Source organism: Coregonus lavaretus (assembly GCF_964263955.1).
Source record: "Coregonus lavaretus genome assembly, chromosome: 18".
NCBI lineage: Eukaryota > Metazoa > Chordata > Actinopteri > Salmoniformes > Salmonidae > Coregonus > Coregonus lavaretus.
Window position 1 is genome coordinate 20,496,912 of NC_140005.1, and position 144,179 is coordinate 20,641,090.

Genomic DNA, 144,179 nt, shown 5'->3' on the forward strand with positions numbered 1-144,179 from the left:
TTCTGGTCTCCTAGGATTATCTGGTGTCTTTCCACATGCTGGGGACTTGTCAGATGAAACAGGAACATTAGCTAGAGTGACCTCTTGAAGGTTAAAGCAGGGGCAGTCCAAAACACCTTCCTCCCTTTTACACAGACATGAAATGTCTCTGTATTTCATTTGGCCGGGTGTCAGACTGATAGCTTGGTGGATTCTCATAGTGCCTTTTATGGCAGCTATTGCAGGTACCTCAGGCTTTGATTCAATATCCCTCTCTGGGATGAAGAACAGCTCGACAGATGTGTCCAGGCTTTTCAGCTTGTTATACAAGCTATGGGCATCAGGAATGTCTCCTCCATGGGCTACAATCCGGTCTGCTGACCTCTTGAGGGCCCCACCCACACCGTCTGGTGCCCCCTTCCCATGATTAGCCTCAAAGAAATTCCACGTTATTTCTTTGAAGCCATACTTGTAGGGTTATATTAGTTATCAATATGTCATTTTATGGGGACATAAACAGTTGATAATTGTCCTTCAAATAAATCTAAACTTTCTAATAAGTCTCATCAGCTAAACTTCCAATGATCTAACCTGGAGGGCCCTGGCTCATGCTGATTTTCAGTTCTTCTTTCACTGGAATACCATAATATGAGGGTTTCACACAATCTTTGACAGCCATGAGTTTGCATGTATTAATGTTAAGACATAGAATCCTTTTGCAAAGCATCTTGTCTATCACATTGGGAATCTGACTAGCATTTTACAGAAAAAGTGTAGTATTGTCAGCCAGCTGGCCTATAATAATTTATTTACCAACTATGGAAATACCTTGTACAGGACTATTATTAATATAATTTGTAAGAAGTTAGGTGACTAATAAAAACAGATACAGTGAGATAGGACAACCTTGCCTAATTCCTATTTTTAACTCAAATCTAGGTGAGGTGTCATGTTTCAGTTTGATATAGCTGTTACCATTCATATAGACTCTTAATAGCCCTACAGAAAAAGTTCCCAAACTTCTTAATAAGGGAGTGGAAGAGGAACTGATGCTCTACTGTGTCAAATGCTTTATAAATATCTAAAAATTAATATAACATATGTCTAGTACTAGTCTGATATTGTTAGAGATATGTCTGTTTCTTATAAAGCCAGACAGTATTTCATCAATGATTGCGTCCAGGACTTATTTAATTGAGTTGACATCTGTTTTTCACTGTTTCGTAATGGCTTTGGTTATCAATCTAGCAAGAGGGCAATATTTTATTGATGTAGTAGTGTTCCGAGGGATCGAGTTTGTCATTCTGAGCATATACAATGTGTCTGCCTTTGTTCTGAGCATATGCAATGCCTCCGACTTAAAACAAATGTAAAACAAACAAAATTACTTCTTTACTTATTTTAGGTTTAAGGAAGTGTGTAGGTCGCATTCTTTATCGTAGTTATGTATATAAAGTTATGTATTTAGATCCGCCTGCTTGAGACAAATTCAGCGATTGCTTTGCCATGTCTGTGCTGTGAAGCAGTTGAGCTGGATAAATATTTTCCTAAGGACCCGCCCATTGACGGAACGTTGCAGGGAAGTGATACATGGATGTAATGATGCAGCCGACCACCAGAGGGAGGCAAATACAAGTTTATTCGACATAGGACGTTTACATGGTCCTTGGAAGGTCTGATGGATGGCTGTCTTCGGACTTATAAAACGGTAGGAAATCAATAAAAGAAGTCATTTAAAAATATACATATACTGTACATACGTAATTATAGTGCCTGATTTCGCGGACTGTCAGCTTAAGTGAATTCTCTTTGCAAGTAGTAAAGCTAATATCTTATAGTCATTATTAAGAAGATTATTGTACGCCAGTTATCAATGAGAAGCACGTATTTTTTAGGCTTAGGTATCAGAGTTATTCAACCCTTATTCATTGTAGGAGGGAGAACATTATTTTTAATACTCTCTAAAAAAGATCTCAAGTAGGAAGGGAGCTACTTGTTCAGAGAATACCATCAATACCTGGGGATTTATTTAAGCAATAAGGCCCGAGGGGGTGTGGTATATGGCTAATATACCCCGGCTAAGGGCTGTTCTTAATCACGACGCGACGCGGAGTCCCCGAGGTGCCCTATTGCTATTATAAATATGCTACCAATGTAATTAGAACAGTAAACAAGTAGTGTTGCATCATACCCATGGTATATTGTCTCATATACCAAGGCTTTCAGCCAATGAGCATCCAGGGCTCGAACAACCCAGTTTATAATGTTCTTTAGATGTTTGATAGACTCGATAATCTCTTCAACAATGATAAGTTCATCACACTGTTCAGGTTCTGTATAACTCATAGAATTAACATGATTCAGTGAGACAAAAAACATATCTGTGGATTCCTGAGAGTACTTAGAGCTATACAATTTCCTGTAAAAATTGCTACAATAGTTAACGATTCATTGCCCTACGGTCTGTGAGGGGAGTAGTAAAAGCATTTGTAGTAACACACTCACTATCAACACATTTCGATATAACCCAAAAATCTATTCTGGACTGTCTGGAACCTGTTTTATTACTCCAAGTGAATGATCTGTCAACCGGAAACTTCTCTCTCCATATATCAGTAAGATTTTCCATAAAAAGTATTAAACCCAAATTCTGATTCGTTGGCCTACCAGGTGGCCATCTATCAGTTAAATTATCTATAGTAATGTTAAAGTCCCCTCCTATCAATAATAATGAATTGGGAAATTGAGATAACCAATTAAATATACCTTTATCTACAGATTCAAGCAATTCATCATTCACATGTTTGATGAAGTGTTCTTCTACTCTTTGACACAACTCGAAATGGGAGCGGCAACGTGCGTTGCGCTTCCGGTCACCTCTTTGGGTAAATGGGAGTAGAATTTCACTTCCTGCATGTAACAGGTACCCGAAAGAGAGAGAGAGACACACCTGTGAATTGTAAAGAATTCGATCGTTTGTATAGAATCGACGACAGATACAGAATTTACAGGTGATACATTTGTGTTAATTCCTAGTGCTGTTTTTGAACAAATATGAATCTATAAACTTACAGAAGAATTGGATCTTGATTATGTATTTGTATGTTTTGACGTAATTCTTACCTTTGAAACCAGAGGAACAGAGAGACACTGCGATAGACAAAAGTCCTGAACGTTTGTATACAGTTGATTGGCGTGTGTGTATAGTATAAAGACAGGCTTCATGGTGTTTTGTATCTTATTTAGATCATGTTGCGAGTATTTTCATTTGAATGATAATTTATATTTAATCACAAGGCATTCCATGATATGTTATTTATTTGAAGTTGACTATATATCTCTCTGTTTTCAGATCATCTGTTGGATTATCCTATATTTGTGGGAAATAGTTTTCCTGGACTGTTTTGTAGAATGACTACTCTCCCAATTGGATTGTTATTGGGCGCTTCGGTGTGCTGTATTGTTTTCCTGGGTCGCGCGGAGGCCCAGCCATTCGAGGAACAGTGTTTGGACAATTTCGAAAAGGGCAGAGAAGATTTCGTTCTCGACACAGATGACTCGGTGAAAGACGGTGCGACTTTCATCTCTTCACGGAAGGATGAGAGCATTAAGGACTGTATACGCTCCTGCTGCAAAGATCCCAAGTGTAATGTCGCTTTCATGGAGAATGGGTCGGGTGACGGCATGGTCAAGTCATGCTTTCTCTTTGACTGTCTATACAAGCAGAAGTACGTCTGCCGATTTGTCAGGAAGAAGGGATTCCTGAACTACATCAGAGACTCGGTGTATGAAAGTGATCTGGCAACAAAAAATCTCCCAGGTAAAACAGGCAGACTGGTCCTCTGTAGCTCAGCTGGTAGAGCACGGCGCTTGTAACGCCAGAGTAGTGGGTTCGATCCCCGGGACCACCCATACGTATAAAATGTATGCACACATGACTGTAAGTCGCTTTGGATAAAAGCGTCTGCTAAATGGCTTATTATTATTATTATTATTATTATAGACTAGACTAAGACCAATATGTACCCTGAAAGGGCCTACCATTACGTTAAGGTCCAAGGACCTTAAATGTTATTTTCAGAGGCCCTGGCAACCAAAACAGCCAAATACTCCATCTAAACGTGAATCTATTATCGAATGTGATACAATTCAAGAAACATAAAGCCCTTTACTTTCATATCACATCATAATTTCACAAATGCAAATGCAGTAACATGGAAATATGGCGGTGTGGAAACATTAACCCTATAAAGGTGTGTAGGAATTTAACCTTTTTGAAAATGATTTATTGCTGGTATGAAAGATACTTTCCTTATGCTTCCAAAACCGTGCTGCAAGAGATACGTGTTAACATTTAGAGCAAGCATCAGGGCTCTTAACAAAACTCCCCCGGTCAGAAGATGCACTACATGGCCAAAAGTATGTGGTTATGGCTATTTAAGCCACACCTGTTGCTGACAGGTGTATGAAATTGATCACACAGCGACGCAATCTCCATAGACAAACATTGCCGGTAGAATGGCCAGTACTGAAGAGCTCAGTGACTTTCAACGTGGCACTGTCATAGGATGCCACCTTTCCAACAAGTCACTTTGTCAAATTTCTGCCCTGCTAGAGCTGCCCCGGTCAACTGTAAGTGCTGTTATTGTGAAGTGGAAACATCTAGGAGCAACAACGGCTCAGCCGGAAAGTGGTAGGCCACACAAGCTCACAGAACGGGACTGCTAAGCGTTGAAGCGTGTAGCGTGTAAAAATCGTCTTTCCTCGGTTGCAACACTCACTACTGAGTTCCAAACTGCCTCTGGAAGCAATGTCGGCACAATAACTGTTCACCGACAGCTTCATGAATTGAAATAGCCGCACACAAGCCTGAGATCCCCATGCGCAATGCTGGAGTGGTGTAAAGCTCGCCGCCATTGGACTCTGGAGCAGTGGAAATGCGTTCTCTGGAGTGATGAATCACGCTTCACCATCTGGCAGTACGACGCAATGGATTAATCTGGGTTTGGCGGATGCCAGGAGAACGCTACCTGCCCGAATGCATAGTGCCAACTAAAGTTTGGTGGAGGAGGAATAATAGTCTGGGGCTGTTTTTCATGGTTCGGGCTGGGCCCCTTACTTTCAGTGAAGGGAAATCTTAATGCTACAGCATACAAGGACATTCTAGACGATTCTGTGCTTCCAACTTTGTGGCAACAGTTTGGGGAAGGCCCTTTCCTGTTTCAGCATGACAATGCCCTCGTGCACAAAGCGAGGTCAATACAGAAATGGTTTGTCGAGATCGGTGTGGAAGAACTTGACTGGCCTGCACAGAGCCCTGACCTCAACCCCATCAAACACCTTTGGGATTAATTGGAACTGGGATACTCAAATTAGTGTGATATGTTACGTTTGGTATGGTCTTTGCAATTTGTAACATATTTTACAAATTGCAATTCATAACATATACGAAATGGATAATGGACATCCACAAATGAATACATACCATACGAAACGTAACATATCAAACTAATTGGAGTGTCCCGGATTTACATTTACTATGCTGTCTACCCCTGAGTCCAGGTTGAAGCAGGATACCCAGGAATCACTAGCACACATCACAAAATAGACACTCATCAAATTAACTAATTAAGTCTGCAATGAACTTCAGGTTGCCATTGAACTGCTTACTAAAGTAAAGTAACATGAACACACATACAATTGAGCTATATTGTTATGAGCAGAGAAAGCCACCCACTATCTCCAGAGGAGATGAAACCACCTGCTTAGAGAAGAGCATTACCCAGCATGTCCACACACGCCATGGCTTATTATAAGGCCCCTTGTCATAGTCTGAGGTTTCAGTTTTCACCTCATTGCTTTTTACAGAGGAGATTGGTATTGTACTGTGAGTCAAGTAATGGATTGCACTCAGACTTGAGTGAATATTGTATGTCAACAGGATGTAGTTAGCAATTGGGCATGAGTACCACCAAACTAATGGATTTGCTGACCCTCATGTTGTCATGTTATGTTGACACTCAAAACCCTTCAAATGCCACCAAAGTTCAGCCTAGTCAAACTTGAACCAGCCATATGAGCTATGTGTCTTTAACCTAACGGTTAAAGCTGCATGTATTTTCAGTCTGAATATGTTGTATTGAACGTGATGAAGGTTGTATTCAACTTCCAGGTGAAGAGGACCATCCTCCAGAGGCCAATGGAGGTCCGGACAGAGTGGTGCAGCCCCAGGAAAGTTTGACTCTGAACGGCAACGAGAGCAAGGACGACCACGAAATTGTCACGTACAAGTGGCACCTAGTGTCAGGGAACACCTCCGCTGTCATTGAGGTGGGCAATGATGACTGGGGCATCAGGGAGCACTGGTCGGGCTTTATTCGAATGTTTGGGGCGTTTACCTGATCATAGTTAATGGTGATTACTCTTTGACTGTGTAAAAGTACATGAGATGGATAGGTCACCATCGGAACACCAGAGGATGAGGATCACAATTAAAGCTTCTCCATTTCCAAAGTTCTCCCATACAAGAAAATATATTGATACATTTTATTTTCTTGTCTCCTAGAAAACGGCATTTAATGACCAGGTGATCGTGTCCAACCTGATGTCTGGGGTGTACAAGTTCCAGCTGACCGTCACAGACTCCAGCGGGCAGTCTGACCAAACCCAGATCACCGTCCTGGTGCTCACCCCTGAGCAGTCTGAGAGTGAGTACACTAAAGTATATGTGAAACACCTGCAAAGCACACCTAGCTACACAGCTTAACACAATTGTGTTGAGGGTGAAGGGAAATTCATGCTGTATTTATTGAATTTCAATGCACTTATATACAGTTAGTTGCCTGTGTATGAAATCAAACTGGCGTAGCAGTGCGGTCGTGTATTCTGTAGTGTGCTCGTGTAATTGTTTTTTTTGTCTTTTTCATATATATTTCTCAATCTCACTTTTCATCCTTCAACTAAATATACTTTCCTGCAACCCACCTCACCCAATGTGGAACAGATTCTATTATTTCTTATACCTTTTTATCTAGAACCGGCAGAAACTAGCCAGCTTGCTAGCTACTTGCTATTAGCCACCGTTAGCGGTTTTCACCATTGTCCGTGGCCTGCACTACCAGCCAGCTCTAGCCTGGACAATTATCGGCCAGTCTACACAGCGCGCTATCAACCCAGAACATATCGGATTTTCTGCCGGAATGACTGAATCACTGGACCTTTAACACTGGATCATCATCGCAACTAGCTAGCTGCAACCGAATGGCTGTTGTTGGCTAATCACCACTGTCCCGAAGCTAGCACCAGTTATCCTTGAGCTAGCCTCAAGCCTGGCCCATCTCCCGGCTATCTACCTCTCTGTCAACCGGACGGGACCTCCTAGTGTCGACACGGAGCCCCGCCGATCCATCACGACTGGTCTGCCGACGTAATCGCCTGATGTGGTTTCAACAGGCTTCCCATTGCGACGACCACGAAGATTCATCTGCTAGCCCCGGCCCGTTGGCACACGCAATCAACAGCCGTGCCTCCTGCTCGCCTGTGTCGTAGCAGCCATCGAACTGCAGCCATCGAACTGCTCCCGGACTCACCTGTTGCTGTTCGCTGGACCTTATGATCACTCAGCTACACAGCTGATGCCTGCTGGACTGTTCCTTTACACGGTACCCCATCCTGTTTATCTGTCCTGTTTAGCCTCAGCCCAAACTTTCGTCACCATTACCTGTGATTGCTTTATGCCTCTCCCATGTCAATATGCCTTGCCTATTGCTGTTTCGGTCAGTTCTTATTATACAATTTCACTGTAGAGCCCCCAGTCCCGCTCAACCTGCCTCAGATAGCTCCTTTGTCCCACCCCCCACACACGCGGAGACCGGCTCAATCGGTGCCTCCAGTGATTCTATCTCTTTCATCGTTACCCAACGCTTATGTTTACCTCCACTGTACTCCTATCCTTCCATATCCTTGTCTATACATAATGCCCAGTATCTATTCTACAACGCCCGGAAATCTGACCCTTTTATTCTCTGTACCCAACGCACTAGAAGACCAGTTCTTAAAGCCTTTAGCCGTATCCTTATTCTACTCCTCCTCTGTTCCTTTGGTGATGTAGAGGTTAACCCAGGCTCTGTAGCCCCCAGTATCACTCCTACTCCCCAGGCGCTATCATTTGTTGACTTCTGTAATCGTAAAAGCCTTGGTTCTTTGCATGTTAACATCAGAAGCCTCCTCCCTAAGTTTGAGTTATTCACTGCGTTAGCACACTCCGCCAACCCTGATGTTCGAGCAGTGTCTGAATCCTGGCTTAGGAAGGCCACCAGAAATGTCCATCCCCAACTACAACATTTTCCGTCTAGATAGAACTGCCAAAGGGGGTGGAGTTGCAATCTACTGTAGAGATAGCCTGCAGAGCTCTATCATACTATCCAGGTCTGTGCCCAAACAGTTTGAGCTCCTACTTCTAAAAATCCACTTTTCCAGAAATAAGTCTCTCACTGTTGCCGCTTGCTACAGACCACCCTCAGCCCACAGCTGTGCCCTGGACACCATATGTGAATTGATTGCCCCCCCCCCCACATCTATCCTCAGAGTTCGTACTGCTTGGTGACCTAAACTGAGATATGCTTAACACCCCGGCCATCCTACAATCTAAACTAGATGCCCTCAATCTCACACAAATTATCAAGGAACCTACCAGGTACAACCCTAAATCCGTAAACATGGGCACCCTCATAGATATCATCCTGACTAATTTACCCTCTAAATACACCTCCGATGTCTTCAACCAGGATCTCAGCGATCACTGCCTCATTGCCTGCGTCCGTAATGGGTCCGCGGTCAAACGACCACCCCTCATCACTGTCAAACGCTCACTAAAACACTTCAGCGAGCAGGCCTTTCTAATTGACCTGGCCCGGGTATCCTGGATGGATATTGACCTCATTCCGTCAGTAGAGGATGCCTGGTTGTTCTTTAAAAGTGCTTTCCTCTCCATCTTAAATAAGCATGCCCCATTCAAAAAATTCAGAACTATGAACAGATATAGCCCCTGACTTGACTGCCCTTGACCAGCACAAAAACATCCTGTGGCGTACTGCATTAGCATCGAACAGCCCCCGCGATATGCAACTTTTCAGGGAAGTCAGGAACAAATATACACAATCAGTTAGGAAAGCAAAGGCTAGCTTTTTCAAACAGAAATTTGCATCCTGTAGCACTAACTCCAAAACGTTTTGGGACACTGTAAACTCCATGGAGAATAAGAGCACCTCCTCCAAGCTGCCCACTGCACTGAGGCTAGGAAACACTGTCACCACCGATAAATCTATGATAATCGAGAATTTCAATAAGCATTTTGCTACGGCTGGCCATGCTTTCCACCTGGCTACCCTTACCCCGGCCACCAGCTCTGCACCCTCCGCTGCAACTTGCCCATGCCCCCCCCCCCGCTTCTCCTTCACCCAAATTCAGATAGCTGATGTTCTGAAAGAGCTGCAAAATCTGGACCCCTACAAATCAGCTAGGCTAGACAATCTGGACCCTTTCTTTCTAAAATTAGCAGCCGAAATTGTAGCAACCCCTGTTACTAGCCTGTTCAACCTCTCTTTCGTATCATCTGAGATTCCCAGAGATTGGAAAGCTGCCGTGGTCATCCCCCTCTTCCTCGACCTGGCCAAGGCTTTTGACTCTGTCAATCACCGCATTCATATTGGCAGACTAAATAGCCTTGGTTTCTCAAATGACTACCTCGCCTGGTTCACCAACTACTTCTCAGATAGAGTTCAATGTGTCAAATCGGAGGGCCTGTTGTCTGGACCTCTGGCAGTCTCTATGGGGGTGCCACAGGGTTCAATTCTCCGGCCGGCTCTATTCTCTATGTATATCAATGATGTAGCTCTTGCTGCTGGTGACTCAGATCCACCTCTACGCAGACGACACCATTTTGTATACATCTGGCCCTTCATTGGACACTGTGTTAACAAACCTCCAAACAAGCTTCAATGCCACACAGCACTCCTTCTGTAGCCTCCAACTGCTCTTAAACGCTAGTAAAATTAAATGCATGCTCTTCAATCGAACGCTGCTTGCACCCACCCGCCCGACTAGAATCACTACTCTCGGCGGGTCTGACTTAGAATATGTGGACAACTACAAATACCTAGGTGTCTGGTTAGACCGTAAACTCTCCTTCCAGACTCACATTAAGCATCTCCAATCCAAAGTTAAATCTAGAATCGGCTTCCTATTTCGCAACAAAGCCTCCTTCACTCATGCTGCCAAACATGCCCTCGTAAAACTGACTTCGGCGATGTCATTTACAAAATAGCCTCCAACACTCTACTCAGCAAATTGGATGTAGTCTATCACAGTGCCATCCGTTTTGTCACCAAAGGCCCATATACTACCCACCATTGTGACCTGTACGCTCTTGTTGGCTGGCCCTCACTACATATTCGTCGCCAATCCCACTGGCACCAGGTCATCTATAAATCTCTGCTAGGCAAATCCCTGCCTTATCTTAGCTCATTGGTCACCATAGCAAAACCCACCCGTAGTATGCGCTCCAGCAGGTATATCTCACTGGTCATCCCCAAAGCCAACACCTCCTTTGGCTGCCATTCCTTCCAGTTCTCTGCTGCTAATGACTGGAACGAACTGCAAAAATCTCTGAAGCTGGAGACTCTCATCTCCCTCACTAACTTTAAGCATCAGTTGTCAGAGCAGCTTACCAATCACTGCACCTGTACACAGCCCATTCTGTAATTAGCCCACCCAACTACAGTGGGGGAAAAAAAGTATTTAGTCAGCCACCAATTGTGCAAGTTCTCCCACTTAAAAAGATGAGAGGCCATAGGTACACGTCAACTATGACAGACAAAATGAAAAAAAAAATCTCCAGAAAATCACATTGTAGGATTTTTTATGAATTTATTTGCAAATTATGGTGGAAAATAAGTATTTGGTCAATAACAAAAGTTTCTCAATACTTTGTTATATACCCTTTGTTGGCAATGACACAGGTCAAACGTTTTCTGTAAGTCTTCACAAGGTTTTCACACACTGTTGCTGGTATTTTGGCCCATTCCTCCATGCAGATCTCCTCTAGAGCAGTGATGTTTTGGGGCTGTCGCTGGGCAACACAGACTTTCAACTCCCTTCAAAGATTTTCTATGGGGTTGAGATCTGGAGACTGGCTAGGCCACTCCAGGACCTTGAAATGCTTCTTACGAAGCCACTCCTTCGTTGCCCGGGCGGTGTGTTTGGGATCATTGTCATGCTGAAAGACCCAGCCAGGTTTCATCTTCAATGCCCTTGCTGATGGAAGGAGGTTTTCACTCAAAATCTCACGATACATGGCCCCATTCATTCTTTCCTTTACATGGATCAGTCGTCCTGGTCCCTTTGCAGAAAAACAGCCCCAAAGCATGATGTTTCCACCCCCATGCTTCACAGTAGGTATGGTGTTCTTTGGATGCAACTCAGCATTCTTTGTCCTCCAAACACGAGGAGTTGAGTTTTTACCAAAAAGTTCTATTTTGGTTTCATCTGACCATATGACATTCTCCCAATCCTCTTCTGGATCATCCAAATGCACTCTAGCAAACTTCAGACGGGCCTGGACATGTACTGGCTTAAGCAGGGGGACACGTCTGGCACTGCAGGATTTGAGTCCCTGGCGGCGTAGTGTGTTACTGATGGTAGGCTTTGTTACTTTGGTCCCAGCTCTCTGCAGGTCATTCACTAGGTCCCCTGTGTGGTTCTGGGATTTTTGCTCACCGTTCTTGTGATCATTTTGACCCCACGGGGTGAGATATTGCGTGGAGCCCCAGATCGAGGGAGATTATCAGTGGTCTTGTATGTCTTCCATTTCCTAATAATTGCTCCCACAGTTGATTTCTTCAAACCAAGCTGCTTACCTATTGCAGATTCAGTCTTCCCAGCCTGGTGCAGGTCTACAATTTTGTTTCTAGTGTCCTTTGACAGCTCTTTGGTCTTGGCCATAGTGGAGTTTGGAGTGTGACTGTTTGAGGTTGTGGACAGGTGTCTTTTATACTGATAACAAGTTCAAACAGGTGCCATTAATACAGGTAATGAGTGGAGGACAGAGGAGCCTCTTAAATAAGAAGTTACAGGTCTGTGAGAGCCAGAAATCTTGCTTGTTTGTAGGTGACCAAATACTTATTTTCCACCATAATTTGCAAATAAATTCATAAAAAATCCTACAATGTGATTTTCTGGATTTCTTTTCCTCAATTTGTCTGTCATAGTTGACGTGTACCTATGATGAAAATTCCAGGCCTCTCATCTTTTTAAGTGGGAGAACTTGCACAATTGGTGGCTGACTTTTTTCCCCCACTGTACCTCATCCCCATATTGTTATTTATTTTGCTCATTTGCACCCCAGTATCTCTATTTGCACATCATCTTCTGCACATCTATCACTCCAGTGTTAATACGAAATTGTAACTATTTTGCACTATGGCCTATTTATACCCTTACCTCCATAACTTACTACATTTGCTCACACTGTATATAGATTTTCTACTGTGTTTTTGACTGTACGTTTTGTTTATCCCATATGTAACTATGTTGTTGTTTTTATCGCACTGCTTTGCTTTATCTTGGCCAGGTCGCAGGTGTAAATGAGAACTTGTTCTCAACTGGCCTACCTGGTTAAATAAAGGTGAAAATAAAATAAATACATTTGAAGTGGCCTACATCAGAGAGATCTGTCATGTGTTTGGAGTAGGGACACTGTGGACATACTATGATAAACTTTGTCCTTGAGGTGAGAAGGACTGATGCCCTTCTGACCTTATTGGCCACTGAACACATAATGCAAGTGAATGCAAGGTTAGGAATATAATCACTTTTAACTGTTTTCCTTCTAAAATGAGGGAACTGTCTCTGCAGTTTGAATTTTGATGTGAAGAAGAAATACCCCATTACAAGTATACACTGACCAAACATAAGGAACTCTTTCCATGACATAGACTGACCAGGTGACTCCAGGTGAACGCTATGATCCCTTATTGATGTCACTTGTTAAATCCACTTCAATCAGTGTAGATGAAGGGGAGGAGACAGGTTAAAGAATAATTTTTAACCCTGGAGTCAATTGAGACATGAATTGTGTACAGTGGCTTGCGAAAGTATTCACCCCCCTTGGCATTTTTCCTATTTTGTTGCCTTACAACCTGGAATTAAAATTGATTTTTTGGGGGTTAGTATAATTTGATTTACACAACATGCCTACCACTTTGAAGATGCAAAATCTTTTTTATTGTGAAACAAACAAGAAATAAGACAAAAAAAACAGAACTTGAGTGTGCATAACTATAACTATTCTAACTATGTACTCCTGAGTGGCGCAGTGGTCTAAGGCACTGCATCGCAGTGCTAACTGTGCCACTAGAGATCCTGGTTCAAATCCAGGCTCTGTCGCCGCCGGCCGCGACCGGGAGACTCATGGGCGGCGCACAATTGGCCCAGCGTCGTCCAGGGTAGGGGAGGGAATGGCCGGCAGGGATGTAGCTCAGTTGAATTGGTTGTGGGTTCAATTCCCACGGGGGGCCAGTATAAAAAAAAAAATGTATTCACTAACTGTAAGTCGCTCTGGATAAGAGCGTCTGCTAAATGACTAAAATGTAAATGTAATGTATTCACCCCCCCCCCCCCCCCAAAGTCAATACTTTGTAGAGCCGCCTTTTGCATCAATTACGGCTGCAAGTCTCTTGGGGTATGTCTCTATAAGCTTGGCACATCTAACCACTGGGATTTTTTCCCCATTCTTCAAGGTAAAACTGCTCCAGCTCCTTCAAGTTGGATGGGTTCCGCTGGTGTACAATCTTTAAGTCATACCACAGATTCTCAATTGGATTGAGGTCTGGGCTTTGACTAGGCCATTCCAAGACATTAAAATGTTTCCCCTTAAACCACTCGAGTGTTGCTTTAGCAGTAGGCTTAGGGTCATTGTCCTGCTGGAAGGTGAACCTCCGTCCCAGTCTCAAATCTCTGGAAGACTGAAACAGGTTTCCCTCAAGAATTTCCCTGTATTTAGCGCCATCCATCATTCCTTCAATTCTGACCAGTTTCCCAGTCCCTGCCGATGGAAAAACATCCCCACAGCATGATGCTGCCACCACCATGCTTCACTGTGGGGATGGTGTTCTTGGGGTGATGAGAGGTGTTGTGTTTGCACAAGACATAGCGTTTTCCTTGATTGACAAAAAGCTCAATTTTAGTCTAATTTGACCAGAGTACCTTCTTCCATATGTTTGTGGAGTCTCCCACATGCCTTTTGGCGAACACCAAACGTGTTTGCTTATTTTTTTTCTTTAAGCAATGGCTTTTTTCTGGCCACTCTTCCGTAAAGCCCAGCTCTGTGGAGTGTACGGCTTAAAGTGGTCCTATGGACAGATACTCCAATCTCCGCTGTGGAGCTTTGCAGCTCCTTCAGGGTTGTCTTTGGTCTCTTTGTTGCCTCTGATTAATTCCCTCCTTGCCTGGTCCGTGAGATTTGGTGGGCGGCCTTCTCTTGGCAGGTTTGTTGTGGTGCCATTATTCTTTCCATTTTTTAATAATGGATTTAATGGTGCTCCGTGGGATGTTCAAAGTTTCTGATATTTTTTTTAACCCAACCCTGATCTGTACTTCTCCACAACTTTGTCCCTGACTTGTTTGGAGAGCTCCTTGGTCTTCATGGTGTCGCTTCCTTGGTGGTGCCCCTTGCTTAGTGGTGTTGCAGACTCTGGGGCCTTTCAGAACAGGTGTGTGTGTGTGTATATGTAATATATATATATACTGAGATCATGTGACACTTAGATTGCACACAGGTGGACTTTATTTAACTAATTATGTGACTTCTGAAGGTAATTGGTTGCACCAGATCTTATTTAGGGGCTTCATAGCAAAGGGTGTGAATACATATGCACGCACCACTTTACCGTTATTTTTTTATTTTTATTTTTTTAAACAAGTTATTTTCTTCATTTCACTTCACCAATTTGGACTATTTTGTGTATGTCCATTACATGAAATCCAAATAAAAATCCATTTAAATTACAGGTTGTAATGCATCAAAATAGGAAAAACGGCAAGGAGGATGAATACTTTTGCAAGGCACTGTATGTGTGCCATTCAGAGGGTGAATGGGTAAGATCATATTTAAGTGCCTTTGAACAGGGTATGGTAGTAGGTGCCAGGCGCACCGGTTTGAGTGTGTCAAGAATTGCAATGCTGCTGGGTTTTTCATGCACAACAGTTTCCCGTGTATATCAAGAATGGTCCACCACCCAAAGGACATCCAGCCAACTTTACACAACTGTGGGAGTCAACATCCCTGTGGAATACTTTCGACACCTTGTAGAGTCCATGCACCAACGATGAAAATACTCTGTCAAAAAGACCTGTCCAGGCAAGCTCCTCTGATTCCCGTAGAACTAAATCCAGATTTACAGATTTAAGAAAGCACATTCATAAGTAGATTTGTCTCGGCTTAGACATCTATATGTGGGCTCAATCGCCACTGACAACAGCTTATTATTGTTATTTTCCGAGTACCTGTTTACTCCATGGCTGTGAGTTTGACTGAAAAAACGATATGTCCTTCATGAATGACAGTATTGGGTCATAACAGGATTATCATACTGACTTATACTTGGTAGATCAACAGTGCTGTCTGGCTGTTCATTATAGGTTAACAGGGAATACTTAGGAATCAGACAATGGAGGGGTTTTCTCTGCCATGCCCAGTTACATGAGTGTGTATGGAATGGATAGACACTTTTCCTGGAATGTTAGCAGAAACAGGAAGTCAGGAAAGCTGTGGTGATTTCCCTTCCTCCCACTCTCCTCCTTCTTTCCTTCCCACCTGGCCCACCCCCTTGAAACCTGTCTGTCTGGTTTGAGCTTGGGTTTCACAAACTAAACACAGACTCTTGATACTCAAACACTTTGAAATTATTTCTGAGTCAGTTATACAATTTGGAGCATGTTGGTCCCTCACAGTCTTAGCAGAGCGAGCAGAGACTGTTAACCATTCATTGATCCAGTTACCCATTAACTAGTCTCTACTCTGAATGGTGTTAGGAATGTTCCTCTGTGGAAAGGCCAATGCATAGTGCCCCTGATGTGAGCCACACAACACATGTACACCTAAATGGCTGCATGCCTTAATACTGGATGAATTACAATTAACAATGCTAAAATAATCACAATTAAAGATACCCTGACAACATTAACCCCAACCTCTCAGCAAAATATGTGTACTGTCAATGGCTATTAGAGTTTACCATTGACTGTGGTACACACATGGTTCTGTACCTGTAATGTTATTCTTAATGCCTCAATTAACGCCTTCATTTTGCAATGACAGAATGGCTATGTAATGTAATGACTCATACAAAATGTTTTTTTTAAGTATGCAGGTTAGTTGTCCTGATGCTTCAACTAGCTTGTCGTGAGGCGTACAGCTTGGCGTTGCACAAGCGAAACCACTTCCTCTCTCGTGTTATATCAGTCATGTCTGCTTTCTTTGGGTTTACCACGTGTCTGTTCACAAGCCAGACCATCCAAATGTATTTTCAGTGGGTGAAGTACGCCTGGTTTTAGGGACAGTTACCTAGCCTTTTTTTATTTGACCCCATCAAGGTCAAATAAAAAATCAAATCAAATGAAATTGTATTTGTGACATGCTTGGTAAACAACAGGTGTAGACTAACAGTGAAATGCTTACCTACGGGTCCTTCTCCAACAATGCAGAGTTAAAGATGAAGATCAAATAAATAAAATACTGACTTGCTCTCTAATATTCAACACGGTTTTTTAAGACGTTTATTTGAAGGTATGTTTATAAACTGTTATGTTTATAAGAATGTAATAATCATTTTAAGCCTTGCACGTGAAGTAATGAGTTGTTTGAAGCTATGATTACGTAAGAAGCAGTTTATAAGCACTGTAATAAGCAGTTTATAAGCAACTTTTTGCCCCAAAAAGTGTTACACATGATTCTGTCTGGAATTCCACCACTGAACCACAACATAAAATTACATTCACATGACATTTGTGTGTATTGTTTTATTACATAATGTTATATCTAATCATCAGTGTCCCCGCTCTCTGATACTTCGTCCTTTAGATCACTGCATGGTCCCCAAGAAGGTGGGTCCCTGTCGCGGATCCTTCCCCCGCTGGCACTACAATGCTGCCTCAGAGAGGTGTGAGGAGTTCTTGTTCGGGGGCTGCAGAGAGAACCTCAACAACTACCTCTCCCTCCAGGAGTGTACCAACGCCTGTGATGGTGTGTCAGGTACTGTACAGATCCCGCTTGCATCTTATAACAGTTTGTGGAGAAGATTGGTTGGTTGGTTGGTTGATTGGTGTTTCCTTTCTTGTAGTTATTCACAGAGGTAGAACTGGACCACTTCCAGCCCCTAGAGGTAAGACTAACTTAAATGTCATTGATTATCCTCAGGTGTAGGCCTATGGAAAATAGCTGTACTTGTAAGCTCCAGCTTTTTGGCAATGCCTCCCCCAGTCATTGACATACGGCAAATACATTTATATTTGAACTATCTGTTGACTGATACATATCCATTGAGAATGATCAGTTACCTGTATTACTTGTGCACCCTATATAAGGTGAATCTACAGGTTAAAAGTAACTTTTACCTCACCTCTTCTGCTCACCTGTGTGTTGTTGTGTTTAGAGGTGTGTGAGGTCCCCAGTTCACCTGTGTGTGGTGTTGTGTTTAGAGGTGTGTGGAGTACCCTGTGGGTCAGGCCAGTTCACCTGCACCAATGGCTGCTGCCTTGACCAAGGCCTGGAGTGTGACAAGGAGCAGCAGTGCAGCGACGGCTCAGACGAGGAGAACTGCGAGGACTGTGAGTACAGGCTATGCAAACCAACCCTAATTTACATACAACACTGCACTGGCCTTACCTTACCACTGACCTTACATTACCAGTGTAGTCATGAAGTGATGCTATTGGATACTATTGGGGTGCTCAATGTTTGTTGACATGTGAAGTTGCTTAAAGGGAAACTTCGATATTTTGGCAATGAAGCCCTTTATCTACTTTCCCAGAGTCAGATTAACTTGTGGATACCATTCTCTGCATGCATTTTGAAGGAAGCCGCTAACTAGCGTTAGCACAATTGGTAACTAGCTTTAGTGCTAACGCTAGTTAGCATTGGCTCACGAAACTACCTCTAACATCCTTCATACTGGATGCATATACATAAAAATGGTATCAATGAGTTAATCTGACTCTGGGGATGTAGATAAAGAGCTTCATTGCCAAAATCCAGAAGTATCCCTGTAACTCTTGCTTTCTTCCTTTCATCAGTGAACGACAACTTCCAGATTCTACTACAAATTCCTGTGGATGAACAGAAAGGTTATTTGAGTTTTACTGTTTTGAGACATGTTCACAATAACAGGATCAATCTAGGATTTTTTTTGTTGTTGAGTTAACTTAGTCACCTATGGTGCCTAGCCCTACTCTGGCTCTCCTTACGAACACTGATCTCTCTCACACATATTCTTTCAACCACAGTTCGCTGCACGGAGCACCCCAAAACAGGAAACTGTCGGGACAGTTTTACTAAGTGGTACTACAACCCTGTCTACCAGAAGTGCTTCCGTTTCAATTATGGCGGCTGCTACGGGAATGAGAACAGATTTGACACTGAGGATGCTTGTATGAGGACCTGCAAACTGGTAACAGGTAGGTTTGCATGCTTTAGCCATTACAACACATTCAACTGATTTCAAAATTGTTGCACTGTTATATTACCCTTTGAGAGCATAATAATGCAAACTGAAGTGAATGTTACAGAGCTACAGTATGTTCCTATTTCAGCGCCACTACATTGTGTGTATCAACAATACTGTAGCTGTGTGTAACAACTAACTTGTCTCTTATCCTTACCACGTTTTCAGAAAAGGACGTCTTTGAAAGAACGGACAGATATGAATACCAGGACACTGAAGGACATATAGGTAATTGGCTCTTCTTTATTCTGTAAGATGGAGCCTTTTGTCCCTCAGAACTCCATGGAAAATACATTGTGACAATACTCCTTTTTAAAACCAAATATTCCCCCACATCAAGTTTAAGGGCCCTGGGGGTCAAAGCTGGTCACAAAGATCTTGTGATGATGAAGCTGTGTGTTTCCCTGCACATTCTACTCACTTCATTCAAACACTGTGAATGTTGCACATGATTGATTCTGTCTGGCGTCCAGTTTTTGCACATGCAGGCTCCTTTCATATAGTTATTGACTTACTGGTGTGTGTGTGTCTTCATGCCCATCCTCCCTCAGGCATCAAAGTGATAGCCGCACTGCTTGGCCTGGCCATCATAATACTGCTGGTAGTTCTGTGTTACTGCTTCATGAAGGGCAAGAAGGAGCAGACTCGGAGCCAGCGGGTTCCCGTCAACGGCTCCCAGGTATACACCAGGGAGGACACTGAGCGCCTGGTCTACAACACCACCACCAAGCCCATCTGACCCCTAACCTCTGACCCCGCAAGCTGCCTAGGTGCAAACCATCATCGTTGCATGAACTCGGATCAATACATGCATATTTTTATTTTATTTTATGTTAACCTTGGAGGATTTTTGTGTAGCACTATGGTCTGTTTTATTTTCCCCAAATACAGGCCTGTTTGTTTGATAAAAGCTTTACCTTGTTTGTAATGTAGGCCTAAGAGTTTTTATTAGAGTTTGACTCCACTCAGGAAAGCAAAAGTGGCAGCAATTCTTCAAAATGTTTGCCTTTTTGTCTTTCTTGCAGGAGCCTGTCAGAATTCAGATTGTTGGTCAGCAATTCTGCACTCAGGGTAAAACGGTCCTACGATTAAATCCACAAATCTGACTTCATGTAAACTGTTGGAATAATGGGAGCTGAAAACCTCCCAGTATTGATTTGTTATTCTTATCCTGTTTTATCATATTTGAGGCATTTAAAAAATATATATATGTGTTGCTGGAAATATATTGTACATTATTGACACATTTTGTCTTAACTGGTAGAAGTTAGAGCAAGTTATTTTACTTTTATAGTTTTATTTTCTGATTTATTAAAACTGGTATTTCAGAAGGAAACGGAAGAGGGGAAAATAAAGTGAGTTTGTGCCTGTGGAAAATATACTCTTTATATACTCTACTTTTTTATTAACACCTTTGTATATAGTTTTATCTCTTTTACCATTAGCTCTCAAATCCTAAATAAAATTATGCTGTTCCCAGAATGTTGTTTGTTCGATGATAAGAGGGATGCAAATCTGAACCTGCAGCTTTTTAAGCACATTATTGGTATCACATAATGGGAATGTTCATTGTTTAACACTTGCTTTTACAGTGTCATTTCACGGGTTTCATCATCTGAGGTTAACATTCATTAAATTGATGCTGTGTCTACACACTCAAATGTTTGTAATGAACGCTAACAACCAGGAAAACATTTCTAAATCAATCAGAAACAGTTAAACTAGTTTTGTGTCATAAAAGGTACTATACAATAGGCTTTTAGTGACAGTAGACTCGCAGGTATGCTTACAATTCAATCAATTTTAATCCTACTTTGTACACAATAAAATGTGAAGAAATCCAAGGGGGTGAATACTTATGATACCCACTTTATACCCTCCCTTTGCAACCCTTTGCGCAGGGCTCGCCAACCCTGTTCCTGGATATCTATCGTCCTGTAGGTTTTCGTTTCAACCCTAATCTAGCACACCTGATTCTAATAATTAGCTGGTTGAAAAGCTGAATCAGGTAAATTACAACTGGGGTTGGAGCAAAAGCCTACAGGAGGGTAGCTCTCCAGGAACAGGGTTGGAGAGCCCTGCATTACAGCATAATGTTATTCCCATGCATTACCCAACCATTACCAGCAGATGGAAATATTGACTTTACATTGACTCTACTGCATAGCCACAATGAAATAAAATGACTCTTTGACACTTCACTGCAAAACATAGACTTCTGATATTGCACTATTTCCCCCAGAATTATCCATGTAATATAGTCCCTGCTGACAAGATGTCCATTTTAGGACAGGCCATCCTCAGTCATCACCATGAAGGTTAGCTCAGCAGCAGCCTCTGTGATGTTAATCAATGGAAGAAACTCTGACAGGTGAGGTGACTGCCATTGATAGTAAAATGGGACTTCTGAGGGGAATACAGAGCATTGTAGTCTACCTTTACTACTAGCCACAAGTGAACAGTTCCTTCAATTAATTCACTCCAGTTATCTGTCTGCCATTCTTTGTAGGTACCTTTTGACAGTATAGGGACTGGAGACCATCATCAATAGACCATAAGACTTTGTGATGGTGTGTGATAGTGGTTTATAAACTTGTCATGTTGGCTGACTGGGCCCTCAGGAGTAATCCACACAATTGACTGAGAGGAAGAAAGATTTTGAATTTACTCTAAAGTTTGTCAGTTTACAATGGGCTGATAAGGGCCAAGTTTAAATATTTGCTTGTGTTTATGTAAATAAAGGGAGTTGGCAGAAACTTGAATTTGGGACATTTTTCAAGATGCCCATACACACTGATGACCTTTATTTCAATAAAGAAAAAAATCAAGGATATTATTCACTCACTCTTTGGGGCAAATAAAGACAGTATTTGAGGCAGTGTACACGGCAGTATAAACCAGACAGGCAGCCCAATTCTGATATTTTTTCCACTTATTGGTCTAATCACATCAGATCTTTTCACATCGGATATTTTTTTAGAGCTGATCTGATTGGTCAAAAGACCGATTAGTGGAAAAAATATCAGAATTGGGCTGCCTGTCTCAACGCAGCCTTTAATTTGACACTTTGAGGCAGCAAATTCTACCACTCTCGGTTAGAGAGCGTGCTCTGGAAGTAGGCGGTCTTTGACCGTCGGTCGCTGTACTTTGCTATGTGTTCGGCTCAGCTTTAGAGTCAGTAGAGGACAACTGGGCTGTGCAAAGGAATTCTGTGTTTTTGACTATGTGAATTAATCTATGGAGAACTAAGGACTTCAAAAAGTAAAACTGAAATTATAGTCTACAGAAAAACTAGACCCACACTTTCGGAAGTTCAGCGGCAGATGACTACACACTCAAACATTTGGTAAGTGTTTATAATTAACTCTAATAACCGGGGAAACATTCGTGAATCAGAAACGGTTCGACTCTCGAATTTCCTTATGATGAAAAGCCTACACAGCATAAAGCGCATGCATGGTCGATACAACACAGCTTTTCGTATAGAGTTCATGCCGCGTTTTTGTTGTTGTGCCCATCAATTTATTCAATCAAAGCCGCAATTGATGTGGTAAATCTCTGCGTCTCGAGACGTTCCTCACTGCTCTGAAACTCCATCAAACTATGCACACACAACCTACCACAACACACTTGAAATGATATGCCAACCTGTTTTGACAGGATGAGGTAAAAGAGCTATGTTGTATTCTTTAGGCAATAAAAAGCACACAGCTCTTGCACCATACTATTGAAATGACAACCACCTATAGGTATACTATTAGGCTTTTTATTTATTTTAACATGTTCAAATTAGGGCTCCTTTCCATGACATGACAGTGTCAAATGCCATTAATCTCCCCTAATTCAACAGGGTAGCCTACTGTATTGCTAGGTAGGTGGACTTGCAAGTGCAGAACTAAACAAGATTTTGTAAAATTCCATGTGGATAAAATTGCGGTGTATGCTATCTGGGATCCTTGAGACATCCCTACCTTATTGAAGTTGAAATGTGTAAGGGATATGGTTAGGATTTAGGGTAGGGATGTCCTAAGGATTCTGGATTGCACTGACCATTAAATTACCTATAATCTAAAACCGTCATATCGGTCTTTAACTCACTGAGTCAGGCTAAAAGCTTAGTTCCCTGCCAAGGGTAAGTTTCAGTACTGATAAGTTATGTTTGTAAAAAAAAAAAGAAAAGAGAACATTCTCTGACTGAACTTTGATCAGCTGCAGAGATCCCCTTTCCTGGTAGGCACCTGTGAGACTAAATATGGCATATAAACTAGATTGATATTTTGAGACTTAAAGTGGCAATATGTAACTTTTTGGGCGACTCGACCAAATTGACATAGTTGAATGTAAGTTATAGATCTGTCATTCTACTTGAAAGCAAGTCTAAGAAGCTGGAGATCTATGTGCACTATTTCTATGCTTTCCATTCTTAAGTTTTGTTTTTGAGTGTTTTACACTCGGTTTTGTCCACCAGCTGAAAGAACAATTATATTAGGTTATGGAAAATATACACTGAACAAAAATATAAACTCAACATGTAAAGTGTTGGTCCCATGTTTCATGAGCTGAAATAACAGAACACAGAATCCATACGCACAAAGCGTATTTCTCTTCTTTTTTTTTTCTTTTTTTTTACATTTGTTTACATTCCTGTTAGTGAGCATTTCTCCTTTGCCAAGATAATCCATCCACCTGACAGGTGTGGCATATCAAGAAGCTGATTAAACAGCATGATCATTACACAGGTTCACCTTGTGCTGGGGACAATAAAAGGCCACTCTAAAATGTGCAGTTTTGTCACACAACACAATGCCACAGATGTCTCAAGTTTTTGTCACAAACTGAAATTAAGCGACCTATTAGTTTTAGCAACCAGGAAATGGCGGCGCAATTACAGCATAGTGCAACTTTGAGAGGAGTCTGAAATATTTCTACTATTTATGGGTTGGTTTGTTGTTTACAACAAAACTGACGCGTGTAACTATGGGGCAAAACAGACTGGGTTGACATAGAAATGTACATGTCAATAATCTATTTAATCTCCAAATGTTTACTGAAAACATTAATACATTTGCACAATAAGTACTTGTCTCATACAGTGCATTCGGAAAGTATTTAGACCCCTTCCCTTTCCACATTGTTACAGCCTAATTCTAATATATATATATATATATATTTTTTTTTTTACATCAATCCCCATTATGACAAAGTAATACTTTTTTTTTTTTGCAAGTATGTGTGTGTATATATACCTTATTTACATAAGTATTCAGACCCTTTGCACAGGTGCATCCTGTTTCCATTGATGATTCTTGATGTTTCTACAACTTGATTGGAGTCCACCTGTGGTAAAGTCAATTGATTGGACATGATTTGGAAAGGCACACACCTGTCTATATAAGATCCCATAGTTGACAGTATGTCTTGTTTTGTATGCTTTGTACAAAATAATAAAATGCAGGACGACAGGATCTTTATAAACGTAGCTCTTTATTAACTAGCTATAACTGGCATGTTCATGTGTCTCCGGCCATTATCATCTTTAGAATGACCTTACCACCTGGGTGGTCTTAACCAATCATAGCACAGTATGATATGACAGTAGAATGCATCCAATTACAATTCAGTATGCTGACACATATGAATATTACATCCCCCTTCTTTAAAAAAAAAGAAAAAATAGTTTGAACTCGAGGTAAGTAACCATTTAAACTGCATCAACATAACAGACTGAAACAATGATTCAGCATATTGTTACTTTTAGAACAAATATTTCTCAGCAACTCAGTTTTTCACTGTAGCAATGACATCTCAACATTTCAAACAAATACAATACAAAAGCATTTCAAGTTAACTTTCACAGTCCAGAACTCTTTTAGGGCAGCGATCCGCCTACACCCTTTGACATTTCACAGGTCTAGGACAGCTCTAGGCTTGACCTCTCTTCCTGACCTTGTGTGATATGAAGCTGAGTATGCTTCTGTGTCAGTCAACAGTTCTTGTGGTGTTGCAGGTAAGTATGGTGTATGTTGTGTTGGGTCTGTGTTTAGTCCATCCCATTCTCTTTCAGGGGAAAAGTTCATCTCGTCAGTGTGTTGTTCTTTTGTGTTCAGTAGGTGACGACGATTGCGGCGGTACACCGCTCCTTCTGCGGTGCGAACGTGATATGAACGTTCAGTGTCAGCTGGTTGGATGACGACTGCTGGCTTCCAGTAGCCATGCTCCTGGATTCTAACTGACTCTCCGTCGTTCAGTGGTGGCAGTGGTCTGGCTGACCTGTCGTAGTATCGCTTTTGCTGTTGTTGTCTCTGTGCACGTTTTGCATGCATTTCCTTGTAGCTGACGACCTCAGGTTGCAGCTGCTGGTTGGTGCTGGGAAGGATTGAGCGAAGTCTGCGGCTCATCAACAGCTGGGCTGGTGATTTGAAGTTGTCAACTAGAGTGTTGCAGTATTCAAGGAGACTGAGGTAGGGGTCTCTCTTGTCTGCTTTTGCTTTGTTCATGAGTGATTTAGCAATCTGCACAGACTTTTCAGCAAGGCCATTACTTTGAGGGTAATGTGGGCTTGTTGTGACGTGTGTGAACTCCCATGCTTTTGTGAAGGATTCAAACTCATTTGATTTGTAACAGGGCCCATTGTCAGATATTAAAAACTCTACAATGCCATGCCTGGCAAAGGCTGCTTTCAGCTTGTGTATCACAGCTGCAGATGTGGTGCTGTGAAGCTTGTCGAGTTCGAAGTATCTGCTGTAGTAGTCCACTGTTATAATGTAGTCCTCGTTGTTCCAGGTGAACAGATCGGTTGCCACGACCTGCCAGGGTCGGTCTGGGATACGGTGAGGTAACATTGGCTCTTTGGTGTTTGAGGGGCGTCGTTCAAGACAGGTGGGGCATTTACCAACCATGTCCTCTATTTGTTTGCACATTCCGGGCCAAAACAAAATGTCCCGTGCTCTCTGTTTGCACTTTTCCATGCCCATGTGTCCAGCATGGATCTTTGTCAAAATCTCTTCTCTGAGTCTGGTAGGAATTATGGTTTTTCTCTCCTTTGAAAATGATTCCGTTGATCTGTGATAGTTCGTCACGATGGTTCAAGAACTCTGAGACGCTCTGAGGGCATTTTCTCCTCTCCTCAGGCCATCCTGACTGTATGACTTTCCTCAGCTGTGTGACTCCAGCCACCCTAGTCATAGACTGTTCTCTCTGCTACCGCACGGCAAGTGGTACCGGAGTGCCAAGTCTAGGTCCAAAAGACTTCTCAACAGCTTCTACCCCCAAGCCATAAGACTCCTGAACAGCTAATCATGGCTACCCGGACTATTTGCACTGCCCTCCCACCCCATCTTTTTACGCTGCTGCTACTCTGTTAATTATTTATGCATAGTCACTTTAACTCTACCCACATGTACATATTACTTCAACTACCTCAACTAGCCGGTGCCCCCGCACATTGACTCTGCACCGGTACCCCCCTGTATATATAGCCTCCCTACTGTTATTTTATTTTACTTCTGCTCTTTTTTTCTCAACACTTTTTTGTTGTTTTATTTTACTTTTTTATTAAAAATAAATGCACTGTTGGTTAAGGGCTGTAAGTAAGCATTTCACTGTAATGTCTGCCCTGTTGTATTCAGCGCATGTGGCCAATAAAATTTGATTTGAGTTGTCTTTTTCTGTTTCTGCTCGGATCTCTTTCAGTTTCGTGTCACTAACTGGTAAGTTGCTGTACACAGTGTGCACCTGCATGTCCATGCCTTCACTGAGGCTGCTGTCCTTGTAGGTAAGAAACTTCCTGGAGAGTGTGTCTGCGACAGGGATGTCTTTGCCTGGACTGTGAGTGATTGTGAAGTCGTATTTTTGTACGCATTCTCTGTAGCCGCAGCCCTGCCAAGGCTAACATTTTCCTCATGATTGACTCGAGGGGCTTGTGGTCTGATTCCACTTGTCGTCCATAGACATACTGATGGAAACGCTTACATCCGAACAGAATGGCGTACAGATCTTTTTCGATTTGAGCGTAGTTGATTTCACAGTCTGTGAGAGATTTGGAAGCGTAGCCGATGGGTTTTCCTTCTTGCAGTAGCACTGCCCCTAGTCCATACTTCGACGCGTCCACCTGGAGTCTGAGCTCTTTGCTGGGGTCGTAGTAGGCAAGGATTGGTCCTGGTTCTCTCGTGATCAAGTCTTTCACTTTCTGGAAAGCGATGTCGTGTTGCTTGTCCCAGAGGAACTCACTGGACTGCTTTAGCAGCTGACGCAGGGGTGCATTAGCATTGGAGAGGCTGGGTGCGAACTTGCCTAAGTAGTTGACCATGCCAAGTACTTTTTCCAGCTCTGCACGGTTCTGTGGTGGCTCCATTTCCTTTATGGCTGAGATCTTCTGCGGATCTGGCTTGATTCCATTCGCTGTGAGAAGATGTCTGAAGTAGCTGACCTCTGTAGCGCCGACTGTGCTCTTCTCGGGGTTGAGCCGGACTCCTCTCTTGCGGAACCTTTGCAGCATCGCGCTGAGGTTTCTGTCGTGTTCCGCTTTGGTTCGACCATAGACAAGGATGTCGTCCACAATTGCCACGACTCCGAAGCCTTCGTACACCTCGTCGATCTTTCACTGAAACTTGTCTTGGGCTGAGATAATCCCAAAAGGCAGGCGATGGAACCTGTAGCGTCCAAACGGTGTGTTGAATGTTGTGAGCTTAGATGACTCTTCTGTGAGCTTGATAGCCCAGTAGCCTGATCTGGCGTCCATGACACTGAAGTAGCGTGCGCCCGCTAGCTTGTGTGTGATGCCATCTAACGTCGGTAAGGGGTAATGGGGGCGTTTGATAGCCTTGTTTAAGTCTCTTGGGTCGAGACATACTCTGAGCTTGCCTGTGCATGGTTTCAAATCAAATCAAATCAAATCAAATTTTATTGGTCACATGCGCCGAATACAACAGGTGCAGACATTACAGTGAAATGCTTACTTACAGCCCTTAACCAACAGTGCATTTATTTTAAACAAAAAAGTAAGAATAAAACAACAACAAAAAAGTGTTGAGAAAAAAAGAGCAGAAGTAAGATAAAGTGACAGTAGGGAGGCTATATATACAGTAAAATAAAGTGACAGTAGGGAGGCTATATATACAGGGGGGTACCGGCTAGTTGAGGTAGTTGAGGTAATATGTACATGTGGGTAGAGTTAAAGTGACTATGCATAAATACTTAACAGAGTAGCAGCAGCGTAAAAAGGATGGGGTGGGGGGGCAGTTCTTATAGTCCGGGTAGCCATGATTAGCTGTTCAGGAGTCTTATGGCTTGGGGGTAGAAGCTGTTGAGAAGTCTTTTGGACCTAGACTTGGCACTCCGGTACCGCTTGCCGTGCGGTAGCAGAGAGAACAGTCTATGACTAGGGTGGCTGGAGTCTTTGACAATTTTGAGGGCCTTCCTCTGACACCGCCTGGTATAGAGGTCCTGGATGGCAGGGAGCTTTGCCCCAGTGATGTACTGGGCCGTACGCACTACCCTCTGTAGTGCCTTGCGGTCAGAGGCCAAGCAGTTGCCATACCAGGCGGTGATGCAACCAGTCAGGATGCTCTCGATGGTGCAGCTGTAGAATTTTTTGAGGATCTGAGGACCCATGCCAAATCTTTTTAGTCTCCTGAGGGGGAATAGGCTTTGTCGTGCCCTCTTCACGACTGTCTTGGTGTGTTTGGACCATGATAGTTCGTTGGTGATGTGGACACCAAGGAACTTGAAGCTCTCAACCTGTTCCACTGTCTGACCCAATCCTTCGGTTCTGTAACCTTGGTGACGATGTCAGATTGCTCCATGCTCTCCAACTCTTTCTTCAGATGGGCGCGGAGAGCAAGTGGAATCTTTCTCGGTGGGTAGACCACAGGGGTTGCGTCTGGGTCAAGGTGAATGGTACATTCTCCTGGGAATAGTCCTATTCCTGTAAAAACATCAGCAAACTCCTCCATGACATTCTCTATCTCTACTGGTGCTGTCACTGATAAAACTAGCTTGATAAGGTCCATGTCTAAACATGCTTTAAGACCTAGCAATGCAGGTGCTCGAGTGTCAACAACGTAAAAGTCCAACATCATGTCCCTTTCCTTGTATTTGCATTTGAAAGTGCATGTGCCTTTTACTGGGAGCTGTTCACCACCATAACCAGTCAGTCTGCGCGTGGTGGGCTGTAGCTCGCACTCAGATGTCAAGCTTCTGTACTTATTCAGAGGAATAATGTTTACTTGTGCACCAGTGTTTAGTTTGAATTTTAGCTCTGTACCTTGTCTTCCTATCTCAATGTCAGCAAAGGCTTTCTCTGTCTCTGATATCTGACTTTTCTGTGTCACTGAATCAATAAACAGTTCATCAAAGTGATTCCATTTTCCACATTTAGTACACTGTTTGCCTTTAGCTGGGCAATTCCCCTGTTCGCCATGCACTTTGTATCCACATGTTTTGGGGCGTTTGGAGTCTGTCGCTCTGTTTTGGAGTTCTATCTGTCTCCGTTCTGAAACATGCTCTCTGGGCACCGTATGCTTTGATGTCTGCCTGACTGTGTGCACTGCTTGTTCACGTGATGCACTCATGCTGCCGCCCGAAATGGTTTTCATCTGAACCTGTGCTAGCTCGTGAGATCTGGCTTTGTCCAGCGTTAACTCTGATCCAACATTCAAAGATTTCTCTCTCACTCGCGGTGAGTGTATTCCAAATACAATACGGTCCCTGACCATCTCATCCTTGTTTGCATAATCAGTCTTCCACAAGCAGACGCAGCTCAGTGGCAAACTGTTCAAACGATTCGCTAGCGCCTTGTACTTTCTCATGGAACTTGTACCTAGCGAAAATTGTATTGGTCTTTGGCACAACATATGCTTCAAAACGATCGTAGTATGTTTTCAGTACCTTTTGATTCAGCCTCGGTAAGTGTCCATGTGTTGTAAATGTCTCTCCCTTTTTCACCGATCCAGAGGAGCAGGTAGCTGCACTTTTCCTCTTCTCCTCTTTCCTTCAGAGGACCCGTGAACATTAGCTCCACATGCTGTTTGAACTTACGCCATGCATCAGGTAGATTTGTAGACCCCCAATCCATTTGAGGTGAAGGAACTCCAGCAAAATCCATCTTTTAGTCCTTTTACTCTGACACCATGTCTTGTTTTGTATGCTTGGTACAAAATAATAAAATGCAGGACGACAGGATCTTTATAAACGTAGCTCTTTATTAACTAGCTATAACTGGCATGTTCATGTGTCTCCGGCCATGATCATCTTTAGAATGACCTTACCACCTGGGTGGTCTTAACCAATCATAGCACAGTATGATATGACAGTAGAATGCATCCAATTACAATTCAGTATGCTGACACATATGAATATTACACAGTACATGTCAGAGCAAAAACCAAGCCATGACGTCGACGGAATTGTCCGTAGATTTCCGAGGCACAGATCTGGGGAAGGATACCAAAACATTTCTGCAGCATTGAAGGCCTCCATCGTTCTTAAATGGAAGAAGTTTGGAACCACCAAGACTCTTCGTAGAGCTGGCTGCCTGGCCAAACTGAGCAATCGGGGGAGAAGGGCCTTGGTCAGGGAGGTGACCAAGAACCCGATGGTCACTCTAACAGAGCTCCTGAGTTCCTCTGTTGAGATCGGAGAAGCTTCCAGAAGGACAACCATCTCTGCAGCTCTCCACCAATCAGGCCTTTATGGTAGAGACGGAAGCCACACCTCAGTAAAAGGCACATGACAGCCCGCTTGGAGTTTGCCAAAAGGCACCTAAAGGAGTCTCAGACCATGAAAAACAAGATTCTCTGGTCTGATGAAACCAAGATTGAACTCTTTGGCCTGAATGCCAAGTGTCACATCTGGAGGAAACCTGGCACCATCCCTACGGTGAAGCGTGGTGGTGGCAGCATCATGCTGTGGGGATGTTTTTCAACGGCAGGGACTGGGAGACTAGTCAGGATCGAGGGAAAGATGTACAGAGATCCTTGATGAAAACCTGCTCCAGAGCGCTCAGGACCTCGGACTGGGGCGAAGGTTCACCTTCCAACATGACAACGACCCTAAGCACACAGCCAAGACGATGCAGGAGTGGCTTCGGGACAAGTCTTTGAATGTCCTTGAGTGGCCCAGCCAGAGCCCGAACTTGAACCCGATCGAACATCTCTGGAGAGACCTGAAAATAGCTGTGCAGAGACGCTCCCCATACAATCTGACAGATCTTGAGAGGATCTGCAGAGAATACTTTCCGAATGCACTGTACGTGGTTAGTTGTTGGTTAGCTAGTGTATTTTAGCCATATTAGCATAGACATGCTATGCTGAGTCAAAACACCTCAAAACAAAACATGGTATCAGTAACAAGATGAAACGAGCCACCTACGATTCCCCACATGGCAGCTTCTTTTCATTGTTGCTAACAATCTGACTGTTCAGAATCATAACACCACACAGTCTTCTACCTCATCGATGCGAGCATAATTTTCGTGATGTTGTCAGCCAACCAGTCTATTGGCGTTTCCCAAGTTACGCATTATTGGCAATGCTTGACCTAGTGAACCCAATTGCTTCAGCTAATGGGAGTTACAATGGAACAGAGGTCCTGACTGCAGCCTGTTTATAGTCAAAGGCATTTTCTCACCAGCAGTTGAACTAGAATGGAACCTGAGTCGAGGTTAAAGTAAAAAAATTGTGAACATTCCATTGTCTCTGTCAGGTCTACATTGGGTAGACATCAATAGGAAATTACTATAACATAACTAAATATTTCAGTTGTGTATATTACTATATTTGATAACTTGTATTATTTTTCATTCCTGAAAGATGCACTCCGGGATCTTAAGCACAACATTTGGAACATATTGCACGAATTGGATTAGTAACATTACACGAATTGCAAAATTCATAAGATCGCATACAAATTGCAAAATTCTTAATATCACATGAAATGTATGATGTAGTACACACAATGGGGAACCGTTTTGGCTTGTGAGAACCACTTTCAAAACTACTGGCTGAAATTATACAAAAGTTAGTGCATCTTTAAAGTAATCTCATCTCTGCTCAGGCAGTAGCAGCCAGCCAGACAACCATCTATCGTTATCTCCCTGAACTGTACTGTCTTGGAGTCCTCCTATTGAGCTAGGCTAGTAGCTAGCTGCCTGGTTAGCTAGTAGTTGCCTATGTATGCTGCAGAGCTGACAATCGCTTTACTAGTTCTTCAACGTACATAAGGTATACTTTCAAGACCGCTTATTACCAACTACTTCCACTATCAATTGGGTAGAGCTACCTCACAAACTCTCTATCCCTCTCGTTATTGTGTACATTCCCCTCTCATGTGGTCTGTGTGTAGGCTATCAGTCTCTCTCCAAGCCGGGAATAACAGGCGCAATGGATTATGGTCATTGTAGTTAATTACCATTTTTCTGCGCTGAACAAGTTTGAATATTTGCCTAATGAAAACTCCCTTCAGCCCATGGTTATTGACTTATTTCTCTAGTGAATGATTTTATTTCTCTTTAGAGAAACGATGCGTTGTTCTCACAATAAAATACTTCATGGAATTCAAATAATTGAACCGACGTCGGTCAATTAGTTTTAATAACTCAAATTAGTGTTAATCGTTCAGCACTACTAGCCTATTGTACACATGCAGCTTGTTGTATGTACATACTGGGCTACTCTAGCTCTCTGCTTCCTGATAGTCTCCAAAGGGCTGAGCTTTCACACCTCTCAACTCACTCCCCTTATCTCACCTGCAAATTCACTTAAGTATTTACGTCTACAGATGGATAACATAAGCCACGAAGCGTCTGTTCCTGGACAAAAACAAACCTCCCATGTGTTTTAAGGGCAACTTAGTTTGGTGTTGCATGAAAGTGTGTTAAGATGCACTTATTAGCCTTGTTCAAGCTGCTGGGCTTTATAAAAAAAAAAAATATGTTGGAAAACTGATTTTGTTCTTGTCTGAACACCTTATTCAATATCTTTCAGGACTTAACAAGACTGCTTTGGTTCTGAATACACTTAGTTCTCATTTCAATTATCCCTTGCAATGTCAAAGAGTAAAAATGTGGGGGTTCTCCCCTCCTTGGCTTTTGTGACTCCTAAATTACAATAACCACTGCAAATTAGAGCTAGGTTTACACACACAGTTAGAGGTCAACGTAGATGATGAACAAGACTTGAAAGCATTAGCTATTTGAAGAATCTCAAATATAAAATATGTGTGTATACATACATACGAAGTCGGAAGTTTACATACACCTTAGTCAAATACATTTTAAACTCAGTTTTTCACAATTCCTGACATTTAATCCTAGTAAAAATTCACTGTCTTAGGTCAGTTAGGATCACCACTTTATTTTAAGAATGTGAAATGTCAGAATAATAGTAGATTTATTTCAGGTTTTATTTATTTCATCACATTCCCAGTGGGTCAGAAGTTTACACACAATTAGTATTTGGTAGCATTGCCTTTTTAAATTGTTTAACTTGGGTCAAATGTTCAAATAAAATTTTATTGGCCACATGCGCCAACAGGTGCAGACATTACAGTGAAATACTTTCTTAACCAACAGTGCATTTATTTTTAATAAAAAAGTAAAATAAAACAACAACAAAAAAGTGTTGAGGAAAAAAAGAGCAGAAGTAAAATAAAATAACAGTAGGGAGGCTATATATACAGGGGGGTACCGGTGCAGAGTCAATGTGCGGGGGCACCGGCTAGTTGAGGTAGTTGAAGTAATATGTACATGTGGGTAGAGTTAAAGTGACTATGCATAAATAATTAACAGAGTAGCAGCAGCATAAAAAGATGGGGTGTGGGGCAGTGCAAATAGTCCGGGTAGCCATGATTAGCTGTTCAGGAGTCTTATGGCTTGGGGGTAGAAGCTGTTGAGAAGTATTTTGGACCTAGACTTGGCACTCCGGTACCGCTTGCCGTGCGGTAGCAGAGGGAACAGTCTATGACTAGGGTGGCTGGAGTCTTTGACAATTTTGAGGGCCTTCCTCTGACACCGCCTGGTATAGAGGTCCTGGATGGCAGGAAGCTTGGCCCCAGTGATGTACTGGGCCGTACGCACTACCCTCTGTAGTGCCTTGCGGTCGGAGGCCAAGCAGTTGCCATACCAGGCGGTGATGCAACCAGTCAGGATGCTCTCGATGGTGCAGCTGTAGAATCTTTTGAGGATCTGAGAACCCATGCCAAATCTTTTCAGTCTCCTGAGGGGGAATAGGCTTTGTCGTTCCCTCTTCACGACTGTCTTGGTGTGTTTGGACCATGATAGTTCGTTGGTGATGTGGACACCAAGGAACTTGAAGCTCTCAACCTGTTCCACTACAGCCCCGTCGATGAGAGTGGGGGCGTGCTCAGTCCTCTTTTTTTTCCTGTAGTCCACAATCATCTCCTTTTGTCTTGGTCACGTTGAGGGAGATGTTGTTATCCTGGCACCACACGGCCAGGTCTCTGACCTCCTCCCTATAGGCTGTCTCATTGTTGTCGGTGATCAGGGCTACCACTGTTGTGTCGTCTGCAAACTTAATGAGTGCCTGGCCATGCAGTCATGGGTGTACAGGGAGAACAGGAGGGGACTGAGCACACACCCCTGAGGGGCCCCCGTGTTGAGGATCAGTGTGGCAGATGTGTTGTTACCTACCCTTGCCACCTGGGGGCGGCCCGTCAGGAAGTCCAGGATCCAGTTGCAGAGGGAGGTGTTTAGTCCCAGGATCCTTAGCTTAGTGATGAGCTTTGAGGGCACTATGGTGTTGAATGCTAAGCTGTAATCAATGAATAGCATTCTCACGTAGGTGTTCCTCTTGTCCAGGTGGGAAAGGGCAGTGTGGAGTGCAATAGAGATTGCATCATCTGTGGATCTGTTGGGGCGGTATGCAAATTGGAGTGGGTCTAGGGTTTCTGGGATAATGGTGTTGATGTTTCGGGTAGCCTTCCACAAGCTTCCCACAACAAGTTGGGTGAACTTTGGCCCATTCCTCCTGACAGAGCTGATGTAACGGAGTCAGGTTTGTAGGCCTCCTTGCTCGCACACGCTTTTTCAGTTCTGCCCACACATTTTCTATAGGATTGAGGTCAGGGCTTTGTGATGGCCACTCCAATACCTTGACTTTGTTGTCCTTAAGCCATTTTGCCACAACTTTGGAATTATGCTTGTGGTCATTGTCCATTTGGATGACACATTTGCGACCAAGCTTTAACTTCCTGACTGATGTCTTGAGATGAAGTGCACCAGTCCCTCCTGCAGCAAAGCACCCCCACAGCATGCTGCTGCCACCCCTGTGCTTCACGGTTGGGATGGTGTTCTTCAGCTTGCAAGCTCCCCCTTTTTCCTCCAAACATAACGATGGTCATTATGGCCAAACAGTTCTATTTTTGTTTCATCAGACCAGAGGACATTTCTCCAAAAAGTACGATCTTTGTCCCCATGTGCAGTTGCAAATCGTAGTCTGGCTTTTTTATGGCGGTTTTTGAGCAGTTGCTTCTTCCTTGCTGAGCGGCCTTTCAGGTTATGTCGATATAGGACTCGTTTTACTGTGGATATAGATACTTTTGTACCTGTTTCCTCGAGCATCTTCACAAGGTCCTTTGCTGTTGTTCTGGGATTGATTTGCATTTTTCGCACCAAAGTACGTTCATCTCTAGGAGACAGAACATGTCTCCTTCCTGAGCGGTATGTCTGAGTGGTATGTGACGGCTGCGTGTCCCATGGTGTTTATACTTGCATACTATTGTTTGTACAGATGAACGTGGTACCTTCAGGCTTTTGGAAATTGCTCCCAAGGATGAACCAGACTTGTGGAGGTCTACAATTCTTTTTCCTGAGGTCTTGGCTGATTTCTTTTGATTTGCCCATGTTGTCAAGCAAAGAGGCACTGAGTTTGAAGGTAGGCCTTGAAATACATCCACAGGTACACCTCCAATGGACTCAAATTATGTCAATTAGCTTATCAGAAGTTTCTAAAGCCATGACATCATTTTCTGGAATTGTCCAAGCTGTTTAAAGGTACAGTCAACTTAGTGTATGTAAACTTCTGACCCACTGGAATTGTGATACAGTGAATTATAAGTGAAATAATCTGTCTGTAAACAATTGTTGGAAAAATTACTTGCCATGCACAAAGTAGATGTCCTAACCAACTTGCCAAAACTATAGTTTGTTAACAAGAAATTTGTGGAGTGGTTGAAAAAAGATTTTTAATGACTCCAACCTAAGTGTATGTAAACTTCCGACTTCAACTGTACATACATACATACATACATACATACATACATACATACAGTGAGGGAAAAAATATTTGATCCCCTGCTGATTTTGTACGTTTGCCCACTGACAAAGACATATAATTTTAATGGTAGGTTTATTTGAACAGTGAGAGACAGAATAACAACAAAAAAATCCAGAAAAACGCATGTCAAAAATGTTATAAATTGATTTTCATTTTTATGTGGGAAATAAGTATTTGACCCCTCTGCAAAACATGACTTAGTACTTGGTGGCAAAACCCTTGTTGGCAATCACAGAGGTCAGATGTTTCTTGTAGTTGGCCACCAGGTTTGCACACATCTCAGGAGGGATTTTGTCCCACTCCTCTTTGCAGATCTTCTCCAAGTCATTAAGGTTTCGAGGCTGACGTTTGGCAACTCGAACCTTCAGCTCCCTCCACAGATTTTCTATGGGATTAAGGCCTGGAGACTGGCTAGGCCACTCCAGGACCTTAATGTGCTTCTTCTTGAGCCACTCCTTTGTTGCCTTGGCCGTGTGTTTTGGGTCATTGTCATGCTGGAATACCCATCCACGACCCATTTTCAATGCCCTGGCTGAAGGAAGGAGGTTCTCACCCAAGTTTTGACGGTACATGGCCCCGTCCATCGTCCCTTTGATGCAGTGAAGTTGTCCTGTCCCCTTAGCAGAAAAACACCCCCAAAGCATAATGTTTCCACCTCCATGTTTGATGGTGGGGATAGTGTTCTTGGGGTCATAGGCATCATTCCTCCCCCTCCAAACACGGCGAGTTGAGTTGATACCAAAGAGCTCAATTGGTCTCATCTGACCACAACATTTTCACCCAGTTCTCCTCTGAATCATTCAGATGTTCATTGGCAAACTTCAGACGGGCCTATATATGTGCTTTCTTGAGCAAGGGGACCTTGCGGGCGCTACAGGATTTCAGTCCTTCACGGCATAGTGTGTTACCTATTGTTTTCTTGGTGACTATGGTCCCAGCTGCCTTGAGATCATTGACAAGATCCTCCCGTGTAGTTCTGGGCTGATTCCTCACCGTTCTCATGATCATTGCAACTCCACAAGGTGAGATCTTGCATGGAGCCCCAGGCCGAGGGAGATTGACAGTACTTTTGTGTTTCTTCCATTCTCACCAAGCTGCTTGGCAATGGTCTTGTAGCCCATTCCAGCCTTGTGTAGGTCTACAATCTTGTCCCTGACATCCTTGGAGAGCTCTTTGGTCTTGGCCATGGTGGAGAGTTTGGAATCTGATTGATTGATTGCTTCTGTGGACAGGTGTCTTTTATACAGGTAACAAGATGAGATTAGGAGCACTCCCTTTAAGAGTGTGCTCCTAATCTCAGCTCGTTACCTGTATAAAATACACCTGGGAGCCAGAAATCTTTCTGATTGAGAGGGGGTCAAATACTTATTTCCCTCATTAAAATGCAAATCAATTTATAACATTTTTGACATGCGTTTTTCTGGATTTTGTTGTTGTTATTCTGTCTCTCACTGTTCAAATAAACCTATCATTAAAATTATAGACTGATCATTTCTTTGTCAGTGGGCAAACGTACAAAATCAGCAGGGGATCAAATACTTTTTTCCCTCACTGTACATACAATACCAGTCAAAAGTTTGGACATTCCTACTCATTCAAGGGTTTTCTTTATTTTTTAAAACTATTTTCTACATTGTAGAATAATAGTGAAGACATCAAAACTATGAAATAACACGCATGGAATCATGTTGTAACCATTTGTATTTTATATTTTATATTCTTCAAATAGCTACCCTTTGCCTTGATGACAGCTTTGCACACTCTTTGCATTCTCTCAACCAGCTTCATCAGGAATGCTTTTCCAACAGTCTTGAAGGAGTTCCCACATGCTGAGCACTTGTTGGCTGCTTTTCCTTCACTCTGCGGTCCAACTCATCCCAAACCATCTCAATTGGGTTGAGGTTGGGGGATTGTGGAGGCCAGGTCATCTGATGCAGCACTCCATCACTCTCATTGGTCAAATAGCCCTTACACAGCCTGGAGGTGTGTTTTGGGTCATTGTCCTGTTGAAAAACAAATGATAGTCTCACTAAGCGCAAACCAGATGGGATGGCGTATTGCTGCAGAATGCTGTGGTAGCCATGCTGGTTAAGTGTGTCTTGAATTCTAAATAAATCACTGACTGTGTCACCAGTAAAGCACCCCCACACCATCACACCACCTCCTCCATGCTTCACGGTGGGAACCGCACATGCGGAGATCATCCGTTCACCTACTCTGCGTCTCACAAAGACACTGCGGTTGGAACCAAAAATCTCAAATATGGACTCATCAGACCAAAGGATAGATTTCCACCGGTCTAATGTCCATTGCTCGTGTTTCTTGGCCCAAGCAAGTCTCTTCTTCTAATTGGTGTCCTTTTTAGTAGTGGTTTCTTTGTCGCAATTTGACCATGAAGGCCTGATTTCACGCAGTCTCCTCTGAACAGTTGATGTGTCTGTTACTTGAACTCAGTGAAACATTTATTTGGGCTGCAATCTGAGGTGCAGTTAACTCTAATGAACTTATCCTCTGCAGCAGAGGTAACTCTGGGCCTTCCTTTCCTGTGGCGGTCCTCATGAGAGCCAGTTTCATAGCGCTTGATGGTTTTTGCGACTGCACCTGAAGAAACTTTCAAAGGTCTTGAAATGTTCCGGATTGACTGACCTTCATGTCTTAAAGTAATGATGGACTGTCGTTTCTCTTTTTGTTTATTTGAGTTGTTCTTGCCATAATATGGACTTGGTCTTTTACCAAATAGGGCTATCTTCTGTGTACCCCCAACCCCCCCCCTTGTCACAACACAACTGATTGGCTGAAATGCATTAAGAAGGAAATAAATTCCACAGATTAACTTTTAAGAAGGTACACCTGTTAATTGAAATGCATTCCAGGTGACTACCTCATGAAGCTGGTTGAGAGAATGCCAAGAGTGTGCAAAGCTGTCATCAAGGCAAGGGGTGGCTATTTGAAGAATCTCAAATATAAAATATATTTTGATTTGTTTAACACTTTTTTGGTTACTACATGGTTCCATATGTGTTATTTCATAGTTTTGATGTCTTCACTATTATTCTACAATGTAGAAAATAGTAAAAAATAAAGAAACCCTGGAATTAGTAGGTGTGTCCAAACTTTTGACTGGTTGTGTGTGTTTGACACACAATTCACACCTGTTTGAGTGGACTAATCCATTGCGGGGATGGCTCTCCAGTAGTACATTTACCATAATTTCTAATCTACAATGTTTGTTTAGTTACGGTAATTTTTGTTAATGCATTCAAATTATTATTTATTATTGGTCTTACTGTTGTCATTGCAGGAGTGGACACGTTGTTTGCAGAGCACAGAATCTAGGCTACAATCAATTTTTTGTTTATTTCATTCCATTTATGACTCGTCAATCATGAGTAAGGACACGCACCTGATTACGCATAGAAGTAGGACTAGGCTACCTGGCCTGGGCGCAGATGTAGGCTTATAAATGTGCCCATTTGGGGATCTAATACTATATCTGATTATCTTAACTCACCATCACTGTGGAGCTTCTCAAAGTAATGTTTTTCTTCTCCTCAAACAGCAAGTAAACAAAGTCTGTTTTTACATCCACTGAGAATGACAATAGTTCCTCAATGTAGCCTATTTGAAAAATCTTTCCAGCTCTCTCCCTTTTGATTACCACTCAGCATAAATTTTTTTGAAAATCATGCTCTGATCTGGTGTAAACGTCATAGAAAAGGCCTACCTAATTACTTCTTATCCCTTGCGCAAATGGTCTACAGCTGTGTCTGTCTGTCAGGCCTCGGCAAACTTTGAGAGCACAGAATATTTTATGCAATGTTGCACATTTGCTAGCAGGAGCTTCAGACCAAGTTAATAGTTGATACAATGTTTCAAGTTCCTTGCAGACAGGCCATGCATAGCCAATGTGATTTATAGGATATTTATTTTTATCAGGATATTTTCTACCTATGGGCTGCAAAGTTTTTATTAGTTGGCTTTATGTAGATTATATTTACATATTGGCAATAGATGTTATTCTTAGATCTTTATCATTTTCATTTAGATAGACCTTTGATTAACCACATGAAATGGATTTTGAGATATGAAGACTTTATTATAAATGACAACTGTTCCACGAAAATGTGCATATGAAAATCATAACTAGCAAGCAGATCAGTAGAAATGGTATGATAACTTGGCACTCCAAATGGAAAAGGGTGGCCGACCGCTGGTGTAGCCTATTACCGGCAACTTCAGGAGCATAACGGCAGAATCTGCAAAGTCCAGTAGTCGGGTTGGGAACAGTTATTTTTTTTCCTTCTTCTGGTTAGGCTATATTGATCTCTGGCTCCCTCTTTAGTAATTTGTCTTAATTTTTTATCGCAGTGCTTAAAGAATCAGACAAGCTCAGTAGCCTACATATAGTTGATTTTATTCAAACAGGGTGTGTCTATGTATAGAAAAATGCACGCTTTAAAGATTTTTACCAATCAATTGGTCGGAAGGACAGTACTCTCGGTCAACCAATATTTTTTTGGGGTTGGGGACAGCAATAGTGTTTAAAGATGCAGTCTGGGATCTTAAGCATTTACATATTGTACGAATTGGAATTCGTAACATGCCATATGAAACGGATGACATACTACAAAATTGTGCACAATTTTCAGGAACCAGTTTTGTCTCGTGAGCATTTCTTTCAAAACTACTGGCTGAAATTATACAAAAGATTTGTAGCGTTACTTTAAGTGATTTAGGACTCTGGAGAGCTAAGGGAGGTCAGAGGGAGTGTTTGTGCCATCATAATGTTGATGGTGCTATACAACTGCACATAAATCAGACTCCATCTCCATTAGACTTGCCCTTTTAAGTTTAACCAGAAGACTTCACCTCTGCCCTTAACATGGTGGACCACTTCCCTAATAACACCAGACAGCATACCACCATGGAAAAGCACTTGCGTCTATAAATCCAGTCATAAGTAAGGTTCTAACTTAGCCAATAGCCAATGAACGAGACGGCACTTTTCACTTGTTAGGTATCGGTATGTTAATTGCCCATTCTAAATCACCTTTTATAACTATGTGGTTGCAGGACATTCATGGTGGAGTGAAAGTGGCTATGCTTTTCTTTACCACAGAGGGAAGTGATTTGTTAGGCCAAGATGGCACAGGTGTACGCCTGGTGTTCAACCTTCCCAAGTCCTCACCTCGCTCCTCCGCACACTCCACTGGCTTCCAGTCGAAGTGTGTATCATCTTCAAGACCCTGGTGCTTGTCCCCCCCCCCCCCCACTGACTAGGCTGATGGCTACTTTGTTGGGGGGAAATAGGGGGTGTAAATGTTTAAACAAAATTGGGATCGTTAACGTTAATTCGGTTAGGATGTTTTCTTTATCCCCCCCCCCCCCCCCCCCCCCCCCACAAAATTCAAATCCCACTGCAGTTGCCCTAAAACATTCTTTGCTGTGTTATAGCCTAACTAGACGATAGGCTATAAAGGCCTGGGGAAAGTTGTGTAATTTAAATAAAGCCAGAGGGGAAGAGGCTAACTTTAGGCTACTTCGGTGAATTTGCGAGGCATGCAAGACAACATTGCGAGATACAGATTACCAAGACATGTGCACGGTTCTTTCTGCCTGCGTCCTCGCGCCTGCTCTTTCTCTTTGCTAATGATTGTAAGTGTGTGTTCAGTCTTCGGTAGGTTGAGTGTAGAATATCCTAGCCTATTCATTGATAGGCCCTGCTTTACTGAAGTTGTGAGAGTGAGATATATATATATATATATATATATATATATATATACACACACACACACACACACACACACACACACACACACACACACACAGCTTTTTCTTTCCGATAGATGGGCCTAGTGCACGGTTCTGACTGTCTGCCTGGTGGCCGACCTTCCTATACTGTGCCCCTCCCCTCTATCTATGTCCCTCGCTAGCTCGATATGAAGAATGCAAGTGTTTGTGTTCTCGGAAGTACGGCAACTAATCAGTCTCCTCCGTTCCAAAAATACTTAATCTTGACACACAGAAATGGAAGTTGACACCGGGAGTCGACGTGCAAGGAGTCCAATCTATTTTTTAGTCTACTCTCCACCACTACTTCATCGTCGTTAACAGTTGGGAAAATGTCAAAAGCAAGCGATAGCAGCGAAGTCCTGTATGGCAATACTTTGAGAAGGTGGTGAAATGCACATTTGCAAGGTGGAATTGAGGTACAGTAATGGTACTACATGTGCAATGCTTAGCCATCTGAAAAGGACACACTGAGACCAAACCATTTTTCTTATCGTTTTATCTGAGTTTTTCCATTTGTCACATCCCTACTTGCTACGATTGTGATATGTTGTTGTTTCACCTAGCTAGCTTAAGATGAATGCACTAATGTTAGTCACTCTGGATAAGCACATCTGCTAAATGACTAAAATGTGTAAGTGCTGTGCCCACACATGGCACTATCTTCACAGGCCTCGGTGGGCGTTCAGAGGGACAGATCGCTTATCGGCCCATCTCGGCAGCATGCTCTGAATCGTAATTACAAAGCTGTTAAATCTCTTGAAGTCAGAGGTTACGGCGATGCTATTCTAGAATGAGCTGGTTTGATTGAAGTTAAGTGGGAGTGTGTCTGTCTGGTTCATTGTGTTCTCCAGTGAATGAATGGCTGTTGGTTTCTTGTGGGCTGTGTCAGGGACATAGTGCAGGAGTAATGTGGGAAAGTGGACACTTGATCCTGAGTGTTTTTTGGTGCCATTCAGCAAAATGCCACACTTCAAATTTAAATACTTTGGGATTGGGATGTTTCCATAGCGCTGACGTCATCCACGTATTCCTATCACTATTTACTGGTTTAATGTCTACGAGTAAGAGAGGTCGACAAGATAGACGGCCCTACCACTGGAAAAAATGTATAGTAATAGTCAATAGTTATTATTATTGTCTGTCACTCTAAAGACCTGGATGTCAGTCAGCTCAGTTAGGTTTCTATTTTTCACTTCCTGTATATAAACATCCTGACGGTGTCCTGTCTGAATGAGGACATCCCGGAGGCTTGTGTAGTATTCCCAGAATCCCTTGAGTCTTGTTGGGTAGACTGTTTGGGGACGAGGGAATGTTATGTGGTCTCTCGCTGACTGTGGGGTGGAGCAGCCTACATTCTACTACACTATTCTTAGCCTGCCTGCTCTCTAATGCTTCATTGATTCATGTCGCACCCGGAAACAGTTAATTTGCCAAGTTAGTTGTTGCATGTAATGGGGAGCAGGCTTTCTCTGCATGATTGGGCAACTGAGTCAAGACGGGAATGAAAAGGCACACTCTTTCATCTTATTATGCATATGCAGCAAGGAAATTGCTCTATGATGCAGCAGTAGCAAAAAGTACAATTTCACCATCAGATTCAGCCGTTTATTCACATATTTCATTGTCACTGATAGAAACCTCCCCCAGGCACTACTGAGTCAGTAAGTCATACCAAATTATTCCTTAGGGTTCAAAGGCAATATAATTGACGTTATCTATGGCGCTCAATAGGAAATTCACAGGTTGGTAAAATGTAACTTCCTTCCTGATCTGTCTGTGCCCTCTGTGTTTAACACTCTCCAGAGAGCGAGAGGGAAGATCTAAATTGAATACTCCTCGCGTCCTCCCTCGTAGTCTCTTCCTCAACACCCATTGGAGGAGAAAGTCAGAGGGGCGGGACCTCTGGCTTTCTCATCCAATGGGTTTTGAGAAGACTGAGGGGATGCGAATAATATGCAATTGAGATGTGGTATTTCTTCCCAGAGGAGAGGCCTGGGCTTTTTCTTACCCTCCATAGTCTGCCCTCTGTTAGTTCAAGGTTTCACTTCCCTTGCAACACTGGGAGCTGTCCGTGGTGAATGATATTCCCCAGATAGTAATCAAATCTCTCCCCAAGGAGCCTTTCAGTCAAGAATTCCAGGCCTTGGGTCTCAAGTACAGGGAGGACTGGGTCAGCCTTTTGTTATGGTTTCTGTTTGGGGTGGGGCATTGGACACAATTACCTAATTTGAATTTCGCTTATCTCCCAATCTCTCTTTCTCCAACTGAGCACAGCCTATAATCTCAGGGCAACATGTGCCTGTAACAACTGTTTGTCATTTGTTAGAAAAAGGTTCCTGTTGGAATTCAAACTCCGGCAGTCTGGATCAGGAGAAACCCATAAGATCACAGGAACAAGAGGTATCATCTACTCCGCTGAAAGGGATATTACAGACCAAGTGATCCATTGCAGCTCTTTAACTTAACCACCATCAGATTATCCGTGGTGGCATCTGTGTCCACTTAGAGAACAAGCTCCAGATCTCCAGAAGGGAGGTTCAGGTTGCGGCTAACACACTTATCAGCTGTGGGAACAAATGCTCTCCATTTGTGTGTAAAGAAGGATGGCTCCAGCACAGGTGGCCAACTCCACATAACTGTGTCAGCCTGGCTAGTGTTTTCTTAAGGATTTGAAGGAAGTTTTACTTCCCACTTTAGGAAAACAGTGATATACAGTTTTCATAGCTCAGCAAACCTGAGATGATGGATAATGAGTTTAAAACGCAGTAAATCTGTAGGTTGGGGGTGTGATAAATTGCTCTGCTCTGCTGACCTTGTTCTTGCTAGAATAAATGTTTTCTTTTGTGGATCTGGCAGTTAATGGAGGTCTACCTTTTGAGCCCTTACTTCTTGTCTAGTCGCTCATTGACCAGTAAGGGTTCCGAGAGATTAGTGTAGTCGTGGTCGTTCAGCTAGAATAGCTATGAGATCATAGTTCCAGAACTGTCTGAAGTGGATTTGTTCAGTAGCTCAGTGCACTGGGGGAGAAGTTCAAAGTCTTTCCTTAGACATGAACACTCTTGGTGAAGTCCTCCACTTTAAAATCAATTGGCTGTACTTGGTCAAAGGGTATTTTTGAAGAGGCTTGAAGCTTTACGAACCTTTTTGATTAATTACAGCCTTTCATTCACTGCAATGCAATGACGATATCTAGATGTAGCACCTGTTCCCTATTTGATAGCTTGCTGTAACACAGCATGTAAAATGATTTGTTTCTCTTCGACTCATGTTTTATAGCACAGAGACCCCGGTAGGATTGTAATGTTTGCCTGCCTATAGTACTTAGCACCTCTGAACATTGTTGGCAGTCAATCTCTTTTGTGTTCACACAGCAAAGAACTTCATGTCGTCAGCCACTCAGCCTTGTTAAAATATTCCAAACCATAAGGTGGCAGTAGTGTTGTTTGGCAATGCATGTCGGTGTGTTGCTTAGTTTATGGTCTCAATTCCAATGTTAGCTAGCTAGCTGTACTAATGTTGCTATTTTGTAGAAAGCCCTTGTTGATACTAGCCAGATGGCCACGCCTAGATAACTACCTAGCAAGATTACGAAGAAACAATTTAATTCACTCTCCATAATCCCATACTGACAGTGCCAGCCCATAGCCAATTGTTTAGCTAGCATATTTGCTAGCTAGCACAGCAGTGCAGCGTCCTTTAATTCCGCAGCTAACACAGGCAGCTGTTTCATGGAAACTAATCCATTGTGATGTAATTATGACTGTCAATACTGGCTACAGTGGATGTAGAAAATGCCCTATTAATTTTATTTTCTGTCACTCATGATGGCTCACCCACGTGGGGGTTTGTTCTCTGATTTGGCTCAAAGTCGAGTTGTTGGCCACTGACGAGCATTGCGATTCTACAAGTAGAAATGGCAGGTTCATCGCTACCGGGTCAGCACGCAGCAGGTACCGCTTTTTGTTCGAGCCAGCGAAAGAATGGCCTCCCACTGTGATAAGTACCTATCGGCAGTGAGATTCTAGGTGTTTCATGCTTTAGAACCAATAAAAAGGCCTCTGGTGCATGGTTCCCAGGCCCCATGGTGTTAACACACACTCAACTCCACAGCTGCAGGCGCACTGCTCACTGTTAAACCAGTGATCATAATGTGTTGAGCAGGGCTCTTGTTTTCACCCAGCATTCCTGTGCAACTTAATTGACAAACCTCGAGTGGCAGTGGGCTTGGCCTCAGCAAGCCACCCTATCAGCTCGTAGCAATGGCCACAGATTGCACTCGGAACAATGCCGGCACTAATCCCTAAAGAATTCCTGCCTCTCTGATCTAGCTGCGTGAAGTATGCAACTGAAAGATTGAGGCTCGCTAGGAATCACAGGAGACGAGTTCACAGCCATAATGATCACTATTAATTTGATTTAAGGAGGGAGAGAAGCAGTGATGTGGGAAACTGGCAGGGAGGCTGGGCCTGGAGGTGACACACCTCATCAGTAAGACCAAAGTACTCTGGCATGATGAGGGCCAACCTAACTGCAGGCCACTGTGTTTGAACTTCCCAACCTGTCAACATGTGAAGCCTATGAAAAAGTATGCCTCAAAGAGCTTTTGATTCAATTAAACCCTTGCCCTTGTTGATTTGAATGGGGCAACTATTATGGAAGAGGGTAGCTAGCTATGGAAAATGTTTTTGTGGATTGTGGTAGGTTACTGTAAGGCCTCAGTTTGACAGGATCTCACCATTACTTTCACACATTCTTCAGGTGGCTGCAGAATTTGGATGTCTCATCCCAGCTAGGACCCTGTAGCTCTGTCTCATGTCACTGCCGCAGACTCCCAGTCACTGGTCTGTTATGAGCTCATGTTGTAAACTCATGGCTATCTACACAGGCCTATAGAGCCCCATATGTCGGAGAGTGGCTGGTGCGAGCTAACGCAGAACAGACTAACCATGCAGTCATCAGTGGAATGTGAGGAATTTCTCAAATGCTGATAAGAATGCAGCTAGTTTCCCTCATTCATGCGTAAGCTTAGAGTGAGGAATGTATGAGTTTGTTTAGCATGGTCTAGAATGTAGGCACACAAGATGGTGTAACACGCGCATTAATAATACAAGGATCATGTGTTCACTGGGGCAGCTGAGCAATGGGAGAAGGAGAGGTTTACAGCTGTGATGAAGCTGGATGTTCATCTGCTGGGAGATGCAGGTACTGCAGATCAATACTGTACATAATCTAGATTGAGGTGACTGACAACAGGGTATCACATTGGCCATACTTCAGAGGAACATATGTGTTTTGTCCTCATGCTGTTTTCAGCAGAGTTCAGCATTATTATGTGAACGCTTATGTTTTGTTGATTGTACTACAATGAGTCCACGTGCTGACTTGAGACTGACCCTATTTTATGTTGTCTTGGCAGATCCTGAGGCCTGAGTGCCATGCCAGAGGAGTCCCACAGTGCTCTCCATAAGGGCCCAATGGGGGAAGGTAAGACCAGCCCTTTTAACATCTTATTGACTTTATATAGTTAGTCGTACAGTAGGCTATATGCTGTGTGATATGACTTCTCAGATGGACTGGTAAACAATGATCACTTGGCAGTCTACAGCTGAATGTCCATTACTAACCTCTGACTTGATTTTTGAAGTAAAGTTGGTTTGGCGTCCTAGCATTGGCTAACTAATGTAACAGTGATGAGTTATTCTAATCCAAAGTTACAGGTGATTTGCCTTCAGCCAGAGTCCTGCATTGGTAAGTGGAAAAGGGCTGGCAACTGCAGAATAAAGAACATCTGGAGGATTTGAAAAGCAGAGCTCAGAAACCCATGAATTCCCTGCCCACAGTCAGTCAGGCCTGGCCTGGCAGAGGGGCTTTGTGTGATTCTGGAGCTGGACTGTCCCTTCTGCATAGCTCAGACCCTTTTTAATATGCAAACCCAAACAAGGATCAGAATGTGTCTGAATCTAAAACAATTCCTATGCTTTGCCTGGCCAGTGTAGCTAACCTGCATAGTGGGGGGTGCTTCCTTTAAATTATACTGAACAAAAATATAAACGCAACATGTAAAGTGTTTGGTTTCATGAGCTGAAATAAAAGAGCACAGACATGTTCCATATGCACAAAAAGCTTATTTCTCTCATGTTGTGCACAAATTTGTTTCAATCCCTGTTAGGGAGCATTTCTCCTTTGCCAAGATCATCCATCCAACATCATGATCATTACACAAGTGCACCTTGTGCTGGGGACAATAAAAGGCCACTCTATAATGTGCAGTTTTGTCACACAACACTGCCAAAGAAGTTTAAGTTTTGAGGGAGCATGCAATTGACATGCTGACTGCAGGAATGTCCACCAGAGCTGTTGCCAGAGTATGAAATGTTCATTTCTGTATCATAAGCCACCTCTAACGTCGTTTTAGAGTATTTGGCAGCACGTCCAACCGGCCTCACAACCTCAGACCACGTGTAACCACGCCAGCCCAGGACCCCGACATCCGGCTTCTTCACCTGCGGGATCGTCTGAGGAGGGGAGGTGGGGTGCTGAGGAGTATTTCTGTCTGTAATAAAGCGCTTTTTGGGGGAAAAACTATTTCTGATTGGCTGGGCCTGGCTCCCAAGTGGGTGGGCCTATGCCCTCCCTGGCCCACCCATGGCTGCACCCCTGCCCAGTCGTGAAATCCATAGAATTTATTTCAATTGACTAATTTCCTGTAACTCAGTAGAATCCTAGAAATTGTTGCATTTTATGTTTTTGTTAAGTATACATTTCATTGCTAATAATATTTAGTAAGAATTCTGCACAGTGCTCCTTTGTGCCTGTGTCCACATTGTGCCCCCCCCCCCCCCCCCCCCCCCCACCCTCTCTCTCTTCTCCACTGAACACATTTGGCACTGAGCTTCCACTAGCTGAAGAATGCCAATGTGTCAATAGCTCCCTTTTCCTCTCTGCCCGTCCTTTAGCCACCACCACGGCCAAAAGAGGCCAGTGGCTTGGAGGGGGGACGTGTGCCACCCTCATGAAGAGTTGTCTCGTTTCCTCAAAGACTGAATGCAGTCTGATGCTTCAATTGCGAAAGGCGTCTGTATAGCTCAAACAAATCTCCCAACCCTTTTCACCCTCAAGTTGTAGTTAAAAAAAAAAAACATTTTGCGGCTCAATTTGAACTAACGTGTGAACCCAGAGGAGTTAAAGAAGCACGTTGTCAATTTGTCTCCTCCTGTGGATGGATAAATGTTAACGGGCAGCTGGGAATGTTGTCTCTCTGTGAGGTAATGATTGGTCAAAGTGAAGAACCAAGAGGAATGTGTGTGTTGAAAAGAAGTCCCCGCTCTGTGTGAAAGTAAACAATAAAAGTATGACGTTGTCGGGACTTTCCAGCTCAAATGCACCTCTGGGGTCAAAAGAGCCCAAAGGTTTATGAAGTGACCACTCAGCTGAAAGAAAAGCCGGGGGGATTTGTTTTACTGCTAACAGCTTTACAATAACATCAGACATAGCTAACATGGGACAAGTCCTGTCATGAAGTCAAATAGTCTGGAATGGTTTTTATAAAGACATGTATAAAAATTATTCTAAAATACGCAGGCTGTGATGGATTAGTACCCCCTAGAGTCATTTAATCAAATTGACTGTTGGCTGAATAATGGAGGAAGTAAATCCATCTTTGCATTTTTAACATCGTTGTAGCTTTCTCTGTTTTTATGTTTTTTTTTTTATTTATTTTTGTATAAATTGTTGGTGCATTATCCTCCCATTACGGAGTCCATTCATGCAAACTCCATGACTTGTAAAAAAACTTTAAGAGTCTATGTCCATGCTGTATGAAAGCTAATGCGAAGCTGTTGATGAAACGTGGCTGAACCCAGTACCAACAACCCTCAGGACCAGGGTGCCGAAGATAAGAGCTACCCCTGACCTACTTAGTAGAGGGCTGAAATTGGAATGTAGCTGTGCTTGCAGAATGTATGGCGCTGTAAAGGGGTAGTACTGATTTGAGGGATCCACCCAGTCCCAGCAGCAACTGTTCCAGCCGAGTGTTGGCATGGGGCTCCAGACTGTGGTGACCTGGCCAGGCAGTAGGGGCGATCTGGCATTTCGATGTGTTGTTCCATTTTTAGCCCAGTGGGCTTGTCTAACTTGGGTATTTTGCACAAAATGATCATTATCTTGTTAATAATGAGGGGCCTCAAAGGGGGAAAAAATGGGCCGGTGTGTTAGAAATGCCAGGGCCGATTTTTATTTGATGAATCACTGAACACAACAGGTGCTTATTAGACTGGCTTAGATTTGAGCCAGGCGTCTTTTCTTAATGCACACAGCTTTTGCTCATTTAATAATAATAATAATAATAATGCCATTTAGCAGACACTTTTATCCAAAGTGACTTACAGTCGTGTGTATACATTTTTAAGTATGAGTGGTCCCGGGGATCGAACCCACTACCCTGGCGTTACAAGCGCCATGCTCTACCAATTGAGCTACAGAGGACCACATTTGCATAGTTAATAGTTTTTTTAAATTCCAGCATTCACTTCTAGCATTTTAATACATTTCTTCATTTCCTGCACTGTCACGTTTATTTTGTGTTAGTATGCCTCTATTAAAAAATATATATCCTTGACAGAATAATTATTCTCCTTTTGACTGCAATTTCGGCAGTTCCTACTTCCGCCACTAGAGGGTGATCGGCTTATTTCTAGGGGTCTGTACTCCTGAACTTGTTGACTGTTTTTATTTGCCAGTTAGCTAGCAGTTCTCAGCTGTTGGTAGCCGATGGCTAGCAGTTTCTTACTGCCGATGGGGGGGGGATATTTATTTTTATATATATATTTGTCATTACATTTAAATAATTATGTAACCTCGTAAACAATTAATTTACACCCAGTGTTTATTTGAAATAGCGGTTTTATTTGCTAAAATGTCGTTGCCCGGCTATTAAAAGGGAAAGGCGGCTATTTGAGCCTTGGCGTTTAGGCATTTAAATTTACGTTTTACGGTATGTGTTAACTTCTATTGTTATCATGCCATTATAGACTATATGAAGTTGGCTAAAGAACTTAGAGTTTTGGGACCAGGCTGAGCAACAATGTAGGAAACTGTAGGATAGTCACTTGACTTGTCTTCAACATTTTCAGAGACACAATCTACTATTCGTTCATGTTTTTGTGCAGCTGGTGAAAAGGATCAGCTCTTTTGTTGCCAAGGCATTTATACAGCACCACATTCATGGTATTCTACTGCATTGCTCAGTACCCTGCCTCCCACTCCCCACAATCAGTCACATTGATACATTTCTATAGCAAGGTAAAAAAAATCTGCATAAAACAATATGCGCATTTTCCCACCAGAGATGTTTCCATCAAACTGACTTATTGTGGATAAAAGGCTGTGCGTGATGACACAGTGCACATAAATTTTTTTTGGTGTGATTTAATTCCCATGTACCAAATAAGTTAAATGGGTTTCCATCACATTTTCAACTCTACTGATGGTTTTGTCACAAACTGTTGCGTTTATATAGTCTAATAATATAATAATAATAAATTATATATACAGTGGGGGGAAAAAAGTATTTAGTCAGCCACCAATTGTGCAATTTCTCCCACTTAAAAAGATGAGAGAGGCCTGTAATTTTCATCATAGGTACACGTCAACTATGACAGACAAACTGAGATTTTTTTTTCCTGAAAATCACATTGTAGGATTTTTAATGAATTTATTTGCAAATTATGGTGGAAAATAAGTATTTGGTCACCTACAAACAAGCAAGATTTCTGGCTCTCACAGACCTGTAACTTCTTCTTTTAAGAGGCTCCTCTATCCTCCACTCGTTACCTGTATTAATGGCACCTGTTTGAACTTGTTATCAGTATAAAAGACACCTGTCCACAACCTCAAACCAAGACCAAAGAGCTGTCAAAGGACACCAGAAACAAAATTGTAGACCTGCACCAGGCTGGGAAGACTGAATCTGCAATAGGTAAGCAGCTTGGTTTGAAGAAATCAACTGTGGGAGCAATTATTAGGAAATGGAAGACATACAAGACCACTGATAATCTCCCTCGATCTGGGGCTCCACGCAAGATCTCACCCTGTGGGGTCAAAATGATCACAAGAACGGTGAGCAAAAATCCCAGAACCACACGGGGGGACCTAGTGAATGACCTGCAGAGAGCTGGGACCAAAGTAACAAAGCCTACCATCAGTAACACACTACGCCGCCAGGGACTCAAATCCTGCAGTGCCAGACGTGTCCCCCCTGCTTAAGCCAGTACATGTCCAGGCCCGTCTGAAGTTTGCTAGAGTGCATTTGGATGATCCAGAAGAGGATTGGGAGAATGTCATATGGTCAGATGAAACCAAAATAGAACTTTTTGGTAAAAACTCAACTCGTCGTGTTTGGAGGACAAAGAATGCTGAGTTGCATCCAAAGAACACCATACCTACTGTGAAGCATGGGGGTGGAAACATCATGCTTTGGGGCTGTTTTTCTGCAAAGGGACCAGGACGACTGATCCGTGTAAAGGAAAGAATGAACGGGGCCATGTATCGTGAGATTTTGAGTGAAAACCTCCTTCCATCAGCAAGGGCATTGAAGATGAAACGTGGCTGGGTCTTTCAGCATGACAATGATCCCAAACACACCGCCCGGGCAACGAAGGAGTGGCTTCGTAAGAAGCATTTCAAGGTCCTGGAGTGGCCTAGCCAGTCTCCAGATCTCAACCCCATAGAAAATCTTTGGAGGGAGTTGAAAGTCCGTGTTGCCCAGCGACAGCCCCAAAACATCACTGCTCTAGAGGAGATCTGCATGGAGGAATGGGCCAAAATACCAGCAACAGTGTGTGAAAACCTTGTGAAGACTTACAGAAAACGTTTGACCTGTGTCATTGCCAACAAAGGGTATATAACAAAGTATTGAGAAACTTTTGTTATTGACCAAATACTTATTTTCCACCATAATTTGCAAATACATTCATTAAAAATCATACAATGTGATTTTCTGGATTTTTTTTCCTCATTTTGTCTGTCATAGTTGACGTGTACCTATGATGAAAATTACAGGCCTCTCTCATCTTTTTAAGTGGGAGAACTTGCACAATTGGTGGCTGACTAAATACTTTTTTCCCCCACTGTACATATAGTCTAAATCTAGTCTAATCACGTGTCAACAGCTCACAGATAGTGTGGGTAGGCTAATGATGACATTATTATGGAGAAGAGTGAGCATTTGCCTTTGTCAAATGGCAGCCAAGCGTTGATTATCATGTCACCAGAATAAGACCCTCAATATTTCTTGGAAAGAATCAAGCTCATCACTTTCAGCACTATGTGAAATTCACATTGACTTATGTAATCTGTAGCCTAATAATCTGCATGCTTTCACAAGTTGTAGTGGGAGGACCACAGAAATCGTTGCCTGACTCAATTTACTTCGATATGATGGTTATTCTATCAATATTTGCGCATAAAGGCATTTCCACCGCCATTTCTCGCATAATTAATTTTACTGACACACAAAGATCCCACCATGTCGAACGAACGAATTGTGTGTCGACATTGTCTGTCTAAAATTGTACCGGCATTTCCTGTTTCCATCAGCCCGGTCATGACTTTTTTTTTTCATGCGTCATGTAATTCATCAGCATGAAATGGTTGAATGGAAACCTGGTTAGTGTGAATGATTTGACTGTCTCTTACAATGACATTCCACCCAGAACTCTTCCAGTGGATTACACACATTAGTCAGACTTTCTGTTGAGTCTGATTCCCAGATCTGGGGAGGATCCACTTGTTTTTGTGCTACCTGTCTAAAAGTAGCTCCTGAGAATCTCCTTCCATTTAGAAACCCCCACATTAGTTTCATCTGATATAATGCTGCTTGTATTTTGAAATGTTTCCTGTGTGACGTCCTGTGTCGGTGACCCTTAGTTAAGATACGCCGTCGTGGATGGACTCGAGGGAAGTCCCCAGAACATCCCTCCTTGACCCCCTCACCACCACCTCACTGCCCAGCTGTCCCCAAGAGTGTTGCCCTCCCTCAGTAGGACTCACTCTTCAGGGAAGTGCTAACTGGGACCTGGGCCTGTCTGGTAAAGTTTACAATGTGCTTGGACCGCCGTCAGACCCAGATGGCGTGTGTTCTCCAGAGAAAATAGGACTTTGAATAAACCCCAGCTGAAGAGGCTCTTTATGGGGTGTGTTGCATGGAGGAGACTTAAGTGGATCATCACATGCCTGTGCAATGAGGTCAATTGGCACTGCTGGGTCCTTTAGCACTCAAATGTTAAACAAATGTTAAACTTACAGGATTAAATCAGGGTCTTTTGAAAAGATAAGAGTCTTTCAAAACTCTGGAACTCTTTCTCTCTCATTCAACCACTTTCTCCCTCATTAGTATTGGAATGATGGTGCAATAGGTTTTATGTGCAGTGCAGAGAAATGTTTCCCTTGCCCCCAATTTAGTCTTTAATCACTGTAAATTACATTTTATTTTTTATTTTTTTATTATAACACAATTGTTGATCAGGTTAAATTGGGGGGGGGGATTAGTGTGATTTTATATTTTTTATTTTTACATTGACCGCTGCGCTTTACCTGTTTCCTTGTCAGAAACAAGGTAACTGAAATGGCAGAATGCACATTAAGCAAGTGCACAGCTGGACTTTAAAATTACAGTATATTCACCAATCACATTGTCATTATGGCAAATAAGCTGTAAACCACAAACAGTTTCCCTTGTAAGCACAGGACAACTAGCTAGATCTTGACGTATCTTGTGGAATGCAGGTTCAGGTTGTGTGCTCAGCCTCATTCACTGCTACCATTCAGGTGTATTTACTGGCCTCTAAGCTAATCATTAACATCGCCTTCAATGTTCTTCAAAACTGTCAAAGAAAAGTGTAAATAAAACAGGCTAGAAGCGAGATCCTTGTAATACCATAATCAGTGTCTTGTCACTAGCAACGATTCATGGCTGAGAAGCTGTTTTTCCTGACCTTGTGACTAAGGGCAGTGTTTGGTTGTAAGTTGCATGATAATGTAGTCGTGTAGTCTTTGACTAATCCTTAGCGTCAGCCTCTGCCTCCTGAGGAGCAGCCTTTCACCACAGCCAGGTGGGGAGGAGTCTTTCCCAAGGGTATAAACTCCAGACTACACCCTCTTCCTTTATCTTCTCTCTGGAGGAACTGAGAACCCCGGTCAGGGGGTAGTAGGGGTGTGTTTAAAGGGGGAAGGATGTAGGGGATGTTGGGGCATGGAAGCTCTCATTTGAGATGTAGAGCAAAGTGCAATTCCTGGCTTCCCGAACAGGATGACGCCAAGCCTTAATAAGTTAACTTATTAAGGGGCGCCTTCACATCCACAGGAGTTTTTTGATGCGAGTGAAGGACATATACAAAAAGTACTAATCATCCAATTAGAGAGGTGGATTTTCCAGCTTGTGTGCCTTTTATGTGGCTAAAAAAATTCTGCTTTATGGCTAGAAGGAATATTGAGTTTGCAAATGCACAGTCAAGAGACCGGTGTAAAGAAACCAGGAATGCCCTGGTAGCAGTTATTCAGGAAAGTAAATAGCGTGCTCATGAAAAGGTGAACCGTAAATTCCTGAAGTATTCCTACAGGTTGCTTTGACATGTTCAAAATGGTATTGGATTATAACTATTCTTATGAATCAAGGCAAGACTAAGGGAATTCAATTTTCTAATTCTTGGGATTTTACAATGAAAGGTAAAATATATTTTTGTTTGACTCAACAGTGTGCATGAGATCCAAGATTACTTCTGTGTCCAGCAGAGTGCTCTGTAGTTGGTCATATGATTCAGTTTATGTCTGATAAAATATCACTGATTTCACTGTCTTCAGTAATCAGGAAGGACACTGCTCACACAGTGAAGGACTTGATACATGGTTAATTCTCATCCTGGCGAACACATGCCACTTGAATGCAAATATCAGACCTGCAACAGGAAACGAGTCCAGGGTTCAAGAGTCATAGCAGTCTCTTTTTTGCCTGTTTTGCATGTTATTTTGGCATTAATGTGTCATATCAGTTTGCAAACAATGTAAAAAAAACACATAATTGAGTTAATAAAGCTGCATACAGTTAATAAAGCTCTTTTTTGCTTTCTTGAATAAGGTGGCTCCAAAATGCAGGTGTTTCAGCCTAGCTCAGTGCTTTCTGTGGTGGTGGGGCAGCCAGTGGAAAATAAGGAGCGTAGGGGTTGGTAATGTTCTCTAGTTGCGACGTGATTGGCTCAGTGTTCTGTCACCGCAAAATCTACGGGGAGAGCTCGAAAAATTCAAGCCCCTTGGGTGCTGCCATAGTTACATTAGAAGTGCCCATCCAAGAAGGCTCAAGGTCATTGGCCACAGATACAATGACGTCAAATCACATTATCTACCGTAGCTTTGATTGGACTAACCATGTCAACATCATACTTTCAAAATATTAGCTAGCAAGCTAGACAAGCAGTCATCATGAATCACATTGACAATCTACTGTCAAATCCTTTTCAATCCTTGTCATATGAAGAGAAATGATAGATAAAACGTATCGGTGCTCATTGACCATTGGACATAAACATTACATAAGTTGAAAATCGCAAATTCAACAATGAGTGGTTTGGAAGGAATCAGTGGCGAACTGCAAGCGTTGCAAAGCAATCACTAGCCTGCTATTCAGTGGAGAGGGTGTGTGTGGTCCAAGTCTAGGTTTAAGGGTCTCTTTTCCAAGCTTAAAAGCATAAACATTCACATGCATGGGCCAGAAAAGGTTGAAGACAATGGCCATGCTGTCAATCCAGCATGACTTCTGCCGCGTTCAAAATAACTGGAAACTCGGAACTGGGAGGTCTCAGACTTCAGTGAGTTTAAGACAACTGGGAACTCTGGGGAAAAAAAACAAGCTTTGACTGGGAAAATATGTTTTGAACGGTCATCCAACTCGGAATTCCAAGTCGGGAACTCTGTCCTCTTTCTAGAGCTCCGACCTGAAGATCACTGACGTCATGATTCGACCTGTCGAGTACCCAGTTAATAAATCCAGAGAAGGCCACACTGACAAAGTTTGATGACCACAAGAAAGACCGCCGCGCCACCTTCCTGTTCAAGGGAGCACAGCACATCAAGGGGAGTCCAAAAATGCTGCTGCAAAAATGATGTAATATGCCAGGGAGATATGTATACTGTAGCTAAGAAAGTAATAGTAAGTGTATGTTGTGTAGTAAGCTTTTAGTAGCCCATGTGCTTCACCCTAATAATGTGTTCCCTTTCCCCCTCATAACTTACCCTACTGTTCTGACTTTGTAGTGCACATGTAGCCTATAGCCTGTTTTAGAGAAATTTAATAATTTTATATTGTAAGAGCTTTCATTGTCTGCTTATATGCCCCCTTTATTTATCCTACGGTTCTGACTTGGTGTACAGGGAGAATACTGTAAGAACGGCCCATGTTCTGAATTCTGTCGCTGTACATTTCAAAAGTGCTTAACAAGTAGTTATCTTGACTACGTCCATCCTAGCTCGCTCATTAATGTCTTAATCGAAATTACGGATTGCCTCTTATCCGCTCGTCGTCCCCATATGCCATAGTTTGTACATCTCAATTGTCAGTAGAAACCACATTTGTTTAAACAAGTCAGCCATGTCAGCTATATTTTTTTAAAAGCAGTAAATTAGGCTGAATGAACTGTTTCTCTGCCAGACAAGGCTCCGCTGATAGCCAGGTTTAGCAGTGGTGTAAGAATTCACTCAATGGTGCTGAAAAGAAAGCTCTACTGTTGGGACAGCTTTATTTAGGCCCTAACAGTTTGTGGGCACCGTTTGTCACTGTTATAGTCCAATTAATGTATTGTTTAGTGTTGTGTAGTGGCTTTGCTGGCATGCATCTAAAAAAAGTTTGCCCCACCAAGATTTACATGCTAAAATCGCCACTGGTGCTCACTCATCAGATTAGTTTCTCCAACTCTCTACTGCGGTTTGGTAGATTTGGAGGTGAGCAGAAGGAGGTTTATACCTACAGTACATCCCAAGGGAAGGATTTCTCAGACCTAAGTAAGAGAACATCTGTTATTTCTTACCTTCGTCATAGTGAGCACCTGGGTGGCGAGGACCAAGTTCATCACTGCACTGTTTTGTTAAAGGTATGGGCAGAGTTTTAAGAAAATATGTTTAGTTATTGGAGTATTTATTCCAAGGAGTAGTTTTCATGTATGGTAGTATTACAAACATTTCAACAAAGATTTGCAATGTATTTGATTGTTGCTAGGTTTTCATGTTTCAACATCTCTATGGATGGATTTAGGTCCTTCACTGTTATGTTTTACTATTATTTTCAACTAGTTAGTTTCTCCTATTGAAGGTAGGACGTGTTGTGTAATGTGTGTTAGACAGAACTGTTAAGCACTGAGTCTCTCCATAGCAACCGCTTTGACTGGGCCATAAGTATAGCCTAGGACAAAAACAACCCTTTGTCCAGTGTAAGATTTACATATGAACATGGAAGCCAGGGCAGGTTGGTTTGCATACCCCCACCTGAACATGTTAATCTCGCAACATCTCTCAATGTTTTGCAACTGACAAGTTACACAATAACTCTGGCTTGCTTGTCATATTCTCAGTCTTGTGAAGAAAAGTTGATAGCTTCCTGATGAGACGTAATCCTATTGTATCATAGGGGCGGCAGGTAGCTTAGTGGTTAAGAGCGTTGTGCCAGTAACCGAAAGGTCGCTGGTTCTAATCCCTGAGCCGACTAGGTGAAAAATCTGTCGATGTGCCCTTGAGCAAGGCACTTAACCCTAATTGCTCCTGTAAGTCGCTCTGGATAAGAACATCTGCTAAATGACTAAAATGTAAATGTAATAGGGAACATGAGAGAAAGTTGGGGGATGGTGGGGAAATGTGAAAGATTTCTTGTCTTTGATTTGTCACTCATTGACCAGACAAATGTCATGCTGTCAGTAAAAGGTCCAGCTGAGGAATGGCTTCACAATATTGTTTTGATCACACGGACTGGGAAATGTTCCGGGTCGCCTCAGAATAGTATTGACGTATACACTGACTTGGTGACTGGATTCATCAGGATGTGCATAGAGGAGGTTGTTCCCACTGTGACGATTTAGAACTTATCCAAACCAAAAGGCGTGGATAGATGGCAGCATTTGCGCAAAACTGAAAGTGCGAACCACCGCATTTAACCATGGCAAGGTGACTGGGAACACGGATATGTACAAACAGACCAGCTATGACCTTCGTAAGGCAATGCCGGAAAAATGACAGTGCAGGGACAAGGTGTAGTCTCAGATATGAGACGTATGTGCCAGGGACTCCAGACAATCACTGATTACTAAGGGAAAGCCAGTCATGTCGTGGATGCCGACTCCTCGCTCCTGGACTAGCTAAACACCTTCGACCACTTCGAGGAAAATGACATCGAGCCGCTTACGTGGGCCCCCGCCACTCACGAGGACTGTGTGCACCCTGGTTCTCCGTGGCCGACATGAGTAAGTCATTTAAGCGCGTTAACCCTCGCAAGGCTGCCGGCCCAGACAGCATACCAAACACCGTCCTAGGAGCATGGGCAGACCAGCTGGGTGGAGTGTTTATGGATATATTCAATGTCTCCATATCAGTCTGTCCTCACTTCAAGTTGTCCACCATTGTTCCTGTACCCAAGTAAGTAATTTAGTTTAGTTACCTTTGCTATTGCCCCGTAGCACTCACTTCTGTCATCATGAAGTGCTTTGAGAGGCTAGTTAAGGACCATATCACCTCCACCTTACCCGACACCCTAGACCACTACAATTCTCATACCGCCTCAACAGATTCACGGCTGACTCAATCGCCATTGCACTGCACACCGCTCTATCCCACCTGGACAAGAGAAATACCTATCTAAGAATGCTGTTCATTGACTACAGCTCAGCCTTTAACACCATAGTGCCCTCCAAGCTCATCACTAAGCTCAGGGACCTGGGTCTGAACCCCTCCCTGTGCAACTGGGTCCTGGACTTCCTGACGGGCCGTCCCCAAGTGGTGAAGGTAGGCAACAACACCTCCACCACGTTGATCCTCAACACAGGGGCCCCACAGGGGTGGATGCTCAGCCCCCTCCTGTACTCCCTGTTCACCCATGACTGTGTGGCTACGCACGTCTCCAACTCAATCATCAAGTTGCTGAATACACAATAGTGGTAGGCCTGATTACCAACAATGACGAGACGGCATACAGGGAGGAGGTGAGAGCCATGGTGGAGTGGTGCCAGAAAAACCTCTCCCTCAATGTCAACAAAACAAAGGAGCTGATCATAGACTACAGCAGAGAGCAAATGTCCACATCGGCGCGGGTCAAAATCTTCAAGTTCCTCGGCGTGCAAATCACTGACTACCTGAAATGGTCCCTTCACACAGATGGTGTGGTGAAGGCTCAACAGCGCCTCTTCAACCTCAGGAGGCTGAAAATGTTTGGCTTGGCCCATAAGACCCTCACGAACTTCTACTGATGTGTCCATTGAGCGCATCCTGTCGGGCTGTATCACCGCCTGGTACGGCAATTGCACTGTCCGCAACCACAGGGCTCTCGAGGGTGGTGCGGTCAGCCTAACGCATCACCGGGGGCACACTGCCTGCCTTCCCAGGACATCTACGGCACCCGGTGTCACAGGAAGGTCAAGAAGATCAAGTACCTCAGCCACCCGAGCCACGGCCTGTTCATCAAAGTTGGGACCGAGAGACTAAGAGTCTGATGGCCTGGAGATGGAAGCTGTTTAACTAACAGTCACGACTAGCCGGCCTCCGCCCAGTACCCTGACTGAACTTTAGTCACTGTTACTAGCCGGCTACCACCCGGTACTCTACTCTACATGTTCGACTGCTGCCCTATGTACAGGGTCATTGAACACTGGTCACTTTTTAATAATGTTTACATACTGTTTTACCCACTTTATATGTGTATATACTGTATTCTAGCCATGGCTTATCCTATATATCTACTGCTGTACACGCTGTTTCTATTCATATACTGTCTATACACACATTTTGAGTGCTGCTTACGCCAATTCCTGACTCTGCCATCAGCATGACTGGAACTGGGATTCGTTGGACCAGGCGACATTTTTCCACTCAACTGTCCAGTGGTGATCGCGTGCCCATTGGAGACACTTCTTCTTTTTAGCTAATCGGAGTGGAACCCAGTGTGGTCATCTGCTGCAATTGCCCATCTGTGACAAGGACCAACGAGTTGTGCGTTCCGAGATGCCGTTCTGCACGCCGCTGTTGTACTGTGCCGTTAATTGCCTGTTTGTGGCCCGCCTGTTAGTTTGCACGATTCTTGCCGTTCTCCTTCAACCTCTCATCAACGAGCTGTTTTAGCCAACAGGACTGCCGCTGACTGGATTATAATTTTTTTCACCATTCTCTGTAAACCCTAGACGTTGTCGTGCATGAAAAGCCCAGGAGGCCGGCCGTTTCTGAGATACTGTAACCGGCGCGCCTGGCACCGACGATCATACCACGCTCAAAGTCACTTAGATCACTCGTTTTGCCCATTCTAACATTAAATTGAACAGTAACTGAATGTATCAATGCCTGTCTGCCTGCTTTATATAGCAAGCCACGGGCCACGTGACTCACTGTCTGTAGGAACTAACCATACACTGAGTATACCAAACATTAGGAAAGCCTTTCTAATATTGTTGCCCTTTTTTGCCCTCAGAACCGCCTCCATTCCACAGGGATGCTGGCCCATGTTTACTCCAATTCTTCCAACAGTTGTCAAGTTGGCTGGATGTCCTTTGGGTGGTGGACAATTCTTGCGCCTGGCACCTACTACTAGGGCTGTTACGGTGACCATATTACCGCCACACCGGTGGTCACGAGTCATGAAAGCAGTCAAATTCCACATGACCGTTTAGTCACGGTAATTAGGCTTCTCTAAGCTATGATGCTTCTGATGGTCATTATTAGCCTACCAAACTTGCTAACTGCCTGGTACTCAGCACTCTATTGTCCCTCTAATCACTCTTGACATCAATGCAAATGTAATCGAAAACCTAATCAAACACTTAATCAGAGCCAATGAGCTCATGTTGCGCAACATTTCTATAGGCTATGCAGTTGCATGAGAAAACAGAGTGATGGCCTCTATTCAAAAGAGGAGGATCCCATCCGCTATATATTTATTACTCAACTTTCCCTAATATTAAGCACATTGCTTCTCTTTAAAACAGGAGTATAGCCTACCTGGCTGGCAGGAAAATGAACCATGGGAAAAGTGTCCTCCATTTGCGGTTTAAGTGCATAGATGACCTGTTTCGAGACAGGTGCATGATAATGATCCATTATAATTCAAACCAAATTTCACACATATTTAGTATATGTAAAGACTAGATTAAATCAAGAATAGTGTGATGGGTGACAATATTAGCTTATCCCTTGTGAATGATATATTATCACTTGTGAATGATACCCAGCTTAAGGCAAACAGCGCATACTTTTTATTTTGTTCATTGTTTTTGAAATCATAGTCGCACACCTCATGTAGCCTAGCCCATAGGCCTATATGTTTTGATAAGGTTTGTATCACAACTAAAGTGGCCAGATAACTTAAAATGAAGCACATTAATCCGCTTTACAACGGGTGTAGAGCCTAACTGGCATACATACGCAGCACGTGAGTTTCAAGTTTGGGGAAGATAACTTTCACCATAAAAATTCACCTTTTTATAATAAAGCATTACATGCACAATCTCATTTGTGGTCACTTTTGAGAATGGTGTTTTCCTGCTAATGGAACAATAGTGCTTATAGCCTACTGTCGCGTGCGCATTGCTGCGCTTATAATGTGAAGAAATAACCGAATAGTTTATAATTTTAAGATAAACTCATCTGTTGCGTCAGGCTCATTGCGTAAAACAGGGTTTTTTGATGCTAGTGGTTGTATTAATTTGCGATCTATCGCATCCCACAACTGTCCCAGAATAGAATAGGTCAACTTTTGTACTATGGGGGATAGTAGATTGTCATAGGCTAGTGCTTTTGCTGTTCGTTAGGCCTACTCATCTTGTTGGCTGATGAAATGTAAATGTGGACAGTTCTTCCAAAATCTTCAATATGCGCCTCGGAATTGGATAAGTTGCGTCCCCGACATGTCTGTCTTCACTTGTAGCCTGTGAGAAAGACCCGGTCACGTGACTGAGAGCCATGTGAGTGAGAGATCACGTGACTGAGAGCCATGTGAGTGAGAGGTGCTTCGGCACTCAGCCGGGAGAAGGGAATTATAATTGTTATATTCAGGCCAAGGGCAAAATGGCCACTGGCCACAAAAGGCATGGATCTTTTTAGGGGGCATTACGGCCACACACGGGATACAGACAGGAAATTTGAAGCATTTATCAAGTGCTTATCAAATTGTGAATGAGAGACTGATGAAGTGTGTACAGCCTGCGCAAAAAAACTAAACGGAGCTCATGCCTTTCATGCAACTTTTTTATAATCATTAGTCGCATCATGTAACCTTAGAATGTATTAAAAATCTAAACGTATAGCCCAACATTTGTATCTAAATTAAGCATATAGGAGTACCGGTTTCTTTGTTAACCGCTCAACACAGAATAGCCACATGTGCGTACTCCCTCAAATCATTTGGAGAAAATATCCTTTCTATTTTATTCAGCTATGTTCAATTGTATTCTTCATACTATAAAATAATATAATGCCATGGAATTCTAAGCAAATCTTGTCTGCTAAATGAGCTAGTGTAGCCCACAGCCATATGGCATAGCCAGATCAGGGCCTAACATAAGGACAAAGAGTATACTATTCTGTTCTTCTGAAATAGACCACATTTTCTTCATATCATGTTTCTTTAGAACTCTCTAAAATAAATAATGGATTTATTGTGATGGTGTAGGCTATTACGTGGATTTATTATACTTTTTTAAATGTAGATGTCCCAAAGGTCTGCATCAGTGGCTTGTAGGCTATGGGTGGAATCCAGGAAATGCTAAATGTGTTTATGTTAATTAATGGTAAATTACCGTGAGACTGGCAGTTATTTGCTTGACAATCACCGGCTGACAAAATTCCATGACTGCCACAGCCCTACCTACTACCATATCTCGTTCAAAGGCGCTTAATTAAATATTTTGTCTTGCCTATTCACACTCTGAATGGCACACATACACAATCCATGTTTCAATTTTCTCAATGCTTAAAAATATTTTTTTTTACCTGTCTCCTCCTTCATCTACACTGATACTAAGTGGATTTAACAAGTGACATCAATAAGGGATCATAGCTTTCACCTGGTCCAATGTGGCTCAGTTGGAAGAGCATGGTGCTTGCAACGGCAGGTTTGTGGGTTCGATTCCCACGGGGGACCAGTACAAAAAAAGTACAAAAATGTAGGCACTCACTACTGTAAATCGCTCTGGATAAGAGTGTGTTAAATGACAAAAAGTGTCAGTGTCACGGAAAGTGTGCTTAATATTTTGTGTGTGTATTCCGGACTCTGACGTTGCTCGTTCTGATATTTCGTAACTTTTTAGATTGTGTGTATTGCTAGGTATTACTGCACTGTTGGAGCTAGAAACACAAGCATTTTGCTGCATTTGCGATAACATCTGCGTACGCCACCAATTAACTTTGATTTGACATGTCACTAATTCCAGTAGACTGTCTGAGATGGACATCATGCTCATTGTGGAGAAAATGAGGTGTTTGCTAATCGTGGAACATCTTTTATCTCAACAGTACCTTATTTGGTTCTGTACAGTATGTAGTTCACATCAATCATGTCATCATAGGCAGATAGGGTAATATGAGTTTTATGGTGTCAACCTTAGATAAATGATGGCTGAAATGGAAACATATGTAGATTACATCTGTTCTGTTCTAGACTGTCTGATTACTCATCGACCTATTAGAATGTCTCCTTCATCTCGGGCTGTGGAAATACTATACTAGTGCTCAAAGCCAGGGGCTGCTGTACTCTACATCAATTACCTGTTCTGGTCTTCCAACTAGACCTGGCTTGGCTCCATGGAAGACCCATGGACCTGGAGTTGTCATTTGTTTAAATGTTTGACACTGTTCAAAGTGGTCCAAAACATGCAGGCCTCATTCACATAGATTATACAATGTTCTTCTAGGTTGAACTATAGCTTCCCAGGGGGCCGCAGGGCTGTGAACTAACAGAAGAAGAAGTCATGCTTGTGGCATTTACATTCAGTCTGTGAAGTTTAACAGGCAGCAGCAACCAGGAATTCAAAGAATTACAATTAGGGGTTCAGAATGATTACAGCAGGAATCCCAGCTATTCTACCTAAACAACAAGGTGATTTAATAAAACAGCCCATAGTACTGTGTTCAGACATTAGCGGTTGATCTGATGTAACCCCTTGAGCATGTACCTTACTTTACAATGTGACTTATTTTTAACCTATTCCATTGTCATACTGTAACTCTTTGAAACAAAAAACATACTTTGTAGCTCTAAGTTATTCAAGTTGCAGTGTAGGCTAAAATGTACTCCAAATACTATAGTCTTTGTAACCTTGACTTGGTTAATACTTCTGTTTGACTGGATTAATGATTGTATTGAAATGGCAGCCGTGAACAGAACTTGACATAGGACTAAAACAACTTTACCAAGCCTTAATGTGACTGAGCTAAAGCTGGAGGGTTTGTGAGTTTGATTTCGTTGGTAATGCTCGGATTGATTAATATTGTTTATGTATGCTATACCTATTTTAGAAGTCTTTATTAAAAGCTGTAACGTGCAATCCATCATACAAAGAACAGAGGGGCAGCAGGGAGAGAACATGCAAATCTACTTCCAAATGTTTACAGAAAGCTTTGAATACTCTGTGTAAATGTGTTCCATGTCTCTTGGCCCCCATTGATACCCGTCTACAAATGAAGTCTGGATGGTGATGATGAGAAACCCCCTATGACAAATCAGCTGCTGCCTTTTGTTGTCAGAGCCTGTTGGTTTTCCTGTGATGGATGTGCATACTGTACATTTTACTAAATATCTCCTGCTTCAAAAGTGAAGAAATTAGTGGTGGGTTGTGACAGTCAGAAGAATGTACCCACCTGTCTGAAGATGTTATGTTTTGAAGACCTCAGCAGCGTGGTAACGTACAGTCTGTTCTGTCAAGACCAGATGTATCTAATTTAAACTAGACTTGGCATCTTCCCACACATTTCTGTGTCTGAGTAATAACAGGTCCCAGAGCAGTTATTTACCTGCATCGATTGGCTCAGCCAGGCACTGTAAATGGTCCTCTGTAGCTCAATTGGTAGAGCATGGCGCTTGTAACGCCAGGGTAGTGGGTTCGATCCCCGGGACCACCCATACGTAAAAATGTATGCACACATGACTGTAAGTCGTTTTGGATAAAAGCTTCTGCTAAATGGCATTATTATTATTATTATTATTATTATTATTATTTCCCAGCTGACTTTATCTCAGGATAATTGTTGCTATAACATGCTCAAGTATTACTGGACCTAAATTAGGTTTCTCATTGTAAACACTTTATGAGAAATGAGATCTGGTCACCACCTGTATTCAGATTAATTCAAATCGGAGTGTATGTGGTATCTAATTTCAACATCTGTAGGGAAATGTTTACTGACATCTTTGGCTTGTTTCTCGAAGTGTGGCAATGAGAGATATGAAGTGGTATCATCCAGCAGTGTGGGAGTGGAATCACAGTGGTATCACCCAGTGTGTGGGGGGGAGAATCACTGGTATCACCCAGTGTGTGTGTGTGTGTGTGTGTGTGTGTGTGTGTGTGTGTGTGTGTGTGTGTGTGTGTGTGTGTGTGTGGGGGGGGAAATCAGTGCTATCACCCAGTGTGTGGGGGGGGGTGAATTATCAGTGGTATCACCCAGTGTGGGGGTGGAATCACAGTGGTATCATCCAGTGGTGGTGGGGAGGGGAGGAATCAGTGGTATCACTCAGTGTGGGGGTGTAGTTTTAATGGCTGACAGGGCTGTGCCAGGGAAGATACTTGACTCCTATGGGATCAGTACTAAATGTTTGCAGATGCTGGAGAACAGGCACCAGGACAGACCAGACAAGACAGACCAGACCAGCCTTTTAAGTTCTGTATGTGGGGATTTCAATTGAGGTACATGAGATGAAGGCCTATGGAAAAGTCATTAGAGTTTCTCTGTTTTGCTGTTTTGTCTGTCATGGTTAATGACTGATGTACCAGAGATGGAGCTTACAGTGAGGGGAAAAAAGTTTTTGATCCCCTGCTGATTTTGTACGTTTGCCCACTGACAAAGAAATGATCAGTCTAATTTTAATGGTAGGTTTATTTGAACAGTGAGAGACAGAATAACAACAACAAAATCGAGAAAAACGCATGTCAAAAATGTTATAAATTGATTTGCATTTTTATGAGGGAAATAAGTATTTGACCCCCTCTCAATCAGAAAGATTTCTGGCTCCCAGGTGTCTTTTATACAGGTAACGAGCTGAGATTAGGAGCACACTCTTAAAGGGAGTGCTCCTAATCTCAGCTTGTTATCTGTATAAAAGACACCTGTCCACAGAAGCAATCAATCAATCAGATTCCAAACTCTCCACCATGGCCAAGACCAAAGAGCTCTCCAAGGATGTCAGGGACAAGATTGTAGACCTACACAAGGCTGGAATGGGCTACAAGACCATCGCCAAGCAGCTTGGTGAGAAGGTGACAACAGTTGGTGCGATTATTCGCAAATGGAAGAAACACAAAATAACTGTCAATCTCCCTCTGCCTGGGGCTCCATGCAAGATCTCACCTCGTGGAGTTGCAATGATCATGAGAACGGTGAGGAATCAGCCCAGAACTACACGGGAGGATCTTGTCAATGATCTCAAGGCAGCTGGGACCATAGTCACCAAAAAAACAATTGGTAACACACTATGCCGTGAAGGACTGAAATCCTGCAGCGCCCGCAAGGTCCCCCTGCTCAAGAAAGCACATATACAGTGGGGGAAAAAAGTATTTAGTCAGCCACCAATTGTACAAGTTCTCCCACTTAAAAAGATGAGAGAGGCCTGTAATTTTCATCATAGGTACACGTCAACTATGACAGACAAAATTAGGGGAAAAAATCCAGAAAATCACATTGTAGGATTTTTTATGAATTTATTTGCAAATTATGGTGGAAAATAAGTATTTGGTCAATAACAAAAGTTTCTCAATACTTTATATACCCTTTGTTGGCAATGACACAGGTCAAACGTTTTCTGTAAGTCTTCACAAGGTTTTCACACACTGTTGCTGGTATTTTGGCACATTCCTCCATGCAGATCTCCTCTAGAGCAGTGATGTTTTGGGGCTGTCGCTGGGCAACACAGACTTTCAACTCCCTCCAAAGATTTTCTATGGGGTTGAGATCTGGAGACTGGCTAGGCCACTCCAGGACCTTGAAATGCTTCTTACGAAGCCACTCCTTCGTTGCCCGGGCGGTGTGTTTGGGATCATTGTCATGCTGAAAGACCCAGCCACGTTTCATCTTCAATGCCCTTGCTGATGGAAGGAGGTTTTCACTCAAAATCTCACGATACATGGCCCCATTCATTCTTTCCTTTACACGGATCAGTCGTCCTGGTCCCTTTGCAGAAAAACAGCCCCAAAGCATGATGTTTCCACCCCCATGCTTCACAGTAGGTATGGTGTTCTTTGGATGCAACTCAGCATTCTTTGTCCTCCAAACATGACGAGTTGAGTTTTTACCAAAAAGTTCTATTTTGGTTTCATCTGACCATATGACATTCTCCCAATCCTCTTCTGGATCATCCAAATGCACTCTAGCAAACTTCAGACGGGCCTGGACATGTACTGGCTTAAGCAGGGGGACACGTCTGGCACTGCAGGATTTGAGTCCCTGGCGGCGTAGTGTGTTACTGATGGTAGGCTTTGTTACTTTGGTCCCAGCTCTCTGCAGGTCATTCACTAGGTCCCCCCGTGTGGTTCTGGGATTTTTGCTCACCGTTCTTGTGATCATTTTGACCCCACGGGGTGAGATCTTGCGTGGAGCCCCAGATCGAGGGAGATTATCAGTGGTTTTGTATGTCTTCCATTTCCTAATAATTGCTCCCACAGTTGATTTCTTCAAACCAAGCTGCTTACCTATTGCAGATTCAGTCTTCCCAGCCTGGTGCAGGAAATACAATTTTGTTTCTGGTGTCCTTTGACAGCTCTTTGGTCTTGGCCATAGTGGAGTTTGGAGTGTGACTGTTTGAGGTTGTGGACAGGTGTCTTTTATACTGATAACAAGTTCAAACAGGTGCCATTAATACAGGTAACGAGTGGAGGACAGAGGAGCCTCTTAAAGAAGAAGTTACAGGTCTGTGAGAGCCAGAAATCTTGCTTGTTTGTAGGTGACCAAATACTTATTTTCCACCATAATTTGCAAATAAATTCATTAAAAATCCTACAATGTGATTTTCTGGATCTTTTTGGCTCAATTTGTCTGTCATAGTTGACGTGTACCTATGATGAAAATTACAGGCCTCTCTCATCATTTTAAGTGGGAGAACTTGCACAATTGGTGGCTGACTAAATACTTTTTTCCCCCACTGTACATGCCCGTCTGAAGTTTGCCAATGAACATCTGAATGATTCAGAGGAGAACTGGGTGAAAGTGTTGTGGTCAGATGAGACCAAAATTGAGCTCTTTGGCATCATCTCAACTCGCCGTGTTTGGAGGAGGAGGAATGCTGCCTATGACCCCAAGAACACCATCCCCCACCGTCAAACATGGAGGTGGAAACATTATGCTTTGGGGGTGTTTTTCTGCTAAGGGGACAGGACAACTTCACTGCATCAAAGGGACGATGGACGGGGCCATGTACCGTCAAATCTTGGGTGAGAACCTCCTTCCCTCAGCCAGGGCATTGAAAATGGGTCGTGGATGGGTATTCCAGCATGACAATGACCCAAAACACACGGCCAAGGCAACAAAGGAGTGGCTCAAGAAGAAGTACATTAAGGTCCTGGAGTGGCCTAGCCAGTCTCCAGACCTTAATCCCATAGAAAATCTGTGGAGGGAGCTGAAGGTTTGACTTGCCAAACGTCAGCCTCGAAACCTTAATGACTTGGAGAAGATCTGCCAAGAGGAGTGGGACAAAATCCCTCCTGAGATGTGTGCAAACCTGGTGGCCAACTACAAGAAACGTCTGACCTCTGTGATTGCCAACAAGGGTTTTGCCACCAAGTACTAAGTCATGTTTTGCAGAGGGGTCAAATATTTATTTCCCTCATTAAAATGCAAATCAATTTATAACAGTTTTGACATGCGTTTTTCTGGATTTTGTTGTTGTTATTCTGTCTCTCACCTACCATTAAAATTATAGACTGATCATTTATTTGTCAGTGGGCAAACGTACAAAATCAGCAGGGGATCAAATACTTTTTTCCCTCACTGTATAATTCTGTGTACTTTCCTCTCTGCTAATCCTGCGTCTGACTTCCTTGTCCACAGAGGCCCAAAGAAAACTCTGCCCTGCATCACAGTTGGCTAGCTAACCTAGTGCTAACCATATCGCCAGCCCCACATGTTTACCTGGGCCTAGTTTCCCAATAGTGATGGAATGTAGGCTTACCAGTGTTTTAACAATGCATCTTTCCTACAACATGTTCCAACAATGCACTTAGCGACCGTTTTCTCTGCGTTTCCCAAAACACCACGCAATGAAAACGGTCGCTAAGTGCGTTGTTGGAACATGTTGATACTTAAATGATCGAAAATGGGAGCGCTGCTCTCGAATCAGCTTTCTCCATTCAAATATTTCCTTAACATTTATAATTATTTCACAATACTGACGATCGATCAGCTCCTATAGAGATATTACTACCTACGGCTGCTTACCCAATGCTTAACCAATAAAAATGCACTAAATCACCGATTTGGTACGTTAGGCTACACATTCATATATTGAGACAAATTAGACAGTAGCCTATAAATAGCCAAATAGAACTCAATTGATTGAATATGAAATGTATTTCAATGATTGAAATAGGCTTATAGCGTACTGTTTATTTTAATGCAGTCATCTCGGTTTTCATTTGAAGCATATTGTTCTACGTTGCTTGTTTTGTATCAATTGCAAAGACATTGACAACTTTGTATTTGTAGTCAACTTTGTTCTGAAGTTATCGGCGGTCGCAGAGACAATCACATGGTTTATCAATGTTTAGCGGAGAGCCTCTGTGTATAAAGTGACGCGGGAGGGCAAAAAAGCATCTAACGACGCACTTGGTCTGAGGCAGGCGTTAGATTATGAGCGTTTTGAAGTGCAACGTTAATGATGGTTTTTCCCAAAAAATTGCTCCCACAAAGGTTCTAACAATTAACTTTGCCTTAAGAAGCTTTCTGGAAACCTGGCCCAGGGCATTTCATTTGCATTCCTTAGCATTGCCTGCTACAACAAAGCCACTCCGTGTGTGGTTGATGAAATCGTACGGAGGATCTCAAACCAATGGAGTGTGGTATCAGGCAAAGAGTACATGCTCTTCAGTGGGTAATCGGAGTAAGGAAAGGGGGGAGGGGAAGTCGCAGTACAGTAGGTTTACGATTGCTGTTTTTGTCCCATATCATGTCTGATCTGGGTGCTAGTGCCTTAGGCCTTCATGAGTTACGTTTCCTGCCTTACCCATCCCTTACAGTATTTGGATTATGACCAATCTCACTGCCATGACTTGTCCTGATGGTGATCATCCTAACGTTGAGTGAGTCACAACATTATTTCAGAATTCTGTTTAAAAAAATATCAAGATTTTATTAGCCTAGGACAGGTAATATAATTTGCACTCCACTTGTAGAACTGAGCGCCTTTTGAGACTTCATTAGGGTTTGTTAGGAGACCGGGAGATCAGGGTGTAAGTTTGGACTGCCCTTACTCCCCAGTACCACCTCCCAGTGGTTCTAGGAAGGGAGGGGTAGGCCTTGGCGGCTGGCTCTCAGAGCAGGCGAGGTAGTAATTTTCACAGCCCAAAGTAAATGGGAAAGGAGGAGCTTCTGTCTGAACAGATACTACAGCAGAGACTCCTAGTGGTCTGGTGAGTCCAATAGCCTACTGTACTATTACTCCCTGGAAGTAGGACTATTACATGGTTTTGGAAATACTTTAAACGGCTTTTAAGAGTGGTCAAGGTCAACCCCTGCTTGCAGGCTCTTCCTTTGCTTCCTCTGAGACTTGGCATGCGTGAGTCTGGTGTTGTTGCAGACGAGCCCTACAGTGGATTGTAGAGGCTGGATTGTAGCCCAGACTGACTGTACCAGGATCCTAGGCCTGATGAGCTCACCCCTGATTCATGGAAACTGAGGTGGATGCCAGGAGGAGACTGTTCATGTAGAAACTTGTGTTTGCTCCTCACTTTGTCATACACGGTGACACAGAGTGACTCACCAGAGTTCACTGACATCCTCCAGCTGACAATGACTGTCTATACCTCTGTAGAGGGAGAGATACTTGTTTTGTTTCCTGTATCTGTTGATTCCACAAATTACTGACCAGTGACCTCAAAGATCTTTCTTCTGCAATTTCTAATAATTGTGTTCTACATTCATTATACCTAATCACCTTTGTGATACTATCCTTACTATATAGAAAGGGCCTTCTGAAGTCATTGCTGACAGCTCAAATTTCTGTCCCGCTTTCCAAGTCCAGTCAAATGGCCAACTGGCCGCGCTGCCTAGTGACAGGGCCAAGTTATTAGTTGTGGGATGTCTGCTGACGACGCATATTTTATGACTGCCTTATTGATTTCCTAAAGAATGTGTCAACACTGCTGTAGTTGGAAACTATTTCAAAGAGTACTCCATGAAATAAGTTTGTACCACCGCCATCTCTCCAAATCTCTGTCCTCACTTGGCAATATCCCTGATCTGGCTGAGTCACTGCTGTGGCCAATTAAGGGATTTGTTCTCCAGAAGGTGCAGTTTATTGGCAAGAATATATGTATTTTTAAATGATGCAAAATGGGTTTGACCTTTGACCTTCAGAATACTTTCTGAAATAAACCAGTAACTTCATATATTTGGGGAACATTCCCCGTCTGGGCAGGAAGGATGTGAAACTGAATATGGATTCAATTTCTCTTGATTTGAAAAGTAGCTCAATAAATGAGATGTGTATATATAGGACTCTGGTTTCCACTCCCCTCTTTTCTCCCAACCTGTTTCTCCCTCAGTTTTCCTTCTGTTTTTCCAAGACTTCGCCAGTACCAGTAAGGGATTTTGGAGGAAATGGCAGGGTTTTCCAGAGAATGTGGAGCGCTGTAATTGGGGCATGTCCGTATGATTTGAGAGCCCATTTTCAGTAGAGCACTCTTCCTCAGGCTGGGACGCTGAACACTGGGTTCATACTGTCATACATAGATCATCGGAGTACAGTTTTTGATTCAATGGATCTCAAATGTAGTGGAATGTCCCAATTTAACAATCTATGTTTCTGCCCATGTGCCCTGAGACTCAATTCTCTCTCACTCTCCTCTCTATCAGAATCTCCTCGGTTGTACTCTGCCCTCTCCATCAGTAGTGGCCATGAGCGACAAGACGGCTACAGCCGGCTCTGTGCTGACCCCTCAGCGGGAGAGGCTGAGCGTCCAGTGAGCCTAGTGTCCACTCTGTCCTCAGTCTCCTCCCGGGACAGCCACAGCCTCTACGGCAGTACCACAGCCCTCCCCTCCACACTACCTCCCCCCAGTGGAGAGGACATTGACCTGGAGCTCAGCCCTACAGAGGGAGCCAGGGTGCAGCCACAGACCAAGACGCAGGGCCTCAGCCAGGGGGGGACCAGAGACCAGTGGCTGGACCACAGTCAGACCAGGTCCCAGCGCAACAACAACGCCACCACCAACAGGAGGACTAGTGCACCTCAGACCCCAACCTCACCCTTCGCCACTGAAGTTATGGCGCCCAACCCTAAGCTCAGCTACGTGGACCGTGTGGTCATGGAGATCATTGAGACGGAGCGCATGTATGTCAGGGACCTTCGCAGCATCGTGGAGGTGAGTCGCCATTCAGTTCTGGTTATTAGGACTTGATCTTAATCTATGCAATGCAATCTTTTCACTATAGGCCATATGATAGTGTCATTTAATAGATATTTTCAGTGTTTCTCTTAGAATGGTATGTAGTTATGACTTAATGTCTGTACCTCCTTATATGGAGGTGATTTACTGGAGTTGGCCAGTAATGAGACAGAAAGGAATGTGCTTCACAGGTTTAGAGAGCAAATAAGGTTCTCCATTTTCCAAGTGACTGCTTGCCTTGTAGGCACAAATGTGTCTGGTACCTATAACATATTCTAGGGTTGATTGTTTTACCAGGATCTACTTTGATTTCCTGTTATTTGTAAGATGTGGTGAGACAAATGTTCCCTGTATTTTGTAACTCACAATAGCAGTTACTCTTGCATTTATTTTCCAAAGGACATTTTCATAATCAGATAGAAAATACCATAGTATTTATAGCGTGTAAGACGAGCGGATTAAAATTGTAGAGTAGCTGATATGTGGTTACATTTACGTTTTAGTCATTTAGCAGACACTCCATACTGTATGTATGCAGGCTAATGCTTTATATATGTTTACTGTGAAAGCATACAGAGCTGAGACTGGGATCTCACGCTCTTCTCACATATTTAGTTCTAAAGCAAAATCAGGGCCAGGACACACTCTTTCAACGCAGAAACCTCTCCCCTGATGATCTTGGTCAGAGATGTGAACGGCTGCTCCTGATTTCATCTTCTGGTTGTGGGAAATGGGACAGAGCTGATTCTTCCACTCTGCAATCAAGTCAACTGGTCTCTTATCATGGCTGTTGCCTTTGTAGTCTGAAAACCACTACCAACTGTGCAGATTGATCAGCCTCACCTATTGCACCCTTCAGGTTGGGGAATAATGATCCTCTTTGGATGAGTACTGACAGGAGCGTAAGTCCTGTTGAGTACATGTTATAATGTCTTTAACACATGAAGCAGACAGGTCAGAGGTAGTGTGTTACTGGCACTCCTCACCTTGTCTCTATGTCTGACTGTGCTGCTGGCGCCTTCCCTATGTGTTGAAGGGAGATCTGCCCTGACCGAGCCCTCGCTACAGCATCCGCCAGAGTAATGACACAGTCCTGCTCCCCAGACACTCCCACACTTCCACTGGACTTCCATCTTTTCCGTGAGTCCTGCCTAGCTGCCTGCTGCACTGTGACCCAAACTAGGATATGGAGCCCTCTGGCCCCTAGCAGGCAACGGCCAACAAAAACACAGCCATCACAATGCCAACTGAAGAAACATAGCAGAGTAGCAACAGTTTTTTCCACATTCTGTTGCGGTGGGGAAAAGCTGGCCCATTTTTCAAAAACGATTTGAACAAAATCTACAATTCTCTCAACCTCTCCAATCTAAATGCAGCATTTCAATTACTTGCTCTGCAGTAGCATCTTGTGCGAAGTTACAGTACCAGGGATGTTGAACTTGGCACTTCAGTGATGTATTTGATGCATCTGTTTTGGTTTTGTCCTGCTACTGTCACTTATGATGTTGACAGCTGTTAGTGTCTGCTCTACACTAATAATAATAATAATAATAATAATAATATGCCATTTAGCAGACGCTTTTATCCAAAGCGACTTACAGTCATGCGTGCATACATTTTTGTGTATGGGTGGTCCCGGGGATCGAACCCACTACCTTGGCGTTACAAGCGCCGTGCTCTACCAGCTGAGCTACAGAGGACTACACCATAAACTATCCAGGAACATGCCTCTCCACACAACATAATGAAAGCCGGAACCTCTTAATCTCAGCTCTAAGAACAGTTGTGTGACACAGGTGGACTCACACCTCCACTTCCGCCTCAACAGATGTCCTGAAATGCTGAGGGTCAATATCTCTGTTTGGACTACTGCTAGGTTCCATAGCCTTCTTCCCATACATTTCTCACAAGGCCATCTTTGTCACTTGACTGCCCAGAAGTCTTGCAACCCTTTTAAATGCCTCTTCCCCTCCCATCCCCTAGAGGGCATTACCCTTTATGGGTTACCCACCCATAACCACAAGCCTAGACCTAACCTTGTGCTGAAGGTCTAATAGGAGGCTGTACATACAGCTAACTGCCAAAATAAAGGAAACGCCAACATAGTGTCTTAAAAGGGCGTTGGGGCCCCAGAACAGCCTCAATGCACCTTGGCATAGATTCTACAAATGTCTGGAACTCTATAGAGGAATGCGAAACATTCTTGTGTGTGAAGACTCTACTTTACTCTGCACTGATGGGGTGTGTGCACACGTGTTTGTATGTACAAACGTGTGTAATTAGGTGAGAGGAGCAACATCAGACATTCCTGGAATATATGGCTACTGTGCCTCTGTTTTTAGTTGATATTGTCTACTTCAGAGTAGTCCTGCAGCCTGATGGGAGAGGGGTCATGGGAGGAGAACACTGTGTGCTGGTCTGAGAGACTGGTTTTTACAGAGCTACAGCCCTCCCAGTAACAAGGAATACATCCTTAAAATGACAATTGAACCACTTAGGTTTGAACACACTGATCCTGAGTCATACCGTTTTGTTGTAATGGACAGCAGATAAAGACCTCCTCCTATGTGGTCTTTTTTAGCCTGCGAACAGGATTTGCAATAAATTGAAACAACATTGAAGCGGAATCCACCAAGGAGCCAACAGTTTGAGCATGTTCAACTTTCTCTATACATAAGCTCCCTCTACTGCAAAGAATCTGAAATTGCAGTTTAGACGGAAAACACACACACACTCCAGGATGTTTGGTTCTTCAGTGTTATTGTTTCTCTAGGATTACCTGGCTCACATCATAGACCTGGACAACCTTCCCATTCGACCAGACCAGGTTTCTTCCCTGTTTGGAAATATAGAGGACATATATGAGTTCAACAGGTAAGCTGCAAATGTAATTACGTGTTTTCTTTTTACATACAGTCTTCACAAAAACAACTCAACCTAACACAAACATTTGAGCAGACATTGGGAAGACATATTGACCTTTTAGTGGAATGCTGTTTTGACAAAGATTCAAAGGCTTCCTGGCAGGACATATGTTTTATGGCTGTGTTGGAGAGTTTGTCCTCAAAACAGATTTAGACGGATAAAGAAAAAATGACTTACCAACACCAAACGCAGATTGGCCTAGAACAAACAACACAGCAGATTGGGATCAGTAAAGAATTAGACAAATTACAATATGGCTGTAAGTGTCAACTCTGCTGTTATCAGGACCATCACCTGCTCTGTGCGCCCATTTGGATGTTTAGATGGACAATATATGAAGGGGTTGTGCAGCATATGCTCACCAAGCCTCATGCCAAAAGAGAAGAAATAAACATCCTTATCCTTTCACAGTAAGGCTCCTCCCACAGGATTCCCAATGAGGGCGTAATGCCATAGAAACCAAATGGTTGAAAATAATGGTTCTGGTGCATTTATAATGAGATTTATATCAGTATAGACTACTAAAATAGAGGTTTTGATTAGTGATTGTTACATCTAAAGCAGGGGGAGTTTTCATGTACATCCCTCTGGCTCTCCTACAGTGTCAATGTTACACTGAAGTGGGGAGTTTGCTTTTGTTTTAGAAAGTAAATCAAGTGCGTCTGTTAGACTGGATTATTAAGATTTATTTTCTGAACCAGACATGGCTGCTGCATCCTGGGGATGCATGCCATTGCCAGCGTTACACTTCCCATCATCTCGGCTAAACGCTGCAACGGAGTCGTGCCAATTAGCAGGAAGTGCCCAGGGGGAGCTGATGCGCAAGAGGCAAGCATACGTTTAAAGCACTGGGTTGAAACATGTGCAACACTGATGCACTCTTCCCAGGTGATGGAGGACATATTCATTCAAGCAGAAACTGTATGAACCTCTGAGGAGACATGAAATGGTATTCTCTGTTGTCATTGTATTGTAGACTGAAGGTCTCATGCAGCAGACAGTTATACAGTTCATTGTCATACACAGGGTTTTCAGACAGTCCTAGACTTGTCATTCTTTTTAGAGATGTGTGTGACTGACTAGTGACTGCCTCTGAGTCATGTTGTTATTAAAGCTACAGTACTGCTCCCGTTTCAGGGTCAGGTTCACTGTAAAGGTCATCACACTGAACTCTGCTTGTACCCCTGAAACAGACACCATGTTTCCCTGCCACTATAGGCCACATATTGGCTTGATGAAAGAATGTCTTGGAACATGTTCATGATTTGTCAAGCAAATGTTTGTCTTCAGGCAAAAATAAACCTCAAACAAAAAAGTATAAAGACATACCATTGTACACTGAGCATATTGCTATGTTGTTCCTTTATTTCGTCAGCCCATGTAGCTGAAGGGTGTTTGTTGTAAGTTATGGAAAGTGTTTGATTTTCTTTGATTGGGCTTGTGTGTGTGTTTTATACTCATTATGTTTTGGCGTGGTGACCCCTCTCTCCTTGTGTCCACTCTGCTGTGGGAAACCTGACCCTGTGGAGTCTGGACAGAATGAGGTTAACCAGAACAAACGCATTCAGCCATGCATATTCTATTGAGTTGGGTGTCACCACAGGCAAAACATAAACATGTTGTTTTCATACCTGACATAGTACCTGAATGTAGTTTACACTGAATGTATCTTCTTGCTGTCTCTGACCTAGACCTTATTCCAGTTTTGCAGGTGTCTGTATAGTTGATTTTCTGTCTTGCTCCACAGTGAGCTGCTGCACTCTCTGGACATGTGTGAGAATGACCCGGTTGCTGTGGCCAGATGCTTCGTAGACAAGGTGAGAGGAGGCCACTCACACAGACTGAATTGATACCTATCATCAGGAAGCTGGACAGGCTAGAGTGTTATTGATCTGGTTTTGTGTTTTTCCCTCCCTTTGCTATTTTATAGAGTGATGATTTTGAAATCTACACACAGTACTGCACAAACTACCCCAAGTAAGTTGAAGAATGTAAAGGTTTTCTGGAACCTTTGGGTGATAATATGGACATGTTTAGAATCTGTAACCTTAAATAACAATGAAAGTCATATGATACGATCCATTGGCTTGTATTCTCTAGCTCTGTGGGTGCACTGACCGACTGCATGAGGAGTAAGACTCTGGCCAAGTTCTTCAGGGATCGCCAGGCCTCCCTCAAGCGTTCTCTCCCCCTGGGGTCCTACCTTCTCAAACCCGTCCAGAGGATCCTCAAATACCACTTGCTGCTGCAGGTGCACTGGTTCTCACTACATACTACCTTTACTATGGGTGGGCCTCCTGTAGCTCAGTTGGTAGAGCATGGCGCTTGCAACGCCAAGGTTGTGGGTTCGATTCCCACGGGGGGGGCAGTATGAAAAATGTATGCACTCACTAACTGTAAGTCGCTCTGGAAAAGAGCGTCTGCTAAATTACTAAAATGTAAAATGTAGAGATGGTCTAAGTAAACTGTATAGAATTGTCCTACTGCAATTGCAGGTTGATTGTGGGGTCCCTTGACAGGAGGCCAGTTCATTTTTTTAACCTGGCAAGACAATGGCAATGGTAGAGCATTGTATAGCATATAACAACACATTCAACCTCATTCCAGAGGTCTTGACTCATGCTCTGGCTGTTTGCCCCCCCCCCCTCTCTCTGACAGGAGATCGCCAAACACTTTGACCCTGAGGAGGAGGGCTATGAGGTGGTGCAGGAGGCCATCGATACCATGACCGGGGTGGCCTGGTACATCAATGACATGAAGAGGAAACACGAGCACGCTGTCAGGCTGCAGGTCAGTATGGCTACTCTCAGGGAGAGGTGAATGGAATTTGACCCACTCCTTTCCACCTACCACTATTGTGTTACACCTGCATAATTCTATAGTGTAGCAATGATGATATCTAATTGAGGTAATTTTGTAGGTGATTGTTTCTCTATAAGTTAATGAAGTGTAGATACTCTTGGTCTGCTCATAGCTCAATCATGGCCATAGCTTTATTATGGTGTTACACTGTGTTGCTGGAGGTTGTGTTGACGGGGATATCCTGTTAGTCACCCAGCCTCTGAACTGTTCCAGGTTGCTCTCCTGCTGCTCCCACAGTAACTCCCTGACTGACTGAGTTTACTGTACTGTGTGGAGAGAGGCCATTCCATTTAGTTGCACAGTCTTTGTTGTTCCAATAAAGCAGCACGTTAACTTCCATAATCAACCTTAAGACATTAGCTGAAGCCTAAATCTTTAGAAAGAAATTGGACAAACCTGCTCAGTGTGGTATTGATCAGTAAACCTCCGAGGTGGCTCAAAGCTCCATGTCTCCCCAAACTCTGTTTAAATGCTATTTAGAGTCTGGTCAGGGATTTGGGGCCTTGTAGGGACTCAATAAATCTACCACAGGGCCACCATGTCTGCTGGGTTTTCTATTTGTTTCAATTTATGCCTTTGATTGGATGGTGAGTTCACTGCCCATGGGTTCCTGGCCTCTGTTTTCTGTTGTCACATGAAAAAATACTGTTCTCTTCGGACATTGTACCCCTTGTGCATGCTTTCATGTACAGTTTTTTCAGTGTAGTGTACCCAGACTATGTTTAGGAGACCTAGATACAATCAGGGGTGTTTGTGTCGTGTGTGCAGGAAATCCAGTCTCTCCTGATCAACTGGAAGGGTCCTGACCTCACTACATATGGAGAGCTGGTGCTGGAGGGAACCTTCCAGGTCCAACGTGCCAAGAATACCAGGACGCTGTTCCTCTTTGACAAGATGCTCCTCCTCACCAAGAAGAGAGGAGAGCATTACGTCTACAAGACACACATCTCGGTACGGAACAAAAAGTAGAGGAACTTAACCCAAATGCCATGAGCTTGCTGTGTTAGGTTGGTTTAACGTTTGAGTAACGTTGCTCCGTGTGGTTTCAGTGCTCAACCCTGATGCTGCTTGACAGCGCCAAGGACCCCCTGCACTTCAGTGTGATTCACTTCAAGCATCCCAAGCAGCCTCACACTGTGCAGGTGAGTGTGGATCATAAGCCTGTCCTCTCTTGTAATAAGAGTAGTTCTGTATGAGCTCAGTATAATTGCCAAGTGTCTGTTTCAGGCCAAGACTGTAGAGGAGAAGCGCCTCTGGGCTCATCATATCAAGAGGCTGATTCTAGAGAACCACCACACCATCGTCCCACAGAAGGTAAACCTAGCAACAGGGGTTTAACTCCGCTCCTGTCAAGTAGCCCACAGTCTTACACCCTCCCACTCTCATCCCCCACTCAAATAAATTACTCTGGCTTGTGGGTGAACATGTAAATGAAGGTTGTGTGTGAGGGTGGCACCCGTACCATTCAACAAAAGTTCAAAAATACATTTTCTCCTTCACTTTAAGTATAATTTACTTTTTTCTAATGTAACTTCTTACTCACAAACTGCGTCCCAAAGGCAAGAGAAATCCGAATGACAACTCCGCACCAGGCCTACCTACCGACTTGGACAAACGTTGCATCATGATTGTCTCAGAACTCAAAGGGACAATAGACGCTGTTATGGCCCCAATATCAGCTACTCTCGATACCGTTGCAAAACCATGTCCAACAGATAATGGATGTTGAACAAAATCTGTCGGGCTACAGTGACAGAATTGTTGCCCTGGAAGAAAGGTGCACATCGCTGGAGAATAAAAACTAGCCCCTCACCGAAACCATAGACAGTCTAGAATTTTTCACGCCATTCAAATATATGAATCACAAATATTGAAGAAAATTCAGAAGGATCTAATGTCTGAATTTTTCACAGAGGACCTGGGGCAAGAAGTTTCCCCTCACTACCAGTTTTAGACCGGGCACGAACGCTAAGCCAAGGCCGATGTCACGTTCTGATTTTCTCTTCAGACAAAAGGAATTCTTGTTCTTTAGACATCCTTTTGAGGTTTGGCCTAGTTATTTTCTGTGAAATATAACATCACAACTGATGGAGGCATCTGATAATTCAAATTAACTGTCATTAATTAATGACTAATCACTCTACCAACACAAAAGGTGGTGCCTCAGTGAGGCTTACCTCGTGGAACGTCAAAGGGCTAAACGGACGAATCAAGAGATCCAAAGTATTCTCCCATCTTAAACATCAACCGACAGATATAGCTTTTTTGCAAGAGACCCACCTGCGAATTACAGACCAGGTTAGACTCCGTAGCACATGGGTGGGTCAGTTTTTTTTCTCCTTCAAATTTCAACACTAGGGCCAGAGGGGCTGCCATTCTTATTCATAAGAATGGCAGCCCCTCTGTAGCTCAGCTGGTAGAGCACGGCGCTTGTAACGCCAAGGTAGTGGGTTCAATCCCCGGGACCACCCATACGTAAAAATGTATGCACGCATGACTGTAAGTCGCTTTGGATAAAAGCGTCTGCTAAATGGCATATTATTATATTATTATTATTATAAGAAGATACACTTCGTTCCGTCAGACGTCGTAGCAGATTCAAAAGGAAGATGCGTTAATGTAACCGGTACACTTTGTGAAACACCTGTGGTGTTGCTGAATGTTTACGCTCCCAACTGGGACGATGTAATCTTCGCTAACAATCTCTTATCCACTTGGACACTCACTATTTGATCTTCGGAAGAGATATTAGCAGTCATAGATACAACATTAGATCGCTCACATCCTAGAACCCATCACAGTCAATGATGTCAAAAGCTTTCTCCCCATTTATGCAACGGAATGGTTGCACCGAACCCTGGAGATTACAAACCCTCTTGCCAAGGAGTTTAATATTTTTTTTTTATCATGTCCACCACACCTTCTCCCGTATAATTACTTTTTCATTGATGGCACACTCATGTCAGCAGTTGACTCATGCGAATACTTACAGTGGGGGAAAAAAGTATTTAGTCAGCCACCAATTGTGCAAGTTCTCCCACTTAAAAAGATGAGAGATGCCTGTAATTGTCATCATAGGTACACGTCAACTATGACAGACAAACTGAGAAAAAAAAATCCAGAAAATCACATTGTAGGATTTTTAATGAATTTATTTGCAAATGATGGTGAAAAATAAGTATTTGGTCACCTACAAACAAGCAAGATTTCTGGCTCTCACAGACCTGTAACTTCTTCTTTAAGAGGCTCCTCTGTCCTCCACTCGTTACCTGTATTAATGGCACCTGTTTGAACTTGTTATCAGTATAAAAGACACCTGTACACAACCTCAAACAGTCACACTCCAAACTCCACTATGGCCAAGACCAAAGAGCTGTCAAAGGACACCAGAAACAAAATTGTAGACCTGCACCAGGCTGGGAAGACTGAATCTGCAATAGGTAAGCAGCTTGGTTTGAAGAAATCAACTGTGGGAGCAATTATTAGGAAATGGAAGACATAAAAGACCACTGATAATCTCCCTCATCTGGGGCTCCACGCAAGATCTCACCCCGTGGGGTCAAAATGATCACAAGAACGGTGAGCAAAAATCGCAGAACCACACGGGGGGACCTAGTGAATGACCTGCAGAGAGCTGGGACCAAAGTAACAAAGCCTACCATCAGTAACACACTACGCCGCCAGGGACTCAAATCCTGCAGTGCCAGACGTGTCCCCCTGCTTAAGCCAGTACATGTCCAGGCCCGTCTGAAGTTTGCTAGAGTGCATTTGGATGATCCAGAAGAGGATTGGGAGAATGTCATATGGTCAGATGAAACCAAAATATAACTTTTTGGTAAAAACTCAACTCGTCGTGTTTGGAGGACAAAGAATGCTGAGTTGCATCCAAAGAACACCATACCTACTGTGAAGCATGGGGGTGGAAACATCATGCTTTGGGGCTGTTTTTCTGCAAAGGGACCAGGACGACTGATCCGTGTAAAGGAAAGAATGAATGGGGCCATGTATCGTGAGATTTTGAGTGAAAACCTCCTTCCATCAGCAAAGGCATTGAAGATGAAACGTGGCTGGGTCTTTCAGCATGACAATGATCCCAAACACACTGCCCGGGCAACGAAGGAGTGGCTTCATAAGAAGCATTTCAAGGTCCTGGAGTGGCCTAGCCAGTCTCCAGATCTCAACCCCATAGAAAATCTTTGGAAGGAGTTGAAAGTCCGTGTTGCCCAGCGACAGCCCCAAAACATCACTGCTCTAGAGGAGATCTGCATGGAGGAATGGGCCAAAATACCAGCAACAGTGTGTGAAAACCTTGTGAAGACTTACAGAAAACGTTTGACCTGTGTCATTGCCAACAAAGGGTATATAACAAAGTATTGAGAAACTTTTGTTATTGACCAAATACTTATTTTCCACCATAATTTGCAAATAAATTCATAAAAAACCTACAATGTGATTTTCTGGATTTCTTTTTCTCATTTTGTCTGTCATAGTTGACGTGTACCTATGATGAAAATTACAGGCCTCTCTCATCTTTTTAAGTGGGAGAACTTGCACAATTGGTGGCTGACTAAATAATTTTTTTCCCCACTGTAGCTATTGTCATTTCGGACCATGCACCTCTACTTTTGGATATAAACTTTTCACTATGTCAAAAGGATCGACCACTTCGAGACTCCCTACTTTCTGATGAAACGTTCTGTACCTTAATTTCAACATCTATTTACTCATTTCTTGAAACAAACAAGCCAGACTCTGTTTCTTACTCTTTTCTCAGAGGCCAAATTATTTAATATTCTGCCACTCTTAATAAAGCACAAAGATCTCTAATGGAGATCACCACATATATGACCACATATTTTGGACCTAGATCACCAATATGCTATGAACACAGATCCTCAGCTATACAAAAAGCGACTAGATCTTCACGCATAATTTGATCTATTGGCTACATCCAAAGCTGAAAAGCTGTTACAGTCTAAACTTTCTTTCTATGAGTATGGTGACAAAGCCAGTCGACAATTAGCCCATCAGATAGAACGCAATGTAGCTTCTCGTTTGATTCCACATATAAAAGATGCCCATGGTACTTTGTTGTCGACCCATTCCAATATCAACAAAACCTTTGGTATTCTATTAATCTCTTTACACATCTAAATCCCCAACTGACTGCCTCTAAATGGACTCCTTCTTGGCAAACTTAAATGCCCCTACAATCAGCTCATCTGATGCAAAACATTTAGATACACCCCTCCAATTGCAAGAATAACTAGAATTGTTTTGGTCAATGCAGAGTAGCAAAGCTCCGGGACCGGACGGCTACCCCAGAAATTTACAAAACATTATCTGATAAACTTGCTCCCTTTTTTGTAGGTGGTTAGTGATTCCTTAGCAAATGGTTCCCTGCCACCTATTCAAGCTTCTATATCGCTTATACTTTTAATTTATTTTCTATTTATTTAACCTTTATTTTGACAGGGAAGACCTATTGAGACCTAGGTCTCTTTTCCAAATGTGCCCTGTATAATACAATATAAAAATACACATTTTATTTTAAAATAGTCATAGTAAGCACAAAAAAACATCACAAATCAACCAGAAAAACAGTTACATTCCTCCTCAAATAAGTTCCCAATTAATACTTTAAATTGCCCGAACGGCACCAGAACATCAAGATAAATTTATTTTATTGAATTTTGTTCCAGCAATACGGTGCATTAAAACTAAAAGCAGATTTACCTAGCTCTGTGGAGACCCTAGAAACCTTGAGTTAACCAATCCCGTGAAGGGGTTAGGCAGGTGTCTATACTTCAACAGCAAAATTAAATAAGATGGAAGTTTATGAAGTAGGGCCTTGTAAACAAAAATGACTAATGTAGAGATTGACGGGTCTTTAGCAAAGTCCAGCCAACCTTTTGATACAAGATACAGTGATGAGTATCAAAACTGTCGCCTGTAACAAAATGAAGGGCACTGTGGATGGCATCCAAAGGTTTAAGAGTAGTAGCAGCTGCACTTTGATAAGTAATATCACCATAATCAAGAAAGGATAAAGGTTGACTGAATAATCTGCTTCCTACTGCTTAGAGAAACACACAATCTGTTTCTGTAGAAAAAGCAAACTTTAAATCTAAGCTTCTTAATCAGCTCACCTATGTTTTTTAAAATGTCAAATCCACATCAATCCAAATGCCTAAGTATTTATATGCGGGATCACGTTCGATTGGAGAACCATCTGAGTGAACATGTAATTCATCTGCAACGTTCTTATGAGAGTTTAAAAACATGAATTTCGTTTTGTCCATATTAAGCACAAGTTTTAAATCAGCAAATGATTCCTGTATAGCTATAAAATCTGACTCGTTTTGACACAGCCAGATCAACAGTCTGGGCAATAACATGCATAATATTATCCTCCGCATATAGATTAAGTTAAAAAAATTTAACAAATTGACCAATTGCTTAAATAAATACTGACGAGAACAGGTCCCAAAATTGACCCCTGTGGTACGCTTCAAGAAATTCAGACTTAACCCCATCAATCTCGATGGCCTGAGTTCTGTCACTAAGCTAATCATGAAATCTTAAATAGGCGTCAGAGCTCAGGTCTATCGAGGACAACTTATTCAATAAAATAGCATGATCAACAGTATCAAAAGCTTTTGACAGGTCCACAAACAAAGCAGCACATTTCATTTTAGTGTCTAAAGCATTGACAAGATCATTAACAACTAAAGTTGTTGCTGTAATAGTACTATGCCCAGGCCTAAACCCTGATTTGGTTTACATTCAAAATACATTTCTCAGATAAAAAAAGAGCAAAGTTGTACATTTACCAAGGATTTAAGAATGTTCGCTAGACAAGGAAGCCTTGTAATAAGGCAATAATTAATTAAGATCACTACGATCCCCACCCTTATGGCATGGCAGTACGAGGTGATTTCCATACTTTTTAAATATTTCCTGAAAACAATGTTAAATAACAACAAAAAATATTTTGCCAACAATGATGGGCGACGCACACTTAAGCAGACCAGGTTACAATTGGTCGGCTCCTGTGGATTTCTTGTCTATTGCTAGCAAAGCATCCAGGACTTCTTTTTCAGTAAATGGCCTAAAAGAAAAGCTTCGACTATCACTTCTCTGATCAATCAGCAAATTTCCCCTATCAGCATCCAGCCCAATATCATTGTGAATAGGCTTAGAAGTTCTTTCAAAGAGAGCCCGCTGATTTAAATGCATCAATTATGGTTATTTTCTTTTTGTAATGAGGCAAGTGTCTGAATTTGTTGTGGCAGAGAGGAGGAAGTAGAACCCTTCAGGGATTTGACAGTTTTCCAGAATTTAGACGGGTTACAATCTGAAAGAGCAGTTACGTAAAAATCAGATTTAGCTTTTTAGATTATATTTTACACAATGATTCCTCAGTTGCTTAAAAGCTTACCAATCTGGGCCTAAGCCTGTGTTCCTTGCCTTGACCCAAGCATCATCTCTTTTATGAATGACTTCTGATAATTCCGGAGTGTACCAGGCATTCGATCTACCTTTAACCCTTAATTTTTTGAAGGGAGCATGATTATCCATAATAGTATTGAAGACATCTACAAAGAGGCGCAAAGCTAAATCCGGTTCAGGGATAGCTGAAATAAAATCCAGGTCACTAAAATGAAGATTGTGTAAAAAAGCCTGTTAACTGAAGTTCCTCTTTGTGATGACGCGAGGCTTATATTTTTGTATTCTCACATCTCTAACACAAACAACTGGGCAATGATCACTAATCTCTTGGGCGAAGACACCAGTAGGAACGGTTGGGCCGTGTAGGCTTAGTTACCAGCTGGGTTAGGTTTAGATCATTACACATGTTTTTAAGATTGGGAAATGCAGGCTTCAGACAATCATAATTCAGGTCACCCAGGATAATAACTTCTGATTTTAGTAAAAGAAAACAACTAGTTAACTCCTCGAGTGCACAAAGGTTAGTTGAGGGAGGACGGTAGACCCCTATAACAGTTATGGATACATTTTTCCCCAGACAAAGGCTTAAAGATAGTAGCTCAGTAAAGAGACAGAGAAAAAAATGGCCACTCCACCACCTCTACCCTGTCTGTCAGCTCTGAACACATGATCAAAGTTTCAGTCAATACCAGAATGTCTGGATTCGTCTGCATAGCCCAGATCTTAATGTAATCCAGTTTAAGAAGTAAGCTTCTAATGTTCAGATACCTCAACCCAAGTCCTTTACGATCTTTAAAGTCACATGGAAACTCAAACTCAAACAAGGCGGTTGCGGGGCCTGTCTGATGGTTGGTATTGATATAGTTGGTATGGCTATAAGGTTGCATAGAACTGCACCATTTGGGCTATCTCTATTCGTAATAGAGGAAGGAGAAATTGGAATTACTTTTCCAAGGTTAGCACCATAGGGCCTGAGGCTGCAGCCAATGTCAATATGAGGAACTCTGAGTAACCAATGATGGAATGTTATAAACTAATTTACATGGGCTTTGGTTGCTATCGTGCAACAGCCCAAGCCCTCTACGTGATTTAAAAACCGAGGGGGTATTCAAGTTCATGGAATTCACATTTGAACTTGTCATGACTTGCACTCCTGCTAGGCAAAGGTTTGAACACCGCCTTTCCTGGGGGCCAGTTTTATGACTTAACAGCCATTCATAAATAGTTTGCAGAAAAGTACTCCTTTTGGTCTCTAATATGGGAAGAAAGAATTTCCCTGTGAGACAAAGGAAATCTTCCCGCCAAGACTCCAACATCCAAAAGTGGATAATGAAACAATATTCCTAATTAAAAGAATGTGGGAAATGGTCAGTGGGGATCTAAAGAATAATCATGTCATGTTTATTATTTTGTGATGTCATTAAGGATGGTATCAAGTAATAACTGTAACTCAGAATATGTACACTTTCCATCTATCATGTTTACATCTAAATGTTATCTAAAATATATCATTAAGTATGAGTATTTTGGTGAAGAAAGGAATGTGATTTTAGTCTTCTAATGAGATAATAGTTTTTCATATAAACTATGCACAGTGACTAGCCACGCCCCGAGTGACATCAGAGATTGTGTAAACATGATGGAACGCCCCTTTTACCCCGAGTGCATAAAAAGCCTTGAAAAACAAATCAACCTTGAGACCAGCAGACATGAAGGGTGAGCTAAACGTTGCAAGTGGTTGAAACTCTACAGACCAAGAAGCGTGAAGCGTGAGCTAAACGTTACAAAATGGTTTAAAACTACATCTCCATTACCAAAGGAAGACCAGCAGACGTGAAGCGTGAGCCAAACGTTGCAAATGGTTGAATTTCTACAAGACCAGAAAGACCAGAAAACGTGAGACGTTAGTCCACACGTTTGAAATTGAGAAACTCTGAAACGCTCAACCTCTACACAAGGTGAAGAAGAAGACAATGCACTAGACCTTATCATCTCAGTCTGCAGCTGGCATGTATAGTCGTCTAGAGAACTTTCACTAAAGACACGACGTGGGAAGGACAATCCCTCTCAGACAACCGCTGGTACATCTGAAGTATCCATTCTAACCAGCACTACGACCAGAAACTCTACCAAGGACATTGGGATCTCTGGTGGGCAAACCAGAGTCCTACATCATCAACTCAACTATCGAGGACAGCTACACGTAAATACATGTTGCATTTCTAATCCGAATTAGCGTTATTAGGGTGCATAAGTATTATGATTACTGTGATCATAGTCTCCAAAGTAACCACGATAGTTTTAATCTCTGTCTCTCCCTTCCACTCTGACCCTCCTTCTACCCAAGCAGTCATGTGATTGTTAGTCCAGTCCACTAGGGACCTGTTTTCATTGTATTACGTTAGTAATCAATAACCTATGTGTGTTTGTATTGTAACCTATGTTGTGTGTTTGTATTGTGTTATTGTTTAGTTAGTTAGTAAATAAATAATTAAGCCAATTTGTGTATTGCTGATTCATCAATAAGGTTAGGGTTCTTGCAGGTTCAAGGATTATGCGACGTTCAGAATGAGACTGTTAAGAGGTAATTATTTAATAAGTGACTGTTATCGATATATAACATATCTTCTAAGAGTTTAATTCGGGAGATGGTAACTCGTTAAGCAACTTATTCTGTGGTGCCCCAAATTCCTAATGAGCTAATTGTTACATGATTAATTTAATAGAGTGACGAATAAACATACATAGGTGATTCGATAAATAACAGTCATACATTAAAGTCCCGTCACGACAAACTAAAAGCACTGGGTAAGAAGACCAGTGGGCTCCTCTTTTGAGCTAACAATAGCAGATCTAAGAGTGGAGTTCAAACTAATGAGTACAAGATTACAACTGACAACACCCCTTGCAGTATAGACAACAGTACGACGATAACGCTTCGAGAGGATGTGAGGTATTACCTGAGTGGTGCTTGTCTGTCTGAGTCAATGTCTTAACGCAGCCTTGAAATGTGAAGAGGGTCCAGGCTCATAGATGGTTTGGGTAGAGTCCATCATCCCTGGAGAGCATCTTTTGTTTCCAAAAAGTGTCAATTGTCAATAAATGTTAGGCCAACAGTGGCAGTAGTCTTTAAACCTGATATGAAGTGCTAAGAGCTTGCTGAACCTTTCACCAGTGATGGCACAGGACCAGAGATAATTGGCTGCTTTTCAGAGCCTTATAGGGTGTTGATAAGCTCAATAAAATCCTGTTTCATAAGCTCTGATTTACCCTTTTTGATATCATTTGATCCCACATGCTCTACAAGAGCAGCAGCGCTTGGCCTCAGACACCCTCGAGGCCTGATGTGAAAGGGAGCCCGGGAGATACGGGCCTGTGGTAGAAACCCCTGAGCTGGACCATTCCAAGATGGCGAAGTAGTGCAGTCCTGTTTCTGTCGTGTGTCTGTAAATAGCCTGTAAATAGCCTGTAAATACCCTGTTTTTTTGTATTTTTCGTACATGTTTCCCTATCAGACTTTTCATCCTTCTACAAAATATACTTTCCTGCAACCCGCCTCACTCAATGTGGAACGGATTCTATTGTTGACTTACCTTTGTCTAGAATCTAGAATCTCCAGTTGAAACTAGCTAGCCAGTTTCAGCTAACTAGCTACTTGCTATTAGCCACAGCTAGCGGTGTTTCACTCAGAACATTGGATTTTTTTCCGCAGGATTAATTTTAATCACTGGACATTGATCACCGGATATTCGGCCAGTCTGCACAGCGCGTTATCGACCCAGAACATATCAGTTTTTCCGCCGGAATCACTGAATCACTGGACCTTTAACTCCGGATTCATCGCTACCAGCTGGCTACAACAAAACGGACGCTGTGGTCTGGCTAATCATCCTGAGCTAGGCCCATCTCCCGGCTATCTACCTCTCTGTCAACCGGACGGGACCACCTAGTGTTGACACGAAGCCCCGCCGATCCTACACGACTGGTCTGCCGACGAAATCGTCTGATGTGGTTACGACGTTAACCACGAAGATTCCATCCATCTGCTAGCCCTTACTAGCCCCTGCTAACCCTCTTACTCACTAGCGCTTCACCACCGGACCTTATGATAACTCAGCTATACAGCTGATATCTGCTGGACTGTTCCTTTTTACGGTACTACATCCTGTTTATGTTTAGCCTCAGCCCAAACATGGTTAGTTTATTGTTGTTTCGGTTATTTCTAATTGTACTATATCACTGTAGACCCCCCAGCCTAGCTAAACCTGCCTTAGATAGCTATTTTGTCCCTCCCCCCATACACTCAGAGACCGACTCAATTGATGCCTCTAGAGATACTATCTCTTTCATTGTTACCCAACGCTTAGGTTTACCTCCACTTTACTCATATCCTTCCATATCCTTGTCTGTACATAATGCCCTGAATCTTTTCTATAACACCCGGAAATCTGCCCCCTTTATTCTATGTACCCAACGCACTAGAAGACCAGTTCTTAAAGCCTTTAGCCGTATCCTTATTCTAGTCCTCCTCTGTTCCTCTGGTGATGTAGAGGCTAACCCAGGCCCTGCAGCCCTCAGTATCACTCCTACTCCCCAGGCGCTATCATTTGATGACTTCTGTAATCGCAAAAGTCTTGGTTTCTTGCACATAAATATCCTAAGTTTGAGTTATTCACTGCATTAGCACACTCTGCCAACCCTGATGTTCTAGCAGTGTCTGAATCCTGGCTCAGGAAGGCCACCAAAAATTCTGAAATTTCCATCCCCAACTATAACATTTTCCGTCTAGATAGAACTGCCAAAGGGGGTGGAGTTGCAATCTACTGTAGAGATAGCCTGCAGAGCTCTATCATACTATCCAGGTCTGTGCCCAAACAGTTTGAGCTTCTACTTCTAAAAATCCACCTTTCCAGAAATAAGTCTCTCACTGTTGCCGCTTGCTACAGACCCCCCTCAGCCCCCAGCTGTGCCCTGGACACCATATGTGAATTGATTGCCCCCCATTTATCCTCAGAGTTTGTACTGCTTGGTGACCTAAATTGGGATATGCTTAATACCCCAGCCATCCTACAATCCAAGCTAGATGCCCTCAACCTCACGCAAATTATCAACGAACCTACCAGGTACAACCCTAAATCCGTAAACATGGGTACCCTCATAGATATCATCCTGACTAACACACCCTCTAAATACACCTCAGCTGTCTTCAACCAGGATCTCAGCGATCACTGCCTTATTGCCTGCGTCCGTAACGGGTCCGCGGTCAAACGACCACCCCTCATCACTGTCAAACGCTCCCTAAAACACTTTAGCGAGGAGGCCTTCCTAATTGACCTGGCCCAGGTATCCTGGATGGATATAGATCTCATTCCGTCAGTAGAGGATGCCTGGTTGTTCCTTAAAAGTCATTTCCTCTCAATCTTAAATAAACATGCCCCATTCAAAAAATACAGAACTAAGAACCGATATAGCCCCTGGTTCTCCTCAGACTTGACTGCCCTTGACCAGCACAAAAACATCCTGTGGCGTACAGCATTAGCATCAAATAGCCCCCGCGATATGCAACTTTTCAGGGAAGTTAGGAACCAATATACACAAGCAGTCAGGAAAGCAAAGGCTAACTTTTTCAAACAGAAATTTGCTTCCTGTAGCACTAACTCCAAAAAGTTTTGGGACACTGTAAAGTCCATGGAGAATAAGAGCACTTCCTCCCAGCTGCCCACTGCACTGAGGCTAGGAAACACTATCACCACCGATAAATCTACAATAATCGAGAATTTCAACAAGCATTTTGCTACAGCTGGCCATGCTTTCCATCTGGCTACCACTAACCCGGCCACCAACTCTGCACCCTCTGCTGCAACTTGCCCATGCCCCCCCCGCTTCTCCTTCACACAAATTCAGACAGCTGATGTTTTGAAAGCGCTGCAAAATCTGGACCCCTACAAATCAGCTGGGCTAGACAATCTGGACCCTTTCTTTCTAAAACTAGCCGCCGAAATTGTCGCAACCCCTATTACTAGTCTGTTCAACCTCTCTTTCATAACGTCTGAGATCCCCAGAGATTGGAAAGCTGCCGCGGTCATCCCCCTCTTCAAAGGGGGTGACACTCTAGATCCAAACTGCTACAGACCTATATCCATCCTGCCCTGCCTTTCGAAAGTATTCGAAAGCCAAGTTAACAAACAGATCATCGACCATTTCGAATACCACCGTACCTTCTCCGCTATGCAATCCGGTTTCCGAGCTGGTCACGGGTGCACTTCAGCCACGCTCAAGGTCCTAAACGATATTATAACCGCGATTGATAATAGACAGTACTGTGCAGCCGTCTTCATCGACCTGGCCAAGGCTTTCGACTCTGTCAACCACCGCATTCTTATTGGCAGACTAAATAGCCTTGGTTTCTCAAATGACTGCCTCGCCTGGTTCACCAACTACTTCTCAGATAGAGTTCAGTGTGTCAAATCGGAGGGCCTGTTGTCTGGACCTATGGCAGTCTCTATGGGGGTGCCACAGGGTTCAATTCTTGGGCCGACACTTTTCTCCGTGTATATCAATGATGTCGCTCTTGCTGCTGGTGACTCTCAGATCCACCTCTACGCAGACGACACCATTTTGTATACATCTGGCCCTTCATTGGACACTGTGTTAACAAACCTCCAAACGAGCTTCAATGCCATACAACAATCCTTCAGTAGCCTTCAACTGCTCTTAAACACTAGTAAAACTAAATGCATGCTTTTCAATCGAACGCTGCTAGCACCCGCCCACCCGACTAGAATCACCACTCTCGACGGGTCTGACCTAGAGTATGTGGACAACTACAAATATCTAGGTGTCTGGTTAGACTGTAAACTCAACTTCCAGACTCACATAAAGAATCTCCAATCCAAAGTTAAATCTAGAATCGGCTTCCTATTTCGCAACAAAGCCTCCTTCACTCATGCTGCCAAACATGCCCTCGTAAAACTGACTATCCTACCGATCCTTGACTTCGGCGATGTCATTTACAAAATAGCCTCCAACACTCTACTCAGCAAATTGGATGTAGTCTATCACAGTGCCATCCGTTTTGTCTCCAAAGCCCCATACACTACCCACCACTGTGACCTGTACGCTCTTGTTGTCTGGTCCTCACTACATGTCCGTCGTCAAACCCACTGGCTCCAGGCCATCTATAAATCACTGCTAGGCAAATCCCCGCCTTATCTTAGCTCATTGGTCACCATAGCAGCACCCACCCGTAGTCTGCGCTCCAGCAGGTATATCTCACTGGTCATTCCCAAAGCCAACACCTCCTTTGGCCGCCATTCCTTCCAGTTCTCTGCTGCCAATGACTGGAACGAATTGCAAAAATCTCTGAAGCTGGAGACTCTTATCTCCCTCAATAACTTTAAGCATCAGTTGTCAGAGCACCTTACCGATCACTGCACCTGTACACAGCCCATCTGAAATTAGCCCACCCAACTACCTCATCCCTATATTGTTATTTATTTTGCTCTTTTGCACCCCAGTATCTCTATTTGCACATAATCTCTTGCACATCTAGCATTCCAGTGTTAATACTATTGTAATTATTCTGCACTATAGCCTATTTATTGCCTTACCTCCATAACTTGCTACATTTGCACACACTGTATATATATTTTCTGTTGTATTTCTGACTTTATGTTTTTTTTACCCCATATGTAACTCTGTGTTGTTTTTATTGCACTACTTTGCTTTATCTTGGCCAGGTCGCAGTTGTAAATGAGAACCTGTTCTCAACTGGCTTACCTGGTTAAATAAAGGTGAAATAAAAAAATAAAATAAAAAACGTCAGGAGACAGGGTAGAGGATAAAGGAGCAGGAATCTCTGTAAGCAGGTGGGCGAAACTGTTGGTTAGCAGGATGGGATCCCCCCAAAGCCATTTCAGCCCCATTCACCAAAGACCGGGATGTTAGGATGGGAAGGGCGGATGAGTTGGGAGAGGTGACTTCACTAGGGATGGGTCTCTGCATGGCAACCCTGACCAGCCAGAGTGGCAACACGGTGGCGAGGCAGTGGCATGACGACCAGGCTGAGGAGTAGAAAAGGAAAAGGTCTTAGAGTGGGACCTATACAGGATATGCTGCAATGTCTCAATTTACTTACTCTGGACATCCAGCTCAGACACATACACTATATATACAAAAGTATGTGGACACCCCAAATTAGTGGATTCGGCTATTTCAGCCACACCCGTCGCCTACCAGTGTATAAAATCGACATAGACAAACATGCATTAGAATGGCCTTACTGAAGAGCTCAGTGACATCACGTCAGCACAAGAACTGTTCATCGGGAGCTTCATGAAATGGGTTTCCATGGCTGAGCAGCTGCACACAAGCCTAAGATCACCATGCGCAATGCCAAGCGTCAGCTGGAGTGGTGTAAAGCTCGCCGCCATTGGACTCTGGAGCAGTGGTAATGCGCTCTCTGGAGTGATGAATCGCGCTTCACCATCTGGCACTCTGACTGACAAATCTGGGTTTGGTGGATGCCAGGAGAACGCTACCTGCCCAAATGAATAGTGCCAACTGTAAAGTTTGGTGGAGGAGGAATAATGGTCTGGGGCTGTTTTTCATGGTTCGGGGTAGGCCCCTTAGTTCCAGTGAAGGGAAATCATAAAGCTACAGCATACCATGGCATTCTAGACAATTCTGTGCTTCCAACTTTGTGGCACTTAAAAATGGGCCCGTTTTCAGAAGTACTTTTCCGAAAAGAGGTAAGGTGTACTGTACTTCGGTATTACAGTGAAGTGGTGTATAGGATTACGTTCATACGATTTCTACAAGAGTATATCAGCTATTATGGCCAGATGAGAAATCTGGCTATTATAGCTGATATACTCTTGTAGAAATCGTATAAACGTAATCCTATACACCACTTCACTGTAAAACCGAAGTACAGTACACCTTACCTCTTTTCCAAATGATTCCGCATAGTCTATATTATATTATATTATATTATATGATGTTCAGCCTGGCCTTTAAGACTAGACGTAACATAGTAAACATACATCTGTGACTCAAAATAGTATGATATGTTACATTTGGCATGGTTACATAAGAAAAATGAAAGGAGGGAGGTTGGTCGGGGAGGATGGGTAGGCGTATAATGTAAACGTCTAGCAACCTAAAGGTTGCGTGTTCGAATCACATCACAGACAACTTTTTAGCTAATTAGCAACTTTGTAACTACATACAGCATGTTAGCTAACCCTAACCCTAACTCCTAACCCTAACCTTAACCCTAACCCCTAACCCTTAACCCTTAACCCTAACCTTAACCCCTAACCCTAACCCCTAGCCTGGCTAAAGTGCAGCTCCTACATGGGATGAAACGTTCACTGTAGTCTCTGAAGGTGGTAGCCATCAATCTGGAAAAAGTCTGTTTCCCCGTATGGCGGAAAGTGGGAGTCCCCATTTTTGAAAAATTATGTTAAAATCCACGCAAATAAAATAGGTTAGCAAGGAATCAGCTAAAAGCAATAGTTAGATTGAATCACACAGTGTGTAGGATCACCACAGTTATAGGCAGCAAGCCAGAACCTAACCCCAAACTAAAACCCAGCCTGCACTAGGATCCACAATAGACACAACCAAGGCACAAAATTTGCCAGCATAACAACAGCAATGAGAGAGCGATGACTTATTAAGTGCTGGGGCCCATCAAAACAGCAATGCAACGGAGGCCGTGTTACCAGTATGATAGCCAGGAGAGAAGCACATTGGAAGCACATTGGAGAGAAGCACATTGTAGTTTCAGTACAGGCCGGTGGAAAGCCGGGAGGGTGGCAAGAGCTACACCGGGCTGCGGGAGAGACCAAAAGAGTAAATCCAAGTGGAGTTAAAGTTTGGCAGTAGTCCAAAAACATCCAAGGCACAATGTCAGGTGGAAGGGATGAAAGCATCAGTAGGCAGGTGTCTGCTTACATAATGCCCCAGTGCAGAGTAGGGTGCCCAGGTATATCCAAGTAGGCCTCAAGTGTTACTGCAGATCTGTTTTGTATGTCTCCTTAAAAACACCAATATTGCACTGTTGTCCAATGTGTTCACAGCCAGATGAAACAAAGGTAAATGGAGATGAAAATCCACGAAAAGCTTGAAGGGTAAGGACTCTGGGGACTGTGCTTCCTCCCGCCCCATATCTCCTCTTAATGTAGATGTTAAGCTCTTGGCAAAGACACTTCCTGCTCGACTGGAGAAACTTCTCCCCGAGATCATCTCAGAAGAACAGTCAGTCTTCAGGAAAAGGTGCTTGTTGTTATTATTTACACCCCTTCTTTATCTAATGAACCTGAAGTTGCTATTGCTCTCGACGCAGAGAAAGCATTCGATAGAATCCAGTGGAACTATTTATTTTCGGTTCTGCGGAAGTTTGGCTTTGACAGATTCATCTCTTGGATCCATCACTTGGATACTCTTCTCACCAGGCTTGCACTAATAGCTCTAGATCTGAATACTTCCCGTTATCACGTGGGACACGCCAGGAATTCCCTTTGAGCCCTCACTTGTTTGACCTCGCCATGAATCCTTTTCGCTTGCTCTGAGAGCATCCTGCCTATTTCGTTGCATGGAGGTACAGAATATCGACTCCCTATACGCAGATGACCTTCTACTGTATGTAATGGATCCAGTGATCAGTGCCCCTAAAATACTATCTATTCTTAAACAATTTGGCGTCTTCTCCAGATATAAACGTAATTACCATAAATTACCTGTACCCGATTTTAACGATCGTGCTTTACAAATCCGTGAATCTGAAGTACCATTTAGGATTTCCACGGCTGGCTTCAAATATCTTGATTGCAAAATGCTCACTCTCTCCCTTTACCTTTATCTGCTAACTTCAACAAACGCTTCAGTTAAGCTGCCCTGAAGGTGTTTTAGATTGACCTAATTTCATATTCTATTATTGGGCTGCATTCAGAAACTCACATTTTGGCTCCATGCACCTGAGACAGACCAGTGCCTTCTAGAAGCCAGGGTCCTGCCGTCTTTCCTCTCTCTCTGCCCTTATTAGCTCCATGCACCTGAGACAGACCAGTGCCTTCTAGAAGCCAGGGTCCTGCCGTCTTTCCTCTCTCTCTGCCCTTATTAGCTCCACTACATCCGTTACTGCATCCAAACTTTAAGATGTTGACCTAGACTGCCTCTATGGTGATGGGTGATATATACTATTCCTCTCCCTAGCTGTATGGCTCTAAGATATCATATTTTTTCTTAAATTAGAAAAGATCAAATTCACCTTGAGGATCATCAGATAAATTGTACTCCCTTTGACAACCCTTTATTTCATACTTTGAAGATCTCTCTACCCTTCATACTGAGCGAACAATTACCACACTTAAATATAAATATAAACAACTACACTTAGCTTTAACCTTTATGATTTGACTCCCATACAGTTTTAAGATGTTGACCTAGACTGATATATACTATTCTCCCGAGTGGCGCAGTGGTGTAAGGCACTGCATCGCAGTGCTAGCTGTGCCACTAGAGATCCTGGTTCGAATCCAGGCTCTGTCGTAGCCGGCCGCGACCGGGAGACCCATGGGGCGGCGCGCAATTGGCCCAGCGTCGTCCAGGGTAAGGGAGGAAATGGCCGGCAGGGATGTAGCTCAGTTGATAGAGCATGGCATTTGCAACGCCAGGGTTGTGGGTTCGTTTCCCACAGGGGGTAAGAAAAAATAAAAAATAAAAATAAATAAATGTATGTATGCATTCACTAACTGTGAGTCGCTCTGGATAAGAGCGTCTGCTAAATGACTAAAATGTATTCCTTCTAATATGACTAGTAAGATTACCCAAACACATGATTGTCATTGAATTATCTACTACTCTTCCTCCTCATTTTCATTTTCTTCATTTATTATATATTTCTATTATGACTAAAAAATACTATTAGTCTGTTAACATTTCTTATTTTATGCAGAAGTGTGTTTTCACTGTGTGTCTATCTCTATATAATCTCCTCACGTTCCTTGTTTACATGCACCTTATATTACGTTTTTTTTGGCAGGGGGTGGAAAGGGAGGGTGGGACTGGGGTAGGTGGGGACGAGGGATGGAGCTGTTCTTTATTTAAAAAAATAAAATAAATGTATCAATGCTGCAATTGTAAATTTGAAATCTATAATAATAATAATAACAATTATATTACTGTTTTCTTTTGATTTCTCTCTTCCAGGTAAAAGAGGCCATCCTCGAAATGGATTCTCTCTGTGAGTATTCGAGATGAATATGGTTCATATGAATAAAAGGTAAAGGCACTAAACATAGCTGCTGTTACCAAAGCAACAGAAAAGGCTGTCATTGAGTGCAAGAGGATCACTTCATTCACTGGAAATATGTTTGCTTCTATGAAAGCCATTTGGAACAATTATTAACTGTTGCATCCCCATTTGATGAGTAGAGAACTATTTCTTTAATTCACTGACCTGGTTTTGAGTGAGCGAGCGGTAGTGACTGAGTGATGGTGTTGCTTGCTGTGCTGTGTGCAGACCCAGGGTCGTGGAGGTACCGCTACAGCCCAGAGAGGCTGAAGAAGGCTGTATCCTGCCAGGCTGAAGACTCTTCCGCAGAGGGGAGACACGGACACAGGACATCAGGTGAGTTAGTTCCTTCCACCCCTGCACATAGTAAAACAATGTTTTGTTTTATGGAAAACACTAAAGCCATCTCATCCCGCTCGATAGGTTCCACTTGCCCCTCAGTCCTACGGTCTGAAATTATTTTTAACGCCACTCCTTGGTTAGATGTTTTTTTGGTTGCGTCTCAGAAGCTCATTGTTTGTGTGATATCTGTCCATGAGAGTACTGTATGTTTGCCACAAATATATTCACTATGCTTCAACCATGTCTTTTTTACATTTTAAGAACCAGGGAAAAGGATTGTGAGGAAAACCAAAGGTAAGGCAACAGTGATGCCACTAATTGACTTATCATTGCTGTCTTGTTAAAGAGGTCCCTGTTAAAGAGGTCCTTGTTATTCATTATCATTATGAGATTTGTATGTTAAATGAAGATTGAGACTAGATTAACAGACAGGCAGCTGGCCTGGCTCATAACCCTGGAGCCACTGCTGCTATGATTCAGGTTCCCTGTTGCCCGTACTGAGTCTCTGTATTCACCCCATACTGTCATTCTGCCCTAGATAGACCCCTGGACAGCCAGATCAAAAGGCCAGTCCTCCACTCTCTCAACCCCACACCCCACTCTGCCCTAGATCACCCATAATGCTGTTAATTATGGGCCATATTACTGAAAGGCTTTGTCATGCAGGAGTTCTTTTCAATAGTCAAATTCAGTCCTGGCTTTAGATCTGTGGCTCACGCTGCTCTCATGCATTCTAATTGACCCGTAATGAAAGGGCAGTGATGGGAGAGAATAGAGGGGGAGAGAGAGGTGATAATGGTTATATGAACAGCAGCAATAAGTTGGGAAATAAATAAGTGTGGTTAGGTTATATTAAAGACTAATGGGTTTGGGAGGAAACTATGTCTCTGTGTGTCTTCGTCAGTCAGTCAGTCTGCCAGTCTGCCATGGCGGTGCAGTCAGCCTCGTTATCTCTGCTGATTTAAATATAGAGCAACAAAGGGATAAACTAAGTACCCCTGTCTTGTCTCTCTGGCGTGTTTACGCCCTCTCAAATCAATTTGGCTACGAACCTAATGAAGTTGTCATTTTCTTGTTCTTCGTCTTCCTTAGTCAGAGAGTCAGAAAGGAGGCATTTCTCATTCACAGTTTATCCAATTAACTTGCCAGTGCTCAGATATTATTAGTGTGTTGACAGTATGATATATATAAATCTAGTTTCTTGTAGTGGCAGCATTGTTGACGTTCTCCTTTCATTTTCTCCTCTTCATTTTCTTCTCCTGACTTGCAGCCATTTTGAAGGTAAGCTTCCCAATGATGAAAGTACATTTTCCCCTGCCATGTTTTTTCTCCTCTGTGCAGAAAATAGAAATCGGTTGACTCAGTTCAATGTGGTCCTGGGAGATGTTGTTCTCACAGGTTTGACACTGACTCAGCAAGGTTTTTTCTGCATTTCCATTCAGAGACAAATTAATCCAAGTAGAGGAACTGCTACTCTAAGCTGTATTGGGCTGAACCATATTGTGTTAATAAAGGCAGAGGTTTCCGTCTCAGGGTTTTGTTGATTAGTGATGTGTCCACAACGTGGGGCGCACAGCATGCTGGCTTGGCATGATCACATTGTTGTACCTTCATATCTCATGCCGTGCTAAAGCAGTCACAGTGATACCATCCTTTTCAACACCTTGCAATTACATTAAAAAAGGAACACCTCTATGCTGGCCTCGCAATAACACCTCAACTCTCTGTGACTTCAAGCTACAGCACGCAGACAGTGAAGGTGCTCTTCTGGGGGACAGGCGTTCCCTGCAGCCAGCTGCTAGTGTCAGTATGCTGGGCTCCAGTCTAGGCGAGCCTGAGGCTGAGAGGCCTAGTGTGCTGGAAGCCCAGGAGGAGCTAGGCCGCAGGAGGGACTCTCTGGAGCAGCTGAGTCCCAGTGAGGACCCTAAGCCAGGGTCCCTACCCTGCCAGGGGGGCACTGAGCAGCAGGAGGAGGAGACTGAGGAGGAGAAGGGGGAGATAAACACAGATATTCTGATGGAGGATGACCAGGTAGCCGACTTTGCCAGCTCCATGCTGGCAGCCATCTCCTGCTGGCACTATAGGGCCAGGGCTTTGCTTTCCGCTCGGTTCACAACGGTGAGGCTCACTGCCACCAATGGGTTTCCTATTTCCTCTGCAATTTCACCGGCTTGCCAATCAACCATCTCCCTCTCTGTTTACTTCGACCTTGATGTAATTCACTAAAACCCAGCTACCATTTGCCATATTCATGGAATGCTTCTGGTTTTCACACTCACAATAACTGCATGGACTAAACCTTCCAGGAATGGTAACAAAAATCAGTAGCATGGAAATCTGGTCACTGGAGATCAGATTTATGATTCATAATTTTTGTGTCTTCATTGAATGTTGGGGAAAATGTGACGGCATTATGTACATTATAAACATAGATTTGATGTGTTCAAGTCCTTAAAGGGCTTGGTATGGTTTGAATTTGAGGTTTTTCGAATGGAATGGTTAATAGTGATGGTGGGAAAAATCTATAGTTACATCGCAATTATTATTTTGGATGATATTATATTGATACTTTGACTAAAAGTATGGATTTTTGTTTTAAAAAAATTGCTAGGTAGCCTTAGCTAGCTCTAGTCGGCTGTACCTGCGCCAAAACTCCGGTATTTTTCATCCTATAGCTTGTTCTCAATTTTTTTAAATAGTGAGCCAACATGTTTTCAGAATTTTTATTTCCATGACTGATCAAAACAAATGCTCTCTCGTCTCTCTGCAGCAGACATATAGTGAGCAGTATGTTTGGAACATCATATTGCAGTATTGAATCGCAATACATATAGAATCGTGAGAATTGCAATACGTATCGTATCGGCACCTAAGTATTGTGATAATATCGTATCATGTGGTCTCTGGCAATTCCCAGCCCTAATGGTTAACATGCACACTACCATGCTTTTATCTCTTGTGTTGCGGGGAGTTACAGTCCCAAAACATTGTAAGGCAAAAAAAAATTGGCAAAGCCTCCAGCCACCCAGAGCGCCAAGTCTAGGTCTAAAAGGCTTCTTAACAGCTTCTACCCCCAAGCCATAAGACTGCTGAACAATTAATTAAATTGCTACCCAGACTATTTGCATTGACACTGCTGCTACTTGCTGTTTTACTATCTATGCATAGTCACTTTACCCCTACCTACATGTATATATTACCTCCCCACATTGACTCGGTACCGGTACCCCCTGTATATAGCCTTGTTATTGTTATTATGTTATTGTTATTTTATTGTGCCACACTTACTTTCGTTTATTTAGTAAATCAAATCACATTTTATTTGTCACATGCGCCAAATACAACAGGTGTAGACCTTACTGTGAAATGCTTACTTACAAGCCCTTAACCAACAATGCAGTTCAAGAAATAGTTAAGAAAATATTTACTAAATAAACTAAAGTAAAATATTAAAAGTAACAATAAAATAACAATAACGAGGCTATATATTTTTTCTTAAAACTGCATTGTTGGTTAAGGGCTTGTAAGAAAGCATTGTGCATGTGACAAATACAATTTTATTTGAAAATCAACATTGTAGAAAAAACAAGTTAGCAATTAGCCTTGTGCTTATTTGGCGGGTGCATTTGCATTGAATCAATGGATTCACAGAGCTTATGTATGACTTCAAAGGTGAATTTGGCTGTCAAATCGGGGAGTAAGGACAATGGGTGCTTTGGTCTTCACATTAGTTAAAAGGTTTCCTTTCTGATTTTTCCAAAACTACAGAGGAGCTTTGTAAAGGTTAATTGCTGTAATGGCATTAAAATGGCTTGAACGTTGAACACCTTGTAATATGAATGTCAGCTGTCTATATAATGGTGTCCCAGTGGGGGAAAAAAATATTTAGTCAGCCACCAATTGTGCAAGTTCTCCCACTTAAAAAGATGAGAGAGGCCTGTAATTTTCATCATAGGTACACGTCAACTATGACAGACAAAATGGGAAAAGAAAATCCAGAAAATCACATTGTAGGATTTTTAATGAATTTATTTGCAAATTATGGTGGAAAATAAGTATTTGGTCAATAACAAAAGTTTCTCAATACTTTGTTATATACCCTTTGTTGGCAATGACACAGGTCAAACGTTTTCTGTAAGTCTTCACAAGGTTTTCACACACTGTTGCTGGTATTTTGGCCCATTCCTCCATGCAGATATCCTCTAGAGCAGTGATGTTTTGGGGCTGTCGCTGGGCAACACAGACTTTCAACTCCCTCCAAAGATTTTCTATGGGGTTGAGATCTGGAGACTGGCTAGGCCACTCCAGGACCTTGAAATGCTTCTTACGAAGCCACTCCTTCGTTGCCCGGGCGGTGTGTTTGGGATCATTGTCATGCTGAAAGACCCAGCCACGTTTCATCTTCAATGCCCTTGCTGATGGAAGGAGGTTTTCACTCAAAATCTCATGATACATGGCCCCATTCATTCTTTCCTTTACACGGATCAGTCGTCCTGGTCCCTTTGCAGAAAAACAGCCCCAAAGCATGATGTTTCCACCCCCATGCTTCACAGTAGGTATGGTGTTCTTTGGATGCAACTCAGCATTCTTTGTCCTCCAAACACGACGAGTTTAGTTTTTACCAAAAAGTTATATTTTGGTTTCATCTGACCATATGACATTCTCCCAATCCTCTTCTGGATCATCCAAATGCACTCTAGCAAACTTCAGACGGGCCTGGACATGTACTGGCTTAAGCAGGGGGACACGTCTGCACTGCAGGATTTGAGTCCCTGGCGGCGTAGTGTGTTACTGATGGTAGGCTTTGTTACTTTGGTCCCAGCTCTCTGCAGGTCATTCACTAGGTCCCCCCGTGTGGTTCTGCGATTTTTGCTCACCGTTCTTGTGATCATTTTGACCCCACGGGGTGAGATCTTGCGTGGAGCCCCAGATCGAGGGAGATTATCAGTGGTCTTGTATGTCTTCCATTTCCTAATAATTGCTCCCACAGTTGATTTCTTCAAACCAAGCTGCTTACCTATTGCAGATTCAGTCTTCCCAGCCTGGTGCAGGTCTACAATTTTGTTTCTGGTGTCCTTTGACAGCTCTTTGGTCTTGGCCATAGTGGAGTTTGGAGTGTGAATGTTTGAGGTTGTGGACAGGTGTCTTTTATACTGATAACAAGTTCAAACAGGTGCCATTAATACAGGTAACGAGTGGAGGACAGAGGAGCCTCTTAAAGAAGAAGTTACAGGTCTGTGAGAGCCAGAAATCTTGCTTGTTTGTAGGTGACCAAATAATTATTTTCCAGTCTGTGTTGCCCAGCGACAGCCCCAAAACATCACTGCTCTAGAGGAGATCTGCATGGAGGAATGGGCCAAAATACCAGCAACAGTGTGTGAAAACCTTGTGAAGACTTACAGAAAACGTTTGACCTGTGTCATTGCCAACAAAGGGTATATAACAAAGTATTGAGAAACTTTTGTTATTGACCAAATACTTATTTTCCACCATAATTTGCAAATAAATTCATTAAAAATCCTACAATGTGATTTTCTGGATTTTCTTTTCTCATTTTGTCTGTCATAGTTGACGTGTACCTATGATGATAAATTACAGGCCTCTCTCATCTTTTTAAATGGGAGAACATGCACAATTGGTGGCTGACTAAATACTTTTTTCCCCCACTGTAACTGTCACACAGGTGCTTTAAAACCAAATGCAAATCAGTGTTGCCCAGCTTGTGACTGTCTGGAACCAGATGATAGAGAAATGTCTCATGTGATACTCCACTGTATGGATTTGGCCATGTAAGACCCAGTGTTCATCCTAAACATGCTGCAGTCCCTTTCATGTTGTGTTTTGCTACCCCAGGATGAAGAACACTGTGAGGTTGTAGATAAGAATGGACCCATCGGGGAGAGGATGGAGATATCAGCCCAGGAGATCAGTGAGATGGCTACAGAGGAGACCTTCACTGACCAGGTATGGAGAGTTTGGACTGGCTGGGTCAAAGTTAAGATGATCTTGGCACCCAGAACCAAATCTGTCACATGAGACTAGGCTTCAAGAGATTCTGAACGGATGAATGTTTTCTGTTCTTGTACTGTATATATCTCTTAAATATAGGCAATGCTAACAGAAAAGTCTTAATCTTTTGCGGGAATGGGAATTAGGGAAGACTGGTAGGTGTCCCAAAATGGATCTGTTCAGATAAGTTCTAATATGACTAGGGGGTTGTGTATTTATGCCCTGTAAATGAGAACGCCCCTTCCTCCATGCTGTTGCCCCCTGTCATTTTGATAGATCCTGCGTCTCCTGGGTGCTCTGTGGGACGTCTGCTGCCGAGTGTAACAAGTTGTATTCATCCCTCCCTTATCTCCTTCCCGCAGCTCCCACTGCATACCCCAACACACACACACACTCCGCCACAGCCAGACTGCAGCTGGAAATTTGTCTGTTATAACTGCACACTGGCATCCAAATTGTTGAAATGTAAAACTGTTAAAAAAAGACTTTTAAAAAGTGCTACATTTTACAGCAGAGTTCAGCAGGGGCGTATGAAATGGCCCGTGGCAATTGTATGTCAGGAATTGGCTATAAAGCTTCAAATGGAATCAAAATGTTCGGATTATTATATTACACGTTCTACTGTGACTCTGTTATGTTATCAGAATATTCGACTCCATGTGCTACTAATGTGGATCAGAGATCATGGCTGCTGTAGCAGATTAACCTGATCATTTGACTCTGCTCATTGATCAAATGTCAGATAATGACTGGTGATTTTTAACCACCTGTTGGCTTGTCATATCCATATTGCTTTATTCCATTCTGACATTAATATTCAGTCTTCCTTCTTATCCAGGCGTATGTGGAGGAGGTGCCTCCTCAAAGCAGTGCTCCTAAGGTAGTGGTGATGGAACAGAATGAGACGAACCCACCCCTATACACAGTGCCTGATGCCTCGCCGACCCTGCCTCTCAGGCAGCCTGAGACGTCTCAGACAGTGGAGCCTGAGGAGAGGGGTATCTGGGGAGGAGTAGAGGAAGAGGAAAGGTACAGAGAGGGAGGGGAGGAAGAGGAGGAGAGATGTAGAGAGGAAGAGGAGAGTGACTGCTCTGTCCTCCAACAGGACGAGATGAACTCATCAGTGACCAATGGAGAGTGTTCAGAGTTTGCTGCGGCAGTGGGGACTGAGACCAGCCGCATCCTGCCTGCCTCTGTGTTGGACCAGGCCAGTGTAATCGCTGAGCATTTTGTCAGCAGCCTGTCCCGGAGAGGCAGCCTGGTGGTCTCAGAGGACTTGCGTTCCCTGGGCTGCCCCTCTCCTCAGCCGGGCAGCAAGAGCAGCAGCACCCCCTGTCTGAGCACCGAGCTCCAGGAGAAGGTCCAGACCCTGGTTAACTCCACCACAGAGCCCCCACTGCTCCTGGAAGCCAACGCCTCTACGCCTGCCCCTAAACTAGACCACCTCATGGAGGTGGAGCGCAGATCCACTCTCTCCAAGGAGGACCGGCTACTCATCCACAAGATCAGGAGGTACTATGAGCATGCAGAGCACCAGGATGCCAGCTTCAGCATCAAGCGCAGGGAGAGCCTGTCCTATATCCCAGCAGGCCTGGTCAGACACCTGAGCCGGCAGCTCAACAGCAAACCCCAGGACCAGGCGGTTCCAGGGCACAGGAAGGTCTCCCCGAACAACCGGCCCACATCCTGGTCAGTGTTCGACCTTCCTGGCTTAGAAAAAGAGCAGAGTACTAATAATACCCCTGTGCTGGAGCCACAGAAAGCTGCAGACATCAAGCCCAGATCCCAGAATGTCAATGATGCTCCTGTTGGAGACGAGGAAGAGTTCTTCAGACCATCCTTGGACATGGTCCAAGTGTGGCAAGACATGGAGATGGAGGAGGTTAATGGGAGCCTTGGGAAACCCAAGGGTATCCAGGGTACAGAGGACATTGTCCATCCTAGATCACATCTATCCTGGAAGGGGGGAACCAGCAAAGAGAGCCCTGAAGCTGAGTACATCGAGCCCCTGAGGATCCTGGAGGAGTCAGACATGGGCGCTGTCTCAGAGGAATCCCCAGCCCCATCACCCATCACAACCTCCCCAGACCCCTTCTCAGGGCAGAAGTCCTTCCAGAATAAGACTCTCAAGTCCTGGGAGAGAGGCACGGTCAGTAGGGCTCCCCTCCCCAGGATCATCAGCCTGCGTTCAGGGGTGGAGGAGGACCTGATCCTGCAGGACATGGAGAAGATGAAGAACAAGGTTTTCCAACTGGCCCGCCAGTATAGCCAGCGCATCAAGAACAGCAGGCCCGTGGTGAGGCAGAGGAACAGGGAGGCTGAGAACCACCTTGCCCCCAAGAACCTGCCAGCTGTCTACGAGGAGAAGGTCCAAAGGAGAGACTGGGGTAAGCTGTCAGGGATATGTTTTGATGATCCGTTATGATTTGATATGATACTCTAATCTGCAAGGCTAAAATTATCAAACTGCTGTCCCTTATCTCTGCCCTGTCTTTCTGTGTATGCAGGTAGGCCTAACCTGACGCTGTCACTCAAATCCTATGAGCAGGTGGTCGTGCATGAGCTGAGGACCCCAAGCCCAGTCCCAAGTCTCAACTCTGGGGCCAGCTCACGGGTCACGTCCCCCTGTTCCAACAGTCCTCACAGCCCAGTGCAGACACAGAGTTTCCACTGGCCAGATGTCCAGGAGCTACGCTCCAAATACACTAACCCCAGGCTGGACCCTGGTTCCTCCCACCCATCACTTGTCAGCCGTAGCTGCTCTGTCCCAGAGAGGATGCAGTGTTGCACTGAGGGCTTCAGTACCTCATGGAGCCCCACTGGCTACTCATCCAGCTGCAACTGCTCCACAGACACTAACAGTGGACGAACAGACTCACTTGAGACTACGTCATCCATGGACCACCGGGGTGGGGGTTCTGTGGGAGAGGCTCAGCCCCAGCCCCCGCTGTGCAGGTGGAACTCTTTGGATCACATGCTAGGAACACTGCCTCTACAGGAGCTGCAGAACCTTCAGGAGCCAATGAGGAGCTGTTACGTGGCTGGTCAGGCTACCCTGCCCAACGAGCACAAAGTTATTATAGTGGAGAGGGTTGCTGGCGAGGGGCCAGTGGAGACTGGAGGGAAGGAGCGAGTGGAGGAACAAGGAGCTAAAGGAAAGAGCAAACTTAAAATCTCTAAAAGCCTTGACTACCAGTACTGTGCCAAGAGGTCTGCACTGACTTCAGGCAAAAAGACTGAGAGTAGTCTGGTAAAAAACCTACGAGCAAAATTTCAGAACTTGGGTTCAAGCACATGAACACGTAACTGTACATGCCCTACCGATTTGATTGCATTCTGTAAATAATGAAATAAGCCTTCTCTTACATATATATATATATATATATATATATATATATATATATATATATATATATATATGCAATTGATGTTGAGAAATATGACTATAAATACTGTCAGTCTATTAGCCAGTAACTACTGCTACTGTGTTAGGAGTACCATCTTCATGTTCATTTTCTACTTCCTTTTTGTCTGGTTTATCACCTTTTCTCACATCAGTCTCTTTTTTTCACTTCTGGTGTTACCTACAAGGGATCTTGAACAATCAAGAGAGCACCCCATGGGAAAATGTGTTGTGACTTTGTAAAATGTGTAAATACTTGTAAATGTGTCTTGTTTTTACACCATCATGAAATGTTTACATAAAGAGAATGAGTATATATCATGTTTGAGAAAAAAACGTCAGCATATTAAAGTAGATCTGTACAGATTACCCAAATGTTTTCCTGTGTAACTTAGAATGTTTTTCTCCCACGATGCAATGGTCATCCTCTAATTGTGATTCAATTGTGAGGGTCATTAGCATGGAAATAGTGAAAAGAGAAATGGGAATTAATATATAAAGGGGAGTAAATCTGGAAGGCTGGGCCACCAATTTTAAGTGATTATTGCGGATATACAGCCATTAGGACTTACTCAATCCTATTTGACCTTTTGACCAAAGTGTTTTTCCTTCAATTGTTTAAAAATGGGAGATGTATGGTCTGTGCTGTCTATTATTCAGCCAAATGCGCCACATTTAGCTACTACTCAATACTATGATTGTTTTCATACATCACTGGAGCTGTTTTCTGATTGTCTGGTATATTTCCTTGTTATTTATAAAATGATCCTCGTCTTCCTAGACCTTTCCATTCCAGAAACGGCACAGAATAATTTCATACTTGAAATGGCATATATGCTCAATAAAATCAGATATTGAAATTACAGTTAATCATTATTTGTGGTTCCATTAATATCAGTAGGAAAAATTATCAAATATGAGAAATGGATTTCCATGTCTGTTGCCGAGTTTAAGTTATTCTGAATGACTGGGTTTTACAATTGCAATATCCTAACATCCCTTTGCAAAACCCTTTTTAGGTCATAACTGAATGATGGAAATGATGTATAACCATATTAGGGGGGAAATTCAGGCAGAGATGTTTACAGAGGATCTATTATCTGATAGTGACCAACGGTAAAAGTGTAACAGAGACTTGGTAGCCTATGCTGTTCCTAATGTTTGAGCAGTAACACATGACAACGGAACAACTAATGCTGCTCTCAGGAAAGATTTATAAACAGGATGTATCAAACCCAATAGTTTATTAGAGGACTACTGACTTAATGCAGTGTTCTTCAATCCTGGTCCAGGAGACCCACAGGGTGTGTAGCCTTGGGATCCAGCACACCACCAACACCTAGGTGATGATCGATTCAACTACCTGATAGATTCAACCAATCATCAAGCCCTTGGTTGGTTGAATCGGATGCCATCATAGCAAGTCCCTGGCTGCCCTGAGGTTTTGAAGACTCCCAGTGGGTGCAACACAAGGTTATAGAGATCAGTCACTGTTGGCAAATAGTATATTTATTGGCCATTGTGACAGAAATGATATAAATATTATAAACCAACTTCATTTTGATTCCATTGATTAATCAGATCTCTCCACATAGTTTTAATGGTCATTCACCTACATGGAAAATAGGCTACATCTATATGCATAGCCTTCTACAGTAGGCCTGGTCAACATTGCGCTTTTGGCGATTGTTACAGGAAAAAACGTGTGCCCTACCCCTCAAGGTTACAGAGAATGAACTCTTATTATGAAGCGCTCGTGCGCTCTGGATGTCACTGAATATCATTCATGCCTGGATGCTGGATGCTGTAGACTACATACACAGCCATACGCGCAAGAGGCGTATACCTGAACCATATGCCAGGGGCGCAGACGTTTCTTTTCGTGTGTTGTTTTAACCATTTTTTTGTACATTTTGCTGTAGCAAGAAGAATGGGCTGCGCAATATCAGGGCTGGCACCGAAAACAGCTGGAGAGACGAAGACGGAGGATGCTGTTGCGCATCTCAGCAAGGAGCAGATCGAGATGATCAAAGAGTCATGGAAAGTTATCCAGGAGGACATTGCAAAAGTTGGAATTATTATGTTTGTCAGGTGAGATATTCTGATTTAATTTTGTTTTAGTTATTTGTAAGCAAGTTAGACATTTTTGCTTTATTAGACTGAATATTTTCATAAACATTTATGGTACCTCTCATAGAAAGGCAAAACATTATCTTCAACACTATTGCTCTCAACTTGAAATAACAGAGCTATTAAATTCCAGACATGATTGAATGAATTGCCTAGAACAAAGACAGTTGATGACCACAGGGACTGCATGATGACTGACATCATAATTCATGACTATAAACACAAAAATATGCCAACAACTTCACATTATTCACACAGTAGTTATTTGTCTTATTTGCAATTATATCTGCAATACATATGACTGTGGAAACAGTAGGATCAAGATGTAGGATCAGCACATATATAATTGTTATATTGTATGAGAACTAAGCCCCATCATCCTAATAAAATGTTGGCGCTCCTTGTGCTGCCTTATTCAAAAAGCTCTCAAGGCATCTTTAGGGAGAGACATTATTTAGTCCACAACAGAGAGGGCTCTCGGGGCTCAATGATTGAATGTGACTGTGACATGGTGCCTAACCTCTGCTCACAAACAAGCAACTGTACAGTACATAGTCCTATTCTTTAACATCTGCCACATCCCTCTGCCTTGTGGTTTGAAGACTTTCATGAAGGGGTTGGAGGGTGTTGCCTTCCTCCCTCCCATCATCCTACATCATGTCTCAATATTACATGATAAATATACAGCACCAGGCCCCTTCCCATCCCTTCATATCTATTGACAAACGAAGACGCTCGAAGCAAAGAAAATACATATCAACAAGCACAATAGCCAGCCTTTGAAATGTAATAGTTTGCAGAGAGAAAAAAACTGCATGAATAGTGTATGCAGTCCTAGTTTGGTGCTAGTCTGACATTACGGCTGTTGATAGAGAGAGAGAGAGAGAGAGACCTCCAGGCACGGCACAGAAGATGGCTTTAAGCCCAATCAAGGCAATACAGTGCCTTTAGAAAGTATTCACACCCCTTGACCTTTTCCACTTTTTGTTGTGTTACAGCCTGAATTTAAAATGGATTAAATTTAGATTTTGTGTCACTGGCGTACACAATACCCAATAACGTGAAAGTGGAATTACGTTTTGAGAAATGTTTACAAATTAATAAAAAAATGAAAAGCTGAAATGTCTTGAGTCAATAAGTATTCAACCCCTTTGTTATTGCAAGCCTAAATAAGTTCAGGAGTAAAGATGTGCTTAACAAGTCACACATGTTTCATGGACTCACTCTGTGTGCAATAATAGTGTTTAACATGATTTTTTAATGACTACCTCATCTCTGTACCCCACACATACAATTATCTGTAAGGTCGGTCGAGCAGTGAATTTCAAACACAGATTCAACCACAAAGACCAGGGATGAAGGGCACCTATTGGTAGATGGGTACAAAAAAAATTTAACCCGACATTGAATAGCCCTTTGAGCATGGTGAAGTTATTAATTATAATTTGGATGGTGTATCAATACACCCAGTCACTACAAAGATACAGGGGTCCTTCCTAACTCTGTTGCTAGAGAGGAAGGAAACTGCTCAGGTATTTCACCATGAGGCCAATGGTGACTTTAAAACAGTTACAGAGTGGAATGGCTGTGATAGGAGAAAACTGAGGATGGATCAACAACATTGTAGTTACTCCAATATACTAACGTAATTGACAGAGTGAAAAGAAGGAAGCCTGTACAGCATAAAAATATTCCAAAACATGCATCCTGTTTGCAATAAGGCACTAAAGTAATACTGCAAAAAATGTGGAATATCCTGAATACAAAGCGTTATGTTTGGGGCAAATCCAACACAACACATCACTAAGTACCACTCTTCATATTTTTAAGCATGGTGGTGGCTGCATCATGTTATGTGTATGCTTGTTTGCTTTTTTGGGATAAAAATAAACAGAATAGAGCTAGGCACAGGCAGAATCCTATAGGAAAATCTCACAGCTGTAATCGCTGCCAAAGGTGCTTCTACAAAGTATTGACTCAGGGATGTGAATAATTATGTAAATGAGAGATTTCTGTATTTCATTTTCAATAAATGTGAAAAAAATGATAAAAACATGTTTTCACTTCATTATGGGGTATTGTGTGTAAATGGGTAAGAGAAAAAAATATATTTAATCCATTTTGAATTCAGGCAGTAACACAATAAAATGTGGAACAGGTCAAGGGGTATGAATACTTTCTGAAGGCACTGTATGTGCGAATGCTGTTCATCAACTACAGCTCAGCGTTCAACACCATAGTGCCCTGACTGCCCTCCAAGCTCATCACTAAGCTAAGGACCCTGGGACTGAACACCTCCCGCTGCAACTGGATCCTGGACTTCCTGACGGGCTGCCCCCAGGTGGTGAGGGTTGGCAACAACACATCCGCCATGCTGACCCTCAACACGGGGCCCCCTCAGGGGTGCGTGCCAAGTCCCCTCCTGTACTCTCTGTTCACCCACGACTGCATGGCCACGCACGACTCCAACATCATCATTAAGTTTGCTGATGACATGACGGTGGTAGGCCTGATCACAGACGACGATGAGACAGCCCATAGTGAGGAGGTCAGAGACCTGGCAGTGTGGTGCCAGGACAACAACCTCTCCCTCAACGTCAGCAAGACAAAGGAGCTGATCGTGGACTACAGGAAACGGAGGGCCGAGCACTCCCCCATTCACATCGACAGGGCTGTAGTGGAGCGAGTCGAGAGCTTCAAGTTCCTCGGTGTCCACATCACTAAGGATCTATCATGGTCCACACACACCAACACAGTAGTGAAGAGGGCACGACAATGCCTCTTCCTTCTCAGCAGGCTGAAAAGATTTGACATGGGCTCTCAGATCCTCAAAAGGTTCTACAGCTGCACCATTGAGAGCATCTTGATTGTCTGCATCATAAGTTGGTATGGCAATTCCTTGGAATCTGACCTCAAGACACTACAGATGGTAGTGGGTACGGCCCAGTACATCGCTGGTGCCGAGCTTCCTGCCATCCAGGACCTCTATACCAGGTGGTGTGTCACGAGTGTCGGTGGAATGCTGTAGGCCAGAGTCAAGCGCAGGACACAGAATGAGATGAAGAACCACTTTACTGAGTAGTAAAGAAATACAAGAAAAACCCTCCAAACAACAAAGGAGGAGCAAAACCCGCTCACAAAATGACACTCGTACAATCCAATAAACACGCACACCAAACAGTGGACGTGAACAGGTTAAATAGGCAGACAAACTAACATAATGGGCAACAGGTGTGCAACAACAACACAACAATCAAGTGAACATAGAAACATATAACATAGAGCGGCAGCAGCTAGTACTCGAGTGACGACGAACGCCGAAGCCTGCCCGAGCCAGAAGGAAGGGCAGTATCGGCAGAATCCGTGACAGTACCCCCCCCCCCCCCCCCCGACATGCGGCCCCAGCCGTGCGTCGACACCGGCCTCGGGGACGGCCAGGAGGACGCGGTGCGGGGGGATTGGGATGGTTCTGATGGAATTCTCTCGACAAGGAGGGATCGAGGATATATCTCCTAGGAACCCAGCACTGCTCCTCCGGCCGTACCCCTCCCACTCCACGAGATACTGCAGGCCCCCTACCCGACGCCTCGAATCTAGGATGGAACGGACCGAGTACGCCGGTGCCCCCTCGATGTCCAGTGGGGGCGGAGGAACCTCCCGTATCTCAGATTCCTGGAGTGGACCATCTACCACCGGCCTGAGGAGAGACACATGGAACGAGGGGTTATACGATCATTAATAGGAAGTTGTAACCTATAACATACCTCGTTCAATCTCCTCAGGACTTTAAATGGGCCCACAAACCGCCTACCCAACTTCCGTCAGGGAAGGCGAAGGGGCAGGTTTCGGGTCGAGTGCCACACCCGGTCCCCCGGTGCATACACCGGGGCTTCCCTGCGGTAGCGGTCGGCGCTCGCCTTCTGACGCCTGATGTCCCGCTGCAGGCGTTCATGTGTAGCGTCCCAGGTCTCCTGCGAGCGCCGAACCCACTCGTCCACCACAGGTACCTCGATCTGGCTCTGATGCCACGGTGCCAGGGCCGGCTGATAATCTAACACACACTGGAATGGTGTGAGGTCAGTTGAGGAGTGGCGGTTGGAGTTTATAGCCATCTCTGCCCAGGGTAGGAAAACCGACCACTCCTCTCGCCGGTCCTGGCAATACGACCTCAGAAACCTACCCACCTCCTGGTTAATTCTCTCCACCTGCCCGTTACTCTCGGGGTGAAAACCTGAGGTAAGGCTAACCGAGATCCCCAACCGTTCCATGAACGCCCTCCACTCCCTTGAGGTGAATTGGGAACCCCGATCAGACACTATATCCTCAGGCACCCCATAGTGCCGGAAGACGTGTGTAAACAGGGCCTCGGCAGTTTGTAGGGCCGTAGGGAGTCCGGAAAGAGGAAGGAAGCGAGAGGTCTTAGAAAACCGATCCACAACGACCAGGATGGTTGTGATCCCCCTTGAGGGAGGAAGATCAGTCATAAAATCCACCGATAGGTGGGACCACTGTCTTTGTGGAACGGGTAGGGGTTGTAATTTCCCTCTAGGCAGGTGTCTAGGATCCTTACACTGGGCGCACACTGAGCAGGAGGAAACATAAACCCTCACGTCCTTGGCTAAGGTGGGCCACCAGTACTTCCCACTAAGACAGGTCACTGTCCGACCGATGCCAGGATAACCAGAGGAGGGTGACGTGTGAGTCCAATAGATCAAACGATCGCGGACCTCTAGCGGTACGTACTTACGACCCTCTGGACACTGGGGAGGAGAGGGTTCGCTACCTAACGCCTGCTCGATGTCCGCATCAACCTCCCACACCACCGGTGCCACCAGACACGACGCTGAAAGTATGGGAGTGGGCTCCACGGAACTCTCCTCCGTGTCATACAGTCGGGACAGAGCATCTGCCTTAGCATTCTGCCCGGCCTGTAAGAAAGGGTGAAAACAAAACGGGTTAGAAACATGGACCATCTTGCCTGGCGAGGGTTTAACCTCTTCGCCGCTCGGATGTACTCCAGATTGCAGTGGACAGTCAAAATGAGAAAAGGGTGTTTAGCCCCCTCAAGCCAATGTCTCTACGCTTTCAGGGCTTTGACCACCGCCAACAACTCCCGGTCCCCCACATCATAGTTGCGCTCTGCCGGTCTGAGCTTCTTCGAAAAGAAAGCACAGGGGCAGAGCTTGGGTGGCGTGCCCGAGCGCTGAGAAAGCACAGCGCCTATCCCAGCCTCGGATGCGTCCACCTCAACCGTGAAGGCCAAGGAGGGATCCGGATGAGCCAGCACTGGAGCTGAAGTAAACAGCTCCTTCAGGCGACTAAAAGCCCTGTCCGCCTCAGCTAACCACCGCAGACGCACCGGTCCCCCCTTCAGCAACGAGGTAATGGGAGCCACTACCTGACCAAAGCCCCGGCTAAACCTCCGGTAGTAGTTGGCGAACCCCAAGAAACGCTGCACCTCCTTTACCGTGGTTGGAGTCACCCAATTACGCACGGCCGAAACACGGTCACTCTCCATCCTCACCCCAGACGCGGACATGTGGTACCCTAGGAAGGAGATGGACTCCTGAAAGAACAGGCATTTCTCTGCCTTAGCATACAGGTCATGCTCTAACAGTCTTTCAAGCACTTTACGCACCAGGGACACATGCTCGGCCCTTGTAGTTGAGTATATAAGTATGTCATCAATATACACCACTACCCCTTGTCTGTACAGGTCCCTGAAAATCTCATCCACAAATGATTGGAACCCGTATGGCATGAAAGATACTCATAATGTCTAGAGGTGGTACTAAATGCCGTCTTCCACTCATCTCCCTCCCGGATACGCACTAGGTTGTACGCGTTCCTGAGATCCAATTTTGTGAAGAAGCGTGCCCCGTGCAATGATTCCGTCATACTAGCTATCAGGGGTAATGGATAGCTGTACTTGATGGTAATCTGATTTAAGCCACGGTAATCAATGCACGGGCGTAAACCACCATCCTTCTTCTTCACAAAAAGAAACTCGAGGAGACAGGTGAAGTGGATGGCCGAATGTATCCCTGTCTCAGAGACTCGGTGACATATGTCTCCATAGCCGCCCTCTCCTCCTGAGACAAAGGATACACGTGACTCCGGGGAAGTGCAGCTCCTACCTGGAGATTTATCGCGCAATCCCCCGGACGATGAGGTGGTAATTTAGTCGCCCTCTTTTTACTGAAGGCGATAGCCAAATCGGCATACTCGGCAGGAATGTGCATAGTGGAAACCTGGTTTGGACTCTCCACCGTAGTTGCCCCCAAGGAACCTCCTACACACCTCCCTGAACACTGACCAGACCATCCCTTAAGAGCCCTCTGTTGCCATGAAATCGTGGGGTCATGAATGGTTAACCAGGGAAGTCCCAACACCACAGGATACGCAGGAAAATAAATCAGGTAGAGGCTAATCCTCTCCTCATGACCCCCCTGCGTCCTCATCAGAAGTGGTGTGGTGACCTCCCTGATTATGCCTGACCCTAACGGGCGACTATCTAAAGCGTGCACAGGGAAAGTTTTATCAACAGACACAGTAGGAATCCCTAAACTATGAGCATACTGGCGATCAATAAAATTCCCAGCCGCGCCTGAATCTACTAGCGCCTTATGCTGGGAATGGGGGGAAACTTCTGGAAAAACAATATCTATACACAAATTAGCAACAGGAGGCTCTGGGTGAGTCGGGTGCCTACTCACCTGAGACGGTCGACCAGTGCCCTGCCTGCTGGCTCGACCTCCTGAGGACCCTCCCCAGCAACCGACCAGCAGTGTGTCCTCTGCAGCCACAGTTGGTGCAGGGGACGGTCCCTCTCCCCGTCTCCCTAACCGCAGCACCTCCGAGCTCCATGGGGGTAGACTCAGAGGTGCTGAGGGATAGAATGGACGGCCCTTGATCAGAACGTCCGTGGGCTGCCAATAGTTTATCCAACCTGATGGACATGTCCACCAGTTGGTCCAGGGTGAGATCGGTGTCCCTGCAGGCCAGCTCCCGACGGATGTCCTCCCTTAAGCTGCAGCGATAATGGTCGATCAGGGCCTTCTCATTCCATCCCGCGCTGGCTGCTAAAGTTCTGAACTCCAGCGTGAACTCCTGCGCGCTCCTCATCTCCTGTCGTAGGTGGAACAGACGTTCACCCGCCGCCCTCCCCTCTGGTGGATGATCGAATACCGCCTGGAAGTGGCGGGTGAAATCCTCGTAGCGGACAGTACTTGCGTCTATTCCTCCCCACTCGGCGTTGGCCCATTCCAGCGCCTTCCCCGATTGACAGGAGATGAGGGCGGACACGCTCTCGTAATCCCGAGGGCGCCGGGTGAATGGTGGCCAGGTACAGCGCGACCTGGAGGAGAAATCCCTGGCACCCCGGCAGGTGTTCCGTCATATGCCCTCGGGAGTGAGAGCCGAATCCCACTGGACCCAGATGGCGAAGCGGTGACCAGTGTTGTAGGTGGTTGAGTCTGGAATACTCGTTCCATGGTGACCCCGAGAGTCTGAATCATTAATTCCTGACGTTGGACTCGTTCCTCCATCGTCTCGGTTACTCCGGCTGCTCCTGCTGACTCCATAGTGGTGCGTGTTTCTGTCACGAGTGTCGGTGGAATGCGGTAGGCCAGAGTCAAGCGCAGGACACAGAATGAGATGAAGAACCACTTTACTGAGTAGTAAAGAAATACAAGAAAAACCCTCCAAACAACAAAGGAGGAGCAAAACCCGCTCACAAAATGACACTCGTTCAATCCAATAAACACGCACACCAAACAGTGGACGTGAACAGGTTAAATAGGCAGACAAACTAACATAATGGGGAACAGGTGTGCAACAACAGACAACAATCAAGTGAACATAGAAACATATAACAGAGCGGCAGCAGCTAGTACTCCGGTGACGACGAATGCCGAAGCCTGCCCGAGCCAGAAGGAAGGGCAGTCTCGGCAGAATCCATGACACGGTGTCAGTGGAAGGCCCTAAAAATTGTCAAAGCCTCCAGCCACCCAAGTCATAGACTGTTCTCTCTGCTACCGCACGGCAAGCTTTACCGATGAACCAAGTATGGAACCAACAGGACCATGAACAGCTTCTACCCCCAAGCCATAAGACTGCTAAATAGTTAGTCCGGGTAGCTATTTGGTTAACTATTTAACTATCTGCATTGACCCTTTTTGCACTCACTTTTTTTTGGACTAATCACATACGCTGCTGCTACTGTTAATTATCTATCCTTTTGCCTAGTCACTTTATTCCTAGTTATATGTACATATCTATCTCAATTACCTCATAACCCTGCACATGGACTCAGTACTGGTACCCCTTGTATATAGCCAAGTTATCATTTCTCATTGTGTATTTATTATTATGTGTTATTACTTTTCTATTATTTCTCTATTTTCTTTCTCTCTGCATTGTTGGGAAGGGCCCGTAAGTAAGCATTTCACTGTTAGTCTACACCTGTGGTCTACGAGGCACGTGACGAAAAACATTTGATTTGATTTGAATATACTGTAGTTTGAGGTGTGAAGCTCATTAACTATTGTTTTCTGTAGCTGTGTGGGAACAACAGAGACATGGGTAATTTCCCTTACATCAATGAGGTGTGGTATGAATTACATTGTGCCTATAAATTAAGAACGACATTCACGGGGAAGAATATTCTGTGTCCTATAACAATAGGGCTCGTAATAGGGCTCCTCTGGAAATCCACTCAGCTTGACATCCATCTTACCTAGTCACAGAATTATAATATAATGCATTCAGGTCTACATTCAGTGCAGAATATCTCCAGAATATGAAGATGTTTTGTTTATTTTCTTTTGCATTATTACTTTTATTTTCTGTCATTAATTGTATTATTTTAAGGTTCTAGTAATTTTGACATAATTCCATGTAATGAATGTGTCAACTTAAGTCCCCTGAAACGTATCACTTGTATCATCAGCCAAAATTCATAAGATATTTTATTGTTAATGCAAGTAGAACATAGCAACCATTCAGAGACCCATTTTGAAATCACCTCTCACACACCTCTTCTCTGCTCCTTTCATCTGTCTTTCAAGGGCCTAGTGTTTATGACAGTGGCAGTTGGCTGCGATACAACTGTGAGTGTGAATATGACACGGTTATTTTCTCTCTCACACAGAGGCAGTAAGAGGTGGAAATGGAAGTGTATGTGCAAGGCTCTTATACCCCACCTCATAACATGATGAGGAAAAACACAAAAATGGGAAGGGGGGAGGAGATAATTAGCAATATAAAGCCAAGTAATTCATGCATGGTTTCTATAGATCCTACAGAGCTTTAATGGTATGTACCGTATATGGTGATGTATGCATTATGGAGCCCACAGCAGGGCATTGTGTTTAGTGATTACATGACTATGTTAAGATAGACACGTCTGCTGGAATAGCTACCTGATAGGATTGCAGTGTGAATTAAATCTCTTGTTAAACTGGAGCTGGAGGTGTTTGAGGTAGAGGCTGTGAGGAGGGGGGATGGGGCACACATACACATACAGTGGGGAAAAAAAGTATTTAGTCAGCAACCAATTGTGCAAGTTCTCCCACTTAAAAAGATGAGAGAGGCCTGTAATTTTCATCATAGGTACATGTCAACTATGACAGACAAATTGAGAAAAATGTTTCCAGAAAATCACATTGTAGGATTTTTTATGAATTTATTTGCAAATTATGGTGGAAAATAAGTATTTGGTCACCTACAAACAATCAAGATTTCTGGCTCTCACAGACCTGTAACTTCTTCTTTAAGAGGCTCCTCTGTCCTCCACTCGTTACCTGTATTAATGGCACCTGTTTGAACTTGTTATCAGTATAAAAGACACCTGTCCACAACCTCAAACAGTCACACTCCAAACTCCACTATGGCCAAGACCAAAGAGCTGTCAAAGGACAGCAGAAACAAAATTGTAGACCTGCACCAGGCTGGGAAGACTGAATCTGCAATAGGTAAGCAGCTTGGTTTGAAGAAATCAACTGTGGGAGCAATTATTAGGAAATGGAAGACAAACAAGACCACTGATAATCTCCCTCGATCTGGGGCTCCACGCAAGATCTCACCCCGTGGGATCAAAATGATCACAAGAACGGTGAGCAAAAATCCCAGAACCACACGGGGGGACCTAGTGAATGACCTGCAGAGAGCTGGGACCAAAGTAACAAAGCCTACCATCAGTAACACACTACGCCGCCAGGGACTCAAATCCTGCAGTGCAAGACGTGTCCCCCTGCTTAAGCCAGTACATGTCCAGGCCCGTCTGAAGTTTGCTAGAGTGCATTTGGATGATCCAGAAGAGGATTGGGAGAATGTCATATGGTCAGATGAAACCAAAATATAACTTTTTGGTAAAAACTCAACTCGTCGTGTTTGGAGGACAAAGAATGCTGAGTTGCATCCAAAGAACACCATACCTACTGTGAAGCATGGGGTGGAAACATCATGTTTTGGGGCTGTTTTTCTGCAAAGGGACCAGGACGACTGATCCGTGTAAAGGAAAGAATGAATGGGGCCATGTATCGTGAGATTTTGAGTGAAAACCTCCTTCTATCAGCAAGGGCATTGAAGATGAAACGTGGCTGGGTCTTTCAGCATGACAATGATCCCAAACACACCGCCCGGGCAACGAAGGAGTGGCTTTGTAAGAAGCATTTCAAGGTCCTGGAGTGGCCTAGCCAGTCTCCAGATCTCTACCCCATAGAAAATCTTTGGAGGGAGTTGAAAGTCTGTGTTGCCCAGCGACAGCCCCAAAACATCACTGCTCTAGAGGATATCTGCATGGAGGAATGGGCCAAAATACCAGCAACAGTGTGTGAAAACCTTGTGAAGACTTACAGAAAACGTTTGACCTGTGTCATTGCCAACAAAGGGTATATAACAAAGTATTGAGAAACTTTTGTTATTGACCAAATACTTATTTTCCACCATAATTTGCAAATAAATTCATTAAATATCCTACAATGTGATTTTCTGGATTTTTTTTTCTCATTTTGTCTGTCATAGTTGACGTGTACCTATGATGAAAATTACAGGCCTCTCTCATCTTTTTAAGTGGGAGAACATGCACAATTGGTGGCTGACTAAATACTTTTTTTCCCCACTGTACATACGTATGCGCACGCACGCACACACAAACACACACACACACATTCTGTGCCTGCACTGTATCTGAGCTTATTGTGGGCTTTTGGAACTTATGTACCATTTGACTCTGACATGACTAGGTCTGATAAGGCAGGGGAACTCATTACAGCTCTGTAAGGGGAGAAGGAGAAGAGGCTATACTGGTCACCCCTGACACTGAGTGGATTGATGCTGTGTGTGATTGCAGCCCGTAGTAGACATAGAGCCCAGCAGGGAAGGACTGATGATGAGAGCGCAGCCAGGACTGATAACTGCAAGGGGCTCAATGGCACAATCAGATCTCATGGATGGCTCAGATGGGATGACTTGTAATGCCACCTTGAAGACAGATATTTACAAGGATAGAGACAGGCATGGCTTAACTAAATCACAATATCAACAGTTGATTCAACACTTGCATTATAAAAAAACCATCATGGATTACTTTCAAGACCTTATGTATAGCCTTGCTTGAACTCTGTTATGTAGTCAGTGGGAGAACTTGCAGGACGGAGGGATGTTTTGGTGTGGGCATGAATATGTCAGTTTGGTTTAAGGCAGGCTTTATGAAGCTGGCTCTTGGAGGCTCACAAATGTCTGTTGTCTTGGTAACAGGTTGTTTGAGACCCATCCAGAATGCAAAGATGTATTCTTCCTGTTCCGAGACGTGGAGGACCTTGATAGGTTACGGACCAGCCGGGAGCTGAGGGCACACGGCCTACGGTCAGTCACTCTTTTTCTGTCAATTCTGCATTGATATCAATGTGAGGTTCCTCTTTCATCCAGCTCTCCATTCAGCACTCTGTTGAAGTCTCTACACTGCACAACTCTCAAGTTCCATACACTTCAGCCGTTGTACTACAGAGGGGGTGGTATTATTACATTTCAAATGTCAAAATCTCACAATGGACCATCACTGATTTTATTGAAACAAAGGAATTTATGACATACTGTAGAATTTAAGTTTCCTATTTCAAAGATCTGTCAACACTGTTTGTGTCCCTATATGAGATTGAAAAACGACGGTAACATGAGACCAAACCACAATGAATATCACATAATCCCATACGTGTTAATGTCAAGGGAGCTTTTGTCTCGCTGAGACTGAAGAGCTGTCATATCTGTCAAGGCGTCAGTGTAATGCGGTAGGCGAAGTCAGGCGCAGGACACAGAGCTAATCAAAAGGCGTACTTTACTTGTAGGTAAAATGAATGAACAACAACCTCCACGCAGGGAGGGAACAAACCCGCACACGAACGACAACCAAAACATGAACAAACACGCACAACATACAGTGTGAGACAGAGGGTTAAATAGGGAAGACATAACTACATGATGGGAAACAGGTGTGACCAATTAAGACATAGATACATAGATACATGGATCGGTAGTAGCTAGTACTCCGGTGACGACGAACGCCGAAGCCTGCCCGAGCAAAGAGGAGGGGCAGCCTCGGCTGAATCCGTGACAGTACACCCCCCTTGACGTGCGGCTCCAGCCGTGCGCCGAACCCGGCCTCGGGGACGGCCAGGAGGACGCATGGCAGGGCGAGTCGGATGACTCTGGTGGAAATCCCTCAACATGGAGGGATCGAGGATGTCCCTCCTAGGGACCCAGCACCGTTCCTCCGGACCGTACCCCTCCCACTCCACGAGATACTGCAGGCCCCCCACCCGACGCCTCGAATCCAAGATGGAACGGACCGAGTACGCCAGTGCCCCCTCGATGTCCAGTGGGGACAGAGGAACCTCCCGTACCTCAGACTCCTGGAGTGGACCAGCTACTACCGGCCTGAGGAGAGACACATGGAACGAGGGGTTAATACGGTAATTAATAGGAAGCTGTAACCTATAACAAACCTCGTTCAATCTCCTCAGGACTTTAAATGCCCCCACAAACCGCCGACCCGGCTTCCGGCAGGGAAGGCAAAGGGGAAGGTTTCGGGTCGAGAGCCAGACCCGGTCCCCCGGTGCATACACCGGGGCCTCACTGCGGTGGCGATCGGCTGATTTCCCGCTGCAGGTGTACATGAGCAGCGTTCCAGGTCTCTTCCGAGCACCGAAACCACTCATCCACCGCAGGAGCCTCGATCTGGCTCTGATGCCATGGTGCCAGGACCGGCTGATAACCTAACACACACTGGAAAGGCGTAATGTTAGTAGAGGAGTAGATGAGTGAGTTTTGGGCCATCTCTGCCCAGGGGATATAACCCGACCACTCCCCCTGCCGGCCCTGGCAATAGGACCGCAGAAACCTACCCACATCCTGGTTAACTCTCTCAACCTGCCCATTACTCTCGGGGTGAAAACCTGAGGTAAGGCTAATCGAGACCCCCAGACGTTCCATGAATGTCCTCCAGACCCTTGAGGTGAACTGGGGACCCCGATCCGACACAACATCCTCAGGTACCCCGTAGTGCTGGAAGACGTGTGTAAACAGGGCCTCAGCAGTTTGTAGGGCTGTAGGGAGATCTGGCATAGGAATGAGACGGCAGGACTTGGAAAACCAATCCACAACGTTCCCTTGTGAGGGGGGAAGGTCCGTCACAAAATCCACCGATAGGTGGGATCACGGCCGTTGTGGAATGGGTAGGGGTTGTAATTTCCCCCTGGGCAGGTGTCTAGGTGCCTTACACTGGGCGCAGACAGAGCAGGAGGAAACATAAACTCTCACGTCCTTGGCTAAAGTGGGCCACCAGTACTTCCCACTAAGACAGTGCACTGTCCGACCGATGCCAGGATGACCACAGGAGGGTGACGTGTGAGCCCAAAAGATCACGAACCTCGAGCAGCACGTACATCCGACCCTCTGGACACTGTGGGGGAGTGGGCTCGGTACGTAACGCCCGCTCGATGTCCGCGTCAACCTCCCACACCACCGGTGCCACCAGACACGACGCCGGAAGTATGGGAGTGGGCTCAATGGACCTCTCCTCTGTGTCATACAGTCGGGACAGGCCGTCTGCCTTAGCGTTCTGGGAACCTGGTCTGTAAGTGAGAGTAAACACAAAACGAGTGAAGAACATGGCCCACCTTGCCTGACGAGGGTTCAGCCTCCTCGCCGCCTGGATGTACTCCAGATTACGATGGTCAGTCAAAATGAGAAAAGGGTGTTTAGCCCCCACAAGCCAATGCCTCCACACCTTCTGAGCTTTGACCACAGCTATCAGCTCCCGGTCCCCCACATCATAGTTGCGCTCCGCCGGACTGAGCTTCTTAGAAAAGAAAGCACAGGGGCGGAGTTTTGGTGGCGTGCCCGAGCGCTGAGACAGTACAGCTCCAATCCCAGCCTCGGACGCGTCCACCTCAACCTGGAAGGCCAAGGAAGGATCCGGATGAGCCAGCACCGGAGCCGTAGTAAACAGGTCCTTCAGATGCCCAAAAGCCCTGTCCGCCTCAGCTGACAACTGCAGACGCACTGGTCCTCCCTTTAGCAAGGAGGTAATGGAAGCCACTACCTGACCAAAGCCCCGGATAAACCTCCGGTAGTAGTTGGCAAAACCCAAGAATCGCTGCACCTCCTTCACCGTGGTTGGAGTCGGCCAATTACGCACGGCCGAAATACGGTCAATCTCCATCTCCACACCTGACGCGGACAGGCGGTGTCCTAGGAAGGAGATGGACTCTTGGAAGAACAGACATTTCTCCGCCTTCACATACAGGTCATGCTCCAACAGTCGACCAAGCACCTGACACACCAGGGACACATGCTCGGCCCGTGTAGCGGAGTATATGAGAATGTCATCAATATACACCACTACACCCTGTCCATTCAGGTCCCTGAAAATCTCATCAACAAAAGATTGGAAGACTGAAGGAGCATTCATCAAACCGTATGGCATGACGAGGTACTCATAGTGCCCCGAGGTGGTACTAAATGCCGTCTTCCACTCATCTCCCTCCCGGATACGCACCAGGTTGTACACGCTCCTGAGATCCAATTTCGTGAAGACGCGCGCCCCGTGCAATGACTCCGTCATACACGCAATCAGAGGTAATGGATTGCTGTATTTTACAGTGATCTGATTTAGACCACAGTAGTCAATGCACGGGCGTAAGCCACCATCCTTCTTCTTCACAAAAAAGAAACACGATGACACAGAGGAAGTGGATGGCCGAATGTATCCTTGTCTCAGAGATTCGGTGACATATGTTTCCATAGCCGCCGTCTCCTCCTGTGACAGAGGATACACGTGACTCCGGGGAAGCGCAGCGCCTACCTGGAGGTTTATCGCACAATCCCCCTGTCGATGGGGTGGTAATTGAGTCGCCTTCTTTTTACAGAAGGCGAGAGCCAAATCGGCATATTCAGGCGGCATGTGCATAGTGGGAACCTGGTTTGGACTTTCCACCGTAGTTGCCCCTACGGAAACACCTATACACCTCCCCAAGCACTGGTTTGACCATCCCTTGAGAGCCCTCTGTTGCCATGAAATAGTGGGGTCATGAGAAGTTAACCAGGGAAGCCCCAACACCACTGGAAACGCAGGAGAATCAATCAGATATACACTAATTATTTCCTCATGCCCCTCCTGCGTCTTCATCCAGAGTGGCGCTGTGACCTCCCTAATCAGACCTGACCCTAAAGGGTGACTATATAGGGCATGTATAGGGAAGGGCACATCAACTGGCACAATAGGAATCCCTAACCTACGGGTAAAATGACGATCAATAAAGTTCCCAGCTGCGCCTGAATCTACTAGCTCCTTATACTGGGAATGAGAAGAAAACTCGGGAAATACAACATTTATACACATGTGCACAACAGGGAGCTCTGGGTGAGTTGGGTGCCTACTCACCTGAAACGGTTCACCAGTGCGCTGCCTACTGCCTCGACTCCTTGAAGGCCCTCCCCAGCACCGACCAGCAGTGTGTCCTCTGCGGCCACAGTTGGTGCAGGGGCCGGCCCCTCTACTGGTCTCCCTCATAGCAGCACCTCCGAGCTCCATAGGGGTAGGGTCGGAGGTGCTGGGGGATGGAATGGACGGCCCCTGATCCGGACGTCCGCGGGTGGCCAACAGGTTATCCAGTCGGATTGACATATCCACCAGTTGGTCCAGGTTTAGGTTGGTGTCCCTGCAGGCCAATTCCTGACGAACGTCCTCCCTTAAACGGTAGTGGTCGATGAGGGCCCTCTCATTCCATCCTGCGCTGGCAGCCAGAGACCGAAAGTCCAGTGCAAATTCCTGCGCGCTCCTCTTCCCCTGTCTGAGGTGGAATAGACGCTCACCCGCCGCTCTACCCTCTGGTGGATGATCGAATACTCCGCATAGCTTACAGTTGCGGCGTCTATTCCCCCCCACTCGGCGTTGGCCCACTCCAGCGCTTTACCGGACAGACAGGAGATGAGGGCGGACACGCTCTCGTATCCCAAGGGAGCCGGGTGGATGGTTGCCAGGTAGAGCTCTACCTGGAGCAGAAAACCCTGACACCCTGCAGCTGTACTGTCATATGCCCTCGGGAGCGAGAGCCGAATCCCACTGGACCCAGATGGTGAAGAGATGGACATCGGTGTAGGTGGTGGTGTAATTGGAGGAGGTATAGGGATACCTCCTCTCTCCCATCGCTCCATAGTATTAACTACTCGTTCCATAGCGGTGCCGAGAGCCTGGATCATGGCCGCTTGTTGTTGGACGCGTTCCTCCATCGATCCGGCTGGCATTGCTGTACCTGCTGACTCCATGTTATGGTGCGTGTTTCTGTCAAGGCGTCAGTGTAATGCGGTAGGCGAAGTCAGGCGCAGGACACAGAGCTAATCAAAAGGCGTACTTTACTCGTAGGTAAAATGAATGAACAACAACCTCCACGCAGGGAGGGAACAACCCGCACACTAACGACTACCAAAACATGAACAAACACGCGCAACACACAGTGTGAGACAGAGGGTTAAATAGGGAAGACATAACTACATGATGAGAAACAGGTGTGACCAATTAAGACAAAACAAGTCGAACATAGATACATGGATCGGTAGTAGCTAGTACTCCGGTGACGACGAATGCCGAAGCCTGCACGAGCAAGGAGGAGGGCCAGCCTCGGCTGAATCCGTGACAATATCCAATCTCTGGCTGGCTATTATCACATCTGCTGCCAGTGAACACACTTATCCTCCATATGCAGTTCTCCAATGGTGTGTTTTTCTCCATTCTGTTGTGTCACTGGGTATGCTGAGCCTCTTTGTTTTTCTCACCATGAAAGGCCAATAAACCCAATTGAGCCTGAGGTCTCCACTTACAGTTTTTCTCAATCACGTACAAGCAATTTTGGGATCTGTGTTGAAACGTACCTATAGCAGAACAGAAATGATCAAATGCTCAAATACATTTACAGAACTTCTGATCTTTTTCTTACCTTAGTACGTGACTTGCATCAGACCACCTTTTGCAAAATGTTAAATACAAATGTCATCAGTGAATACAATAACACATTGTTTTCATCAAAAGACAAATGTGTGCAATTGTGCTCTCTGTTTCTGGCAATCAATAAATACTACTGCACAAAATTCTAAATCACCCCATCAGTGTCATACCATGTACAATATATGGAAAGATCTAGAGTCGTTCCATGTCATGACACCCACCATCTCAGATTGTTCTGAAACACTTTCTGTAGTTAGAAACAGATAAGATTAGCATTCATGCAACATTATTTTGTTGAAATATAATTTGATCTCTGAGAAATTAAGCTAATTCATTGCACCCAAATTGGCCATTTTAATTAATAGGATTCATATAATATTCAATAAAAATATTACCTAACATCCTATTTGGACCACACTTTTTTAAAACAATGAGTAAGACATCAGGAATGTAAAGAAATGGTCAAAAGCCACCCACAGACCCCTCACACCCCAAGCCAATCCCACCCCAACATTGAGTATACAGAATAAATTCTCTATATCTGACAAGAAGTATGGAGCTGCAGCTCAAAGTATTGTTTCTTCATCCTATGTAATGTATTCTCAGGGAATTTGGTGATGGGTTTTTTTCCCATTCAGAGAAATTAGCCATCCTAGTTGTTGCATTTGTCCTATCCTACATCCTGATATTTCCAGGTTCTGACCACTAGATGGTGCTGTTCCTGCTGTTAGGGATAGTTCACTCAAATTACAAAATGACATTGGTATCCTTACCCTGTAAGCAGTTTATGTACAAGGTATGACAGTAACCCATGCTTTGGTTTTGTTTATCTTGCCACTGTTTCAAATACTAACTTTTTAGCATTTGTGACACAAATCCAATGCAAGTCAATGTTACCTATATTATCATTTTCCAAAATGTCCAAATCATCCTAAAGTATCTAAAAATATATTGTGTAACTCAATGATGTTACTTATAGATGATTTGGATATGAAGCGCGAAAATGCAAATATAGGTACTGTTGACTTGCATTGGATATGTGCCACAAATGCTAATAAGTTAGCATTTGAAATCAGTCGACAGGGAAACAAAACCAAAGCATGGGTTGCTGCCATACCTTGTACATAGAGTGGAAAGGAAACCAATATGTCATTTCGTAATTTGGGTGAACTACCCCTTTAACATTGATTTAAAAAATCAATAAAAAAAATCACCTAACAGCAGGTACAGCACCATCTAATGGTCAGAACCTGGTAATATCAGGATGTAGGATGGGACATAAACCTAACAACTTCAATGACTAATTTCTCTGAACAGGGAAAAAGAAACATCACTAAATTAACTGAGAATACATTACATAGGATGAAGAAATAATTATCAGAGCCGCAGCTCCATACTACTTGTCAGACATAAATAACTGATACTGTATACTCAATGTTGGGGTGGGATTGGCATGGGGTGTGGGGCGTCCGTGGGTGGCTTTTGACCATTTCATTTGATTCCTCATGTCTTACTCATTGTTCGAAAAAAGTTTAGCCAAATCGGATGTTAGGTACTATATTTATTGAATATTATATTAATCCTGTACATGAAAATTGACAATTTGGGTGCAATCAATTAGCTTAATTTCTAATTATATTTCAACAAAATAATGTTGCAGGAATGCTAATCTTATCTGTTTCTAACCACATAAACAATTTCAGAACAATTTGAGATGGTGGGTGTCGAAATCCTCTTTCTTGTGCTTTTTGAGGTAGAAAAACCCTCTAGGCAATGGGGACTGTCTAATTGTTATAATTTTTTACAATATGACAGAGAATGAAGTTAAGTTACTTCTAAGTAACTTTAGGTTACTTCTAAGTCATAATTCATATCAGTTGTGTTCCTCCATTGTATTCACCTTTCCTTATTTCTATTGTGGATAGTGTTTCTGTGCAACAATGGAATGTCTACAAAACAGCCTTTGTATTGAATACGTGGAATTGGATTGTGATGAATGAATCCTGCACACTAAGTGCTTATTTTTTATAATAATACTTGATTTGATGTATTTGAAATTGTTTGGTGAACTATGCATAAAAGGATAGTAATTGCCCATAATTCTGCATCTTTGAATAGTTGTATTTCCAGTTTTGATAATCATGATTTAGTGATTGCCAAGAAATGTATTGATCTACTGGGCTTTTTAAAAACAGACTAACTTTCTGTTTTGTTTGCTTGGACTCAAGAGATAAGTATGGTTGCATTAATCTTTTTGCAGGTAGTTGTGTTATTTCGATGAATGTATTTGCAATTTTGACAGTATAATATAGTTTTGATGAATGTTTTGATGTTTTGAGAAAGCAACTACATCTTGAAAACACATTTACTGTTTTGCAAAAGGCCACAGAGTTCTGTGTCTTGTGAACTCTGCGTCTTGTGAACTCAACAACATTGTTCCAAAAAATGCTTGTACGTGAGATTTGTTTTTTTAAATCAAAGGTATGGAGGCTGCAGTGGCATTACAGGAGACAGACAGGGATATGTACACTACATCTCCACATAGCCTCTCTGCACTCATCCTCCCAGGAAAAGGCCAAGTGGCCCTCAAACTACTCACACGGACATTAGTACAAATGTCCTCACCGGCGGCCAGGCTAAGAGGGAGCGCACCCATTTAACCTTTTGTACATATTTATCATTCTGCATAAAACTCTCCCTAACGTGCTCTTTAATGTAAAAGACAGGCCTGTGGGCAGCAATGAAACCATTTTCAGTGTTTAATGTTGGAGAACAATTGTTGAAAGAGAGGATAAAAGATGACAAAATGAATTGGACCACATAGGTGTCTGCTGTATGATCAGTGATGGTGATGGTTCAAGGTATGCCTGTATGCTAGTCAGTCAGGCTGTCTTTCATAACCAGGCCTGTGTTCCTTTCCTCTCAGAGTGATGTCCTTTATTGAGAAGAGTGTTGCCAGACTGGACCAGCTGGAGAGACTGGAGGTTCTGGCTGTGGAGCTGGGGAGGAGCCACTACCGCTACAACGCCCCGCCCAAATACTACAGCGTAAGACACACACACTGACAGTGCATGTTAAGCAAAGTTACAGTGCATTTCTATAGATATTGAAATAGATATATAATTTCCTATTCTGATGTGATTTCTTTCCAGTATGTAGGAGCAGAATTCATCTGTGCTGTCCAACCCATTCTCAAAGAGAGATGGACCCCTGAGCTTGAGGAGGCGTGGAAGGTACAGAATTCAATCTTTCTCGGTGACCACTTTGATTTAATATGTGGGTGTCAATCATGAGAATAATGTCTGAAACCAATTATTGTCCAAGAGGTCCCTTGGCTTTCTGCAGTGCCAGAGTTGTCCACATCCAATGACACATGTCAAGATGGAAATGGTCACCAGTGGAAGAGAGGTGACTGACATGAAAATTAAAATTTCAATGAACCAGAAATGACCATATTGAGAATGGCATGGCTCTGTCACATCAAGGCTACTACAATAGTATTACTACACTCATCAATTAAAATATCAGTTTGTCAAATGTAAAACTGCACTCACATAGATGTAACTGTATGTGTTAGTGTGTATGATGTAAATACTGTGTTTCAGACAGTCACTGTGGTTTTTATTGGTTTTATAGTCCACAGGACTCTGGTAAATCAGGGCAAGTTTTACTGAGTGCACTGTCCTAATTAAATATACTGAACAAAAATATAAATGCAACAATTTCAAAGATTTGAAGGAAATCAGTGAATTAAAAGAAATAAATTAGGCCCTAATCAATGGATTTCACATGACTGGACAGGGGTGCAGCCATGGGTGGGCCTTGGAGGGCATAGGCCCACCCACTGGGGAGCCAGGCCCAGCCAATCAGAAATATTCCACACCAATTGCACGCTCCCTCAAAACTTGAGACATCTGTGTCATTGTGTTGTGTGACAAAACTGCACATTTTAACGTGACCTTTCATTGTCCCCAGCACAAGGTACACCTATGTAATGATCATGCTGTTTAATCAGCTTCTTGATATGCCACACCTGTCAGGTGGATGGATTATCTTGGCAAAGGAGAAACGCTCACTAACAGGGATGTAAACAAATTTGTGCACAAAATTTGAGAGAAATAAGATTTTTGTGCGTATGGAAAATGTCTGGGATTTTTTTATTTCAGCTCATGAAACATGGGACCAAGACTTTACATGTTACGTTTATATTTCTGTTTAGTGTAAATTAGATGAAATGAGTGAAGGAAGCACTGTAGTTTACAATGAACATTCCAATGAAACTGTCTGTATTGGCCTCTAGTGGATTCATGGAGAACTACCCTTACAGCTCCAACCTTATTCCTGGGATCAGCTCCTGTGCTCAGGATAAACTCCTGGCCCTGCTTATCATTTATGTGGAGTGAACAGTTTTTCCTTACCAGGAACATTCCAGGCTCTACTTATTTCCTAGTATAATGCATCCCTGCACTCCCCTAAACCTAGACTGATAATACATTGTACTTACAGCTGTAGTGCCAACCCAAACACTAGACTAGTAATACATTGTATTTACAGCTGTAATGCCACTCCCTAGTTATATATTTTAGCCTACTTACCCCAGCAACGCTAACCCGGTACTACATTAGACACACAGACCTTGATTTTAATTCAACATTATTACAGGTGTCCTCATAATTCCGTGTTGTTTCTAAACCAGACCCTGTTCCTGTACCTAACCAGGCTTATGAACCAGGGCTACCAGGAGAGGAGCAGACATCACCAGGTGGGAACCTCCCCCAAGGAGAGGAACACAGCCTTATAAGAGACCTGGATGGCCTCAACTCAGAGCTGGTTGAACAGGCGTAGCACAGAAATGTGGCACATATGGCTTAGCTGTGTATATAGTGTATTTATTACTTATAGTGACCATTTTCTACATTGCTCATGTTATCAGCCTACAATGTAAAGTCAAACTGCTCATTCCTTGTTATTTTATTGAAAATCTATTTGTCTTTACATCAACAAACCGCTGCCAGATTGTAATTTATTTTTGACAAAGCAGATTATTTCTCAATGACATTCTGATACCGTGACATAAGATGGCAGATGAATGTCAAAAGCGGCAGCTCTGCGTTTGGAAAGTAATTATACACCCAGTAAGGAAAACAGACTTGATTAAAAACTAACATGATCATGTACAAGGTTCTCTCTGTATCCATAAATCAAATATGCCTTTCAGCTGCCAGTAAATATCCTAAATCATTAAGAAGTTTCAAAATACTTTCCCCTCACTCAATATTCCATCATGACACATCCATCCCACAAATTAATTTGTGATACAGCAATACACATTTCTAAGTACCACAGAGGGCTTATGTGTAAGCTAACTTTAGGACCCTTTCTTTACAGCTTGCCTTACAACTATGAATTTACCAACTTCATTAAGTGGACAGACATTACCGTTAAAATGTAGTTGGACCAATAAGGAACTCACCCATTTAATCATTTTGTCTTAAGCCAAAAACAAAACTCAGGATCTTACCATCATAAAAAAAGAACAATTATTTGAATAGCAACAAAAAACATTCGGCCCCAATCCTAACAAATGCATATGGCAGCTTCACTCATAGTACACAGTAATAATCTATCCACAAATGGATAAGACATGGTCCAATTGGAAAGTAAATCAGAACTTTGGTGAAAATGTAATCAAATTGATGCATGCAAACCGAACGATAATTGAAACATAAATAGGGACAGGGACTAGTAGTTCAAATTAAAACAATTTGAAAGGCATTTCATCAACGTGCTCCATCCTTTCGGTGACTCCATAAATGAATGCAGCTCTTTGTGTAACTTGGATCCACACCAGAGATGGGGGAGTTGTGGTGGGTGAATCAAAAGGCGGCTCACTTGTAGTATCCTCTGAGTGTTAAACATCCTCAGCTCTCCCTTCCTCCCTATATAGACCAATGCCATTCACTGGCCAGGGATGAGACATTGCTGTGTAAACAATGGCATGATGTCAAAGCAGTCCCCAGGTGGAGGATGGTGGGCTTCAGGGAGCATATTGAATCAGGAAGGATGGAGGTAGAGGTGATAGTTGGAGCACCTTGGAGGTGGTACAGGCCAGTCTGGGTTCCCCCAGTATGCTATGAAAGTCTGTTGCTCATTGGGTGGCTTTGGTTTTCTTGCTTTTGCTTTTCTTGTCTTTCTTCTTGAGCCCGTCCATGTGTGCTCTCAGGAGGTTAGAGTATGCCTGCCATGTTGAGAAGAGGGAGAGCAGACTTTTAGAGGCAAGTTTGTCAAGTCAAGAGGAGAGTATTTAAAGGATATGCATAACACCTTTTAACATTACATACATCTAAAAAACAAAACAATACAATGTACTCCAGTGAGCCATTTGTTAGAAAAACCTAACCTCGATGTCTGAGTACCTACCATCTGGAACTTGATTACTTCTTTGCTACTAACCTGGAGATACAAGGAAACCCCTGATTAGCACTACTGTCTGCAGAGTATAGCATATCAACAACAATGATTCAGTTAATTCCTTTATGGATTTATTTCAACATAGATAGCTTCTTTATTGAGGAAAAATGTACTTTCTATGCCTGTGATGTGGTTGTCCCACCTAGCTATCTGAAGATGAATGCACTAACTGTAAGTCGCTCTGGATAAGAGCATCTGCTAAATGCCTAAAATGTAAAAATGTAAGAGCAATGGACAACCATTGATTACTAAGTAGAGATGGACTAATTGCATGACTAGGAAATAAAACATTGTATTATAATGCAACAAACCTCTTCATCATCAATGACTTCATTGCCACATGATGCTGTAGTGTAGACTTACCACTGTGCTGATTTTCTTCTTGCCATCTGATGCTCTGAGTAGACACTTGTTGTCTGCTGGTTCATAATTCTCTGGGTGGCCTTTCCTGGGGACTGGTTTGGTTCTCCCATCATCTGTAAGGTTAGTGACAACACATTACAGCAGGGCTCTCCAACACTGTTCCTGGAGAGCTACCATCCTGTAGGTTTTTGCTCCAACCCTAATCTAGCACACTTGATTCTAATAATAATAATATAATAATAATATGCCATTTAGCAGACGCTTTTATCCAAAGCGACTTACAGTCATGCGTGCATACATTTTTTTTGTGTATGGGTGGTCCCGGGGATCGAACCCACTACCTTGGCGTTACAAGCGCCGTGCTCTACCAGCTGAGCTACAGAGGACCACTAATAATTAGCTGGTTGATAACCTGAATCAGGTTAGTTACAACTGGGGTTATAGGGAAAACCTACAGAAGGCTAGCTCTCTCTCGAAACAGTACATAGGCCGAATATTAACATATCCTGGAAGAACTGAGTGAAGGAGAGAACACTCAGTAGCCATCATATAAGTAACAGATGACAAAATGTGAGAACTTACATTTCTTTAACGTGATGACAACACTGCCTGATGTCCTGCATTTCTGGAACAGCCGTGTCAGCTCAGTCAAAAACTAGAAGGAAAATAATCCGATTGAGGTATGTAGATAAAATTATAAATGATAAACTGTGGTAGCCATCTGGCTAATGAGTTAGCTAGCAAACATGTCTCCGTTTGTGTAGTTCATAACGTTAGCTATACGACCTATATTATTGGTTTACCTTGTTAGTTACTTTTAACAAGAAATGTGTACGCATATTTATTGATGGATTGCTTTTTCTTTCATGCTGACCACAAGCAATTCAAACGAACAGTTAGCAAATGCAAGCCGAATGTGCCTAGCTATCTAGTTAACGTTACTGGCTATGGCAGGCGGTATAGCTAACAGGCAGCAGTGATTTCTACCATGCCAATGCACAATACCTAGGAAATTAAACCAGTCCTCTAATAATGACTATCTAACATATACTAAATTAGTCGATGGCGTTTTCTGACTTACCGAGTCATTTTCAAGTAGTACCATGATGTTCAGTACAATTCTTTAGCTTCAGCTTGCTGACTAGCCCGGCAGAAGCACACGTACCTAGTACAACATGAAACTCCGCCCCGTGACCTTTCAACTTGCAAAGTACGCACTTCTTCTTCTTCTTCGATGAGGTTTAACGGCGGTTGGCATCCAATAAATGTTGCATTACCGCCACCTACTAGACTGGAGTATAACTCCCTTATATATATATTTTAAACCCCCTACCATCTAACACTACACTCACAAAAAACAAGCCAACATAAAACACCACCCTACTCCACTATTTAAATCTATTTTGGGCTCCCTAGTGGCGCAGTGGTCTAAGGCACTGCATCTCAGTGCTTGAGGCGTCACTACAGACCCCCTGGTTCGATTCCAGGCTGTATCACAACCAGCCGTGATTGGGAGTCCCATAGGGCAGCGCACAATTGACCCAGCGTCGTCCGGGTTTGGCCGGTGTAGGCCGTCATTGTAAATAAGAATTTTTTCTTAACTGACTTGCCTAGTTAAATAAAGGTAAAATAAAATAAATGAGTCCTACTTCAGGCCAACAGCCTGAAAGGATGGGACACCACCACTTAACACACCCTGCAACTCTTCTGACGTCAAGTCTCGCACATCCAAATACCTCTCTCCAGCTGCCACCACAACCTCAATTTTCTGCGACTTACATTCCATCCCTGCAGTACAGTTGATAACCATTGCTATAAATGCTAAAAATCCAATCTTACTGAAACATATATCCCTTGTTGGCCTATCCCTCTGTACTGGCACAGATCTACTACTCACACCACTCCTCTCAGATCCCTCCCCCTTGATCCATCTTCCTCTACTTTCTTCACTGCCTCAGCATATGACAACTTCTGCACTACTCTAACCCTGGAAACCTCAACCTGCGTCTCTCGCACCAGACATTTCTGATCCCTAGCCCCATGGGCACCCCTACAATTAACACATACCACTACTTTCCCCAATGCTACACATTTCTTTGTCTCATGCCCTTCTGCACACTTCTCACACCTTGGAACCTCCCTCCTACACACTACTGTCACAGGATAACTTATATATCCTAACATCACTCAGAGTACACACTGAATATTCTTCTTCTATGATATAGGCGGCAGGTAGCTCAGTGGTTAAGAGCGTTGTGCCAGTAACCGAAAGGTCGCTGGTTCTAATCCCCGAGCCGACTAGGTGAAAAATCTGTCGATGTGCCCTTGAGCAAGGCACTTAACCCTAATTGCTCCTGTAAGTCGCTCTGGATAAGAGCGACTTGCTAAAACAAAACAAACATATCATGGCGGTCTGCAAACAAACGTTTAAAGTGCATGCCTCCACCTACTGTGCTGGAATGTACGATCAATCATGATCTGCCCAATTTTGAACTACCATGAAAATACAATTCAAAACCAAATAAATCCCTAACTTCTACCACACCCTCCCCCCAAAACCCGCCCCAACCCCATTAAACTTGATCTATATATAATGCTGAAACACTCCACCCTTCAGCATTTCAACAGTAACATCTGTTACCCCCAATATCTATTTTGCCGTCTCCACAATAACCTCCAACCTGGCATTTCTGCTTTCCACAACCTGAGTCGTATTGATAAACTTACCAATAAAAGCTATGAAGTCAACTTTATTCATTATCAAAGTGTCCTTTGACACCGCACATTCATGAGCACAAGATTTCTGAACAGGCCTTGAAACCATGCCAGGACCATCAGAAGCACCAGCCTCAACAGTAGGTCCACTTACTACAGGAACCTCCATGTAATCTCCATCAGTCTGCACTGTAGTTCTACCAATCTGTTTTACGGCTTCTGCATACGATACATCATGACTGATCCTACATCTTTGAGCCTCTCTCTGTACCTGGCATCCACCAAATGCTGCACTGTGTTCTCCCCCACAATTACAGCACTTAACCTTCACATTGCTTCCACATTCACCGTAATCATGTGCCCCTCCACACTTGGCACATCTCTTCTTTCCTTTACACTGAGCAGCTGCATGTCCTATTCTTTGGCATTTAAAACACCGCAGTGCATATGGGACAAATTCTGTAACATTGAAACTAAGGAATCCTATCTGTACTTTTCCCGGGAAGACTTTCTCAAACCTCAGCAGCACTGATAAGCTTTCACTTTGACCCTCTTTCCTACTGATCAACCTTTTGGCCTCAATCACTATGCCTCCCTTCACATTTTCTTTAACATCATCTGTGGACATATATATTGGGAACCCAGTGATGACTCCCCTCAACCTAGGATAAGCATGGCTTTTAATCTTCTTCCCATTAAGCTTTTCCATTTTCAGAATGTTCTATTGCTGAGCTTGGCTACCACACAATATTAACAATCTACCATTTCCAATAAACCGAGCTAATTTCACTTAACCTACCTCTTTCTCTACGGCATTAGTTAGTCGGATAGGGTGGAAGTGAGGCCCTGTGGCCTCATCAAACACTATCACCACTTTCCACTCGAACACATCATTACTATTGCTTCCTACTTTGGCTGTCTTTATGCTTTCTGTATCATGATTGCTCTTCTTCCTATGTCTTTCCACTACCGACCATTCCGGTCCTTGACCCTCATCCCCCAGCTCCATATCATCAGAACTGACACCCATATTGTTCGCATTCCAGCATAACTTTTTCTCCATTTCGTATGCACTACTCACCACCATTTCCGACCATGAAAACTTCCTCGTCGAGTCTGTCCTCAATCCAATCTCTTACAACGATGTCCTAACGTCACAGTATACAGTCGTGGTCAAAGGTTTTGAGAATGACACAAGTATTGGTCTTCACAAAGTTCGCTGCTTCAGTGTTATGAGATATTTTTGTCAGATGTTACTATGGTATACTGAAGTATAATTAAAAGCATTCCATTAGTGTCAAAGGCTTTTATTGACAATTACATTAAGTTTATGCAAAGAGTCAATATTTGCAGTGTTGACCCTTCTTTTTCAAGACCTCTGCAATCCGCCCTGGCATGCTGTCAATTAACTTCTGGGCCACATCCTGACTGATGGCAGCCCATTCTTGCATAATCAATGCTTGGAGTTTGTCAGAATTTGTGGGTTTTTGTTTGTCCACCCGCCTCTTGAGGATCGACCACAAGTTCTAAATGGGATTAAGGTCTGGGGAGATTCCTGGCCATGGACCCAAAATGTCAATGTTTTGTTCCCCGAGCCACTTAGTTATCACTTTTGCCTTATGGCAAGGTGCTCCATCATGCTGGAAAAGGCATTGGTCGTCACCAAACTGTTCTTGGATGGTTGGGAGAAGTTGCTCTCGGAGGATGTGTTGGTACCATTCTTTATTCATGGCTTTGTTCTTATGCAAAATTGTGAGCAACCCCACACATGAATGGTCTCAGGATGCTTTACTGTTGGTATGACACAGGACTGATGGTAGCGTCCACCTTGTCTTCTCCGGACAAGGGATTTTCCGGATGCCCCAAACAATCGGAAAGGGGATTCACCAGAGAAAATGACTTTACCCCAGTCCTCAGCAGTCCAATCCCTGTACCTTTTCCAGAATATCAGTCTGTCCCTGATGTTTTTCCTGGAGAGTAGTGGCTTCTTTGCTGCCCTTCTTGACACCAGGCCATCCTCCAAAAGTATTTGCCTCACTGTGCGTGCAGATGCACTCATTCCTGAGCAAGCTCTGCACTGGTGGTGCCCCGATCCCGCAGCTGAATCAACTTTAGGAGACGGTCCTGGCGCTTGCCGGACTTTCTTAGGTGCCCTGACGCCTTCTTCACAACAATTGAACCTCTATCCTTGAAGTTCTTGATGATCCGATAAATGGTTGATTTAGGTGCAATCTTACTAGCAGCAATATCCTTGCCTGTGAAGCCCTTTTTGTGCAAAGCAATAATGACGGCACGTGTTTCCTTGCAGGTAACCATGGTTAACAGAGGAAGAGCAACTATTTCGAGCACCACCCTCCTTTTAAAGCTTCCAGTCTGTTATTCTAACTCAATCAGCATGACAGAGTGATCTCCAGCCTTGTCCTCGTCAACACTCTCACCTGTGTTAACGAGAGAATCACTGACATGATGGTAGCTGGTCCTTTTGTGGCAGGGCTGAAATGCAGTGGAAATGTTTTTTGGGATTAAGTTCATTTTCATGGCAAAGAGGGACTTTGCAATTAATTGCAATTCATCTGATCACTCTTCATGACATTCTGGAGTATATGCAAATTGCCATCATCAAAACTGAGGCAGCAGACTTTGTGAAAATTAGTATGTCATTCTCAAAACTTTTGACCATGACTGTACACATTGAATGTTGATATTACTGCCATCTAATGTAGAGAAAATCAAACAAACACTTGAATAAACGAGACCGAGACTTGTCTTTTGCTGCCTTTATTTCAAATTAATTATCTTGTATAATAAAGCATTTTGTTGCAAAAATAATGAGCATTTATTCGCTTGTAAAAAGTATTAGGGTACGTTTTCTCCCAACGTACTCTAATACAGTGAAATATTAAACATTCCAAGGGTACATTTTCACTAGGAAAAAAAGGTAACAAGCATAAACAAATAATGAAGCAAATTGAATGTTCAGTTGTAAAGTCCCTAATAGAAACAAAAAAAAGCAGTCCACCGGGCTTACTGTCATTTCCCTAAGCCATAACTGAATACTTTGGGGACTTTTCTAAAGTAAACATTGTTATAACTGAGTGTACGGATGGTAAGTACAGCGCCTATACTTTTGAGAGGGCACAGTCAGGTTGATGACCCAAGTCAGCGACACGTACAGTAAACTGAGACTGCCAGTCCCTGTCAAACACTGCCCTGAGCTGCGCCTGCAGAGCCTGGGTCCTCCAGGCCCAGTGTGGTGCATGCTGGGAAACCACCAGCCCCACTCCAGCTGTGGTGTTGAAGTAGTCAGCTGACCAGTTAGATGTCCCTGAGGGGCAGAAGGATTGGGAATTCAAGTTGTTCATGACCTGTAATGCTTTCATATAAACAACTGTGTCTGTTCACATCAAAGTATTATTATATTAAACTATTTTCTGAAAAGTCTGTTAGTCACATTGATAGAGCTGTCTATCCCTTACCAATATATGCCATTTTATCAGTCACCATGTATTTATTATGGTTTACTCTGGAGTGGGGTATCTCTGACTGGTTCCCTACTGGCACAATGGACAGTTTCTGAAAAAGAGGACAATCTGGCATTACAATAAAGAAAAGAAGACAATCACATTGGTTGAATAATAATACCAGTAGGATATGTGTCTTCCTACCACTTGAATGCTGATGCTCTGGGCAGGGTAATTCATGGAGGCTAGAGACTGAAGGAAAGGCAGCATGGCTGGATCAGAATCACGTCCACAGCTGACCAGCAGACGGACCTTAACATTCCGCTCAAAAGCAGCCCTCTTTAATGCATCATCAATGGCCGGCCAATACCTAAAGGATAAGTTAGAGGTATATTCAATTAATATTTCAATATTACAAGAAGTCAAAGTAAGTAACTCAATGGCGTATTGAAAAAGGCTATGAGTCTGGTAGGACAGTACGTTCACCTTTGAGGGTGTATGAAGCGTGTGGTGGGGAAATAGTCCATGACTGCCACATCAATGTAGTGCTGCGCCCCTGAGATCACTGAGAGGATAGAATCAAGGTCCTGCGTCCGAGAGTCTGGGCAGAAAGAGGGAGGAGAGCCCTGGGGGAGACAGAGTATAGACATCACATCGCAAGGAAGAGAGGGCTGTGATGACTAGAACTGTGATGAGATTGTCATTAAATCAAATCAAATTTTATTGGCCACATGCGCCGAATACAACAGGTGCAGACATTACAGTGAAATGCTTACTTACAGCCCTTAATTAGATGAGAAAGAAATCTCCAGTCAACGTGTTATGTGTTGGACAATAGACACACTCTTTAATTCTCTCAGGTTTTATTCAGATGCTAATAGTTTTATGGTCTGGGGCTCATTGAAAGCAGTGAATGGGAAGTGAAACAGAAAGGACTCACTGTGATGTAGATTTTGCTTAAAACATTATCAGTCTTCAGCAGCAGGGGGTGCTCTTTGTTGATGGTAGTGTCATACTTGGAGGGCCAAGGGTTTGGGATGGAGCTGTTGCGATGACCCATCACCCAGTATGACTCAAAGATCTTATGGAGGTCCTCAGCCAAACTGGAGCAGTTATAGATGACCACTCCCAGTTCCTTTACCTAAGGTCATAGTGCATTGTTACCCGTCATGTAGGAGCAAAACGAGTGAGATTATTTAAAATAGTTATATTATATCATCACTAGACCTTTACCTGTGTAAGAGACCTCCAATCCATGTTGGCACTTCCCAGGAATATGTGTTTCCTATCAACAATCCAGAACTTGCTGTGGAGTACACCCCCAGTCAAACGCCCAAAGGGCACCTTTCTTACTTGGACTCCTACAGTACAGATAACCAATGAGAGGAGATTAGAGGATTAAAAATACAGTAGGATAATATACAGTGTACAAAACATTAAGAACACCTTCCTAATATTTTAGACCTTTCTGTCTCAGAACCTGAAGATCTGTGGAGTTTGTCATCACAGAGGGAATACTCGTCACAACCCTCACTGACACATTTCTGGAAGGCAAAGCTCCAAACTGCTCCAGTATGTTCTTTCCCTGTTGATAACAGTAGATAAAGTACAGGCAAATTCACAGAGATGACTAGTTGAAAGCAGTTGTCAAACATATTTCAATTGGCTTTTTTAAAACTCACAGGCAAGTCAGTGGAAGAGTTGATATTGATGTCATCACCGGTAAGAGTCCAGTAGAAGGAGGCCACATCGACTTGGTTGGTTGCAATGGACAGGAGATCTCTCCAGGCCTTGTCCACTGGGGTCCCAAATGTTGCATTGTCGTCATATTTCATATACAGGGGAATGCTCTCCACAAGGATAATACTGAGGAATTCACAACAGGACCTATTACATTTCTAGTCTTTGGGGATGATTACAAACTGGAGACAACGCATCCACTTCCCTTGCCAAAACTTAATTTGACTGTTTTATATTGTCAATTAGATGTGTTAAAGCAAAAACGTATACTGTTTATACGACGCTCACCGGCTTTGCTCTTCAGAAATGTTATTTTGATCCGTGTTTGTTTCTTGAAAGATCTTGTCATTTTGGAAATGCTCTTCTGTGCACTTCTCCAATATAGAAAAGGAGAGCAGTGCGCCGAATGCAGTCAAACATCCCACTGCCACAGCAACTGACACAAGCCGTTTTGAGTCCTGAGAACATGGACACACAACCATTGATCAATATACGTTTGAACAGATTCAGTTGTATCAACATAGATGGGAATCTACTGAAAAGTCTGACAAGCAATTCTTACCCTTACGTTGGGAACATAGCTATCATGTAAAGTATTGTAAGGAGAGGACATCTCTGGAACGGATG

At 43.6% G+C, this 144,179-nt stretch overlaps 5 protein-coding genes across 6 annotated transcripts in view; 3 read left to right on the forward strand and 2 right to left on the reverse strand.

The window, feature by feature from the left end:
• The first annotated feature begins 2,884 nt into the window (after positions 1–2,884).
• On the forward strand, positions 2,885–20,960 carry spint1a (serine peptidase inhibitor, Kunitz type 1 a). Its single transcript, XM_084182220.1, has 11 exons — positions 2,885–2,990; positions 3,332–3,799; positions 6,152–6,309; positions 6,545–6,686; positions 17,117–17,287; positions 17,376–17,417; positions 17,734–17,862; positions 18,328–18,378; positions 18,538–18,708; positions 18,924–18,983; positions 19,307–20,960. Exons 2-11 carry the CDS (start codon positions 3,391–3,393, stop codon positions 19,492–19,494), a joined length of 1,521 nt encoding a protein of 506 aa, XP_084038346.1. The 5' UTR covers positions 2,885–2,990; positions 3,332–3,390; the 3' UTR covers positions 19,495–20,960.
• A 957-nt stretch (positions 20,961–21,917) lies between these two features.
• On the forward strand, positions 21,918–110,034 carry LOC311145495 (pleckstrin homology domain-containing family G member 3-like). The gene is made up of 18 exons (XM_084181748.1): positions 21,918–22,101; positions 47,256–47,323; positions 73,343–73,851; positions 76,649–76,749; positions 78,548–78,617; positions 78,731–78,777; positions 78,901–79,051; positions 79,459–79,590; positions 80,431–80,613; positions 80,712–80,804; positions 80,890–80,976; positions 99,331–99,364; positions 99,644–99,751; positions 101,028–101,038; positions 101,495–101,875; positions 105,611–105,721; positions 106,605–108,153; positions 108,274–110,034. Exons 2-18 carry the CDS (start codon positions 47,275–47,277, stop codon positions 109,062–109,064), a joined length of 4,407 nt encoding a protein of 1,468 aa, XP_084037874.1. The 5' UTR covers positions 21,918–22,101; positions 47,256–47,274; the 3' UTR covers positions 109,065–110,034.
• A 1,050-nt stretch (positions 110,035–111,084) lies between these two features.
• LOC311145586 (neuroglobin-like) lies at positions 111,085–133,665 on the forward strand. Its single transcript, XM_084181862.1, has 5 exons — positions 111,085–111,260; positions 123,060–123,167; positions 131,729–131,849; positions 131,955–132,035; positions 133,499–133,665. The coding sequence occupies exons 1-5, from the start codon at positions 111,100–111,102 to the stop codon at positions 133,601–133,603; spliced, it is 576 nt and encodes a 191-aa protein (XP_084037988.1). The 5' UTR covers positions 111,085–111,099; the 3' UTR covers positions 133,604–133,665.
• A 90-nt stretch (positions 133,666–133,755) lies between these two features.
• Positions 133,756–136,828, reverse strand: LOC311145585 (signal recognition particle 14 kDa protein). Of its 2 annotated transcripts, XM_084181860.1 has the most exons (5): positions 136,718–136,828; positions 136,219–136,291; positions 135,637–135,749; positions 135,223–135,255; positions 133,756–135,040 (listed from the first exon to the last, which is right to left on the reverse strand). In XM_084181860.1, the coding sequence occupies exons 1-5, from the start codon at positions 136,739–136,741 to the stop codon at positions 134,951–134,953; spliced, it is 333 nt and encodes a 110-aa protein (XP_084037986.1). In that variant the 5' UTR covers positions 136,742–136,828; the 3' UTR covers positions 133,756–134,950. The 2 variants fall into 2 exon arrangements, with proteins under 2 accessions (XP_084037986.1, XP_084037987.1); XM_084181861.1 differs by lacking the exon at positions 135,223–135,255 and having other exon boundaries at positions 136,718–136,821.
• Positions 136,829–141,122: 4,294 nt separating this feature from the next.
• The window catches only part of LOC311145560 (5'-3' exonuclease PLD4-like), a 3,190-nt gene continuing 133 nt past the window's right edge, over positions 141,123–144,179 (reverse strand). Inside the window, exons 2-11 of the mRNA XM_084181827.1 lie at positions 144,115–144,179; positions 143,841–144,010; positions 143,495–143,678; positions 143,277–143,397; positions 143,046–143,173; positions 142,753–142,953; positions 142,299–142,438; positions 142,017–142,182; positions 141,828–141,924; positions 141,123–141,676 (exon numbers count right to left, since the gene is read on the reverse strand). The exon at positions 144,115–144,179 is cut by the window's right edge and continues 11 nt beyond it. Of these exons, the coding sequence (XP_084037953.1) occupies positions 141,471–141,676; positions 141,828–141,924; positions 142,017–142,182; positions 142,299–142,438; positions 142,753–142,953; positions 143,046–143,173; positions 143,277–143,397; positions 143,495–143,678; positions 143,841–144,010; positions 144,115–144,165 (1,464 nt within the window). The 5' untranslated portion in view covers positions 144,166–144,179 and the 3' untranslated portion in view covers positions 141,123–141,470. The remainder of the gene's footprint in view (positions 141,677–141,827; positions 141,925–142,016; positions 142,183–142,298; positions 142,439–142,752; positions 142,954–143,045; positions 143,174–143,276; positions 143,398–143,494; positions 143,679–143,840; positions 144,011–144,114) is intronic.

Coding starts and splice junctions, on each gene's coding strand:
- spint1a (XM_084182220.1), top strand. CDS start 3,391: ATGACTACTCTCCCAATTGGATTGTTATTGGGCGCTTCGGTGTGCTGT. Junction 17,418..17,733: donor ACCACTTCCAGCCCCTAGAG/GTAAGACTAACT, acceptor TGTTGTGTTTAG/AGGTGTGTGGAGTACCCTGT. Junction 18,709..18,923: donor GACCTGCAAACTGGTAACAG/GTAGGTTTGCAT, acceptor CCACGTTTTCAG/AAAAGGACGTCTTTGAAAGA.
- LOC311145495 (XM_084181748.1), top strand. CDS start 47,275: ATGCCAGAGGAGTCCCACAGTGCTCTCCATAAGGGCCCAATGGGGGAA. Junction 47,324..73,342: donor TAAGGGCCCAATGGGGGAAG/GTAAGACCAGCC, acceptor CCTCTCTATCAG/AATCTCCTCGGTTGTACTCT. Junction 105,722..106,604: donor AGGAGACCTTCACTGACCAG/GTATGGAGAGTT, acceptor CTTCTTATCCAG/GCGTATGTGGAGGAGGTGCC.
- LOC311145586 (XM_084181862.1), top strand. CDS start 111,100: ATGGGCTGCGCAATATCAGGGCTGGCACCGAAAACAGCTGGAGAGACG. Junction 111,261..123,059: donor GGAATTATTATGTTTGTCAG/GTGAGATATTCT, acceptor TCTTGGTAACAG/GTTGTTTGAGACCCATCCAG. Junction 123,168..131,728: donor CTGAGGGCACACGGCCTACG/GTCAGTCACTCT, acceptor CTTTCCTCTCAG/AGTGATGTCCTTTATTGAGA.
- LOC311145585 (XM_084181860.1), bottom strand. CDS start 136,741: ATGGTACTACTTGAAAATGACTCG. Junction 136,292..136,717: donor TACTACTTGAAAATGACTCG/GTAAGTCAGAAA, acceptor TTTTCCTTCTAG/TTTTTGACTGAGCTGACACG. Junction 135,256..135,636: donor AGAAGAAAATCAGCACAGTG/GTAAGTCTACAC, acceptor TTGTATCTCCAG/GTTAGTAGCAAAGAAGTAAT.